At 34.7% G+C, this 144,179-nt stretch overlaps 4 protein-coding genes and 1 long non-coding RNA gene across 5 annotated transcripts in view; 2 read left to right on the top strand and 3 right to left on the bottom strand.

Annotated features, from left to right (window-relative positions):
* The first annotated feature begins 5,306 nt into the window (after positions 1-5,306).
* On the top strand, positions 5,307-6,468 carry LOC127849316 (heparan-sulfate 6-O-sulfotransferase 1-like). The gene is made up of 3 exons (XM_052382035.1): positions 5,307-5,335; positions 5,648-5,839; positions 6,105-6,468. The coding sequence occupies exons 1-3, from the start codon at positions 5,307-5,309 to the stop codon at positions 6,466-6,468; spliced, it is 585 nt and encodes a 194-aa protein (XP_052237995.1).
* A 7,816-nt stretch (positions 6,469-14,284) lies between these two features.
* Positions 14,285-18,149, top strand: LOC127849317 (heparan-sulfate 6-O-sulfotransferase 1-like). The gene is made up of 4 exons (XM_052382036.1): positions 14,285-14,334; positions 14,787-14,957; positions 17,329-17,520; positions 17,786-18,149. The coding sequence occupies exons 1-4, from the start codon at positions 14,285-14,287 to the stop codon at positions 18,147-18,149; spliced, it is 777 nt and encodes a 258-aa protein (XP_052237996.1).
* A 2,693-nt stretch (positions 18,150-20,842) lies between these two features.
* Positions 20,843-37,549, bottom strand: LOC127847833 (uncharacterized). Its single transcript, XR_008034192.1, has 2 exons — positions 37,491-37,549; positions 20,843-25,812 (listed from the first exon to the last, which is right to left on the bottom strand). It is a non-coding gene; the product is annotated as an uncharacterized LOC127847833 (long non-coding RNA).
* Positions 37,550-39,263: 1,714 nt separating this feature from the next.
* LOC127847973 (uncharacterized) lies at positions 39,264-68,783 on the bottom strand. Its single transcript, XM_052380226.1, has 3 exons — positions 68,691-68,783; positions 41,782-51,158; positions 39,264-39,543 (listed from the first exon to the last, which is right to left on the bottom strand). Exons 2-3 carry the CDS (start codon positions 51,091-51,093, stop codon positions 39,391-39,393), a joined length of 9,465 nt encoding a protein of 3,154 aa, XP_052236186.1. The 5' UTR covers positions 51,094-51,158; positions 68,691-68,783; the 3' UTR covers positions 39,264-39,390.
* Positions 68,784-124,303: 55,520 nt separating this feature from the next.
* Positions 124,304-144,179, bottom strand: part of LOC127848811 (A disintegrin and metalloproteinase with thrombospondin motifs adt-1-like) — a 410,245-nt gene continuing 390,369 nt past the window's right edge. Inside the window, exons 11-13 of the mRNA XM_052381447.1 lie at positions 128,604-128,765; positions 127,236-127,382; positions 124,304-125,252 (exon numbers count right to left, since the gene is read on the bottom strand). Coding sequence (XP_052237407.1) covers positions 124,831-125,252; positions 127,236-127,382; positions 128,604-128,765 — 731 coding nt within the window. The 3' untranslated portion in view covers positions 124,304-124,830. The remainder of the gene's footprint in view (positions 125,253-127,235; positions 127,383-128,603; positions 128,766-144,179) is intronic.

Below are 144,179 nucleotides of genomic sequence, written 5' to 3' on the forward strand. Positions count from 1 at the left end.
GTAACACATGTTTCTTCTAGAGTTTTCACAAGCCCTTTTTTTAATCTGACCTAGTGACGTTGTCCGAAATATCATTGCGACAAATGTGCTGAAAAAGTTTCGTGAACATTTAGCAATCCATGTGTGCTCTGAAGTGTTAATATGGTACATGATAACGAACAGACGACGCACACAATATTGTTACAAAAGGTCTTCGTGAGCAATGTGTACTCAGATAAGATAAAATCATTGTGCACACATCAGCAGTGAAAACAAACAGCTTGGCGAAGAAATCAGAACATGCTATCAGTAGAAATTACTTGATGGGGATAATTGTCTTTACATTTGTGCAGAGTTAAGATTTTCCACACTTAATGATAATATCCTTGTTTTTGGAGAGCTTTTCAAACAACCTTCTCACAGGCGGCCAAATTGTTTTACCGCCGAGGATAAGTTTTATGACTTTTATCACATTTTTTTTGTCTGACTCAGGAATTAATTTCAAGCAAGGATGTATTTGGACACAACTTAAAATATAAGTCGGGTGAAATTACAGCAACATTTGCCGAACAGCGCCAACAAACAGAAGCACACTTTTGGATCTACCTTTAATCCAATTCACTACACACTTGGAAAAAAATGATTAAGATGAACACGTTACTGAAAAAAAACGCATTGTAATCGGTAGAATAACGAACAATTTGCTATAATTAATTGCATAGATAGAATTATGCAAGCGATTGCGCTAGAAGCCTTAAGAGTTAATCGATTAAGTACACACGCAAAAATAAGTAAACATATATAGCGCTTTTGAACAGACACATTTTTTTTCTTCAAACAAAATTCGTTTCAATGAAATAAAAGACACTTTGTTTTATAAGTACTAGTTATAGTTTAGCAAGACTCTTTTTTCAAACGTACTACGTATATTTAAGCATGCATTCTGTACTGTGACACGCGTATCATCGAAGTTGCAAACTGTGACGTATTTCGGCTTTAATCAGCAAGCTACGACTTATTTTAGCTTGGGTTATCAAGCAGTAGAGGGCTATAAGTAAGCTATCTTCACCCTCGAATATAAACGAGTTCACTCGCATTAAGCTTTGCTATTCGAATACAGTATTACTATGGGGAAAGAAACACACACGACAGAATTGCAGATTATTATGTTCATGTATATATGGCTTTTTCAGATTGAAGTCGAAGATCTGGGCAAAATTTTGCAATAATTTAATTTGTCAACCAAGTTTTAATGCAGTTAACCGCCCTATAATAATTTTTAAACTGAGCACTTTTAGATTACAAGATAAACGCGTTGGTGTCTGTCCACTCGAACAAATGTAGCTGATAATTTGCTCCGATTAGTGCAGATTAAATGAGGACTCTCCATATCACGTATGATAAATAGCTTCTCATCTTTGTTTACTTGTCAGGATTACGGTATCTACCGACGATTTTGGTCTTAAAGTGAGTAAGAATTATCTGTAAGTGTCGACTGTTTGGGAACAATATCTTGTTGAGAACATCGATGTGTAGAATCTTGCAGAAATGAACCACTTTGTAGCATCTATTGACATCAATGTCAAGCATGTTTATACTTGGAGATTAATCTCCCAATATTGAAACTGTGCCTTATTCATGATTAAATTACATGTGCTGATATATATGTATGGAGTGTCTCATTTAAAACAAATATGCACAGTTTTTGCAAGCATAATATAATAAGTACACAGGTTATCAGAGAATTTGCGAGTAGAAATTTACAAGGTTTATTTAAAAACACGTTCAGGTTAAAAGTGACAATATGCATTATTTCATTTATGTTAAATTAAAGTCAATATATCTGCCCATTAAACTCTTAACAATTGTTCCATGATTTGGAATTGGGTTAAAACTAATTAAGTTTAATCATGATCGTTATACGTGATGCATGTTACGTACATAAACTACAGCTTTGTCACAAACATGACTTAACATACCCTCTCATCACTTTGAAACAGCAACCAAAATTGTGTCTTGAACATCATACACTTCATGTTAATAACAGTTATTGCCATATTTCAAGTTTCAATTCTATCGCTTGAGAAATATGGAAAAAGATCACTTCACAAACGGAGAAAATTGTATACGTTTGCCATAATAGGTTTACTATCAAGGCTAAATAACTCAAGAACGTGTGGATCACTGCTCATGAAAAAGTGTCTTGCACATCATCACTTTAAAGGGGATTACATATTCCAAGTTTCGATTCAATAGCTTGACAAATGAAGTCGCTCAACAAACTTTAAACATTTGATTCGGAAAAACAAACAAACCAATCAACCGACCAACCAATCGACCGACCGCCCAACAGCGTGACTCCTACATAACTCCCTGTCAAACTTCGGTGTATAATTATGTCAATCTGTTGGGTTTTTTTTATATATAATTAGCAATTAAAAGCCCACATATAGATCTATGAAATTGACACAAGATATGGTCAACGTACCGCTTATAAGACTTTTTAATAGTGTTTTTTGTGTTTTTGTTGTTATACATCAACCACTATTTTTTTCATAACTTTCTTAATGTTTTTCTAAATGTTTTTCATAGATAAAAGTAAACATGAAACCCGGTTGACGACGACCCCGATTGGTACATACGAGCTTGACACAAGATTGTCACTGCACAGTTTATATTTTGTCTCTAATATATATATATAAATAAATAAATAAATAAATAAATAAATATATATGTATATATATATATATATATATATATATATATATATATATATATATAATGTAGTGATACTAATGTGAGCATGTAATATACAAAATGTCTATTATTGCTTCAAACAGGAAAATTGTGAATCGAATTACGTGTCAATGTTTTTCGAACAGTTTGAATAACAGTTATGAAGGGGGTTTATTCCGCCTGTCTGAAAACTGGAAGGGGGTTTGTTCCGCTATGGAAGGGTATTTCTTCCGTTTATGCAAAATGTGAAAGGGGGTTTCTTCCGCTATGCTGTTTTTAGGGAAGGGTGTTTTTTCCGAAGGGGGTTTATTCCGGGATTCGTTTTGACAACTCCCAACACTTAATCCAGTTTCGTCTGGATTTTCTGTTGCACCAGTATACAGTACAATAACTGCTTCAATAGTGACTTATGTAAACGTCCGTAACGATAAATATACAGTGTGTTTGATTTGAAATTAATTTTGAGCAAATGTCAAATTCCAAATCATTCGCTATATCATTCTGTTAAAATTTACCACGGAACATTAAACGGAAATTTAATGCACGCACGCTTTCCATGCGTTTGACGTGACGTTGTTCATGTAGGGAATAATTTGCGCGCGCTTTTCTCGAGAGAAAAGATTAAAACACAATGTACATTTACAGTTTGTTTGAACAATGTGATAACGTCGAGTGAAAATTAAATAGGGAAGAGTGTTTCGGATTACAAATTTAATTATGCGCATTTGAGAATTCAACAAGAAACGGAATATGGTCCAATTTCTAGGACGCGCATACTTCGGTACGATGTTTTTTCCGGATATTCCCATTGCAAAAGCATAAGAGCCATCGCAAAGACCAGAAAAATACCTACCCAACCTAATTTTTTTTCAGCCGTTTCCCGAAGCACACAATTTCTTCTGTTTGGCCCTAGGGACCAACTTCTGCTAAAACCTCTTGATGTATTGTCTCTATGACGGCTGCACTTTTCGCCACAAATGAAGCACTATGATTTCCAGTCAAAGTTCTCAAAAGTGGACCTCGTCTTAAAAAGGTGTTCTTGTGTTTTCCTTGTCATCCATTGTTGAGTCATCATAGGACCATCTGGGCCTGAAAAACAGAAATACATATGAAATCCTTTGCAGAAAAATAGAGAATTTGAAATGACATTAATGTTCTACTGTCAATGATTATGTTTGAGAGAAATCAAACTATGATATTTATGAATATCATTATCATTGTCATACCAGACTAGGATCACCACATGGTTGTCGTATATGTCTTCAGTATACTACTCTGCTTCATTTTTTTTGAAGCAAACAGAAATCATCTTTGATTTAATAATAATTATAACTTGCCTGTGTTCTCATTGTAAGTACATTTATATCTAACAATTTAGTATATACAAACTTCTTTAATAAATGACTGTAATAATGGATCAACAGAACTACAATTAACAACACATACTTTCTTACTTTGCAGTCATAGTAGATCTTTAAGCTCTCTCCAGATGTAGCCATGTTTTCTTCCCCGAAGACTGTGGCATTCTCTTGGCTGATGAAGTTCTTTTGTCGAACCTATTAATATATTCCAAACAATAGTTTTTTAGTTTTTCAATAAAACATAACAATATTCAGTGTTGTTTAAAATAAAAAAAAAAAATTAAAAAAAAATAAAAAGAAAAAAGTTATAATGAAAAATATTTGCATTAAGCACCCTTTTCATAGACCGTCCCATTTACGTGCACAATTGAAATACGCTCGCTCGCTCTCTCGTTCGCTCCATCGAATCAAACAATATGATAGTGAAATGTTATGAATTGACTCTGCTGAATCGAATCCTGTGTTTATTTTCTGATATCTTGATCCGAAAAAGAATTATTGAGTTAATGGTAAAATCGATAAGAATGCAGCACACTTTTAACAGAAGCTCAAAATCCAGTATACCTTAAAATCCAGTGAAATAAAACAATCGATAGTCCAATCGATGTGATTTTGTCTACCTGAACCCGATTCCGTTGCTACTTTTTCGATATATTGAACCGTTAAAGAATTATTGATGTTAAATTGTGCCGTTCGATAAGAATGCAGCAACCTTTTAAAGTAACATTACTACTCAAAATCAACGAAAATTTCGTACACTATTTCGTTAAATAAACTTAATCAATTAAAAATCAGTGTTCCTTGTGGCAATTGCCGAAATTTCAGCGCCAGGTATGGTGAAATAGATGTCTGTAGATACCAAAATGCTCGTTTTTATTATTGTTTTGCATATTTAATTCCATTTTAATTTCCCGCACGATATCTATTCATACGACACATGAACACTAACATGGTGTTCGTGTGTCGTATGAATAGATATATTCGCGGGAAAAATGCCTTAATAGAAAATAATACATTTTAAATAGATGCATACTAATCACTCATTTAGTCACTCAGTCAGTCACTCACTCAATCACTCACTCCCTCACTTACAGTCAGTCACTCACTCAGTTTCTGTAAATTATACAATATTGTGTCATATTCTGTTGGTATTTCTACATGACATGGTTGAAAGACCCCGTGTCACTGTACATTATACAATATTTTGTCATATTCTGTTGGTATTTCAACATGACAAAGTTGAAAGACCCCGTGTTGCTGTACATTATACAATATTGTGTCATATTCTGTTGGTATTTCTACATAGCATAGTTGAAAGACCCCGTGTTGCTGTACATTATACAATATTGTGTCATATTATGTTGATATTTCTACATGACATAGTTGGAAGACCCCGTGTTGCTGTACATTATACATTATTATTTTATATTGTGTAGGTATTTGTACATCACGTTGCTAAGAGACCTTGTTGCTGTACATTAAACAATATTGTGTCATATTTTGTATGTATTTCTACATCATGTTGCTGAGAGACCCTGTGCCACTGTACATTATTGTTTCATATGGTGTAGGTATTTCTACATCACGTTGCTAAGAGACCCCATGTCAAGATACCTGAGCGAGTGGCGGCATCAGAGACTTGGCCAACACTGTAAAGACGCCAAACTGCAATGTGACGGGAAAAGGGTCGAGCTCTTTGACATCCGCCCGTGCTTCTACGACACCTGGCATGGCGTATCGCTTGACGAGTTCATGGAATGCAGGTCACAATATACTTATTCTATCCCTTATGTAATTTAATGTAAAACTTTCAAAGTAGGGACCTCTATTACCATACATTTACTTACAGAGCACTCTGAGTGTACTACAGTTAAGAAATACAAAAGGTATGCCACGCTAGATATTAGATAGAAATTTACAAATGAAAGTCACAGTTTTTTTCCGGCTACTTAATAGTTGATTGTATCCTGCCACTTGAGACAATATTTCATTGCACATCTAAATTATTTAGTAAACTTTGACCTGCAGGGACAATCTGGCAGTGAATCGACAGACGCGCATGATTGCAGATGTGACGAAGAGCAAGTGCTACTATAGGAGGGGCATCACTCCAGAGAAAAGGACAGAGGCTCAGTTGGAGAGTGCAAAACAGAATCTACAACAAATGCCGTTCTTTGGACTCACAGAGCGACAGACTGAGACACAACATATGTTTGAGAAAACGTTTGGTCGGAAGTTCAAAACGAGCTTCACATATTTGAATGATGCTGAAGAAGAGGATATGATCTCGGAGGACGAATTTGTGCACTTGATGCAGCACATTGAGCTGGACATGCAACTGTATCTGTACGCGGCGGAACTCTTTAAGGAAAAATTGAGGACTGTGATTTAACCCTTTACCTTTTAGATACATATTTTTACACATGAATAGTCACTTAGAAAGTTAAATTTAACTTAAGACCTTTCTTACTAGATTCAAGTTTTAAAGGCTTCATTTCCAACCCTTAGATACTGATGAGCAGCAAACAGCATAAAACCTGAACAGACTGCGAGTTACTCAGTTCTACAGTTTCTAAAAATTGCTCATAACTTCTATCAAAGCGTTTATAGTGGGCATATGTCATCCTATGGTGACAGCTTCTGTTAATACACAAAACACTGTATTATGTGAATTTGGAATAAAATATCAAGGTTACTATGGACACCATATTTGGTAATTTTTATAGAAAACTGTTTATTCCATTTTCTCTATGTATGCTTGTTCCCTTCTGTATATGCAGTAAGTATAATGAGCTCTTGAATTATTCACTAAAAGTGATTGTGATAATTTTCACTGTAAATTGTGTTCATTAATGATTGGACATGTTATTATTTTGAAGTTAAAAAAAGTCCATACCAAGATACTGTATGGTAGTTAAATCAATTTACATAATACTGTTATGTGTGAAGGTGTCTACTTGACGTATACTTTGTCATTATAAAATTATACTGCATATGAAATATTGTTGAAAAAAAGTTTATTTTAAGATTGATTTTTGTTATTCCAACTTCACAGAATATTGTGACAAAAGTACTCAATTATTATGCAATTGATGATGTAATCTCAGTAGATCATCTAGATATATGAGCCTTGTTCTGAGAAAACTGGGCTTAATGCATGTGCATAAAGTGTCATCCCAGATTAGCCTGTGCAGTCTGCACAGGCTAATCAGGGATGACACTTTCCGCTTTTTTGGTATTTTTAGTTTCAAGGAAGTCCCTCCTTACCGAAAATCAAGTTTAGGCGGACTGCACAGGCTAATCTGGGATTACACTTTACGCACATGCATTAAGCCCAGTTTTCTCAGAACAATGCTCATATTATAGCAAGCCATTTGTACCTATATGCATTCCATATGAATTTTGTATACATAAGATACAATGTAATCAAAACCAAATATATTATAATATATATATATATATATATATATATATATATATATATATATATATATATATATATATATATATATATATATATATATATGCATTTTAATAACTTGTATTTGGGATTTAATTTTAGTTTTTTTTTATATAAATGTTTACTATATTCAGCTACAAAAGAAACTAATAAAACTAGAAAAAATGGACATCTTCAAAATTTGTCACAAAAAATCTTTGAACTTCCACTTTGTGGCCTTGTCTGAATAATTCTATTAAACTATGACAGGACACCACATAGCCCATTTAATAATTGTTTAGGATTAATCAAATTGCATTTTCATCCATATAATGTGTCCAATGAAAAAACTGCCAGCGGGTAATATTTGTCCAGTATATAATTTTGGACATTCAATTTATTTCTGAGACGTACATAGCATGATGGGATGAAGTGTTGCACGCAAAAAGAGGGTCTAGGATCAAAGTCACAATTCAAGATTAAAAGTACAAACTCAGATTTAACCACTTAGATACGTATTTGTACGCATTTGTAGTCCCTCAGAAAGTTCAATTTAATTTAAGGCCTTTCTAACTAGATTCATGTTTTAAAGGCTTCATTTCCAACCCCTAGATACTGATACAGCATAAAACCTGAACAGGCTGCACCTAACCATTTTTACTTTGCTTTGAAGTTGTAAAGGGTTAAATCTATACATGTATTACCATACCACAACTAGTGTTGAACTTATGGCTATTGCTATAAGGAACACTTATTATTTATGGGTTAATTTAATTTAACGAAATATTCGTTACTTTAGAGTGTTTATGTTACTTTAAAAATGATGAGACGTGCAGTATGTTCTTATTATCTCAACGTACCAAAGCAAGATCAAATTCTGGACATTGATTTTAAACTCATTGTCTGGAAGAAAACTTGTTCATGGATGAGTTTTGGAATCACTTGAGACAGGATTGACAAGCATAATAGCTGGGAGTGTTGCTGAAAAGACCTTTACCATTAGGTCCAATGTTAAGGTCATAAGTAAATGAAATCAGCCACTAACACTTAACATAATTTACAAGTCAACTACCAAAGAGTGGGGCATGGCAGACCCGATTCCTAAGGTCAAAGTTCAAGGTTACAATTCTTGTTTAAAGGAAGCATACAAGAAATGAGTCGTGCTCTGTGAAAAGGGGGTTTAATGCATGTGCATAAAGTGTCATGCCAGATTAGCCTGTGCATTCCTCACAGGCTTATCAAGGACTATACTTTCCGCTTTTATGATACTTTTCGTTTAAAGAGTCTCTTCTTTGCAAAAATCCAGTTAAGGCGGAAAAAGTCATCTCTGATTAGGCTGTGCGGACTGCACAGGCTAATCTGGGATGACACTTCATGCACATGCATTAAACTTCTCTTTCACAGCGTGCGGCTCAAATCAATTGAGACTTTGTCCAACCTTCACCAGTAAGAAAAATATATTGCCTGCCATATCTTTGTTACCATGAAAGTCTTGTTTGACTTCACAAGAGGTATGCTGAAAACATGATTACGAGCAAGGTTAAGTAAGTCCATTGAAAAATTATGCATACAGGCACAAGGTGTGATCACCTACTTTCCCACAGCAACAGTGGATAGCAACGACAGAATCAAAGGCTGCATAACAATCATAAGAAACATCTTTAATGATAATACACTGAAATACAGTTGTTAACAAGAACATAAATACACAAACACGAATTAACATTAATGGTTTTTCGATTTTCCTTAAATCATCAATTCAAAATAATGATATACAAAAACAAAATTGTAATTATTATTAAAACACATGAGAACTGGCGTTAATTCTAATACAATAGATATTAAAGAACGTTATTTTTATACAAAACTATATTAAACTACATGTCAAGAACGTGAAAAAATGTCATTTCAATAGTGAATGAGATAAAAAATAAATTTTCTTAAATACTGATTTTTTTTATTAAAAGATATCAATACAGCAAAAATAATAATCGGTATATTAGGTAAAACACACATACATGTAGATCTTGCTTTTTCTTCACAATTTCAATTAAAAAATGAATGTTTCACAAGAAATCAGCCTGATTTTACACTTCCTTCATTGTAACAAATTGGCCTCCTTTCATCGGAATTTCACTCATATAAAACAGTAAAGTAGCAACGAACACATTACAAAAAGGTGAAGACATGAAATGTGAATAGAAGTCATTCTAGACTTGCTTTCACAAAGATTTCTGTTGTAATATTTACACTTAAAAATCCTGAACCCTTACATGATTTAAACAAATAATGATGCATTGATTAATGAATACACCATTATTACTGATATTGTTCAAGTATATAAACCCTTTTCCACAAAGATACATATTTTGACCTATTTGAAGTCCCTTAGGAAATTGATTGTTATTAAAGGCCTTTCTTACAAGATTCAAGTTTCAAAGGCTTCATTTCCAACCCTTAGATACTGATGAGCAGCAAACAGCATAAAACCTGAACAGACGTATCATGCGGTGTCTCATCTGGGTCTACGCCGTTTGCTTTAAGGAATATCTGTAAGAAATATTCTAACTATAGAAACAAGAAACCGTCGGAGACGGGTGATGCTCCCCAAAGGTTTTTTGTCACAATATTGCACTATATATGGAGATAAAAGGAAACGTCTTGAGGGGCATAACTTTGGACAAAATAATACGATGGATGGTTTAGCAACTTAAAAATTTCAAAGGGCCATAACTCTCTAAATAAATCATCTAACCAGAACCCCCAAATAACATGCGCATCTCCTCAAGGTAGTTAAGCTTCCCATAAAGCTTCATTGAATTCCAGTCAGTAGTTGGGGAGAAATAGCCCACACTAGAATTGCACTATATGTACAGTTTATAGAAAATTTCAAAGGGCCATAACTCTGTGAAAAATCATCCGACCATAACCGGCTGATAATATATGCACATCTCTTGTTGGTAGTGAAGCTTCCCATAAAGTTTCATTGAATTCCCGTAATAAGTTGCTGAGCAATAGCTCGGACAAGAATTGCACTATATGAACAATGGAAAATTTCAAAGGGCCATAACTCTGTAAAAAATCATCCGACGAGAACTGGCTAATAATATGCACATCTCCTCTTGGTAGTGAAGCTTGTCATAAAGTTTCATTGAATTCCTGTCATTAGTTGCTGAGAAATAGTCAAGACAAGAATTGCACTATATGTACAGTTAATGGAAAATTTCAAAGGGCCATAACTCTGTGAAAAATCATCTGACCAGAACCGGCTGATAATATGCACCTCTTAGTAGTGAAGCTTCCCATTAAGTTTAATTGAATTCCGGTCATTAATTGTTTAGAAATATCCCAGACAAAAATTGTGGGGAGCATAATAAATATACTATAAATCCCTAATTTTTGAAATAAATTGATCTAATTTAGAAGGATGGGAGAGTCCAGTAGGCATTAATGGGTTTCTCCCATCGTTCTAATTTGGATCAATTTATTTCCAAAATTAGGGATGTCTAGTATATTTATTTCTATATTTATAATATTTCTTAAAGAAATTCCTTTAAGCAAACAGCGCAGTCCCAGATGAGACGCTGCATCATGTGGCGTCTCATCTGGGTCTACGCTGTTTGCCAAGGCCTTTTTTCAAGACGCTAGGCATAAATGGGATAATTGGTTTTAATGACGGTGGATGGTATTAAAATTGGTTTTAATGATGATGAATGATATTTAAATGGGTTGTTAGAATAGCAAAGAATGGAATTTGAATTAGTTGCAATAACAGTGAATGGCATTTCAATCAGTTTCTATAACTGTTAATTTCATTTACACTGGTTCCGATAACATTTTAATTTGTACCAATGACAGTAAATTGCATTTAGGAAACAATTGTGTACATGACGATGCTCATATGAGGCGTCAGCAGTTATCACATTAAGAAACAATTACACAAGGTAACCAACCATTATTCATTCTGAGTTGTTATACTCATTAATAGATTTTTGGGCTATTGTCTAACTACTAATTTTCGGACATGTTTCCATGAAGATTCGCAAATGCTCCTTCTCACTTCTCAGCCAAGTGATACATTTATTGAAAAAACCAACAGTAACAGACAAAAACAAAAATAGGAAATCAAAGTAAGAAACATAAAATGCTTCTTTCATTGTATGAATAAAAGACTGTATAAATAGCAACTTCCCTAATTTTGACGATTTCAGTTGATTTTAAAACTATGACTTCAAAGCAAATGGAAAGTCATCTCTGGAGCTACTCATGCCGCATATGGCATAAGACCCATTTTCCCATGATGTAGTTCTTATCGAAAACACCAACTTACACAAAACAGCTACACACATACAGTGGGACCATGCCTTTGAGGAATTAAAAGTACGCACATTACAAACAAACAGCATTAACGTTTGCTAAACAACTATAAAACTATATCACAAACAAAATTTGTGTAAAACATTTTTAGGAAAATATTGCTTTGGTCGAAATAAAACTACTTGTACATCATAAAATCTCTACATCCATTACAAAACATACTACGGACTATAAATGTATCAAAACACACTGAAACTGAAAAACGTTTATGAAACTGTTTTAGAAAACAACAAATAACTACATCAACAAGTATAACATAATAGTATATTTACATATATTTACATGTATACTAATGGCACATTCATTCCCACAAGAAACTTGCTGAAAATAGCATTTTTTTTCCCAAAAGTTTGGATCATTGCCTGATGAAAATCTGTGCAAATTAGAAACACAGGCATGTGTATTAAGAACGACAAACGAAAATCAACAAACAAAACACTTTGCAATGTGTTTTAAAATGAAGGTAAATGAACATTGCTTAAAAAAACAAAACAAGTGATATATAAAATTATAAGTAAAAAACACAATTTTTATCAAAATATTAAAGCAGTGGGAAAAATATCCATAACAATCGTTCTTCAAAATAAATGTAATCAAATGTTTGGTAACAGCATCAAAACAAAAGGATATGTTTACCAATGATTAACCTATTTATGTCTAGCGTCTAGAAAAGGGGCCTTGGCTTACAGCATAGACCCAGGCGGCACCTCATCAGGGTCTGCACTGTTTGCTTAAAGGAATTTCTGTAACAAATATTCTAAATATAGAAATAAATATACTCGACATCACTAATTTGGAAAATAAATTGATTCAATTTAGAAGGATGGAAGAATCCATTAGGCATAAATGGGTGAATGAGAGTTAGCTCAATTTCTATGTTAAAAAATATCAGGAAAGATCGTTCGCAACTTGCACCCAGATGTTTTGAAATAAAAGTCACAGGAATTAAGAAGTAAAATAAATAAATAAAAATTATTGCAAAATAATATGGAAATTGGGTAAAGGCTGTCCTTTTTAAAAACCTTTCACTTCCCTGGTTTGCCATAGTGATATTAAGATTATTGCATTGGTCACGTTTAATGGAATCTTTTCATGTTAAATTGACAATTTTTTTTTTCAAATTTGCAAATTTTCGTTGTAGTTATGATATTTGCAAGCTAACAGTAATACTGAACATTTACCAAACTCTAAATATTTACGCAAACATAATGATAAATCCCGAATGTTGTTTACATTTCGTGACGTCATTTGACGTTGCAACATCATTTCAGCAAAATAACAAAATGCGTCAATAAACGAAAACTAAGCCAATGAAAACGCTTAAAAATGTTGTATTACACATGTGTAATATAACAAAATATGTAATTGTTATATTACATGGGAAACAGGGTATGTGATAAGAAAGTATACATTTTGTTAAAACATATGAACTCTAACAAAAAAATGTTCCGCATATTGTTTCATAAATTAATAATCACCAATCAAAAATTATTAATCATTTGTAATGCTTTTCATCACTAGTTGAACAAATACATATAACTGGTAAATATAAAAGCCTTAGAGATGTAGAGGTATTGTGCTTTGATTTCATTTCATAGTTTGTGGGTTTCAAATCCCAGGTCGTGCAAAATCTTTCATTCCACTTTGTTTCTTGCTGTTATAAATATTTAAGACTATTGAAAATATAAGATTTTTGTTTTTATATACATTTTTATAATATTTCTTCATATTATAAAATCTTTTAACAAGTCCAATTAACAGAAGATTAATTAAATGATGATGTTGTAGTATCAATACACCATACCTTAACCCTTTGCATGCTGGGAAATGTGTCGTCTGCAAAAATGTCGTCTGCTGAATTTCTAAAATTAGCATTTTCTTCGATTTTTTTTCAAAGAATACTATCCGAATAGCAAACAGTTTGGATCCTGATGAGACGTCACGTTCTGTGGCGTCTCATCTCGATACAAACTGTTTGCAAAGGCCTTTAAAATTCGGTTCCCGCACTGAAAGGGTTAATAAATAATGCAAAACACATAACGAGATAAAAACAACAACAAAAAACATGGATTTAACCTGCCAACATACCCTATTAGAGCTCGATTGGTGAATATACTTAGTGAATATACTGACAGGACCTGGTATAAGATTCATAAAAACTTAATAAATGATCATAGTATAAAACTTCAACTACCTTTATTAAAGTAGTTTTTTTTAATAAAATAATTTAAAACTCAATAAGTGCTGGTATTCATTTCTAAGAAAAAATCACACAAGAGTAAAAAATATATAACCAGAATGTTTAAATAAGATAAAAAGTTTCAGAACTATGATACACAAGAGATGGCCTGGCTTCTAGTTGGTCCGTCACAAGGACATGTGATCAGTCAGTATGGCCTGTGATGGGTCAGTATGGCCTGTGATGGGTCAGTATGGCCTGTGGTACGGTGTATTTGAAGTGAAAACACCAAAAATAAGCAACGATTGCGATAGACACCTATAAACTGTTAGATTCCCATAATATCGCTTTAAATAAATAAAAGATTTGCAATGTTTTGTATACACGTGTATTAGTTGCAAATAATTCAACTCACAGGCAGCTACTGACCCAGCGGTACACTAATGTCTAATGAAAGCATTCAAGAATGTTGTCACCGCTGTGATATCTAATCAAGCTAATCAGTGACGACACTTTCCGCTTTTATGAGCCTAGTTTTCCCAACACGAGACTCATGTAATTGAATTTCTTACATAGTATGTGCATATACTTCTCAACTGAATAACTTTTATATAAACGCAAAAGAAGAAACTCACAGATGATGACGATAATCCACATGAGCTCTTTATTGACTTGAAACATCATTTGTTTTTCCACAAATGATGAACGTTTGCAGGCTGAAAGAAACATGTGACTGGGCGTGCCTGTTTATTGTTTGGAACCCGGCAGTGATGAGGGGCTGTGTAAACAATATAGAGACGCGACCGAGACGCATCCACCGGGCATCCGCATGGGGTTCCTTGTATGGGAAACGAATGGGAAACGGGATTGCCCATTGCACATGCGCGTATGCCTGGTTTTCCTTGTGGTTTTCCTTGTGGTTATGCCTGGTTATTTATGGTTATTTATGCTAATTAAGGGTGAACATACACTAACATATTTCTCTCACTTGTGGGCTGTGTATTATAAATATGAAGTTGAGGCCGAACGCGATTGTTTGGCCACTTTGTCAATATCCCCAAACCTATTTGTTATGCTGTATTATGGAAAATCAAAATAACTAATTGATTTCTGAAATTCTTCGTCGATAACTTGGAAAATACGTGTAGTACTAACAAGGCGTTTACAATCGGCAGAGTACTGTTAACGCTAAAGTGCCCCGGGTTCGATGACAAGTATTTTATAGAGGATATGTGTTGGTTTCGGTGGCATGTCGATTGTCATTCACGAATGATCATATAACATATATGTTTTCTATGATCACGAGTCAGAAGCGTCGACCCAGATTATCCTGTGCAAACCGCTCATGCATTTAGCCATGTTTTCCTTTCTTGCGACCCTATTATATCTATATCTCAGCTGTCACGAAATGCTTACCAGTAAGTACTACATCAGCACAATTCATTTGAAAGACAAAATGAGCCTCGCTATGGGGAAAAAGGGCTACGCATGTGCATGTCCTTTCAGCGCAGTGGTTGGTATACACGTTTCTCACCAAGGCGATCCGGGTTCAATCCCAGACTCATTTTTGGCATAACGCGAGTAATTTAGTTTCTTTACTATAGTGTTCACGTTTTTGTATAATGCAAAACTGTTTGATAGAATTAAGAACACGATATTGAAGCGATATATGCGGAATGTTATGTCCGTAACATTTGAACCATAACCTTGTTTGAAAGTAAAAAAAAATACTTTAAAATTAAACAAACAGATGTTTAAATCTATATGCCTATGACCACGCTGATCACGAATTCGTTGGAATTTTTAAATTATCTAAAGCCGTTCAAACGTTATCCATTTTTAAAAATAAAATAAAAAAATACATATGTATCATATAATACAAAAAAAAATGTTTTTTTTGTTTTTCAATAAAACATAAACAGTTTATAGTGTTGTTTAAAAGTTTGAAAAAAAAAATGAAAAAAAATAAAAAAGAAAAAAGTTATAATCAAAACATATTTTGCATTAAGCACCCTTTTCATAGACCGTCCCATTTACGTGCACAATTGAAATACGCTCGCTCGCTCTCTCGTTCGCTCCATCGAAATCAAACAATATGATAGTGAAATGTATATGAATTTGACTCGCTGAATCCGAATCCGTTGTTTATTTTCTGATATCTTGATCCGAAAAAGAATTATTGAGTTTAAATGGTAAAATTCGATAAGAATGCAGCACACTTTTAACAGAAGCTCAAAATCCAGTATACCTTAAAATCCAGTGAAATAAAACAATCAGATAGTCCAATCGATGTGATTTTGTCTACCTGAACCCGATTCCGTTGCTACTTTTTCGATATATTGAACCGTTAAAGAATTATTGATGTTAAATTGTGCCGTTCGATAAGAATGCAGCAACCTTTTAAAGTAACATTACTACTCAAAATCAACGAAAATTTCGTACACTATTTCGTTAAATAAACTTAATCAATTAAAAATCAGTGTTCCTTGTGGCAATTGCCGAAATTTCAGCGCCAGGTATGGTGAAATAGATGTCTGTAGATACCAAAATGCTCGTTTTTATTATTGTTTTGCATATTTAATTCCATTTTAATTTCCCGCAACGATATCTATTCATACGACACATGAACACTAACATGGTGTTCGTGTGTCGTATGAATAGATATATTCGCGGGAAAAATGCCTTAATAGAAAATAATACATTTTAAATAGATGCATACTAATCACTCATTTAGTCACTCAGTCAGTCACTCACTCAATCACTCACTCCCTCACTTACAGTCAGTCACTCACTCAGTTTCTGTAAATTATACAATATTGTGTCATATTCTGTTGGTATTTCTACATGACATGGTTGAAAGACCCCGTGTCACTGTACATTATACAATATTTTGTCATATTCTGTTGGTATTTCAACATGACAAAGTTGAAAGACCCCGTGTTGCTGTACATTATACAATATTGTGTCATATTCTGTTGGTATTTCTACATAGCATAGTTGAAAGACCCCGTGTTGCTGTACATTATACAATATTGTGTCATATTATGTTGATATTTCTACATGACATAGTTGGAAGACCCCGTGTTGCTGTACATTATACATTATTATTTTATATTGTGTAGGTATTTGTACATCACGTTGCTAAGAGACCTTGTTGCTGTACATTAAACAATATTGTGTCATATTTTGTATGTATTTCTACATCATGTTGCTGAGAGACCCTGTGCCACTGTACATTATTGTTTCATATGGTGTAGGTATTTCTACATCACGTTGCTAAGAGACCCCATGTCAAGATACCTGAGCGAGTGGCGGCATCAGAGACTTGGCCAACACTGTAAAGACGCCAAACTGCAATGTGACGGGAAAAGGGTCGAGCTCTTTGACATCCGCCCGTGCTTCTACGACACCTGGCATGGCGTATCGCTTGACGAGTTCATGGAATGCAGGTCACAATATACTTATTCTATCCCTTATGTAATTTAATGTAAAACTTTCAAAGTAGGGACCTCTATTACCATACATTTACTTACAGAGCACTCTGAGTGTACTACAGTTAAGAAATACAAAAGGTATGCCACGCTAGATATTAGATAGAAATTTACAAATGAAAGTCACAGTTTTTTTCCGGCTACTTAATAGTTGATTGTATCCTGCCACTTGAGACAATATTTCATTGCACATCTAAATTATTTAGTAAACTTTGACCTGCAGGGACAATCTGGCAGTGAATCGACAGACGCGCATGATTGCAGATGTGACGAAGAGCAAGTGCTACTATAGGAGGGGCATCACTCCAGAGAAAAGGACAGAGGCTCAGTTGGAGAGTGCAAAACAGAATCTACAACAAATGCCGTTCTTTGGACTCACAGAGCGACAGACTGAGACACAACATATGTTTGAGAAAACGTTTGGTCGGAAGTTCAAAACGAGCTTCACATATTTGAATGATGCTGAAGAAGAGGATATGATCTCGGAGGACGAATTTGTGCACTTGATGCAGCACATTGAGCTGGACATGCAACTGTATCTGTACGCGGCGGAACTCTTTAAGGAAAAATTGAGGACTGTGATTTAACCCTTTACCTTTTAGATACATATTTTTACACATGAATAGTCACTTAGAAAGTTAAATTTAACTTAAGACCTTTCTTACTAGATTCAAGTTTTAAAGGCTTCATTTCCAACCCTTAGATACTGATGAGCAGCAAACAGCATAAAACCTGAACAGACTGCGAGTTACTCAGTTCTACAGTTTCTAAAAATTGCTCATAACTTCTATCAAAGCGTTTATAGTGGGCATATGTCATCCTATGGTGACAGCTTCTGTTAATACACAAAACACTGTATTATGTGAATTTGGAATAAAATATCAAGGTTACTATGGACACCATATTTGGTAATTTTTATAGAAAACTGTTTATTCCATTTTCTCTATGTATGCTTGTTCCCTTCTGTATATGCAGTAAGTATAATGAGCTCTTGAATTATTCACTAAAAGTGATTGTGATAATTTTCACTGTAAATTGTGTTCATTAATGATTGGACATGTTATTATTTTGAAGTTAAAAAAAGTCCATACCAAGATACTGTATGGTAGTTAAATCAATTTACATAATACTGTTATGTGTGAAGGTGTCTACTTGACGTATACTTTGTCATTATAAAATTATACTGCATATGAAATATTGTTGAAAAAAAGTTTATTTTAAGATTGATTTTTGTTATTCCAACTTCACAGAATATTGTGACAAAAGTACTCAATTATTATGCAATTGATGATGTAATCTCAGTAGATCATCTAGATATATGAGCCTTGTTCTGAGAAAACTGGGCTTAATGCATGTGCATAAAGTGTCATCCCAGATTAGCCTGTGCAGTCTGCACAGGCTAATCAGGGATGACACTTTCCGCTTTTTTGGTATTTTTAGTTTCAAGGAAGTCCCTCCTTACCGAAAATCAAGTTTAGGCGGACTGCACAGGCTAATCTGGGATTACACTTTACGCACATGCATTAAGCCCAGTTTTCTCAGAACAATGCTCATATTATAGCAAGCCATTTGTACCTATATGCATTCCATATGAATTTTGTATACATAAGATACAATGTAATCAAAACCAAATATATTATAATATATATATATATATATATATATATATATATATATATATATATATATATATATATATATATATATATATATATATATATATATATGCATTTTAATAACTTGTATTTGGGATTTAATTTTAGTTTTTTTTTATATAAATGTTTACTATATTCAGCTACAAAAGAAACTAATAAAACTAGAAAAAATGGACATCTTCAAAATTTGTCACAAAAAATCTTTGAACTTCCACTTTGTGGCCTTGTCTGAATAATTCTATTAAACTATGACAGGACACCACATAGCCCATTTAATAATTGTTTAGGATTAATCAAATTGCATTTTCATCCATATAATGTGTCCAATGAAAAAACTGCCAGCGGGTAATATTTGTCCAGTATATAATTTTGGACATTCAATTTATTTCTGAGACGTACATAGCATGATGGGATGAAGTGTTGCACGCAAAAAGAGGGTCTATGATCAAAGTCACAATTCAAGATTAAAAGTACAAACTCAGATTTAACCACTTAGATACGTATTTGTACGCATTTGTAGTCCCTCAGAAAGTTCAATTTAATTTAAGGCCTTTCTAACTAGATTCATGTTTTAAAGGCTTCATTTCCAACCCCTAGATACTGATACAGCATAAAACCTGAACAGGCTGCACCTAACCATTTTTACTTTGCTTTGAAGTTGTAAAGGGTTAAATCTATACATGTATTACCATACCACAACTAGTGTTGAACTTATGGCTATTGCTATAAGGAACACTTATTATTTATGGGTTAATTTAATTTAACGAAATATTCGTTACTTTAGAGTGTTTATGTTACTTTAAAAATGATGAGACGTGCAGTATGTTCTTATTATCTCAACGTACCAAAGCAAGATCAAATTCTGGACATTGATTTTAAACTCATTGTCTGGAAGAAAACTTGTTCATGGATGAGTTTTGGAATCACTTGAGACAGGATTGACAAGCATAATAGCTGGGAGTGTTGCTGAAAAGACCTTTACCATTAGGTCCAATGTTAAGGTCATAAGTAAATGAAATCAGCCACTAACACTTAACATAATTTACAAGTCAACTACCAAAGAGTGGGGCATGGCAGACCCGATTCCTAAGGTCAAAGTTCAAGGTTACAATTCTTGTTTAAAGGAAGCATACAAGAAATGAGTCGTGCTCTGTGAAAAGGGGGTTTAATGCATGTGCATAAAGTGTCATGCCAGATTAGCCTGTGCATTCCTCACAGGCTTATCAAGGACTATACTTTCCGCTTTTATGATACTTTTCGTTTAAAGAGTCTCTTCTTTGCAAAAATCCAGTTAAGGCGGAAAAAGTCATCTCTGATTAGGCTGTGCGGACTGCACAGGCTAATCTGGGATGACACTTCATGCACATGCATTAAACTTCTCTTTCACAGCGTGCGGCTCAAATCAATTGAGACTTTGTCCAACCTTCACCAGTAAGAAAAATATATTGCCTGCCATATCTTTGTTACCATGAAAGTCTTGTTTGACTTCACAAGAGGTATGCTGAAAACATGATTACGAGCAAGGTTAAGTAAGTCCATTGAAAAATTATGCATACAGGCACAAGGTGTGATCACCTACTTTCCCACAGCAACAGTGGATAGCAACGACAGAATCAAAGGCTGCATAACAATCATAAGAAACATCTTTAATGATAATACACTGAAATACAGTTGTTAACAAGAAAATAAATACACAAACACGAATTAACATTAATGGTTTTTCGATTTTCCTTAAATCATCAATTCAAAATAATGATATACAAAAACAAAATTGTAATTATTATTAAAACACATGAGAACTGGCGTTAATTCTAATACAATAGATATTAAAGAACGTTATTTTTATACAAAACTATATTAAACTACATGTCAAGAACGTGAAAAAATGTCATTTCAATAGTGAATGAGATAAAAAATAAATTTTCTTAAATACTGATTTTTTTTATTAAAAGATATCAATACAGCAAAAATAATAATCGGTATATTAGGTAAAACACACATACATGTAGATCTTGCTTTTTCTTCACAATTTCAATTAAAAAATGAATGTTTCACAAGAAATCAGCCTGATTTTACACTTCCTTCATTGTAACAAATTGTCCTCCTTTCATCGGAATTTCACTCATATAAAACAGTAAAGTAGCAACGAACACATTACAAAAAGGTGAAGACATGAAATGTGAATAGAAGTCATTCTAGACTTGCTTTCACAAAGATTTCTGTTGTAATATTTACACTTAAAAATCCTGAACCCTTACATGATTTAAACAAATAATGATGCATTGATTAATGAATACACCATTATTACTGATATTGTTCAAGTATATAAACCCTTTTCCACAAAGATACATATTTTGACCTATTTGAAGTCCCTTAGGAAATTGATTGTTATTAAAGGCCTTTCTTACAAGATTCAAGTTTCAAAGGCTTCATTTCCAACCCTTAGATACTGATGAGCAGCAAACAGCATAAAACCTGAACAGACGTATCATGCGGTGTCTCATCTGGGTCTACGCCGTTTGCTTTAAGGAATATCTGTAAGAAATATTCTAACTATAGAAACAAGAAACCGTCGGAGACGGGTGATGCTCCCCAAAGGTTTTTTGTCACAATATTGCACTATATATGGAGATAAAAGGAAACGTCTTGAGGGGCATAACTTTGGACAAAATAATACGATGGATGGTTTAGCAACTTAAAAATTTCAAAGGGCCATAACTCTCTAAATAAATCATCTAACCAGAACCCCCAAATAACATGCGCATCTCCTCAAGGTAGTTAAGCTTCCCATAAAGCTTCATTGAATTCCAGTCAGTAGTTGGGGAGAAATAGCCCACACTAGAATTGCACTATATGTACAGTTTATAGAAAATTTCAAAGGGCCATAACTCTGTGAAAAATCATCCGACCATAACCGGCTGATAATATATGCACATCTCTTGTTGGTAGTGAAGCTTCCCATAAAGTTTCATTGAATTCCCGTAATAAGTTGCTGAGCAATAGCTCGGACAAGAATTGCACTATATGAACAATGGAAAATTTCAAAGGGCCATAACTCTGTAAAAAATCATCCGACGAGAACTGGCTAATAATATGCACATCTCCTCTTGGTAGTGAAGCTTGTCATAAAGTTTCATTGAATTCCTGTCATTAGTTGCTGAGAAATAGTCAAGACAAGAATTGCACTATATGTACAGTTAATGGAAAATTTCAAAGGGCCATAACTCTGTGAAAAATCATCTGACCAGAACCGGCTGATAATATGCACCTCTTAGTAGTGAAGCTTCCCATTAAGTTTAATTGAATTCCGGTCATTAATTGTTTAGAAATATCCCAGACAAAAATTGTGGGGAGCATAATAAATATACTATAAATCCCTAATTTTTGAAATAAATTGATCTAATTTAGAAGGATGGGAGAGTCCAGTAGGCATTAATGGGTTTCTCCCATCGTTCTAATTTGGATCAATTTATTTCCAAAATTAGGGATGTCTAGTATATTTATTTCTATATTTATAATATTTCTTAAAGAAATTCCTTTAAGCAAACAGCGCAGTCCCAGATGAGACGCTGCATCATGTGGCGTCTCATCTGGGTCTACGCTGTTTGCCAAGGCCTTTTTTCAAGACGCTAGGCATAAATGGGATAATTGGTTTTAATGACGGTGGATGGTATTAAAATTGGTTTTAATGATGATGAATGATATTTAAATGGGTTGTTAGAATAGCAAAGAATGGAATTTGAATTAGTTGCAATAACAGTGAATGGCATTTCAATCAGTTTCTATAACTGTTAATTTCATTTACACTGGTTCCGATAACATTTTAATTTGTACCAATGACAGTAAATTGCATTTAGGAAACAATTGTGTACATGACGATGCTCATATGAGGCGTCAGCAGTTATCACATTAAGAAACAATTACACAAGGTAACCAACCATTATTCATTCTGAGTTGTTATACTCATTAATAGATTTTTGGGCTATTGTCTAACTACTAATTTTCGGACATGTTTCCATGAAGATTCGCAAATGCTCCTTCTCACTTCTCAGCCAAGTGATACATTTATTGAAAAAACCAACAGTAACAGACAAAAACAAAAATAGGAAATCAAAGTAAGAAACATAAAATGCTTCTTTCATTGTATGAATAAAAGACTGTATAAATAGCAACTTCCCTAATTTTGACGATTTCAGTTGATTTTAAAACTATGACTTCAAAGCAAATGGAAAGTCATCTCTGGAGCTACTCATGCCGCATATGGCATAAGACCCATTTTCCCATGATGTAGTTCTTATCGAAAACACCAACTTACACAAAACAGCTACACACATACAGTGGGACCATGCCTTTGAGGAATTAAAAGTACGCACATTACAAACAAACAGCATTAACGTTTGCTAAACAACTATAAAACTATATCACAAACAAAATTTGTGTAAAACATTTTTAGGAAAATATTGCTTTGGTCGAAATAAAACTACTTGTACATCATAAAATCTCTACATCCATTACAAAACATACTACGGACTATAAATGTATCAAAACACACTGAAACTGAAAAACGTTTATGAAACTGTTTTAGAAAACAACAAATAACTACATCAACAAGTATAACATAATAGTATATTTACATATATTTACATGTATACTAATGGCACATTCATTCCCACAAGAAACTTGCTGAAAATAGCATTTTTTTTCCCAAAAGTTTGGATCATTGCCTGATGAAAATCTGTGCAAATTAGAAACACAGGCATGTGTATTAAGAACGACAAACGAAAATCAACAAACAAAACACTTTGCAATGTGTTTTAAAATGAAGGTAAATGAACATTGCTTAAAAAAACAAAACAAGTGATATATAAAATTATAAGTAAAAAACACAATTTTTATCAAAATATTAAAGCAGTGGGAAAAATATCCATAACAATCGTTCTTCAAAATAAATGTAATCAAATGTTTGGTAACAGCATCAAAACAAAAGGATATGTTTACCAATGATTAACCTATTTATGTCTAGCGTCTAGAAAAGGGGCCTTGGCTTACAGCATAGACCCAGGCGGCACCTCATCAGGGTCTGCACTGTTTGCTTAAAGGAATTTCTGTAACAAATATTCTAAATATAGAAATAAATATACTCGACATCACTAATTTGGAAAATAAATTGATTCAATTTAGAAGGATGGAAGAATCCATTAGGCATAAATGGGTGAATGAGAGTTAGCTCAATTTCTATGTTAAAAAATATCAGGAAAGATCGTTCGCAACTTGCACCCAGATGTTTTGAAATAAAAGTCACAGGAATTAAGAAGTAAAATAAATAAATAAAAATTATTGCAAAATAATATGGAAATTGGGTAAAGGCTGTCCTTTTTAAAAACCTTTCACTTCCCTGGTTTGCCATAGTGATATTAAGATTATTGCATTGGTCACGTTTAATGGAATCTTTTCATGTTAAATTGACAATTTTTTTTTTCAAATTTGCAAATTTTCGTTGTAGTTATGATATTTGCAAGCTAACAGTAATACTGAACATTTACCAAACTCTAAATATTTACGCAAACATAATGATAAATCCCGAATGTTGTTTACATTTCGTGACGTCATTTGACGTTGCAACATCATTTCAGCAAAATAACAAAATGCGTCAATAAACGAAAACTAAGCCAATGAAAACGCTTAAAAATGTTGTATTACACATGTGTAATATAACAAAATATGTAATTGTTATATTACATGGGAAACAGGGTATGTGATAAGAAAGTATACATTTTGTTAAAACATATGAACTCTAACAAAAAAATGTTCCGCATATTGTTTCATAAATTAATAATCACCAATCAAAAATTATTAATCATTTGTAATGCTTTTCATCACTAGTTGAACAAATACATATAACTGGTAAATATAAAAGCCTTAGAGATGTAGAGGTATTGTGCTTTGATTTCATTTCATAGTTTGTGGGTTTCAAATCCCAGGTCGTGCAAAATCTTTCATTCCACTTTGTTTCTTGCTGTTATAAATATTTAAGACTATTGAAAATATAAGATTTTTGTTTTTATATACATTTTTATAATATTTCTTCATATTATAAAATCTTTTAACAAGTCCAATTAACAGAAGATTAATTAAATGATGATGTTGTAGTATCAATACACCATACCTTAACCCTTTGCATGCTGGGAAATGTGTCGTCTGCAAAAATGTCGTCTGCTGAATTTCTAAAATTAGCATTTTCTTCGATTTTTTTTCAAAGAATACTATCCGAATAGCAAACAGTTTGGATCCTGATGAGACGTCACGTTCTGTGGCGTCTCATCTCGATACAAACTGTTTGCAAAGGCCTTTAAAATTCGGTTCCCGCACTGAAAGGGTTAATAAATAATGCAAAACACATAACGAGATAAAAACAACAACAAAAAACATGGATTTAACCTGCCAACATACCCTATTAGAGCTCGATTGGTGAATATACTTAGTGAATATACTGACAGGACCTGGTATAAGATTCATAAAAACTTAATAAATGATCATAGTATAAAACTTCAACTACCTTTATTAAAGTAGTTTTTTTTAATAAAATAATTTAAAACTCAATAAGTGCTGGTATTCATTTCTAAGAAAAAATCACACAAGAGTAAAAAATATATAAACCAGAATGTTTAAATAAGATAAAAAGTTTCAGAACTATGATACACAAGAGATGGCCTGGCTTCTAGTTGGTCCGTCACAAGGACATGTGATCAGTCAGTATGGCCTGTGATGGGTCAGTATGGCCTGTGATGGGTCAGTATGGCCTGTGGTACGGTGTATTTGAAGTGAAAACACCAAAAATAAGCAACGATTGCGATAGACACCTATAAACTGTTAGATTCCCATAATATCGCTTTAAATAAATAAAAGATTTGCAATGTTTTGTATACACGTGTATTAGTTGCAAATAATTCAACTCACAGGCAGCTACTGACCCAGCGGTACACTAATGTCTAATGAAAGCATTCAAGAATGTTGTCACCGCTGTGATATCTAATCAAGCTAATCAGTGACGACACTTTCCGCTTTTATGAGCCTAGTTTTCCCAACACGAGACTCATGTAATTGAATTTCTTACATAGTATGTGCATATACTTCTCAACTGAATAACTTTTATATAAACGCAAAAGAAGAAACTCACAGATGATGACGATAATCCACATGAGCTCTTTATTGACTTGAAACATCATTTGTTTTTCCACAAATGATGAACGTTTGCAGGCTGAAAGAAACATGTGACTGGGCGTGCCTGTTTATTGTTTGGAACCCGGCAGTGATGAGGGGCTGTGTAAACAATATAGAGACGCGACCGAGACGCATCCACCGGGCATCCGCATGGGGTTCCTTGTATGGGAAACGAATGGGAAACGGGATTGCCCATTGCACATGCGCGTATGCCTGGTTTTCCTTGTGGTTTTCCTTGTGGTTATGCCTGGTTATTTATGGTTATTTATGCTAATTAAGGGTGAACATACACTAACATATTTCTCTCACTTGTGGGCTGTGTATTATAAATATGAAGTTGAGGCCGAACGCGATTGTTTGGCCACTTTGTCAATATCCCCAAACCTATTTGTTATGCTGTATTATGGAAAATCAAAATAACTAATTGATTTCTGAAATTCTTCGTCGATAACTTGGAAAATACGTGTAGTACTAACAAGGCGTTTACAATCGGCAGAGTACTGTTAACGCTAAAGTGCCCCGGGTTCGATGACAAGTATTTTATAGAGGATATGTGTTGGTTTCGGTGGCATGTCGATTGTCATTCACGAATGATCATATAACATATATGTTTTCTATGATCACGAGTCAGAAGCGTCGACCCAGATTATCCTGTGCAAACCGCTCATGCATTTAGCCATGTTTTCCTTTCTTGCGACCCTATTATATCTATATCTCAGCTGTCACGAAATGCTTACCAGTAAGTACTACATCAGCACAATTCATTTGAAAGACAAAATGAGCCTCGCTATGGGGAAAAAGGGCTACGCATGTGCATGTCCTTTCAGCGCAGTGGTTGGTATACACGTTTCTCACCAAGGCGATCCGGGTTCAATCCCAGACTCATTTTTGGCATAACGCGAGTAATTTAGTTTCTTTACTATAGTGTTCACGTTTTTGTATAATGCAAAACTGTTTGATAGAATTAAGAACACGATATTGAAGCGATATATGCGGAATGTTATGTCCGTAACATTTGAACCATAACCTTGTTTGAAAGTAAAAAAAAATACTTTAAAATTAAACAAACAGATGTTTAAATCTATATGCCTATGACCACGCTGATCACGAATTCGTTGGAATTTTTAAATTATCTAAAGCCGTTCAAACGTTATCCATTTTTAAAAATAAAATAAAAAAATACATATGTATCATATAATACAAAAAAAAATGTTTTTTTTGTTTTTCAATAAAACATAAACAGTTTATAGTGTTGTTTAAAAGTTTGAAAAAAAAAAATGAAAAAAAATAAAAAAGAAAAAAGTTATAATCAAAACATATTTTGCATTAAGCACCCTTTTCATAGACCGTCCCATTTACGTGCACAATTGAAATACGCTCGCTCGCTCTCTCGTTCGCTCCATCGAAATCAAACAATATGATAGTGAAATGTATATGAATTTGACTCGCTGAATCCGAATCCGTTGTTTATTTTCTGATATCTTGATCCGAAAAAGAATTATTGAGTTTAAATGGTAAAATTCGATAAGAATGCAGCACACTTTTAACAGAAGCTCAAAATCCAGTATACCTTAAAATCCAGTGAAATAAAACAATCAGATAGTCCAATCGATGTGATTTTGTCTACCTGAACCCGATTCCGTTGCTACTTTTTCGATATATTGAACCGTTAAAGAATTATTGATGTTAAATTGTGCCGTTCGATAAGAATGCAGCAACCTTTTAAAGTAACATTACTACTCAAAATCAACGAAAATTTCGTACACTATTTCGTTAAATAAACTTAATCAATTAAAAATCAGTGTTCCTTGTGGCAATTGCCGAAATTTCAGCGCCAGGTATGGTGAAATAGATGTCTGTAGATACCAAAATGCTCGTTTTTATTATTGTTTTGCATATTTAATTCCATTTTAATTTCCCGCAACGATATCTATTCATACGACACATGAACACTAACATGGTGTTCGTGTGTCGTATGAATAGATATATTCGCGGGAAAAATGCCTTAATAGAAAATAATACATTTTAAATAGATGCATACTAATCACTCATTTAGTCACTCAGTCAGTCACTCACTCAATCACTCACTCCCTCACTTACAGTCAGTCACTCACTCAGTTTCTGTAAATTATACAATATTGTGTCATATTCTGTTGGTATTTCTACATGACATGGTTGAAAGACCCCGTGTCACTGTACATTATACAATATTTTGTCATATTCTGTTGGTATTTCAACATGACAAAGTTGAAAGACCCCGTGTTGCTGTACATTATACAATATTGTGTCATATTCTGTTGGTATTTCTACATAGCATAGTTGAAAGACCCCGTGTTGCTGTACATTATACAATATTGTGTCATATTATGTTGATATTTCTACATGACATAGTTGGAAGACCCCGTGTTGCTGTACATTATACATTATTATTTTATATTGTGTAGGTATTTGTACATCACGTTGCTAAGAGACCTTGTTGCTGTACATTAAACAATATTGTGTCATATTTTGTATGTATTTCTACATCATGTTGCTGAGAGACCCTGTGCCACTGTACATTATTGTTTCATATGGTGTAGGTATTTCTACATCACGTTGCTAAGAGACCCCATGTCAAGATACCTGAGCGAGTGGCGGCATCAGAGACTTGGCCAACACTGTAAAGACGCCAAACTGCAATGTGACGGGAAAAGGGTCGAGCTCTTTGACATCCGCCCGTGCTTCTACGACACCTGGCATGGCGTATCGCTTGACGAGTTCATGGAATGCAGGTCACAATATACTTATTCTATCCCTTATGTAATTTAATGTAAAACTTTCAAAGTAGGGACCTCTATTACCATACATTTACTTACAGAGCACTCTGAGTGTACTACAGTTAAGAAATACAAAAGGTATGCCACGCTAGATATTAGATAGAAATTTACAAATGAAAGTCACAGTTTTTTTCCGGCTACTTAATAGTTGATTGTATCCTGCCACTTGAGACAATATTTCATTGCACATCTAAATTATTTAGTAAACTTTGACCTGCAGGGACAATCTGGCAGTGAATCGACAGACGCGCATGATTGCAGATGTGACGAAGAGCAAGTGCTACTATAGGAGGGGCATCACTCCAGAGAAAAGGACAGAGGCTCAGTTGGAGAGTGCAAAACAGAATCTACAACAAATGCCGTTCTTTGGACTCACAGAGCGACAGACTGAGACACAACATATGTTTGAGAAAACGTTTGGTCGGAAGTTCAAAACGAGCTTCACATATTTGAATGATGCTGAAGAAGAGGATATGATCTCGGAGGACGAATTTGTGCACTTGATGCAGCACATTGAGCTGGACATGCAACTGTATCTGTACGCGGCGGAACTCTTTAAGGAAAAATTGAGGACTGTGATTTAACCCTTTACCTTTTAGATACATATTTTTACACATGAATAGTCACTTAGAAAGTTAAATTTAACTTAAGACCTTTCTTACTAGATTCAAGTTTTAAAGGCTTCATTTCCAACCCTTAGATACTGATGAGCAGCAAACAGCATAAAACCTGAACAGACTGCGAGTTACTCAGTTCTACAGTTTCTAAAAATTGCTCATAACTTCTATCAAAGCGTTTATAGTGGGCATATGTCATCCTATGGTGACAGCTTCTGTTAATACACAAAACACTGTATTATGTGAATTTGGAATAAAATATCAAGGTTACTATGGACACCATATTTGGTAATTTTTATAGAAAACTGTTTATTCCATTTTCTCTATGTATGCTTGTTCCCTTCTGTATATGCAGTAAGTATAATGAGCTCTTGAATTATTCACTAAAAGTGATTGTGATAATTTTCACTGTAAATTGTGTTCATTAATGATTGGACATGTTATTATTTTGAAGTTAAAAAAAGTCCATACCAAGATACTGTATGGTAGTTAAATCAATTTACATAATACTGTTATGTGTGAAGGTGTCTACTTGACGTATACTTTGTCATTATAAAATTATACTGCATATGAAATATTGTTGAAAAAAAGTTTATTTTAAGATTGATTTTTGTTATTCCAACTTCACAGAATATTGTGACAAAAGTACTCAATTATTATGCAATTGATGATGTAATCTCAGTAGATCATCTAGATATATGAGCCTTGTTCTGAGAAAACTGGGCTTAATGCATGTGCATAAAGTGTCATCCCAGATTAGCCTGTGCAGTCTGCACAGGCTAATCAGGGATGACACTTTCCGCTTTTTTGGTATTTTTAGTTTCAAGGAAGTCCCTCCTTACCGAAAATCAAGTTTAGGCGGACTGCACAGGCTAATCTGGGATTACACTTTACGCACATGCATTAAGCCCAGTTTTCTCAGAACAATGCTCATATTATAGCAAGCCATTTGTACCTATATGCATTCCATATGAATTTTGTATACATAAGATACAATGTAATCAAAACCAAATATATTATAATATATATATATATATATATATATATATATATATATATATATATATATATATATATATATATATATATATATGCATTTTAATAACTTGTATTTGGGATTTAATTTTAGTTTTTTTTTATATAAATGTTTACTATATTCAGCTACAAAAGAAACTAATAAAACTAGAAAAAATGGACATCTTCAAAATTTGTCACAAAAAATCTTTGAACTTCCACTTTGTGGCCTTGTCTGAATAATTCTATTAAACTATGACAGGACACCACATAGCCCATTTAATAATTGTTTAGGATTAATCAAATTGCATTTTCATCCATATAATGTGTCCAATGAAAAAACTGCCAGCGGGTAATATTTGTCCAGTATATAATTTTGGACATTCAATTTATTTCTGAGACGTACATAGCATGATGGGATGAAGTGTTGCACGCAAAAAGAGGGTCTATGATCAAAGTCACAATTCAAGATTAAAAGTACAAACTCAGATTTAACCACTTAGATACGTATTTGTACGCATTTGTAGTCCCTCAGAAAGTTCAATTTAATTTAAGGCCTTTCTAACTAGATTCATGTTTTAAAGGCTTCATTTCCAACCCCTAGATACTGATACAGCATAAAACCTGAACAGGCTGCACCTAACCATTTTTACTTTGCTTTGAAGTTGTAAAGGGTTAAATCTATACATGTATTACCATACCACAACTAGTGTTGAACTTATGGCTATTGCTATAAGGAACACTTATTATTTATGGGTTAATTTAATTTAACGAAATATTCGTTACTTTAGAGTGTTTATGTTACTTTAAAAATGATGAGACGTGCAGTATGTTCTTATTATCTCAACGTACCAAAGCAAGATCAAATTCTGGACATTGATTTTAAACTCATTGTCTGGAAGAAAACTTGTTCATGGATGAGTTTTGGAATCACTTGAGACAGGATTGACAAGCATAATAGCTGGGAGTGTTGCTGAAAAGACCTTTACCATTAGGTCCAATGTTAAGGTCATAAGTAAATGAAATCAGCCACTAACACTTAACATAATTTACAAGTCAACTACCAAAGAGTGGGGCATGGCAGACCCGATTCCTAAGGTCAAAGTTCAAGGTTACAATTCTTGTTTAAAGGAAGCATACAAGAAATGAGTCGTGCTCTGTGAAAAGGGGGTTTAATGCATGTGCATAAAGTGTCATGCCAGATTAGCCTGTGCATTCCTCACAGGCTTATCAAGGACTATACTTTCCGCTTTTATGATACTTTTCGTTTAAAGAGTCTCTTCTTTGCAAAAATCCAGTTAAGGCGGAAAAAGTCATCTCTGATTAGGCTGTGCGGACTGCACAGGCTAATCTGGGATGACACTTCATGCACATGCATTAAACTTCTCTTTCACAGCGTGCGGCTCAAATCAATTGAGACTTTGTCCAACCTTCACCAGTAAGAAAAATATATTGCCTGCCATATCTTTGTTACCATGAAAGTCTTGTTTGACTTCACAAGAGGTATGCTGAAAACATGATTACGAGCAAGGTTAAGTAAGTCCATTGAAAAATTATGCATACAGGCACAAGGTGTGATCACCTACTTTCCCACAGCAACAGTGGATAGCAACGACAGAATCAAAGGCTGCATAACAATCATAAGAAACATCTTTAATGATAATACACTGAAATACAGTTGTTAACAAGAAAATAAATACACAAACACGAATTAACATTAATGGTTTTTCGATTTTCCTTAAATCATCAATTCAAAATAATGATATACAAAAACAAAATTGTAATTATTATTAAAACACATGAGAACTGGCGTTAATTCTAATACAATAGATATTAAAGAACGTTATTTTTATACAAAACTATATTAAACTACATGTCAAGAACGTGAAAAAATGTCATTTCAATAGTGAATGAGATAAAAAATAAATTTTCTTAAATACTGATTTTTTTTATTAAAAGATATCAATACAGCAAAAATAATAATCGGTATATTAGGTAAAACACACATACATGTAGATCTTGCTTTTTCTTCACAATTTCAATTAAAAAATGAATGTTTCACAAGAAATCAGCCTGATTTTACACTTCCTTCATTGTAACAAATTGTCCTCCTTTCATCGGAATTTCACTCATATAAAACAGTAAAGTAGCAACGAACACATTACAAAAAGGTGAAGACATGAAATGTGAATAGAAGTCATTCTAGACTTGCTTTCACAAAGATTTCTGTTGTAATATTTACACTTAAAAATCCTGAACCCTTACATGATTTAAACAAATAATGATGCATTGATTAATGAATACACCATTATTACTGATATTGTTCAAGTATATAAACCCTTTTCCACAAAGATACATATTTTGACCTATTTGAAGTCCCTTAGGAAATTGATTGTTATTAAAGGCCTTTCTTACAAGATTCAAGTTTCAAAGGCTTCATTTCCAACCCTTAGATACTGATGAGCAGCAAACAGCATAAAACCTGAACAGACGTATCATGCGGTGTCTCATCTGGGTCTACGCCGTTTGCTTTAAGGAATATCTGTAAGAAATATTCTAACTATAGAAACAAGAAACCGTCGGAGACGGGTGATGCTCCCCAAAGGTTTTTTGTCACAATATTGCACTATATATGGAGATAAAAGGAAACGTCTTGAGGGGCATAACTTTGGACAAAATAATACGATGGATGGTTTAGCAACTTAAAAATTTCAAAGGGCCATAACTCTCTAAATAAATCATCTAACCAGAACCCCCAAATAACATGCGCATCTCCTCAAGGTAGTTAAGCTTCCCATAAAGCTTCATTGAATTCCAGTCAGTAGTTGGGGAGAAATAGCCCACACTAGAATTGCACTATATGTACAGTTTATAGAAAATTTCAAAGGGCCATAACTCTGTGAAAAATCATCCGACCATAACCGGCTGATAATATATGCACATCTCTTGTTGGTAGTGAAGCTTCCCATAAAGTTTCATTGAATTCCCGTAATAAGTTGCTGAGCAATAGCTCGGACAAGAATTGCACTATATGAACAATGGAAAATTTCAAAGGGCCATAACTCTGTAAAAAATCATCCGACGAGAACTGGCTAATAATATGCACATCTCCTCTTGGTAGTGAAGCTTGTCATAAAGTTTCATTGAATTCCTGTCATTAGTTGCTGAGAAATAGTCAAGACAAGAATTGCACTATATGTACAGTTAATGGAAAATTTCAAAGGGCCATAACTCTGTGAAAAATCATCTGACCAGAACCGGCTGATAATATGCACCTCTTAGTAGTGAAGCTTCCCATTAAGTTTAATTGAATTCCGGTCATTAATTGTTTAGAAATATCCCAGACAAAAATTGTGGGGAGCATAATAAATATACTATAAATCCCTAATTTTTGAAATAAATTGATCTAATTTAGAAGGATGGGAGAGTCCAGTAGGCATTAATGGGTTTCTCCCATCGTTCTAATTTGGATCAATTTATTTCCAAAATTAGGGATGTCTAGTATATTTATTTCTATATTTATAATATTTCTTAAAGAAATTCCTTTAAGCAAACAGCGCAGTCCCAGATGAGACGCTGCATCATGTGGCGTCTCATCTGGGTCTACGCTGTTTGCCAAGGCCTTTTTTCAAGACGCTAGGCATAAATGGGATAATTGGTTTTAATGACGGTGGATGGTATTAAAATTGGTTTTAATGATGATGAATGATATTTAAATGGGTTGTTAGAATAGCAAAGAATGGAATTTGAATTAGTTGCAATAACAGTGAATGGCATTTCAATCAGTTTCTATAACTGTTAATTTCATTTACACTGGTTCCGATAACATTTTAATTTGTACCAATGACAGTAAATTGCATTTAGGAAACAATTGTGTACATGACGATGCTCATATGAGGCGTCAGCAGTTATCACATTAAGAAACAATTACACAAGGTAACCAACCATTATTCATTCTGAGTTGTTATACTCATTAATAGATTTTTGGGCTATTGTCTAACTACTAATTTTCGGACATGTTTCCATGAAGATTCGCAAATGCTCCTTCTCACTTCTCAGCCAAGTGATACATTTATTGAAAAAACCAACAGTAACAGACAAAAACAAAAATAGGAAATCAAAGTAAGAAACATAAAATGCTTCTTTCATTGTATGAATAAAAGACTGTATAAATAGCAACTTCCCTAATTTTGACGATTTCAGTTGATTTTAAAACTATGACTTCAAAGCAAATGGAAAGTCATCTCTGGAGCTACTCATGCCGCATATGGCATAAGACCCATTTTCCCATGATGTAGTTCTTATCGAAAACACCAACTTACACAAAACAGCTACACACATACAGTGGGACCATGCCTTTGAGGAATTAAACGTACGCACATTACAAACAAACAGCATTAACGTTTGCTAAACAACTATAAAACTATATCACAAACAAAATTTGTGTAAAACATTTTTAGGAAAATATTGCTTTGGTCGAAATAAAACTACTTGTACATCATAAAATCTCTACATCCATTACAAAACATACTACGGACTATAAATGTATCAAAACACACTGAAACTGAAAAACGTTTATGAAACTGTTTTAGAAAACAACAAATAACTACATCAACAAGTATAACATAATAGTATATTTACATATATTTACATGTATACTAATGGCACATTCATTCCCACAAGAAACTTGCTGAAAATAGCATTTTTTTTCCCAAAAGTTTGGATCATTGCCTGATGAAAATCTGTGCAAATTAGAAACACAGGCATGTGTATTAAGAACGACAAACGAAAATCAACAAACAAAACACTTTGCAATGTGTTTTAAAATGAAGGTAAATGAACATTGCTTAAAAAAACAAAACAAGTGATATATAAAATTATAAGTAAAAAACACAATTTTTATCAAAATATTAAAGCAGTGGGAAAAATATCCATAACAATCGTTCTTCAAAATAAATGTAATCAAATGTTTGGTAACAGCATCAAAACAAAAGGATATGTTTACCAATGATTAACCTATTTATGTCTAGCGTCTAGAAAAGGGGCCTTGGCTTACAGCATAGACCCAGGCGGCACCTCATCAGGGTCTGCACTGTTTGCTTAAAGGAATTTCTGTAACAAATATTCTAAATATAGAAATAAATATACTCGACATCACTAATTTGGAAAATAAATTGATTCAATTTAGAAGGATGGAAGAATCCATTAGGCATAAATGGGTGAATGAGAGTTAGCTCAATTTCTATGTAAAAAAATATCAGGAAAGATCGTTCGCAACTTGCACCCAGATGTTTTGAAATAAAAGTCACAGGAATTAAGAAGTAAAATAAATAAATAAAAATTATTGCAAAATAATATGGAAATTGGGTAAAGGCTGTCCTTTTTAAAAACCTTTCACTTCCCTGGTTTGCCATAGTGATATTAAGATTATTGCATTGGTCACGTTTAATGGAATCTTTTCATGTTAAATTGACAATTTTTTTTTTCAAATTTGCAAATTTTCGTTGTAGTTATGATATTTGCAAGCTAACAGTAATACTGGACATTTACCAAACTCTAAATATTTACGCAAACATAATGATAAATCCCGAATGTTGTTTACATTTCGTGACGTCATTTGACGTTGCAACATCATTTCAGCAAAATAACAAAATGCGTCAATAAACGAAAACTAAGCCAATGAAAACGCTTAAAAATGTTGTATTACACATGTGTAATATAAAAAAATATGTAATTGTTATATTACATGGGAAACAGGGTATGTGATAAGAAAGTATACATTTTGTTAAAACATATGAACTCTAACAAAAAAATGTTCCGCATATTGTTTCATAAATTAATAATCACCAATCAAAAATTATTAATCATTTGTAATGCTTTTCATCACTAGTTGAACAAATACATATAACTGGTAAATATAAAAGCCTTAGAGATGTAGAGGTATTGTGCTTTGATTTCATTTCATAGTTTGTGGGTTTCAAATCCCAGGTCGTGCAAAATCTTTCATTCCACTTTGTTTCTTGCTGTTATAAATATTTAAGACTATTGAAAATATAAGATTTTTGTTTTTATATACATTTTTACAATATTTCTTCATATTATAAAATCTGTTAACAAGTCCAATTAACAGAAGATTAATTAAATGATGATGTTGTAGTATCAATACACCATACCTTAACCATTTGCATGCTGGGAAATGTGTCGTCTGCAAAAATGTCGTCTGCTGAATTTCTAAAATTAGCATTTTCTTCGATTTTTTTTCAAAGAATACTATCCGAATAGCAAACAGTTTGGATCCTGATGAGACATCACGTTCTGTGGCGTCTCATCTCGATACAAACTGTTTGCAAAGGCCTTTAAAATTCGGTTCCCGCACTGAAAGGGTTAATAAATAATGCAAAACACATAACGAGATAAAAACAACAACAAAAAACATGGATTTAACCTGCCAACATACCCTATTAGAGCTCGATTGGTGAATATACTTAGTGAATATACTGACAGGACCTGGTATAAGATTCATAAAAACTTTTAATAAATGATCATAGTATAAAACTTCAACTACCTTTATTAAAGTAGTTTTTTTTAATAAAATAATTTAAAACTCAATAAGTGCTGGTATTCATTTCTAAGAAAAAATCACACAAGAGTAAAAAATATACAAGAGTTCCGCGGTCGGAGATGACCGCATTGAAGCCGGATTTTTGATTTAAATGACAGGAAAGTACCTTTCGTGTTTTTGTCAATGCAATACTTAAATTACTGAAATATTGTTCAAAGGTCAAAATGAAATGTAAGTACTTTTCAAGGCATGAGCAAACCTTGTGTTATGTTTTGAATGCATGCATATACATAACAATTTTAACATTTTAACATTGAAGGTCACAGTGACCTTGACCTTCAAATGAATGACATTGAAATGAGCAGTGGTGATCTTCTAGTACTGGCCAACCTTTATGTCAAGTTTGAAGACTCTAGGTACAAGCATACCAAAGTTATAACATGGAATAAGAACTTTAACATTTTTACCTACCAAAGTTATAAGAACTTTAACATTTTTACATTCAAGGTCACAGTGACCTTGACCTTAGAATGAATGACCTTGAAATGACCAGTGGTCATCTAAGTGTGCTTGCAAACCTTCATGTCAAGTTTGAAGACTCTATGTCCAAGCATACCAAAGTTATAACAATTTTTACATTTTAACATTTAAGGTCACAGTGACCTTGACCTTCAAATGAATGACATTGAAATGACCAGTGGTCATCTTCTAGTACTGGCCAATCTTTATTTCAAGTTTGAAGACTCTAGGTACAAGCATACCAAAGTTATAACATGAAATAAGAACTTTAACATTTTTACATTCAAGGTCACAGTGACCTTGACCTTCAAATGAATGACCTTGAAATGTCCAGTGGTTACTTACTAGTTCTGGCCAACCTTCATGTCAAGTTTCAAGACTCTAGGTCCAAGCATACCAAAGTTATAACAACTTTAACATTTTTACATTCAAGGTCACAGTGACCTTGACCTTCAAATGAATGACCTTGAAATGTCCAGTGGTTACTTACTAGTTCTGGCCAACCTTCATGTCAAGTTTCAAGACTCTAGGTCCAAGCATACCAAAGTTATAACAACTTTAACATTTTTATATTGAAGGTCACAGTGACCTTCACCTTCAAATGAATGACCTTGAAATGACCAGTGGTCATCTGTTAATCCTGGCCAACCTTCATGTCAAGTTTGAAGACTCTAGGTCCAAGCATACCAAAGTTATACCATGAAATAAGAACTTTAACATTTTTACATTCAAGGTCACAGTGACCTTGACCTTCAAATGAATGACCTTGAAATGACCAGTGGTTACTAACTAGTTATGGCCAACCTTCATGTCAAGTTTCAAGACTCTAGGTCCAAGCATACCAAAGTTATAAGAACTTTAACATTTTTTATATTGAAGGTCACAGTGACCTTGACCTTCAAATGAATGACCTTGAAATGACCAGTGGTCATCTGTTAATCCTGGCCAACCTTCATGTCAAGTTTGAAGACTCTAGGTCCAAGCATACCAAAGTTATACCATGAAATAAGAACTTTAACATTTTTTATATTGAAGGTCACAGTGACCTTGACCTTCAAATGAATGACCTTGAAATGACCAGTGGTCATCTGTTAATCCTGGCCAACCTTCATGTCAAGTTTGAAGACTCTAGGTCCAAGCATACCAAAGTTATACCATGAAATAAGAACTTTAACATTTTCGAGCACGCCGCCACCCCGCCACCCCGCCACCCCGCCCGCCCGCCCGCCCGCCCGCCCGACAACATCAATCTATAAGCCGAGATTTTTTCGAAAAAAATCCGGCTAAAAACCAGAATGATTAAATAAAATAAAAAGTTTCAGAACTATGATACACAAGAGATGGCCTGGCTTCTAGTTGGTCTGTCACAAGGACATGTGATCAGTCAGTATGGCCTGTGATGGGTCAGTATGGCCTGTGATGGGTCAGTATGGCCTGTGGTACGGTGAGATGTTGTGAGCCGTTTGCTGCTGCTGGGAGAAATGTGGCCCTGTCACGCTGTGCGGGTTCAGACTTGGGTTGGCCTGATGATTGGACGTGGAGGGCAGGAGTGGAGACTCACTGAGGCTCATCGGCACCTGCAGGGGTGGGATGGATAAACATGCAGGGCATAAGACAGATGCATTTTAACCCTTTCCCACTCAGAAGCAAAGTGAAAATGGCTATATGCAAACAGCATAAAACCAGAACAGCCTGCGAGTGACTCGCAGTCTGTTCAGGTTTTATGCTGTTTGCCGCTTATCAGTATCTAAGGGTTGGAAATGAAGACTTTAAAACTTGAATTTGTTAAGAAAGGTCTTAAACTAAATTAGAGTTTCTAAGGGACAACAAATGTGTACAAATACGTATCTACATGTAAGTGGTAAAGGGTTAAATAAACAACCATCAAATGACAGAATAAGCAGTGAAAAATAAAAATTCTAATAACTGATGACATAAAAGTGGTAACTCTCCATTTGTTATACATTATCTACTGTAATTACTTAAGTATAAGGCCAATTGCATGACTTTAAGACAGGGTTCCCTACTTTTGCATCAATGTGACCGCATTTTGCCTTGACCTTATAATATGACAGGGTCAAATATATCTAAACATTTACAGACAACTTTTTGTTTTCAGCAAAACCAGATATACTTCCAAATTATGTTTTCCAACTATTGCAGTGCACAATTTAAATTAACCAAACCCATCAATAAACAGGCAGAAACAGCCCTGAACCGGTTTCAAATTGTATGTCTTTGATTTGTGCTAAGAGTGGGGAATTTTCTATGGAGCTATAAACTGCTGACACAGGAAATTTACTCTTAACAACACGAGGACAGAGTTGGCAGTTATGATTATCATGGACCTGTCTTGCATTAGAACACATCTTATGACAATATGACAGGATGTTGGGTTAAGTAACTACTGAGTGAAAGCAATTAGATAAACAATGGGTGATTTAACAGCTTGGAACATATGTTTTAACAGTTTGTTCACAAATAATGTAATAACATGTACATGCAGTAACAGAAATCACAACTAAGCATCAATTTTGGTTTCAACATCTTGCAAGACATCTGCGTGTTTAAAACAAAATAATCAGAAAGTTGGTTCATTTATAAAGTATTTGTAAAACTAGTTTTACCATCTTTGTCAAGAACTTTTATTTTATTTTTCATTACTAAATTTATTAACTCCATAAATGAAAATAAATGCGAACAAAAATTGAAATTAAACAGTGAGTTCTCATTCATCAGAGTTTAAGGATGGAGAAGTAGCTCAAAGAATCTTACAGACAAATATTGTCAATGGACTAAATAACCGTTTTAGTTACTCTCAATTTTATGATACAACATTCATTCAATGTGAAAATTGAGATCAACATTTAATTTAACTTATAGAAAATTTCGTACCCAATTTTTTTTTCGTAGTACCCAATTTTTTTCTGTAGTACCCAATTTTGTTTTGCACCAAATGTTTTTTCATACCCAAATTTTTGTTATGGCATAACTATTTCATACCAATTTTTTTTTATTTCGTACCCCAAATTTCTTTTGGCATAATTTGTTCGTACCCAAAATTTTGTTTTAACATAACTTGTTCATTAATTCACCAATTTACTTCAAATTAATACTGAACATTTCTTATGACAACACGGTCTATCTCGACCATCCATGTCCATATTACCCACCCTGGGGCCCTACCAACATAGGCCTTGCCCACCCAAAATTGCCTTTTAATATAAAATCTACACTGCGTAGGGATATGCGGCGGCCTCTGCCACGCCACTTCTAGTTTAAAGTTTAGATTGTGGTTTTTATCACAATTAGTGCGTAAATATGAATAGAACAAATATCTATGTAATATAAAAGATCAGGACTATAATTTGTATTATGTTTTTAATGTTTTATTCCTGAAATCTCAATAGAAAAGATTCTTTAAATAATTTTCAAGTAAATTCTATTTCACAGTTACAGGTGGTGTTGATATACAAACATGTATAATACTTATTGCATTGTCTGCTGAAATCACATTGAACAATCATCATCTAATATTTTTAAGTAAAGCATAACACACATTACCGGTATTTAACCTATTCATGCCTAGCGTCTAGAAAAAAAGCCTTTGCAAACAGCATAGACCCAGATGAGACGCTGCATGATGCGGCGTCTCATCAGGGTCCGTGCTGTTTGCTTAAAGGAATATCTGTAAGAAATATTCTAAATATAGTAATAAATATACTAGACATCCCTAATTTTGGAAATAAATTGATCCAATTTAGAAGGATGGGAGAGTCCACTTGGCATAAATGGGTTAAACATTTTGCACTCACCACATTGTGTGCAGGGAAGGCTGGATGTACATGAACCGCTGGTGACTGTGGGAACCTGGGTGTGGCTGGTGACCGGTCCGGGAATGGCCCCGGACCACCTGTCCTAGGTGTGGCTGGTGACCGGTCCTGGAACTGCCCCGCACCACCTGTCCTAGTAAGCTCAACCCAAAAGTCCAGGCTGCCGTGCGCTGGGGCAAGGACGGGGTAGTCTGCTGGCCTCTGGGGTGGGGACATCCAGTCAGGGGGTCCAGAAGACTGAGGGGGTTTCAGGGCTGAGGACTCTGGAATCTGGAACTGGGAGTACGGTGATCTGCTGACTTGGGAGTTGGGTGGGATGGTATTTAGTGACGACTGATGAGCAGGTAATAAATTTGCAAAATTCGGAGCGTTCATCGCAGCAGGCAGCAGATATGAATTGATTTGGTCAAACTTTGGGAGAATAGAAGTTGGGGGTGTTTGATACGGTCCATACTGTCTTCTATTGCTGTCAGATCCGCCAGGAATGGGATATGGTGGGGGTGCTAGACCATAGCCAGGGTTACTCGAAGCTGCGGCCATGACCCCTGGTTGACCCTGACTTTTGGTTGTTGACATATTCTGCATATTGAGACTATTAAGAACTGGATTTCTCACCACAAATGACTGGGGCTTCTGCTGATGCGCCGATGGCGGGGTTATTGGCTGTGGTACAAGAAACGAAGACAAACCCCCTGTGACCTGTTCAGGCAGTCTCTGCCCTGCTTGGTTGTACCCGGGTGTCCCTATGTTGCCATATAACAATGGACTCCTTATCAGACCAGTGGGCACGGAAGTATTGAAGGTCGGTGGTCCAGGCCCAAGGTAGGGCGTTAGTTGTTGCACACTGGGTGGGGGTGCTAGGTTGGTTTGCTGAGCAGCCTGTATGCGGCCCTCCTCATGAATGTCCTTGAGAATGGAGAGCAGGTTGTTCATGATGCCGTCCTGGTCCTGCTGTCGAGGGGACAAGGATGGGGGCACTGTGGGTTGCCTTGGAGATGAAATGTGAAGTGACACCTGTGACAATCTTGGAGAGTCCGAGTGAGCCGAGCTGGGCAATTCTCTGTTAGAGCCACTATAAGTAGACGGTGGGAGCAGACTTGCAGATCCTGTGTGAACAGAGACTGGAAAATGTCTGTGGGAGAAACTGTTAACAGACATAGGGGGTCGATTTGCAGATGAACTGAGGTTAGCCACTGGGTACTGTCTGGGGTGGGAACTATGAGCGCTGACAGGTAGCTGTCTAGAAGACCCACTCTGGACGCTGACAGCTGTTGTGCTCTGTCTCAGAACATCAGCCAGGCTGGATTTCCTGTTAAGTCCGTACTGAGGGCCACTGGGTACATGGGGAGAGCTGTCGGGATAGGTTTGCTCCACACGCTCTTTTTTGATGTTGATAAGAGGATTGATGTTCACTATCTGATCAGGTGGCAGGATCTTGCCAGGCTTGGACTGAGATTGGTTCCCTGGGGCCTGAGACATTCTTGGAGCAGAAACCTGGGCCGGGAACCGTGCTCTCAATGGAGCAGTGGTCTGAACTGGGAACCCATAAGCCGATTGTGCAATATTTTGATGGTGCTGAGCACTGGAGTTTGCTGAGTCATGTTTTTCCTTCTTTATGTTAATTATAGGGTTGATCTTGATGTTATCACCTCTGGAAGGTTGAGCTGCAGCTGTTTTACTTGAACTGACTGTGGAGGTTACAGTGCGAGTGTTGGCACGTCTGTTAGACGATTGTGTGGCGGTTTTATTCTGAGCACTTTGATATTCTGGATCATGCTTTTCTCGTTTTATATTGAAAAGAGGATTTATTTTTACATGTTGGTCCTTAGAAAGGACAGCGCTGCTCCCAGAGTGGGCACTAGTGACAGTTGATGACACAAGGGTTGCAGAAGGAGTGTAAGGTTGAGTAGACACTGACGGCTTAGCACTCTCATACCCTGCATCAAATTTCTCCTTCTTGATGTTGATAAGTGGGTTGATTTTGACAGGGTCCTCTGGTGCAAACATTCTCTTGCTTGTTGTCCCGCTGACAGCTGGCAATGCAGAGTTGAACGTAGAAACAGTGACAGTTTGGTTTCTGGAATCTCCTTCAGACTTTGAAACAGCACTCGAGTTGCTTGGTTTGGTGGGTTGGTACGCTGGTATGCGTGATCTTAAAGAGGGGGATACGCCTGGTACTAAATTTGGTGGGAATGGTGGAATGAACGAGGTAGGCAAATACTGGACAAGTAAGGTGGGATACAGTGGCATAGCCGTGGTCGGGCCTTTTGATACTGGAAACAAGGGCAAACTTGGGATTGTGGGTGGGAACTTGGACGCTAATGGGTTGAGATCAGAAGAGGTAACAGTTTTGCTGCTGACTGAAGTTTGCCCAGGAATAAGAGCTGGAGCTGTAGCCTGAGTTGTTTTGATGGCTGGGCTTCTGTAGGTCAAGGTCACAGGCGTGCACTGTTTGCCCTTACCGCCCGAACCAAACAACATTTCATATATGCTCTTCCTTGCCTCTGCCATGATGTCACTCTCTGTGACCTTATTGGGTGTAGAAGTCACAGGGGCAGCACTTGTGGTCATTGGGGTGGGTGGCAGAATCAAGCCAGGAACCTGCATAGGACTGGGATACGGAGCAACAAACCTGGGTAACCCATGTGCAGTCTGATTCTGCTCATATGCCTGGTCGAATTTCTCCTTCTTAATGTTAATCAAAGGGTTGATATGCACAATCTGATCTGGAGGAAGGATCTTGCCACTGCTTTTTGATGCTTTTTGAGTGGCAGGGACTGAGCTGGGTTTTAAACTTGGTGGTCTAGGTCCAGGTCTGCTCTGGTTTGCTCCATACCCAGCATCATACTTCTCTTTCTTAATGTTAATAAGGGGGTTTATCTTCACATGCTGATCTGGGCCTAGCAGTGGTTTTGATTGGTTTTCAGCAGGTGTGATTTTATTCAAGCTGCTTTCTTGTTGACCGCTGACTGGCAAAGGTTTGCTTCCTGAAGGATTTTGCACCGATGTAGCAATGGTGGATGTATGAATTAGAGAATTCTTGGCACTGCTCTGAAGACTTGTTTCATAGCCCTGGTCATATTTTTCTTTCTTGATGTTCACAAGAGGGTTTATCCTTACCCCACTGTCCTTTGTTGGTGCAGGCTTTCGTGCTGGAATAATTTCTGTCATGGCCCCACTAGACTGGGGATCAGTGACTGACAAGCCACTAGCTGGCGCAGTTCCTTGACTCGCTGTAGTAGGCTTTTCTGAATGAACACCATAACTACCAATGGATGGAGCTACGCGGCCAACAGAACTACTTTGCACATAACTATCATCATTTTTTTCCTTCTTGATATTCATCAATGGATTGATGGTAATCATTTGGCTGTTACTGACTGACTGGTTCACAGAAACGTGCTTTTTGATGAAATCTGAACTAGTCTGCAAAACCTGAGCAGAATGTCCCTGAGATGGTTGTGTTTCTGTTCTAGTTGCCAGGGCAACTGGTCTTATCAGAGCTGGCATAGGTGGGAGGGTTGGGGTGACCAACATGGACGAAATACTGGCAGTCAACAGACTTGGTGGGGGCGGCTTTTCTGAAGCACTTTCCAATAGGCTTTCTCCCAAGCTGTTCAGCAAGCCTGAAAACTGCTGTAAAATTGATTGTGGTATCATGGACGAAGTGATTACTGAGATATCCTGTGGTGAGGCAGAGGTATTCATTAAATTCAGGTTTGCTACAAGGCCAGTTTGCAACATTGGCTTAGTGAGCACTGAAGTTGTCACAGTTGCATCAAGAATCCCGGAGTTCTGTACTGATGGCGGTATATTGGCAACTGCAGGTTTTGTTGTTGTGACATTTCTGTCTTTTGAAATATTTATACCACTATCCACTGACTTGTTTTCCACTTTGTTGATAGAGACAGGCGACACTGCAGCTGTTTGAATAGATTTTAATGAAGTTTTGTCTGAAAGTCTTTTCTTTGCAGCTTGTCTTGCAGATTGCTTCTTCACGGTGCCTTCTGATTTGGCCTCCAGAAATCCTACAGTACTACCCGCAACATTATCCTCACGGTAGCTTGTGTCTAAAACATCCTTTAGCTTAGCCTGTCTTGTTTGCCTGCCTCTGTTGTTCTTTATCATTGGCTGGTCACTACTTAACTGAGATATACACTCTGCAGCTTCAGATCTTTCCATCACATTTACTTCAGTTTCTCTCTCAAGTCTGTCAATCACACGCACCGCAGTTCCTGCTTCGGATCCCAACATCTCTGCATGTTTATCATTTCCTGTCTTTGCAGCTGCTTGTGTGGTATGTGGTTTGGCCTCCAGTAATCCTCCAGTACTACCCTCAACAATATCCTCACAGTAGCCTGTGGCTAAAACATCCTTTAGCTTAGCCTGTCTTGTTTGCCTGCCTTTGTTCTTCTTTATCATAGGCTGGTCACTACTTAACTGAGATATACGCTCTGCAGCTTCAGATCTTTCCATCACATTTACTTCAGTTTCTCTCTCAAGTCTGTCAATCCCACTCACTGCAGTTCCTGCTTCAGATCTCACCATCTCTGTATGTTTATCATTTCCTGTCTTTGCAGCTGCTTGTGTGGTACGTGGTTTGGCCTCCAGTAATCCTCCAGTACTACCCACAACAATATCCTCATGGTAGCTTGTGTCCAAAACATCCTTTAGCTTAGCCTGTCTTGTTTGCCTGCCTGTGTTCTTCTTTATCATAGGCTGGTCACTACTTAACTGAGATAAACGCTCTGCAGCTTCAGATCTTTCCATCACATTAACTTCAGTTTCTCTCTCAAGTCTGTCAATCACACTCACTGCAGTTCCTGCTTCGGATCTCACCATCTCTGCATGTTTATCATTTCCTGTCTTTGCAGCTGCTTGTGTGGTATCACTTAACTTTGACTGTACCACTGGCTCAACAGAATGACCACTGTGATTTCTTTTTCGCCCTTTCCGTTTCTTGACCTCTACAGGAGCTCCATCTTTTAATGGATCAACTTCGTCTAACCCACCATCAATTTTGAGCAACTTAACATAGCAACACTTTATCCTGTCATCGAAATAGGCCAATGAACACTCATCAAGATTGCACAGTTTCTTTCGTATCCTCTCGCTGTGTGCACTCAATGCTTCTACTGCAAGTTTCTTCTTCATCTCTATACACCAAGGCTCATAATTCAAATTCCTCATCTTACTCTTAGTCTTGGGAGAGATGGTCTGGATTCTGCTTCTGGGTGACAGAATTCCATGTTGACCTGTGTTGTCATGGAGGTGGGTAGTGTTGACAGTCAAAGGCTCTAACATTGCAATATCCGTGTCAACTGATGGCTCAGGTGGTTTGTTAACACTTGCTTGAATATTTTCGGGAGAATGCTTCCTCTTTCTTGATTTGCGAATTTGTTTTTTAGGTGTAGTAAGTAAAGTTCCATCTGTCTTTTCTATTTCAAACCTTTCACTGCATTTCATGATTTCATTATTTTCAAGCATGTTTTTTGCAATCAAACTTTTACCAGGTATTGTTTTGTCCTCGTTCTCTCCTTCATTTATTAACATACCAAACACTCTCTCTTCCTCAAAATCTTTGTCAACATTTTCAATTTCTGTGTTTTCACAGTCTTTTTCTGTATTTTTAACTGGCTCAAAATCATTGAATTCAAACAAGCCATTTAAGTCATCTACCTCATTATCTGGCTGCCCAGTTTCTTTCTCCAACACGGGTATCATCAGGTCTACCACATCCATCATCCTCTCCTCAAAGTATGGATCAATTGCAGGCACAGTATCCTCATCATCAGCAGCAGTAAAATTATGAACATCAGCTTCTAACAAAGACTTCTCAAGATTGTTATTGTCACCAATTTGGGCATGTAATTCCGAGATGCTTTCAACAATGTCACTTTTATCTGCTGTCAAACTTCTTTGGCTCTGCACAGATTTATCAGACGTTTCTAATACATCTATGTCTTTTGCGCACTCTTTAGCTTGACAAGTAGTTTTATTAATTGTATTTTTCAAACGTAGATAAGGTACCTTTATTATGTCTTCATCAGAGTAATACAACATCACATCCTCATTATAATTCTTCTCCTTCCTTTGCCTTGAACTTTTTCTTTGAGTGAAATCTTTATCAACCACCTTCACTTTCTTCTTTGTCTCCTTTTTATTTTTCTTATCGGATGAAGGTTCATTACTTTGTTTTTTGCGTCTTCTATTTTTTCCACTGTTATCTGTCAGAGAGCTGCTCTGTTGATTTCCCACACTGTTGTCAGATTGGGCTTTTGTGACTTCTTCAGTTACAGCACATTCTATTGCTTGTGCTATTACCCTCTCTGTCTCAACGGGTGACTTGGCAATTTCTACCTGATCAACCTTTACTGCTGAAGTTTGTTTCGCAGAACCTTGATAATGTACTGAAGGAGCTGAAGTTTGTTTCGCAGAACCTTGATACTGTACTGAAGGAGGCATCCTATCCTCTTCTAGCCTTTTCAGTGCCAACTTCTGTTGGTCTGAATCCTTCTCAATCTGTTGAAGACTGACATTAGGCCCCATCTTAAGTTGCTGCTTGCTCAACAAGGAATTCCTGAACTGCATTGCCCAGATTAAATTTCTCATGACATGTGCTGACATCTCCAGAGGTGGCATGTCATGATCTCTCAACAGTTTTGCAAATTCATCTGACCTACTTACTGCTAGAGCAACCACTAAAATCTCATCTGGCTTTATTACCTTTGCAGATGGTTTCAAAATCTTATAATCGCACACAGCATGCCCATAAATTGCATCCATTATACTCAAAAACACTGGCAACGGCAGACTCTGACAGTCCACAAAACAGAAATAGCTGAGATTGCACAAACTGTAGTATTCCTCCACGTTACCATTTCCAGGCCGTTGTCTCAAGGATTGACACAACTGCCGGTCTGACAACTTCCTGTCATACCCCAGGGTAAGTAATCTCATCTCGTCAAGGCCAGAGTCCAAGAACATTGCCTTCTCAATAAAGTTGCGATCATCTCTGTTTTTTTTAGAGGTACTGTTACGGAAAATAGTATCCGAGATCTTCATCATTTCTTCATGTCGGTGTGAAACATTTGGGACAATTGCTTGATTTTGATTGCTTTTAGGGACCGAAATTGATTTAACAAGATCAACTTGAGTTTTAGGTGTTTTTTTTTCTTGCACATTTGATGCCCTAATTAATTCAGGTTTAGGTTGGATTACAGTAACATTTTTGGAAGAATTTATACGGGCAAATACAATTAAATCATTTTCCCCCACATCTGGGGCAGCATTTAAGTCTTTGGAATTCACACTTTTATGGAACGCCAGTGCCTCTTCTGTAAGAAACGTTGAGCTGCAAGAAACACATTCAAACTGGGTAGACACCAGATCTGTCTTTGAGTGTTTCCAGAATGAATGAATATTGAGCAAATGCTGCTTAAGGGAGTTTTTGTGATCAAAGTACATATGGCACACGGGACAAATCAACATATGACGTTGAAAGTTTGGCAAAGTAAAATGTCCACTTTCCTTACAATGTTTTTCGAGTCCACTTTTAGTGAGAAACTTGACATCACATTTGGCACAGCTGTATTGCACACAATGCTGGTTGAGCACATGTTTCCAGGCCTGTGTATCGTCTGTTTCACAGACATTGGACAGGGAGAGACCACAGAAGAAGCACTGCTGATCTGATAGATGGTACATGGCCTCATGCATCTTGACCTCAGAGAAGTTTTGCAAAGGTTGGTAACAGTGAGTGCAAAAAAAATCAGTCCCAACAACTTTTTCTCGCTTTGAAGCGACATGTTTTTCAAGGACATGTTTCCATATGGCTATGTCTGAGTATTCCAGAGTTGAATATGAGCACAGATAACATTGACCATTCTGCATATTTGCTTCATTCTGCGTAGTTGCCTTAATAACACTTTTACTTGTCAAATTGTTCACACTATTACAAACAGAGCTTGTACTTTGAATCACAGAAGTGAATGGATGTACTGGTTTCAATGTTTGCACTCCGTTATGACAATCTTTGATTGCCATTGTTTGGACATTCTTGGATTGATCAGTATTTCTCACTCCAGGTGAAGCCTCTGTTTTACCGAGCAGGACATTGAATGCAGGCAGCTGAGCCCCATTGCTTGCACTGAGCACCACATCGGCTACTACGGAATTCTGACCCATAAACGGATCACTCTGCATTACTTTTTTCAAAGTGAACGCTTGTCGAATAGCTGCACTTTCATTACATTCCCTCTCAACTACATTTGAAGGTTTAACCTCAAAAAGTGTTTTTGAACTATGTATTGAATTTGGCACAATATTGTAGTCATGGGGAATTTCCAAAGTCTTAAGAACACTGAGAGGTTCTTTTGATATTGTTTCAGGGACATTCTTGGCTGGGTTTGCCTGAAATTTCAGAGTGAAAGCTTGTTTTATGAGATCTGCTTCACTCACGACAGCAGCCAAGGGGCTTGCGTTCTTCTGACTTGAAAGCGTTCCCTTGCTTGGGCCATTATTTATGTTTCCGGCAGTGTTTTTTGTCCCCATCCTGACTGAGACATTCGTTGGGCTTTCTGTGCTATTGGTATTTGATCGCAAATTCATTGCTAAAGCGTAAGGGAGATGTTCAGCCGCTGGATGCAAATGCATAGATTCAAAAGTATCTGTTTCTATATTCTGCATTATAGATTCACTGGAATTCAAAGAATCCTTCCTGGATGAACTTAAACTTGACGTTGAAGCCGATGTATCAGAATTCTTTGCAACTGATGATGAACTGTTGACAATGAAGGCAATGGAAGATGAAGAATAATGCTTGTTAAGGACTGAGGAGGACTGCGTGCTGCTCTGCAGGACAGCATGTGAAGATTTCACCCTGGCTGGAGACCAAACCCCCGTGGGACTGTGGGCATGTGAAGAATTCAACCCAGTACTTGACCAAACCCCTGTGGAACTGCTTGCACTTATGGAAGATGACTCGTTGCTTAGCGATAGCTGAATGTCTGGTTCCTTTCCCTGCAATCTAGAGGAAGTTGGTGGACTGGTTGCATCCGGCTGAAAAGGGGCTACTGCCATTACGGGGATGGGGATGCCATGGTGAATCTGCGACCCCACTGGTAGATTCACACTGGTAGGTGGACCTCCAAAGGGAACTCTGCCTGGTTGTAGTGGCAGCACCACTGGGTTGGGTGAGGGTGAGGCTGGACTTGGGGTTAAAGTGGCGGGCGGTAACAGCCCCATGAAGGCTGGCAAGCCAGCCCCAGACCGGTTCTGTCCAGGATATGACATGCTGTGTCTGCAGTGCAGTTCACACTGTCAGTCAGCTGGTTGTTACATCTTTCACCCTGGATGTCCTGAAAATAGACAGTAATACTAAAATAGTTTAGGACTTCACAACTAGTTTTGAAATCCTTACTGGATCAAAATGCATTTTCATGGACCGTATGCATGAAAAAAAACCTACACACACAATTTCCACGTAACACAACTTTCAAAAAAAAATTAATGAGTGGAAATCATTATTTTATTCTGAATAACAGTGACCTCGGCCAGCTCCAAATGCAATCCTGTGCTTGGTCTACGTTAACCAATTTATGCCTAGTGGACTCTCCCATCCTTCTAAATTGGATCAATTTATTTCCAAAATAAGGGATGTCTAGTATATTTATTTCTATATTAAGAATATTTCTTACAGAAATTCCTTAAAGCAAACAGCGCGGACCCTTATGAGATGCCGCATCATGCAGCGTCTCATCTGGGTCTATGCTGTTTGCCAAGACCTTTTTTCTAGATGCTAGGCATAAATGGGTTAAAGTAACCAACATATGCAATTTGAATGCAATACTGCCATTCATATAGAAATTATTAAGCAGAAACCACTTCACTTGTTTTTAGTAACAGTGAGCTTGACATTAATATAACCTGCCCTAAATTCAGTCTACTAGGTCTATATTTAAGCTTACTATTTATAAAGTTTCATCAATATCAGTGGGTTTTTTCACCACTTTCAGATCGGGGCCAGGTCCATTTGGATGGGGAAAAAACACAGCAACCAAAATTGATAAAGAAGTGTTGTTGTTTATTTGCTAACAAATGCATCAAAAATGAGAATTAAAGTGTTTTTAATATTAAATTTAACAAGCAAATTCATTGAATTGATATCCCCCGCCAATATGCTTCTGGACACAAAAGTGTTATATTTGACACTCAAAAAAGCTTTTTTTTCAGATACAAAGGGCCATAACTCCTTTATTATCCAATAGTGTACAATGCCATTTGGAGTGATCATCTTCTTATCCATATATATATATACTCATACCAAGTTTCAATGAAATCCGCTTAAGCACTTCCAAGATATGGCACTTCCAAGATATGGCTTCGGACACAAAAAAGCATTTTTGCAAGATACAAAGGGCCATAACTCTGTTATTAACAGTTGGTGTACAATGCCATTAGGCGTGCATCATCCTCTTATCCATATATATACTCATACTAAGTTTTATTGAAATCCGCCAAAGCACTTCCATGATATGGCTCCGGACACAAAAGTGCCGCACGGACGGAAGGACAACGCCAAAACAATATCTCTCCGCCTATGGCGGGGGATAATAAAGCGTAACTTGAACAGTTAGATGGGAGAATAACTAAATGTTGCTCTTAATTTTTTTTTAAACCTTCAATTGAGAATGTTAAGGGCCCATTTCAGAAAAATAAATACTTTTTTCCATTGGGAATAGGCCGGATACTGGCGGGGATTTTGAACAAACAAGAGATGTGTTCGTCAGAAACACAATGCCCCCTACTGCGCCACTTTGATTTATTTTCTATTTTTTTATCATTTGGCAGGTACAGATAATTTTTACAAAGGAAGTAATAATTTTTAAAGGGATATAATAAAAAATATTACTTCTATGGTAAAAATGATCTGTACCTGTCAAATGATAAATAGAAATGATCTCCCTTTAAAGCTTGTTACCTTGGATTTATTTTTTGACCTTTGACCTTGAAGGATGACCTTTACCTTGACCTTTCACCACTAAAAATGCGCAGCTCCATGAGATACACAAGCATGCCAAATATCAAGTTGCTATCTACAATATTGAACAAGAGATGTGTTTGTCAGAAACACAATGCCTCCTACTGCTCCAATTTGAAGCCATATATTAGACCTTTGACCTTGAAGGATGACCTTGACCTTTCACCACTAAAATGTGCAGCTGCATGAGATACACATGCATGCCATATATCAAGTTGCTATCTTCAATATTGCAAAAGTTATGACCAAGGTAAAGTTTTGGGACAGAATGACAGAATGACAGACAGGCCAAAAACAATATACCGCCGATCATTCGATCCGGGAGCATAAAAAGCTATGGCCAATGTTAAAGTTTTCGGATGAACGGACGGACAGACAGTTCAAATGCTCTATGCCACCTTACTCCAGCGATTTTTTTCCTTCTTTGTAAAGTACCGGAAAACGGCACTTTCCCAATCTGGAAATAATTACATATTTCCCAAATGAAGGTTGTTGTTTTTTAATGAACTTTAATTAATTTACTTATGCAGCTGTATGGCTAGGACCTTAGTTAATATAATATTAATAACTTGACATCAGTTATTCTCAATTTTAAGGGATTTGTTAGAAAAAAATCAAATACACTAATTTCCCAATTTCAAGATTTCACGACACAATTTTCCCGATTTCAAGGTTTTCAGGACACAGTTTTTCCCAATTTTGAGGTTTTCACGACTCAATTTTTCCCAATTGGACCGGTACGGATACTTTTCCCAATATGACAAAAAAAATCGCTGTTACTGGGGGCATAAAAAACACACTGAAGATTGGTTAATTCAAACTACCCCTGTAAAGTTACAGAATGGAAACAACTAATTAGAGAATAGCCAACATTAGTTTGGCAAATTATGGTCAAGTCTTTTATAATGTGTTGGGCTTAATAATAATAATCACTTCTATAAAGGATTATTTGTGTATTTAATTTCTCCCAAAAGATGATAATTTGAACAAGGCTGTGTATCTTTTTTTATAAATAACACATTTTGCCAACGTGACTTCACAATGTTCAGAAAACACAGTCCTTCCTAAAATTATAATTTATTTTAGGCAAGTACATGTAATCATGCAACCTTTGGTGGCCTGGACTGATCATTTACGGCTCAAAAAAGAAAAATGATAAAAAAAAGACAAAGAAAGATTTTTAACAATATTTTTATATATTTATATAATAAACATGTACTATTTAATATCAATATTCATAACTTCCACTAACAAATAACGAAACGTAATTCCTTTAATAAAATAATAACATCATAGGAGCTTCACTGTATTTATTCCATTGAAAGTAAGTTAATAATTTAATAATATATAATTTTTACATGTGTTTCTGTGTTTGTTTATATTGTTGATGTAAAAAAAATGTCACGATGTTCGGGAACTGTCACAATAAACTTTGTTTATATGCCCTCTGTTTATGCCCTATGTTTCTGCCCTCTGTATATGCCCTCTGTTTCTGCCCTGCATGCTTAACAATAATCTCCTATTTTGTGCTGTACAAAAATAGGAGTTGCATCCCCTGATTTTCTAAACAAATTATTTTAGCCGTGCTCTGTGAAAAGTTTTTATTTATTTACATGTATATGCCTAACGTGTCGTTCCAGATTAGCCTGTGCTAATCAGGTATAACACTTTTTGATTTTATGATATTTTTTGTTTCAAGAAAGTCTCTTCTTAGCAAAAATCCAGTTTAGGCGGAAAGTGTCACAATATATTAAATAACATATGCAGGGATTCAGGGTTTAATTGTTGGCTAAGAAATTTAAATTTATTGGCCTGCAATAAAAGACTTCCAACAGAGAGGGTAGTTTAGTGTTTTTTTTGTCCCCATTCGTTTTCAGTACAGTAGAATTGCAATGACTCGAGCTGGCGATATCTCCAAAACTGGCGATTACTCGAGCATTAAAGAAAGTCCCTAGCATTTTCCTTTAATGTCTATATAAAAATACCCGCGATAACTCAAACATGCGATTTTCGATAACTCGAGGTCGTGTGCCGGTTCCTGAAAGGCATTTCACACCTTATTAACGGGCAATTATTCGAGGACGCTTTCTCGCCTGGTCGGTGCAAAAAATATTCGAGTTGTGAAAACAGCGCAATCAAGCAGACAAAAGACGCTCGATTAGGTGTGAAGTTAGTTGCCATTTGAGAAACACTGCAAATTGTCATTCTTTGAGAAGCAGATCAAAGCTACACAGTTTTAATGATAATTTAATGATTACCAGCAATCGATAATTATCGCGAAACGTCTTCCGCCATCAGTTCCGGGAAGCTCATGGGTTGCGACAATCTTCAATCCTTGACTTTGCGCAACACAAGTCTGACTAATGTTAATAAAATGCAAAGTGTGTAGTGATAATGTTGTTTTTAGTGTGTGTTTTTTTTCATGCGCATGTTTGTACCTTGTGTGCTTTTTTAAAAATATTTATGCTACATGTACAGTGAATATTGATGAGATATTTTTGATTATATATATCAGGGGTGTGATTGAGGGGTCAGAGGGGAGGAAAATTCTGTTGACTGATTTTGACTACGCGAATGGCGCGCATAACGCAATGACAAACATAAAAACAGACATTAAAATAAACAACTTTTTGAACTTCATAACAACATTTCTTTATGAAAACCTGTTAAACTCCACATTTAACATACTGAGGATGCAAAGTAAACAGTTAAGTAAGTATTTATTGTGATCAATAGCAGCAGTTTTTCAATGTATTGAATTACAGTTAATAGACTAAATATAAACAAATACACTTGAGTGTTCTTCTGGTGTTAATGATGTATTAACTGAGATAAATTAATATATTTAATTTGTTTACCTTTCAATATCTTGCATTTCACATCTTCACTCAGTTCAAAGCTATTTCAGTTAACTGAACAGCGTGACAAACATAATAAAGCAGAATATGCATATGAGTCTGATTATACACAGACCCACAAACATATAAAAATCAAATCATGTTTGTCTATTTCCATGTTCAAACGATACTCTTCTAAATTGTTTTACTTCGCGAGTAGACTAAACTCCAATTTGCAAACACTGGTTTCAGTGACACAAATTCAGTGGGCACATTTCTTCACAAAATATGTGTTGCTTGTATCTTAAACGTAGTCTTTTTTTTTGACAAACATATTTCATTATTCCTATCAGACTAGGTAATGTCAGTTGTTTATTCGATTGCTATTTGTTATTTCAATAATCTTAATTTTCTCTTCACAACGGCGCCATTTGCAAACAAATCACAGAGCGCATTTTAAGAACACAATTTTAATTGGAAGATTGGGAAACGACAGACAATTATATGGCTCGTTTTAAAAATGCTTAGGCATAATCTACCAGTGTAACAGGGGTCTAGCTAGGCTCAAAATTTAGGGAGAAGTCACTTCTCCCTACAGCCAAAATAGGGAGCATTGGTAACATATTTGGGAGAAATGGTACATTTGCGTCATAGATCTTAGTTTTACATATATTTTGCAGCAACTTAGTGGTTTCTGTTCAGCTTTCAAAAAACTCTTCACTTGTTTTATACAATAAGACATGTTCAGTGTATAAAAAACCAACATTTTCCTTATTTCTCATTGATTGTTGATTATGATTGTACTTTTAATTACTTTTTTTCCTTAACAGGTGTATCAAATAAACTTCAATTGTAACAAGCCAGTAATGTTCAGAATCTTTTTACTTCCTTGTTAATTTTAAGCAATTCAACATTAAATCAAATTATATTGTGTTTCAAATATTTGTTTTAAATTAAAAATTCATTATAATCTCATTTTACAAATCTGACCTGTAAATGAGCCCCAAATTTATTGCCAGTGCTAGGTTACATCTTCCCATTTGATCATTCCTTAGTATTGTATTAATGGGCCATTTAACACTGCTGAATCATACCGGTAGTTATTGGTAGCCAGCAGAAGGCAATTAATCAAGGCATCATCTATTAACAATTTCAAGAAGTGTAATAGCTCCAGACTGTTCCTTTGAATGTTCAACTTTGCATGACCTGTACATGGGGCACTAATGGCTAAGAATCCTTCTCTGTCCAATTCTCCACATCAAATTGATTTTAATTGGTCAATGTGTGGCACAAAGTAAATCATTAAAAGGAGGAGAAGTCACTTCGCCTTCATGAAATTAATGTGCGAAATGAAGATTAATTTGGCGAAGAAATCGCCCATTTCGCCCACTCGCGAGACCCCTGGTGTAAAATGCGGAGAGATTTCGCGGGCCGCGGATATTTCGGGCCGCTTATGAAATACATCCGCGGAATCGGTGGTAGTCCCTCTCCCCCACATTTATTAAAACGAATTTACGCAAATCTCAGAAGTGACATCCGGGACAACCCGATCCGCGGAAAAATCACACCCCTGATATGTTTTGTGTGTATGTTGAAATAATTAAATGAAATTACGATCATCTTAATTGTTTTGTTTATTATACTGTAACCTTCAGCGATTTTTACAAAGCCTTTTCTTTCTCTAGCACCGTCTTACATGTAAATAAAGCGTTTGCGGTCAGAATTTAGCATTATCAACCGAGACAGTAAAAACAAATAATACTGTGGACTACTCGAAACCTGCGATTACTCGAGCATCGATGTCGGTCCCGTGCTTCCTCGAGTTATCGCAGTTTTACTGTATATGGGTCCGCGGACGCACGGGAATCAGTTAATAGGAATAAAATCTAATTGATTCAATTTGTAAGTCAGTAAAGTAATCGAGTGAATGCGTAACTAGAAAAAATTATTTCATTGGATGTGAAGTCATTTCACAGCCAATGGTTAATTTACTTTAATCACACTTTATTTCATTGGTAAGTTGAGATTATAACAACCAATCAGATATCAACTCAATCAAGGAACTTTCCACACCTATCAAAATGGCAGAAAGTGACAGGCCGAAGAAAACAAAATCCATTTGAGTTTTTTTCCTCCGGCATTAGTTAAATTAGAAAATATAACTATAATAATAACACCCCAACAGAGTTTTCCCCAAGTCCCAACATTGTTTAGCAATGCTGAAAAAAGTCTGCCCCTAAACGTAAATTCCAATTCCAATTCGCTTCAACAATTTTCTTGATAACTGTGGAAGGAGGTTCACTAGAGAAATTTGACTTTGAAAGGGCTTTAGATCACTGGATAAGTGTAAAGCAAAGGCGATTCTTTGCCTCTAATTCCAAGCAGATGTAGACATTAAATGCCTGTAACTGTTCAAAGTTTTGTAAATACATGTATGTTGACAAAATTGTTTGACAGTTTAAAAAAATGTTCAAGTTTGAATTAGAATGTTACATGATCCTGTGGACTGGCTGTAAGAAGAAATCAAGCAAGTTTAAGAGTGCAAGTAAAAGGTAATAAGTTTCTGAAAATTTAATTCTGAAACAAATATATTTCTGTTTTCCCAGATTTTTCCCTTTTGTCCCTTCTTTTTTAACCCTAAAGGGTCCCTGTCCCAAACAGTAAAGATTCACGGCAGAACACTGCCAATGGATAAAAGATCTCAATATGTCATTTAACTCTTATCCATATAAGTTCAACCTTAGTAAATATAATATTGAAAACACTTGTATTCTCAATTTTGAAGCATTTTTTAGCAAAACAACAACAACACTAATTTACTGATATTAGTAAAACACCGTAAATTTTCCCAATCCATAGGGATCCTGCCCTATTACCAAAATGGTAAAAAAAACACTGTTAAGACCAGTGTGTTTGACAATGTTACATTAGCTGAGGGCCTGCAATAAATAGACTTTGAACAGAGAGGGAAGATGGTTTAGCAGAACTCACCTTACCCTGGCTCAGGCCATAAAGCGGGGTTTACCAGTTGCCAAGTGACTTTATAGCACGTAGGCTGAGTATATCAAAGCACAGCCGTGTTGATTGGAAGAATTTCGCCTGAGAAGTTTGTCTTTGCGTACTAGAAAAAGATAGCGAATAAATAGGTGGTCCAGGGTGTGTCGTAGAAAAAGACGAATCTCAATTTGGAAAGAGAATGTACAGTACATGCACCGTGTACTTAAACAAAAACGCCTGTCCACGGTGTTCACTTTTACCCGATGGGTGACATTTCGCAGGGGACGGACAGGCTACTGACAGCAGTGTTCGGCGAACACGCGAAATCGCCGGGATTGCACAATATCATTAACGGGAACACCCGTGATCACCGCGATGCTGCGCAGCCACCGTAAACACCTGTCTGCAAGAGTCATTCACGCGTTTTAAATGTAAATGTACAAAAGAAAATCAAATACTACATGGAAATATTACATGTATGTGAACATGTATGCGTACTTAAATTCCGACAGTACGTAAACTCGGAAACATAAATAAGCATTTAGATGATCAATACTATTAACTCTTACGGTGATCATCAATGCAATTGCCCTTTTTAACAACAAATATCGAGTTTCAAAGAAATTAAGTGAGTTATAAATCATTTATTGTACATGTGTATATCAGAGTTTATTTACAGGTCCTACTGGCCTCTTCACTAGGTCTTTGTAGCCCGACCTGAAATCATTTATTTACTTGTGTCCGACTTTAAGTACTGTCTGAATTTACGTATTGCATCAGTATGTTACAACACTTGTTTCAATAATGAAGTAACTGAAACAGCGTAACGGTAACAATACAGCGTGTTTAAATTATATTTTATTAAGAGGAAATGTCAATGCCAAATATTTTGCGAGATACCCCGGTACTTTAGTTAAAATACACAACAGAACTTTTAATGGAAATTAAATGATCTCAATGTTGTATCTGCTACGAAATTGTTATTTACCAATAAAAACAACAAGCCAATTTTAGCGCGCTTTTTAGGCCAGCATTTTTATTTTATGTGTTTTACGGGAAATTTTTCAAAAAATTTGAGTCGGGGGGGGGGGGATAAATAAAAATAAAATCATGAAAAGTGAGCAGTCTACCAAAAAAATAAAAATAAAACTGTCTAAACTGATTATTTGTTTTATTTTTGAAAATTTAAAATTAAGCCAATTTAACCTTATATAAACTTGCATTAACCTTTAAGTGTTTTATATATCTTATTACACTATTGTAGAAGCTTTTTATAATAATAGTAAACATATTTTTATATATATTTATATGTAAAAGCACCGTTCGCATGTATTATACTATATTGCTTCAATAGAGACCATTAACCACGCCAGGTGTGTAGTGTATTATAGTGATCGTTAAACTTTTGTTGAGTGTTAATCATATGTACATGTATGTTTATAACAAATATAGCATGCATTTGACTCAAATAAAAAAGAATTGAAAACTTTTTAAATTGTTTAATAACTTTAAATAACAACCAACTTTGTAACTTTCATCCATGGAAGGAATATGCACACTAAAAAATACTATTTAATATACAACAGACTTGCTTAATATCATGATAATTTGTATCAATCATGAGAAAAAATGAGCCACATAACAGGAAATTGGACATTAGGGCGATTGCGACCATTTTGGCTCCAAAAGAGCAGTCTGATCAGGATCCAAACTGTTCAACATAATTGTCATTCAGTCAGTACTTCTAAAGATGTTAAGCAAACACTTTGGATCCTGATCAGACTGCGCTTGAATTGATCTTGATCCAAACTTTGTGTAGTGAAAGTTCTAGTACATAAATTGTCAATATTTTATTTAAGAAACCGTGAGTTATAGACTTATAAAAATATGTGCTGCATTTCATTTTATATTCAAAGAGAGTTATAGTGTTTATATATGTTAAGTGAACACAAGAGGCATGACTACAATATTTGGTGTGTAACATCGTTATGAGGTTGTCTTTGAAGTTTGTTCAAATCATGCAGAAAATTTGCCCTCCCTAGGGGTTACTGTTTTGCTTATAAATATAAATAATATAATCATTCTCTGAAACTGCAAGGCCCTTTGGTTTGTTGCGTTGCATGCCAACCATATAGTGGTTCTTTGCTAAGTTTCCTCAAAGCATGTCTCCGTGGTCAAAACTGTTTGCGCTTCAGAGGTCAACTGATTTATATAGATTAATGTCTTTGATAATCCCTAACAACACAGACAACGCAAGAGTCAGGGGTTCAATATTTGGTGTGTAACATGTTAGTGTTTTCTTCTTCTAGGTGTGATCAAATCATACATTTGGAGTTAAAAATAACCCGTCCTTGTTTCACATGCGTAATATTTACTTATATAATAAAGAGTTAAACAATATTATTCTCTCAAAACGCATGGGTTAGGTGATAATTATTTTGTATGTGACATTGTATGGCGGTAATCTTGTACGTTTTGTATCATGTCCATTGGCTTCACATTAGCCCCAACAAAATATTGAGGTTAAAGACACAATATACATGTACCTAGAAACCTAGATTTATTTCATTGAACATTTTCTTAAGTGAATGCAGTATAAAGAATTAAAAAGCACATGTAGCAAGGATTTAAATTCTTCTAGTAGAATTACTCTGCTGACTGTATATAACTTACTCACAAGATTAATTATATACAGAACACAACTTTTGAACTATGTAATTGTATATTTTAAAATAGTATTTTATTTTAAAAATTTCGTAAAAGACTCACAGTATTGTCAAAATAAAATGGTGTAAACTTTTGCACATACTATTTTGTTTCTCTCTTATTCACAGTTTAAGTTCAAATGAAAATTTCTCTGGAATGTGTTGTTTGTATTATTTTAAGGAGAAACAGCAATAACATGTTTTGGATATATAATAAACAGAGAGAGCTACATTATATAAATGTGAAGATAATAATAACCCTTGGAACAAATACATAGAGCCCATTGAGCACCACGGCCCTTGCTACACTTTGGGGGATTGGGGCCGGGGCCCTTAGAGGGGGGAATTTCACGTCGTTTTTGGCGAAAAGGGGAATTTTACAAGATCTTTTCACCAATCATTCAACACTTAATATTGCTCTATTTTAATGTAATTTACATAAATAAACATTTAATCAAAGGTTTATAGCAAGATACCTGCTGACAACATAGGTATGAAAGTAAAAAAAAAAAAGTTTTTTTTTTGTTTTGGAGGGGTCAATTTGAGGTGAAATAGGAGAAAAAAGTATACTATTTTAAGGTGGAAATGGGGCCGAATTTCGGCCCAAAAAACGGCAAAACGAGGGCCCTGAGCACATTTATCAACAGAGCCTGAGGTTTGATATATTTATTTGCATTCCTTGCAGTACAAATCTTGCAGTATGAAAACATTATTTACAGTTGATAGAACATCATAACTTCGGCTAAATAATAACTCATTTTTGAAAAATAATGTCAAGAAAAATAAATAAAACTTTCTTGTGACTTTGACGGACATACGAACATCGGGACCCAATGTTATTTTCTTCAGAAGCTGTGTTGAATACTTTTTTTCTAAATAAAGAATGTATGGGCGGGTGGCGAATGGGATTATTGTTGCAAGTACCTGTGGTTCAGTCCTCATGTTCATTATAAAGAAACGTAAAGTAGTACTTCTTGGACATTTTCGGGATGTTGATTTTTATCTATAAAAATATTACAGGATATGCATTTTAATAAATACGCATATTTATTAAACCTACCCAAAACTTTTTAACACACAGAAAGTTATCGATGGTGACACCTCTGCATCATCTGCCAAAACTCATTATTATTTTGAATTTCGTATCACATAATATGGGCATGATGTCAACAATGGTGTTCTTAAGATTATCTTTTCTAATTGAAATTAAATGTTTTTGCTCCGTTTTTAATTAATTTGATTTTAAAATATGCTACATTTGTCTCGTTGATGTTAATGTCCGCCATTTCGGAAATGCAATATGAAAATTATTTGTTAAATACTCACCGATTGGCTAATAGCGTGTGGTATTGGCTGCAATAGCCAATGAAAATCGCTGACGCTTTACAAGTAGAATTGGCACAACGAAACAACCCGTATTATAAACAAATTTTGAACAACACTTTGGGCAATCTGCGCAATTTTTTTTCTAGTTTTTTATAAAATGCTAGGTCGGCGGGTGAAATGTAAATAAAAAACGAAAGTGACTTTTATTTTTATTTGTATTTGTTGAAAAATAGGGTCGTTCGCTCCCGTAAAACAGATAATAAAAAAATGCTGTCCTTATCAGGAAAAAGAAATTCATTTATTTCATGTAGAAGTTGTAACGGAAAATAGCTGTACACGACGCATGCAGCCGTGTCAGGTGATTTACGCATGTTGCAATACAACTGTCCTGATTGGGCACCTGTTTCATCAAATCTTTAAATAGAATCATATGCCGAAATTCATTTGATACTTTCGACAAATGCAAACGTTTGTGTTTATGACTCTTATCGTCTATATTACCCACCCATAAATTGCTTTTAAAAATGGAAATCGGGCATTTATGGGATTATCGAGTAATTGATAAAGATGGGAGAAGCTTCATGTATGTGATTGAGACAGTTGACACGTATGTATCTCGGAATCCAGGGACTCGGGATAATACGATTACTTCAATCAGTTATGAGTTCTCCATGGCTAAAAACTGTTAATTGAATAATCAAACACGCAATTAACACTCCTCCATGTGCGGTATCCAACAGCTAGATGCGAACACGGTTTTCTTTTACACGCGGTGTTAAAAAAGACAGAAAACACTGCCATGGGCATGAGTATGAAATACATAATTCATTATCACTTTTAAATGAAAGGGATCAATACAATACGTTTATGTTCAATTATTTTATTTTAAGCGAACACCATGAACAACGTGGTACATATTATGGGTGCGCGGTGATTCGCTGTGTTTGCCTTATGGCAAACGGGCCCCACGAAATTTGATCTGAACACCCATTGCGGGGTTCATATTGGTAAGCGAACACAGTGAGATGAACACCGCAGCGAGAGGCGTTTGTTTAAGTAAACGGTGCCTGTACTGTACCTGCAAGCTCCTGACAAGTTTCACATGTCTGTACACTTAATAAGAGTTGTGCACGCCTGTCGAAGTTGGCAGCTGCTCTAGCCAGTGTCAAGCACAAATAATCAAGATGCAGACACCAGTCTCGATCTTTTTGACAATTAAGTAAGAAAAATCCCTTTTATCTTATATATTTTGTGAGTTATGGAGGTTTCGGTAAATAACAAGTTTGGTACATGTAAATTGGATTTATATAGTAAATGCCATGGAGGTTTCGGTAAATTGGTATAAATAGGGATTATCAAATCTTGAGTCGATAAGCGTGTACACTACTTGAGTTGTTTGGCACTAATTAAATTATCTGTTTAAAATGTACGGAGATGATGTTATCAATTTAGAGATGTTTGCAAAGTGTTAATATTAATTAACCAGGCTTGCAACCTATTAATATTCTTATCAAGGGAGGTAATTTATATATTACAAGTTTATCTTTAGGTCCTGATTTTTTTTGTTTTTAATATATGTTCTATACAATTAATTGGAAAAACCATAATAACTCAGGTGTATCAGATAAAAATAATAATAATTTTATCAAATATATGAATAAAATGTTCGCTTCTTTTTCCTACAAGCAGCTCAGCACATAAGGCAGTTGTAAAGACCTGTTAATAAACTCTGACATTCACACATGCGTTTAAATGCGTATCATTATATTTCTTTTCAAAAATTACGTACACGTATTATATGTTATATATTGTTTTTTTCGTGTGTTTTTCCCATCCAGATAAGTGAGATAACCAATAAAACATTGTTATATACATGTATAAAGCGCACTCGGAATTTGACCTTTAATTTGAAGCAATCCACAATTTGTGTAGGTGTAGCTGAAGGTTGTTGTAATATTTAATATGAAATTCAACATTTGGCTCTTACAAGAGGTGGCCTCCATGTGGCAAGAGCTGGGCAACATATTCATTATGTTGGCAAACTACCTCATGTATATATTAAGAAATTGTCGAGTGAGTGCTTTTTGATGGTCTAAAATACTATTGTGCTTAATATATTTAAACTGAAATCAATATCAAACAAATTATTTCATATTTGTTTATGGTTTTGTTTGTGATGTTTTTTTTAACAAATCATGTCTACAATATTTTACAAGAACCTTTTTTAATAGCATTAAACTTAATTGAAGATCTTACATTGATTCCGTCTTAAATCATTATTTATTATTACTATTATGTAATTTAAAAAAGACTATTGTCAAGCAATATATATGCAAGTCCCCTACCGGCTCCACCATTGTCAGAAATTCCAGATTTTTTTTTTATATATTTGTTGCCATAGCAACCAATTTTTTTTATTTAGGAACAAAATGAAATGACGTGCATAATGTCCATATTGCCATCTATCCATGTTTGAAGTTTCATGAAAAAATATTAAGAACTTTAAAAGTTATTGCAGGATCCAGAAAACCACCATTTTCAGCAGTATGTCTAGTCTATTTGTTGCCATAGCAACCAGAATTTTTTACGTCGGAACGAAATGAAATGACGTGCATAATGTCCATATTGCCATCTATCCATGTTTCAAGTTTCATGAAAAAATATTAAGAACTTTAAAAGTTATCGCAGGATCCAGAAAAACCACCATTTTCAGCAGTATTTCTAGTCTATTTGTTGCCATAGCAACCAAAATTTTTGACGTAAGAAATGAAATGAAGTACATAATGTCCATATTGCCATCTATCCATGTTCCAAGTTTCATGAAAAAATAATTAGAACTTTCAAAGTTATCGCAGAATCCAGAAAATCGAAAATTTACTTTCAATATAGTTACATTTTTAATTCAATCTACAATTTTTGGTTTGGTACCTAGTCCATATAAACGGACTCCCAGAACCTTTGATAATTTTTGCTATGGCGGCTCTGGGAGTCCATATGCACTCCTTCATACACAGATGGGTGCAGTTCAGCGCACGGAATCCGTGCGCTTCACTAAACATGTTTACAGACGTCGTTCCAGACAAATTTAGGAAAATAATGAATAAACTTCATAACCATGTTAAATTTACCTGAATGGAAACCTACGGATGTTATCCTTTGCATGCATCCGATAAAAACACGACGATGTTTCAACACACTTTTCTCGCTGACATTGTTATGTTTAAATTTGAAACAGTGTATTCTGTATCGAATACCACATCGTTATCGACTTTTTTGCTCCAACACAAAACGCGACAAACAAAATATTGGTGTAATGCGACCTGACCTATATTGGGTCAATTTTCCAATATGGCTGATACAGCGTATAAAACAAAACCTTAGTCAATACAAATCAAATATTTCTTGCTTTAATGGTACCATTTGGATGAGTTTGTGGTTTAGATAGGTAAATTTTAATAAGCTCTTGCAGTTTCCGTGTTCATTAACCCTAGAATTATTGATAACATTTTGTACCCATGGACAAGAGAGAGCGCATTGCAACTCTCAGCCTAAGCTGAAAGTTGAATTATTGCTAGTTTGGTACCTACAATTTCCTAAAAGAATTAGTTTTAAAAAGTTCAGAGGTAGCACATTCATGTCCCTTAATTCTTTACCGTAGGCATAGCATTAATTACTCAACTCCCAGGGTTTTTTTTGGCCGGATTTTATAGCCGAAATTCGGCTATGTTCCCAATCCCAAAAAGTATACTTTTTTCCCAAAATGTGGCAAAAAATTCCCAATTTCCAAAAAAAAAAAAAAAAAAAAATTTTTTTTTTTATTTTTAGAATGAAGTCTTATGCATATTTTATCTCAATATCAATTCAATTACATATAACAAAGTATTATATGATTTTGTTCTTTTAATTGATTATAAAGAGTTATATCAAATTTAGTATTTCCCTAATCAGTGGACTTTTCATGTGGAAAAAAAGGCTAAGAAATTATTTTCCCAATTTCATGAAAATGCCAATAAAATTCCCAATTCCAAAGCCATGGGCTATCTTCCCAAAAAGTGGAAAATAAAACCTGACTCCAAATTAATCCATAGTTTGCAAATATATGCCTCTGATGTTATTGTAAGCCAATAATAGGTGTCATTAACACCTCATTGTAGGTATACCACCTCTATAAAAAACAACAACAATTTACCGAAACCTCCATGGCATTTACTATATAAAACCAATTTACCGAATTTGTTATTTACCGAAACCTCCAGCACCCTATTTCGTGTCATACATGCCAGACGTCCCGATCTCGACGGTACAGTCCTGCTTTTGGGCTCATTGTCCCGGCATCCCGATATGAGACAATTTGTCCCGACATTCGTTAAAAACAATGTAAGGTCTATAAGTTCCATATAAAATTCGCTTTTCAAGCTCTTTCTGGCTAAAACTTACCATCGCTAATCCCTTTATTTCCCCCAATTAACAACCCACTTTTACTACTCAAGCGCACCAGTGTTGTTTTTGACACCTTATTAGCGATTTATCGGCAACTTATTGATTTAATCAGCATTCACACCATGGTGTTTTTATGATAGGGGTCGCTAATTGCTATCGAAAGATGTATCGTACAGAAATAAACGCCACCTGCGGTTGTATTTCATGGCCCAATCAAGTCTATTATCCTGTGTATTATACAACCTAAGGTTATAAAATCTGTCAAAACACCGATTTTGTACATCAAACAAATTGAATGCTGACCAATACACATTGATGTTTCTCACAAATTAACGTTTTCGACTGATTTTCAGAAAAAAGTTTGTACATATTTGCATCAATCTAATTTGAGAGTTTATTTACGATTGGTTAAATAAGAACAGCGCTCGATGCGCTCACATCGTGTCACACGATTTACATATGTCAAATCGAGGCATATGGGGATACCCCACATTTTAGTTTATGGAGTGTGTTTACTTCCGGAAAATAAAGAACGTCTGTGTTCACGAAATTCTGAACACACATTTATGGTCAATATTGGGCAGAAATTTAGAGTTTTTGTAAGTAATATACTGACTAAAGAAAAGGTGGAATGATTGATCGTTTTAGGTGTCCCGCTTTTTGGTCGAATTTCCCGACAATTTTTTATGGAAAGTCCCGTTTTGGACCTGAAAAATTCTGGCATGCATGTCGTGTGTAACGGGACTAGCGCAGGGTTTTTTTTGGCCCGATTTTATAGCCGAAATTCGGCTATGTTCCCAATCCCAAAAAGTATACTTTTTTCCCAAAATGTGGCAAAAAATTCCCAATTGGAAAAAAAAAAAAAAAAATTTTTTTTTTTTTTTTTTTTTTTTTTTTTTTTAGAAAGAAGTCTTATGTGTATTTTATCTCAATTTTAATTCAATTACATCTAACAAAGTATTATATGATTTTTTCTTTTAATTTGAATGATTATAAAGAGTTAAATCAAATTTAGTATTTCCCTAATCAGTGGACTTTTCGTGTGGAAAAAAAGGCTAATGAATTTATTTTCCCAATTTCATGAAAATGCCGATAAAATTCCCAATTCCAAAGCCATGGGCTATCTTCCCAAAAAGTGGAAAAAAAACCCTGTAGCGCCACCCGCTTCTTCGATGAACTTGATTAACATAAGCTACAAGTGTTTGGGGGCATTTGCACTAATGGTAAACAACTGCAGACCGGTAAAGTTCCTTCTAGCACAGGACATTTTACAGGAATTAATTTTTCAAGTATTAGTTTGATTTCATGTTGGATTTGCATTATGTTCCTCGATAAGGTGAAACATATCCTATGCATTCAATTTCTGTATTTTGAGCATGATATCCAATTGTTTTAATATCGAAACTGCCATAAACTGGAATTTGATTTTGAAGTAAAACAACCGTTTAAAATTTTATAACGTAATCATGATATCGTTTGCGTTGAAACCGAAACGTTAATGTCGGACACGTGTTATAATATGTATTGAATATGAATAACCATTACCTTTTAGCTTGGACAAAGTCTGTATCAATACAACTGTAAGAATTAATAAATTATTTTCATTTTTCCGACTAGTTCGAAAAGTATTCAGGGGACACAATTTCTATCAAAGTAAATGAGCGGAAGGAAAGTTATTGAAAAGAGAGCTTAGGTCAGAGACAAATTTTTTATTGCAATTTCATTTGGGAGCAAAACATATTGTTTAAAAGCAAATACAATATCATCACAAAAAACGGTAATGGTGTTTAATTAAGTTTAAAGAATGTGTATTATTTAATATAGGGACGAATAAGTTACGTTGATTTTGGGAACCGAATCATCACATGTTGTATGCCTATGCCGAGGAAGCATGGTGCTGAATAAGCCTACTACAAAATATATATTATATTGACATTACGTACTATGAAACTGCAACTATATCGAGGTTATCGACTTTCTTTCGATGTCATTTTATTTCATTGACTTACCAGATATTTTGACGACTAGTCGAGATTTTGTTGAGGCCAGAAATGATGCCACTAAATTGCGCCCCATCAACCAAATAGTGAGGACCAATACACTTATACAAGAATTTATTGGGAAATTGACAGGATAATATATTTATGAGTTAAATAACTCAAGACATATCTTAAAAAAACAACAACAGATATACGGCGCTTATTGTGGTTGGTATTGGGAAAGAGAAAAAGTTATATAAATAAGATATATGATAACGAATGCACTTTTCTGCGCAGTTCTCAGCTGCATCACACACAAAACAATTAATGGGTGTTGCATCAACAATCGTTGATTATTTCGAATGTTTATATATGATTTATCAAATATTTATAGATACAGAACAGACCTACAAATTAAGAATGGAAATGAAATGAAAACATATAAGTCAAGCAGCCACATGTTAATCATCCATACATATTTGAGATATTGATGCGCGCGTTCTTCGAATAGACCTGTTTTAGTGGTTTGTTATTTTATTCGAGTATTTTAAGCCTCGAGAATCATGACGCTCGTGCTTAATCAATGTGCCAATATGGTGGAATAATTCTTATTAAATTAGAAACCAGAAATATCTTTAAAAAAGATATACGGCGTTGATTGTGGTCGGTGTTGTTAAACTATCAAACGTGATACCTATGAGATAAAAAATAGCGAATGCCGTTTTGTTCTGCGCAGTTCTTAGCTGCATCACACGCCAATTACGGGATGTTGCGCAATATTTCGTGACTTATTTCGCTTTATTAGATATTATTACTCAGATATCTATATTTACAGAATAGAAAAACACAAGAAGCATGAACATAAATGAAAGCATATAGGTCAGCCGACAACACTCGAATCTGATTTGATTCCAATATTAATAGTATCATGAATCGTCGTGCTCATGCTTAATAAATTGGTCTAAATAGATATTTCTAATTAAATTAATCAAAATTGGTCATTTTCATCAAATTGATGAAAGCACATTAAAAATCTATGATTGACATACCATAATAATATCGCCGAATATCTTTATTTAGTATCTATCTGATCAAAATAAACTTCAAGTGGACATAGTTTACGCGATAGCGTTTATACAACGATTTCTGTAACTGACCGCAAAAAGACCTTGATACCTTGCGGGTTGGAATGCAATGCATTAAAGTGAGGTAAAAATTCCACTGCTGGAACGACGGCTTTTTTTTTCAAACTTTAAACATTTACGTGTTTAACGGTCAATTTTGAAAACAATTTAAAATATTTTCGTCAAAGCGTATATCAGGTTACTGAACAATACTACTTATATGATCTAAAATTTATAAGTGCACATAATGCAATATCGTAGTTATTACCAAATATGATAACACAGCCTTTAAGCACAAACGCTCTTGCGCTGACATTATTCTAAATATAAAAGGGCACAAACTCTGTATCGATGTCGAGAATTGCGTGTGAAACTGCTCTATCTCTCGAACCTTATCAGATAAAATTGTTTCATGCTGAATACGCAGTTAACATCGTTGCTTAACGAACTGTAGTATCCCTTTTCATACCCTATACTTCCCAAATATAGAAAGTCGATGGAATAACATATTCATGTTGCTGTGGAATCTTTTTGTAGATTGCACGTTTTCTACTGCAAAAAGTTTTAGGCCTACCCGCGGGAAATTTTATATTCAAATTGATTGGTCGCTTACAACGGTCAGGTTAAGGTGAAAAGCTGGGGTAGACAGCTTCGCCGAAAAAAATATCACTTATAAAAGAATTGCTGAAAACACACGAAGAATCTATTATTGAAATATCATAAAAATATCGCCGAATATCTCCATTTAAGATAGTTCTGGTCAAAATAAAATTCCAGTTCACCAAGTAAACGCGCTGGCGTTTATATAAAGTTTATTTCACTGACCGCGAACTGACCTTGATACCTTGCGGGATGGAATACCATGCATTAAAGTGAGGTCAAGATTCCACTGCTGGAACGACGGCTCGTTTAAAACATAATAATTTTATATGTTCAACGGTAAATTTCGAAAACAATAAAAACTATTTTGGTCAAAACACAAATAAGGATACGTAACAACAATACGTAATTGATCTAAATTATACTAGTGCATATAATGCAATATGGTATTTATTACAAAATATGAGAACATAGCCTTTAAGTGCAAACGATCTGGCGCTGACACAATTCTCAATATAAAGGGGCACACACATAGAAAACGATCAGACAGTAACCTGTTTTTCTTTTTATCATACCACTGACACCACTCACCCCGTTGTTCAAGAAATATTGAAAATTAATCGCTACGCCCCGGAGCCACTGCATTTGTTAATCGCGTATGAATCTTTAAAATTTAATGTAATTTAATTACGCTGTTTCTTTCTCTTTCTTCTCTAATTCTGCAAAAAAAAAATAATTAAGCATCAATACTTTATAACACAAAATGGAAGCATATATTAAACATTTTAAAGGCGAAACTTAATAACCGTTGTAACATGTCAAGGCCAGTGCAGTCGCTCGCGTATTCGCAGTGTGTAAAATGGTGTAAAGAATTGAATGATGTTTTTATTAGAATTTGGAATATATACTGCGCGTTTGGTTTACTGTGGTGGTTGTGCGTAGATATTTAGGTTCTGCACGTTAAGTACATCTCCAAAAAACATGCTATTTATTGGATTTTGGCCGGGAAACTGTGCTTGGGAAACTGCCGGGTGGGTGGGGAGAGAAATGTTCATTTCGGAAGTGTTGACAGAAGTGGCATGTAACAGATGGAGTTGCAGTAGAACATGATGCCAAAAGTTTTGAAAATCTTTTTTGTGTGTTGTGCGGAAATTTCTGCAATGATGAACACGCTCGGTTGGACAACACTTGAATCCAGACGTCAAACGGCCAAAGTTGTCATGATGTACAGGATCGTTAACGACTTAGTGGACATCAACGCCAGAAGTGTACTTATACCAGCAGGAGTGCACTTCAGAGGCTAGGCAAACCGCTACATAGTGCCATTTACCACCGTCAACGCCTACCAGTTTTCCTTTTTCCCAACTGGAATACGCCTCTGGAATGGTCTCCCAGAACAGGTGGTCACTTCCCCGTCCATAGATGTTTTCATGACTAGGATGGGAGAGCTATACAAACAACTCATGACATTTACCGAGAGATAGAGGTAGGCATTTCACTTTAATGATTATTGACCGTACGTTTTTGTGTCCTGTTATTTGCATGATTTCGGTGGGTGCGATATTGGAATCCCTTAGTTTTTTAACAAGGTGCTTTTCTAGCAGAATGACTACTTATGTTTTTTACTTTTTTCAAAACCGGCCTCGATTGCCATAATTTTCAACATCTTGGCATTTTTTTTTCATCAAGTTTCTGCCGTTGGTACCACTGATCAGAACTGTCAGTTAAGGGCACGGTTCTTGTTGCCAGGTAGAATTGGCTATCATCTGTGCTGAAGCCGGATGGCCTTTTATCACTGTACTGTTTGTAAATGTCAATAGGGTCCCTATTTCCTAATTGTGGGGAGGAAAACATCTTAGGATGAAATTGTCTGGCATCTGATGCAACTGCTCCAATGTGGGCTTTTGTCTTCCGTTCATTGAACTCCAGAAATTCATTTCCTGAAGCATCTGTCTTGAGTTTGACATCACCCCATCTTAAAAAATGTGTATAATAATCAGAAGTTGTTTCATTATATTTATGTAAGTATTCAGGACGGTTCATGTAAAAATCAAGATGTTTGAGGTTGCACAAATGATTAATTTGGTTTAATACGGGATTAAAGATATCCATTCACAAAAATTTAACAAGTTTTAGACTCTCATTTTCGCACTGAAAGTCTGTCATTTAATGAGTTAGCTAACCTTAAATTGTACTGCTCATGGGTTTCTCGTAGGCCGAAATGCAGGAAGTTGTTTAACGAAATGGTATTAAGGAGTGATTTTGGCGTTGTTGCACCCAAAATGTTGTCTGTGTAGATATTTTTTGTATTTCTCCGTCAGATAATGCGGCAACCTTAATAATAATTTATTATTTAAATTTTATTCATTATTTAATGTATATTACATTGGGTTTTATTGTGAAGTGTGTTTCAATTTTATTTTTTACTATTTTTACTTATTGTTTATTGTTTGTTTTATTTGTTTGGTCTGTTTATTATAAGTGCTGAACTTCTGACATAACCTTTGACCTTTGATTTTTGCATATGAAGGCATGTCAAAAAAGTAGGCCGTTTGTTACATGACGTCATCAGCATGTACTTATTCATTCTTAATATTTGAAAAATACCTTTTTTCTGTCTTTGTTGCTGTTTGTGGATTAAATGTTATACCTCTTGGTATCAAATTGTTTGTTTTGATAAATCTGATTCAGTTTTACAATAAAACAAAACATTGTAATTAAGTTTTGATAGCCTCCACAAATGACTGATATATGAACTTCCCGTTGAACGTGATATACAGTATTTATCCTGCCTCTGTTGCAAACAGTGACCGAATAAAGCAGTTATAATTTTTTACCTTTTACGAAATGTACATGCGAGGTTCTTGCGAATTGTTTTGTAAAAACAAAATGACCTTAAAAAGTAATAAATGCGTAAAATTTAAGCAAATATATGGCAATGAAGTAATCAATTTTGGCTTTAAATTTATTTACACATAACCTTTAATATACGGCGTTTCTTTATATAAATAGAAAGGTTACACTCCACTAATACACACTTATTTTCGGTCGTCTGCAAGTGTTTTTTTATTTTTCAAAGAAATATCATTTAAATTTAAATACAATAAAATAACACTATATTTGAATGTAAAATGTCGGACTATTTTGATCAAATGTTTTTTTTTTATGTAACTTGGAAAGATTGAATGGCTGATAGTGAAGAAAATAAAGATGCAACTGTCAAAAATAAGGAACAAGATGTTGATAATGAAATCAATAAGGAAAACTCTACAGGCATGTTGAATATTGAAAATGTAGGTCTTAAAATGTTGAAAACTTGAAAACAAATGTCACTGAAATAAGTCTATCTGATTTTCAATCTTTGTATGGCATTGATTTTAATGACTTTGACTGCCATGAGCCCTCCGAAATTGATCAGATTAGTAGCTCTCCAGTTAACAAGCCCTCAGCCCTCAATGTAAAGGACTGTTTTAAACAGCTAACAAATGAAGAAGTAAAACAGCAATTATGTATAGCGGAAAACAAGAACACTCTAAAGAAAACAATGAATGATGTAAACAAGTTCAAACGATTCTTATTGACAAAACAAGAAAAAAGGGAACTACATGACATAGGCCCTGATATGTTGGATGAATACTTGACAAATTATGTTCTTTCCATTAGAAAATGGTATGGTTCTGAATACGAACCAAGCACAATAAGAAACATGATCTCAAGCACCGACCGGAAACTCATGCGCAACAAATATCCGGTATAAATTATGCAAGAAAACAACACCAATCATTTTCAGCTGACAAGGGATGCTTTAAAGGCAAAACAAAGAACTCTAAAAACAAATGGGAAATGGCAACAAACCAAATGCCACAGATCCAATAAGTGACAAGGAAATCGACGGAGAATTACAATTTAATTAATTATGCCAACAACAGACACTTATTAATCAAATATGATATTGAACTGTCTTATTGCAAAGTCAAGTGTAAAATTTCTGTTGAGACTTTAACTTAGATATCCCTATCTTTATTAAGACAGGTTGTTCTCCATTGAACAACAGAACTGCTTTTATAATTTAATGGCTTTGCAATAACTATTAAATATAGCAGCAATAACTATCAGTTGTAGCATGATCACAATATCCAGCAATTAAGCTATCCTTCTTTTATTAAGTACCAGAAAGTGGCACTTTCCTCATAAAAAACCCCATAATTATCCCAAATGCTGTCAAAAAATCCCAATTGATTAAATTTGTTGTTTTTTTAATGTAACATTTAGATATTTTCCCTATGCAGGTCTTTGGCTTGAACCTAAATTAATATAATATTGACAACTTGAAAACACATAGTTAACAATCTTTAAGTCTTTGGGATCCAAAACTAAATGACACCAATTTCCCGATATGAAGACTTTTTCCGATTTCAGGTTTTTTACACATATTTTCCTGATTGGGCTGGTACCGGTACCTTTCCCAATTGTGCAAAAAAATCACAGATATCTAATAAGTTACAATTAAAAAACAAATCAATCAAACTCCCAGGGACAACATCTGTTGATGCGTCTCAATAAAATTCTCTATTAAGTATTAGAAAAAAAGATTCAATTCCTCTAATATAATAAAATTATCCATAAAAAAGGGAATTAAAAAATAGAAAAATATCCATAGTTAAATTCAAACGCTACTGAAAAAAATATAAAAATATGTTTCCCTAGTATAGATTTCAAAACGCATTATATTATTAATTATTGCAAAATAATTGCAGTGAGTACATGATTATAATAACAAAAGTTGAACCATTATGAACATATTTTAATGGATTGCAAGTTATTAAACACAGAAAACCAACAAGAGCCAACATACATATATATTTTTAAAAATTATTTGTCACTTTAAAAGTTTTTAATATCAAGTTTAAGCGAACACCTACAAATACGACCTTAAAACAGATGCAAAGTTTGGTTTGGTCTGGGTTTTCACAGGTTTTCAGTGTTTAGTCATACTGTTTTAAACTAAATTTATACAAGGTTACCTTATTTGACACTTAACAACTTTCACTCACAGATGGAGTGATGTAACTCTTCAGAAAGATTCTAATGGGGTTGAATACCTTCAACTTAATGAAAGGCAGACGAAAACACGCACAGGCGATATTGTGTCTGATATCCGGAAAGTAAGGCCTAAAGTTTGGGCGACCAGCGACCCACAGAGATGCCCAGTGAACATGTACAAACTTTATGCAATTAAAAGACCTGAAGAATTTTCGAATCTTGAAGATCCATTTTGTTTGGCCCCTAGAACAATTCTAGCCACCAATGAAGATGACAAATGGTTCACAAAAAATAGAGTAGGAGAAAAAATTCTTATTATTAAATGTTATGTGCGAAGAGGCTGGTCTTGAAAAAAAAACAAGAAACTCACGAACCATGCAACACGGTAGACATTAGTGTCTAAACTTAGGGACAATGGAATAGCACCGACGGACATTATTCACATATCTGGACATAAAAACATGCAATCTGTCCTGAATTTCTCTTCAGTGTTATATTGAAAGTGTTTGTTCATTGTGTGATTATTTATTTGCTTGTATATTATAATCATTTAATTATATTTGTTTTACCATTATAAATATAACAAATATTTGCTTTTTATACATATTTTGGATTGAGAATGGCACAAGCAATAAGTAAAAGAGAGTTACGCTGCATCAGGAGAGAGCGTATACGGGAAGAAATTGTGAAAGAGGATCAAGAATTAAAGGAAAGGAAAATAAACGAGAGGATTGAGAGAGAATTACGGAGTGAATTATCAGATGAACAGGACAGCATAGTTTCAAATATGAACACGATCGATGATTATTTACATGAAGAGTCAATCAATGGCGTTGAACATATGTTAATGAATGAAAAGTCAAAAGATTGTTTTGAAACACAATTAAATGGTAACACGCCAGAATCTCTACGTTACTTGGATGAGCACATGAGAAAACTTGATGTAACATTGCGTGAATTGAAGTACCAAGACCGTAAACGTGAAGATAAAACTTATGTCTCAAGTGCAGACCACATTCACACAAGAATTAAAGACAATTCTTCAATTGTGGCGGATAGAAATTCAGGAATAGAAGAACGTCTTAGCAACAGAGTACCCGACACAAGATTGAGTAGAAATGAGACAGGGAGTGTACATAAATATAAATTAAAAGAGGATATAAGGAGAGTACATGATGAATATGCAGAAATAAGAAGCCAATCTGAGAAGTATGAAATAAAGAATTGTCAGTTGATGAAAATTCGAGAAGATGAGGAAAGGAGCCACAGAATGATGCTTGAACAGAGGCTTGTTTTAGAAAATGAATTTGAACGAAAACGTCAGGCTGAGAAAGAGTTACTACGAAACATAGAACAGCTTGAGTTACCGGAAAGGGCATTGCTTCAGCAGCGGAGTAGAAATGAACTACTGGATAGAGAAATAGCTCTAAGAAGAATGAAAGATGATGATATGAATAGAAGATTAGAGGTGTTGAAACAGAAAGAACGCGTTCTTAAAGATAAAGTACAACAGAAGAATGATAATTATATGATAAGGGAAGAGACAACAAATGATCAAATTAAGTTGAGTACAAGAATTCCAACATTGCCGAGCTTTGATGGCAAGAACTTTGAAGAGTGGAAGCTTGAAGCTGTTTGTATGATGAGGACGGGACTGTATTCGGATTACGCAGTGTCACAAGCTATAAGGAACTCATTGAAAGGTGATACTCGTAGGATACTATTAACAATCAAACCACCTGAGTCAGCAGAGGATCTTATCGCTAAAATGACTGAGAATTTTGGAGAAGTAAAGTCTGGTGAAAGAATAGTACAAGATTTTTACTCGGCAAAACAACATGAAACAGAATCATGCTCTGCATGGGGAATAAGACTAGAAGCTCTTTTTCAACAGGCAGTTAACAAAGGGGAAATAGAAGAACGTAAGAGAGATAACAAGTTGAAGGAAAGATTTTGGAGAGGATTGAACTCTGAACAACTGAAAGCAGCAACGAGAGTTTCATACGAATCGAGTGACAGTTTTGAAAAGTTAAAAAGAAAAACGAGACTAGAAAAGGAAGAAAATAATCAAGTAAATGCAACAGGAAAAACACTTGTTAATCAGCAATCAACGGATGATAGATTGAAAGTTCTGGATGAGATGCTAGAAAGGCTTAAAACCATTGAAGCTGAAATGAGTAATATGAAGAAGCGTAATCTGGAAGGGAAGAGAGAATATGACTCATACGAAGCGACAAAGTCGAGTGACCAGGAAAGGAGACAGGATAGACACACCAATGGAGGGCGTTATTATAGAGGAGGCTACAGAAGAGGTAGATATCCAAATAGAGGACAGACTCGATATAATAACCAAGAATATGAATCAACAGCAGAAAACAAACATAGCCATTTAAACGAGAAATCGCTTTCACGGCAGGGCACGATGGAAGCGAAGCAGAATTAAAAAGCCCTACGAGAGTAGCAAGTAACCTTAGAGAAAGGCTGATAGGCGCTTCAAACGAAGGAGTAGTAATCATTGAAGGCAAAGAGACGAAAGCTTTGATTGATACGGGATCAATGGTCACTACTTTGTCTGAAAGCTACTACAATACAATGGATCCAAAACCAGAACTTCTACCATTGACCGATTTTAAAATCCAGTTGACGGGAGCCAATGGAACGGCAATTATATACACAGGCTATATAGAAGTAGCTGTGAGATTACCGTGTTCATCGATGCAGTCTCAAATGCTAGTTTTAATAGTAAAGGACACTGGATTTAATTCTAAAGTGCCAGCCATTGTTGGAACAAATCTGTTGCGAGAGTACAGGCAAGAATTTGAAATGCAGAGTGAGGAGTTTCCTAAGTCATGGGAAATAGCGTTTGATGCATGAGTAGGTGGTAATTGTTACTACTATTGTTAAGACTGTAGTGTTAGCAATAGTTCATGGCTTTTGTAGTCGTTAGTCAAATATTATAATTTTGATAGATGTTGCAGTTAAACTGTTATGCAGTCCGCAATGTCCAATGTTCGTGAGCGTTCGTGATATCTAGGATATTACCGCGAAACATATTTTCTTAACCGTGCATTCCGTAGCCGTATTGATGCACACAGCGTTATGTTATTATTCATGTATGATTATTATTTAAAATAAATAAATAAAATTTTAGCGTTGAAGTATTGAGGTATATGCGTTGCGTTTAAGTATAAGTCAGGAGACTTATTTTATGGGCAGGGGAAGTATGTCATAGAGTAAATTAACAAATCCTTATTTCTTTACAAAATCTCAACATACGAAATCAATATCTATCTATTTTAATATTAACCTGAATTCTTTTCAAACAGTTACTACAGTTCAGCTAACAACCTAACCAGTTTTATCACTAAACCTATTACACGCATGATTGGTTCGCGGCGTTGGTCAAGTGGAAAGCGCAAGTAACCGCGCATTTGCCACTTGACCGCCAGAACATAAACAACTTATATATCTTTGATATATTGTTCTGCGTCATTATTACAGGTTAGTGATAAATCAATTTATAAACTTTAAACTTTGTATTGTTAATAACCTCTGTTTTAATTAAATGCAACGTAAGGTATTGATTGTATTTTTTTGTATTTATTGTATTTATTGTATTTATTGTATTTATTGTATGTATTGTATGTATTGTATTAACTGTATTTATTGTATTCATTGTATTACAATATTGCCATGTTGTCATAAATGCTATTACTGTTATTGTTGTAAAATAATGGTGATTAATGTAGGCATTTGCCACTTGATCGCCAGAACATAAACAACTTATATATCTTTGATATATTGTTCTGCGTCATTATTACAGCCCTTCACATGAACCCTTTACACAAATTTGCCGAGAGCTACGTCGACATTGGTGTAGAATCTTTTTGTAGATTGCACGTTTTCTACTGCAAAAAGTTTTAGGCCTACCGGCGGGAAATTTTATATTCAAATTGATTGGTCGTTTACAACGGTCAGGCTAAGGTGAAAAGCTGGGGTAGACAGCTACGCCGAAAAAATATCACTTATAAAAGAATTGCTGAAAACACACGAAGAATCTATTATTGAAATATCATAATAATATCGCTGAATATCTTCATTTAAGATATTTCTGGTCAAAATAAAATTCAAGTTCACCAAGTAAACGCGCTGGCGTTTATATAAAGTTTATTTCACTGACCGCGAACTTACCTTGATACCTTGCGGGATGGAATACAATGCATTAAAGTGAGGTCAAGATTCCACTGCTGGAACGACGGCTCGTTAAAAACATAATAATTTTATATGTTCAACGGTAAATTTCGAAAACAATATAAACTATTTTGGTCAAAACGAAAATAAGGATACGTAACAACAATACGTAATTGATCTAGATTATACTAGTGCACATAATTCAATATTGTATTTATTACTAAATATGAGAACATAGCCTTGAATTGCAAACGCTCTGGCGCTGACACAATTCTCAATATAAAGGGGCACACACATAGAGAATAACAGGTTACTGCCTGATCGTTTTGTTATATATATATGGCGAGGCTTAGAATAAAATAACGGCGACGCATGCCAAGCCGTTATTTTATTCGTGCCGAGCCTGATATACTACAAAACGATCAGGCAGTAACCAGTTTTTCTGTTTATCATACCACTGACACCACTCAACCCGTTGTTCAAGAAATTGTGAAAAATAATCGCTACGCCCCGGAGCCACTGCATTTGTTAATCGCGTATGAATCTTTCAAAAAATAGCATTGTTCCTCAACACGAAAAGTAGTGCCATTTAATGTAATTTAATTACGCTGTTTCTTTCTCTTTCTTCTTTAATTCTGCAACAAAACTTAAAGCATCAATACTTTATTACACAAAATGGAAGCATACATTATACATTTTAAAGGCGAAACTTGATAACCGTTGTAACATGTCAAGGCCAGTGCAGTCGCTCGCGTATTCGCAGTGTGTAAAATGGTGTAAAGAATTGAATGATGTTTTTATTAGAATTTGGAATATATACTGCGCGTTTGGTTTACTGTGGTGGTTGTGCGTAGATATTGAGGTTCTGCGTTAAGTACAGCTCAAAAAAATGCTTTTTATTGAATTTTTGCCGGGAAACTGTGCTTGGGAAACTGCCGGGTGGGTGGGGAGAGAAATGTTCATTTCGGAAGTGTTGACAGATGTGGCATGTGACAGATGGAGTTGCAGTAGAACATCTTGCCAAAAGTTTTGAACATCTTTTTTGTGTTTGTGCGAAAATTTCTGCAATGATGAACACGCTCGGTTCGACAACACTTGAATCCAGACGTCAAACGGCCAAAGTTGTCATGATGTACAGGATCGTGGACATCAACGCCAGAAGTGTACTTATACCAGCAGGAGTGCACTCCAGAGGCTATGCAAACCGCTACATAGTGTCATTTACCACCGTCAACGTCCACCAGATTTCCTTTTCCCCAACTGGAATACGCCTCTGGAATGGTCTCCAAGAACAGGTGGTCCCTTCCCCGTCCATAGATGTCTTCATGACTAGGATGGGAGAGCTATACAAATAACTCATGACATTAACCGAGAGATAGAGGTAGGCATTTCACTGTAATGATTATTGACCGTACGTTTTTGTGTCCTGTTTTTTGCATGATTTCGGTTGGTGCGATATTAGAATCCCTTAGTTTTTTAACAAGGTGTTTTTCTAGCAGAATGACTACTTATGTTGTTTTTTTTCAAAACCGGCCTCGATTGCCATAGTTTTCAACATCTTGGCAATTTTTTTCATCATGTTTCTGTCGTAGGTACCACTGATCAGAACTGTCAGTTAAGGGCACGGTTCTTGTTGCCAGGTAGAATGGGCTATCATCTGTGCTGAAGCCGGATGGCCTTTTATCACTGTACTGTTTGTAAATGTCAATAGGGTCCACTATTTCCTAATTGTGGAGAGGAAAACATCTTAGGATGAATTTTTTTATGGCATCTGATGCAATTGCTCCAATGTGGGTCTTTGTCTTCCGTTCATTGAACTCCAGAAATTCATTTCCTGAGGCATCTGTCTTGAGTTTGACATCACCCCATCTTAAAACATGTGTATAATAATCAGAAGTTGTTTCATTATATTTATGTAAGTATTCAGGACGGTTCTATTTTGTGTTTATGTTGGTTTGTATTGTGCTGTATTGTGCTGTTTTGTACTGTTTGGGCAATCGGTCACTTGCCTTAAATAAAGGACCAACTAATTGTTTTTAATGAGAATTCAATACTGCTCCAGCAGCTGGAGTTCACTTCTTTATATTGCAAAACTCAAGATGTTTGAGGTTGAACAAATTATTAATTTGGTTTAATACGGGATTAAAGATATCCATTCCCAAAAATATAACAAATTTTAGACACTCATTTTTCGCACTGAAAGTCTGTCATTTAATAAGTTAGCTAACCTTAAATTGTACTGCTCATGGGATCCTCGAAGGCCGAAATGCAGGGAGTTGTTTAACCAAATGGTATTAAGGAGTGATTTTGGCGTTGTTGCACCCAAAATGTTGTCTGTGTAGGGTTTTTTGTATTTCTCCGTCAGATAATGCGGCAACCTTAATAATAATTTATTATTTAAAATTAATTCATTATTTAATGCATTTTACATTGGGTTTTATTGTGAAGTGTGTTACAATTTTATTTTTTACTATTTTTACTAATTGTTTATTGTTTGTTTTATTTGTTTGGTCTGTTTATAATAAGTGCTGAACTTCTGACATAACCTTTGACCTTTGATTTTTGCATATGAAGGCGTGTCAGAAAAGTAGGCCGTTTGTTACATGACGTCATCAACATGTACTTATTCATTCTTAATATTTTGAAAATACCTTTTTTCTGTTTTTTTTGCTGTTTGTGGATAAATTGTTATACCTCTTGGTATCAAATTGTTTGTTTTGATAAATCTGATTCAGTTCTACAATAAAACAAAACATTGTAATTAAGTCTTGGTAGCCTCCACACATGACTGATATATGAACTACCTGTTGAACGTGATATACAATTTTTATCCTGCCTCTGTTGCAAACAGTGACCGAATAAAGCAGGGTCGGATAAACTAGTTGATCTCCGGCAGTACCTCACGTGACTGCGATCTAACCGTATAACGTATTCCTACGCGCCGATTCGTTATAATTTTTGACCTTTTACGAAATGTTCATGCGAAGTTCTTGCGAATTGACATGACGCCTTATCAGTGATCGCTCCGCCCACTTAATCACGTGGCTCAGCGGCAAGAAAACCTAGACAAGCGAACACCAAAATGGCTTCTTTGCCTATAGACTGCATATAGATTTACGCGATATTCCGGATGATTTTATGGACTTTGTTAACACCATATTACACTTGTAAAGGGGATGATGCCATTTCGTTATTCTGCAAATGCAAAAAATATACGATTAAAGAGAACATCAGCTATTTATAACGGGTAAATCGGTACATTAAACACGCTCTCAAACGCTTGCGCGCTTACCGCAATCGAACCCGTTATTACGTGTAATGGTGGTATTTGCAATAAATTAACACTTCACCGGTATTTACCCGTGTTATTAACAAAATTATTACCGAAACATTCCCCCCTACCCGTGTATTTGACACGAAATAGCGCTTTATAACTGGGAATTCGGTGAAGTTTTACGCGCTTTAATTTCTGACGCCGGGTGGGTACCTCAATCCCAGATGTTATTGCGTATAAAAGTGATATTAATCATATTAAACATTGCTTATGGGACATTTATCAATCACTATAATTTAAAGCGCAAAAACAACACAGTAAGTTTGGACATTGTCTGATATAAAATTAGCGTTGTACGAAATGGAATACGGTCAGGCTTTTATAAATTAATAAGGCTACCAATATCAGACGCTCGCGCAGGTACCGACTTCCCCGAAGTTACCGCATTTATTGTTTAACTAATATCAGTAATAATAACTCTTTTACAATAGCATTTATCGATACGTCTTTATTAAAACAATAACAAAATGGTTTTCACTTGTTTCTGACACACACAGAAACGCGATTTTTAACGGGAATTTCGTAAAGTTACACGAATTGGGTACCAAAATTCTCAATTATTTTACATGCACACGTGACATAATACATACTTAATAATGCTTAGTTATTGCCTATATGACTTTTCAAGTTTGTGAAATAAATTAATGTTTTATAAAGGGGATCTCGGTAATTCTTGAAGATTCCACTCGCTCTTGTCAAAACCGCATTGCCGCGTTGGAAATGGAATAAATTTAATTCATCTAACTTATCTTTCTGGATACCAAATGTCAGAGTTGCATTAAACCTTTTTACACCGTTTTTGCCATATTTCATTTCCGTTTTTTAATCCGAACAAAATAAACGAAACTCGTTTAAAAAATGAGATCTAGGCATTCGAGCTCCTAGTGTGGATTAAAAGCGTTTATTGGTGACACCACATGAGTGCAAATGTGTAGATACCGTTAATAAGATAATATATCACATGTCACCTTCAAATAACATGTATGATGTCAATTAAGTGTATTACTATCAGAGTAATAAAACACAGCATGAATTAGGCTTCATGCTGGGTTTTATTTTTCTTTAAGTAATGCAGATGAACCTCGCTTCTGACCTAGTAACTGATAAAACTATTTAAAAAAAGTGAAATATTATGTGATAATCAGATCGATAACATAAACTATTTTAATCTGCTAGTATATCCGATAAAAATATATTAACATTGTCTTTGACAGTGTTGACGTTCAGTTGTTCGTGATGACGACCGCATGTATTTATACATCTCTTTCACTTCTCAAGATCTCTTTTCGGCTTTGGAAACGATATAAATTAAATGTCACCAACTAATCTTTCAGGATATCGATTGTCCGAGTTACATAATCCCCATTGACACCGTTTAACCATTTTTTATCGTTTTTTTAAAGAGGAAAACAAAAGAAACTCGTTGGAATAAAAGTGAACCTAAACAAGTAGCTTGTCTAGAAAATGGCGGACAGGTCGTTGCTAACGAGTGCGCCCGATTAATCGATGGCTGATTGGTGGATCAATTCTAGTGGGCGGACCTTAAAAAGTAATAAATGCGTAAAATTTCAGCAAAGATATGGCAATGAAGTAATCATTTTTTTGCCTTTTAATTTATTTACAAATAACCGTTAATATACGGCGTTTCTTTATATAAATAGAAAGGTTACACTCCACTAATACACACTTATTTTCGGTCGTCTGCAAGTGTTTTTTTTATTTTTCAAAGAAATATCATTAAAATTTAAATACAATAAAATAACACTATATTTGAATGAAAAATGTCGGACTATATTTATCAAATGTTTTTTTTTGTGTAATTTGGGAAGATTGAATGGCTGATAGTGAAGCAAATTAAGATTCAACTGTCAAAAATAAGGAGCAAGATGTTGATAATGAAATCGATAAGGAAAACTCTACAGGCATGTTGAATATTGAAAATGTAGGTCTTAAAAATGTTGAAAACTTGAAAACAAATGTCACTGAAATAAGTCTATCTGATTTTCAAACTGTGTATGGCATTGATTTTAATGACTTTGACTGACATGAGCCCTCCGAAATTGATCAGATAAGTACCTCTCCATTTAACAAGCCCTCAACCCTCAATGTAAAGGACTGTTTTAAACAGCTAACAAATCAAGATGTAAAACAAAAAATATGTGAAGCGGAAAACAAGAACACTCTAAAGAAAACAATGAATGATGTAAACAAGTTCAAACGATTCTTATTGACAAAACAAGAAAAAAAGGGAACAACATGACATAGGCCCTGATATGTTAGATGAATACTTGGCAAATTATGTTCTTTCCATTAGAAAATGGTATGGTTCTGAATACGAACCAAGCACAATAAGAAACATGATCTCAAGCATCGACCGGAAACTCATGCGCAACAAATATCCGGTACAAATTATGCAAGAAAACAACACCAATCATTTTCAGCTGACAAGGGATGCTTTAAAGGCAAACAGAGAACTCTAAAAACAAATGGGAAAGGGCAACAAACCAAATGCCACAGATTCAATAAGTGACGAGGAAATCAATATACTGTATGACCGTAGAATGCTGGGTGGTACATCGCCAAAGGCCTTGCTCAACACATTGTGGTTCATCAATTGTGTGACACTCGGATTAAGAGGAACGATGGAGAATTACAATTAAATTAATTATGCCAAAACAGACACTTATTAATCAAATATTATATTGAACTGTCTTATTGCAAAGTCAAGTGTAAAATGTCTGTTGAGACTTTAACTCAGATATCCCTATCCTTATGAAGACAGGTTGTTCTCCATTGAACAACAGAACTGCTTTTATAATTTAATGGCTTTGCAATAATTATTAAATATATCAGAAATAACTATCACATGTAGCATGATCATAATATCCAGCAATTAAGCTATCCTTCTTTTATAAAGTACCAGAAAGTGGCACTTTCCTCATAAAAAACCCACAATTATCCCAAATGCTGTCAAAAAAATCCCAATTGATTACAAATTTTTAAATGTAACATTTAGATATTTTCCCTATGCAGCTCTTTGGCTTGAACCTAAATTAATATAATATTGACAACTTGAAAACATATAGTTAACAATCTTTAAGTCTGGGAGCCCAAACTAAATGACACACATTTCCCGATATGAAGACTTTTTCCGATTTCAGGGTTGTTACACATATTTTCCTGATTGGGCTGGTACCGGTACCTTTCCTTAATGTTAAAAAAAATCACAGATATCTAATAAGTTACAATTAAAAAAATCAATCAAACTCCCAGGGACAACATCTGTTGATGCGTCTCAATAAAATTCTCTATTAAGTATTAGAAAAAAAAAGATTCAATTCCTCTAATATAATAAAATTATCCATTACAAAGGGAATTAAAAAATAGAAAAATATCCATAGTTAAATTCAATATGTTTCCCTATTATAGATTTCAAAACGCATAATATTATTAATTATAGCAAAATAATTGCAGTGAGTACATGCTTATAATAACAAAAGTTGAACCATCATGAACATATTTTAATGAATTGCAAGTAATTAAACACAGAAAACTAACAAGAGCCAACATACATATATATTTTTAAAAATTATTTATCACTTTAAAAGTTTTTAATATCAAGCTTAAGCGAACACCTACAAATACGACCTTAAAACAGATGCAAAGTTTGGTTTGGTCTGGGTTTTCACAGGTTTTCAGTGTTTAGTCATACTGTTTTAAACTAAATTTATACAAGGTTACCTTATTTGACACTAAACAACTTTCACTTACAGATGGGGTGATGTAACTCTTCAGAAAGATTCTAATGGGGTTGAATACCTTCAACTTAATGAAAGGCAGACAAAAACACGCACAGTCGATATTGTGTCTGATATCCGGAAAGTAAGGCCTAACATTTGGGCGACCAGCGACCCACAGAGATGCCCAGTGAACATGTACAAACTTTATGCAATTAAAAGACCTGAAGAATTTTCGAATCTTGAAAATCCATTTTGTTTGGCCCCTAGAACAATTCTAGCCACCAATGAAGATGACAAATGGTTCACAAAAAATAGAGTAGGAGAAAAAAATCTTATTATTAAATGTTATGTGCGAAGAGGCTGGTCTTGACAAAAACAAGAAACTTATGAACCATGCAACACGGTAGACATTAGTGTCTAAACTTAGGGACAATGGACTAGCACCGACGTACATTATTCACATATCTGGACATAAAAAAATGCAATCTGTCCTGAATTTCTCTTCACTCTCAGAAACAAAACATCGCCAAAGTTTTGAAATTTTAAATAAAAGCAACAATAACATGATGAAAAAAGAAAACATCACGACCATCACAAAAAATTGTACCTCAACTGATGTTCAAGGAACACCATGACAGCAGCTTCTAACGCCTCCGTTAACATGGATGAACGAATCAATCACAGCGTCCAATCCTTATTTGCAGGCGCAACTGTAAATATCCACAATTTTTCAATTAACACGAAAACATTCACGTGAAGAGTAAAATTTACTGCAACTGTTCATCCGTTTTAACAGACACTTGTTTCAACTTTCAGTCAAAGACCTTGAACTTGAACAAAAAATGAGTTTTTGTTTTGATGTTGATTATTTTTCAATTTCTAGCAATAAACATATTTTATTCTTGATTTATCTTTTATATCTTTAAATATTTCCAATAGGAAAGTATTAAAAAGAACAGTTTAATGTGGAACTATTTTTTACGTGTCACAATCGGTAGTTATTTGGTCGAAAGGAATGTTGTGTACATGTTGGAGGCCCGACTTGAATAATTATTTTGTTATGTCGCATTTGTCATTGATAAAATGTGTTAAAGACACAAATTAAAATGTAGCAGGATAAATCGAATACATGGTTGGTGCCGAGATGGAGAAAGTTTATCCGGTTCGACCCGAAAAAGAAAAATAGGGCTGGCTAAAGCTCGCCCCATTCTTTTCTTTTTCTAAGCCTCACCAGCTAAACTTTCTCCATCTCGACACCAACCATGTATTCTCTATATATCAGGCAACAGGATATCAAGCAGATATCAATGTGATGGTATGATAAAAACTGCATTGATGTCGAGAGTTGGGTGTAAAGCTGTTGTATCCCTAAAGCTATTATTAGATATAAAACTGTTACATTTGAAAACACGTAGTTAACATCGCTGCCAAACGTAATTGCGTATCTATTTTCATACCGTATACTCCACAAATACAAAGTCAATTTAATGACATAATAATGAACACGTGATCACTATTTGCAGATAGCACGTTTTCAGTTGCGAACAGTTTCTGGCCTACTGGCGGGAAATCTTATTCAAATTTAATTTGACGATTACGAAGGTCTGCTAAGGTGAAAAGCTGGGTTAAACAGCTACGCGGAACAAAAAAAGGTGGCGATACGACGACTTCGCATCTGAGTCTAAAGGATTTGATGATGATGGTGATGATCTTGCCGTAGATGGTGATGTATGTACTGGTCTTATTCGCAATGTTCACCCTGGATGTTATTAGCGCAGACCTCCGTGCCGCATGCTCATGCTCTTTCATAGAGCCTGTTAGTAAGGTCTTGGAGTTCACTGCTGGTGCCATTCATGATACCAACGTCATCAGCAAAGCTCGAGTTACAGATGGGTCTGCAACCGATGGAAATAAAGGTGTGGTGGTCTTAGAGGGTCTCCTGCATTATCTTCTCAGCGAAATGCTTACCTCAAAACAGGCTTACCGCATTTAAATTTATGCTCACTTGTAAACGAAAATCACAGGCGTAGATTTAATAAAACAATATAATCATTGAAAAACACCTTAATGGCCAATAACATGTTTTACTTTGAATAATGAAGGCACAACCTCATCAATTATCCACTGGGCATAGCAACAGAGTACTATCTCGGTACTATTTAAAGAGTCTTAGAACTGTGTGCCGATGTGGGAGATTACGTTAGTTGAAGTTGTGTAATTTCATAATCACGTGGGCATGTCAAATGGCGTTAACCAAAACTAGTTTATCTTAACAATGCCAGCATTATAAGTGAAACATGGGCTAATTAAAACAGTGGCATTGAATAACAAGGTTATAAATTATTTCACTCATATAGAAAATACCAAAATAGGCGTGCAAAACGTAACAGTGGAGGGATTTTAGTATATATAAAAATAATATTGTTAAAGGCGCTAAGCTAGTTAAAATGATCACGATTATAAACTATGGATTAAATTAGATAGGACATTTTTTGTCCAGCAAGAAGAATATATTCATTTACTATTTACCTATATAATGTATCAGAAAATTCACATTTTCATGATTTGGTCAATACAGATGCATTTGTCTAATTGGAAAACGATATATGTAATTTTCAAAACAAATAAAATAGTATTAGCTTGTGGTGATTTTAATGCGAGGGTAGGGCAGAAATCGGACTTTGCACGTAATGATCGACATGTTTCTCAAACAGCAGATGACGAAATAGATTTTTACATTCCACGGGTATCTAATGATAATCGAACTTACGCATTCGGCGACAGATTGAAGGAGTTATGCAAAGCTCGTGATTTACGAATAGGTAACGGTCAAATAGGGAGCGATGAGAGTGTTGGTAAATTCACGTGCTTCACGCAGAATGGCGAAAACGTGGTTGAATATTTGTTGGGTAGATACAATCATTTTGACAACATAAAGAATTTTTGTGTTCAAGATTTTACCGAATTTTCGAATCACTCACCACTAACATTTGATTTAAAAACAAATACAAAACAGGGGCGGATCTAGGATTTCTGGTTAGTGGGGGGGGTGGGGGGCGGGATATTGAAATATTTGCTGGGGATCCAGGGGGGCCCCCGTAAGCTCCACGATTTTAGTGATTTCGAAGGCTTTGACAACCACTTCTCGAGCATGTCACGCCTTATATACTTTCATCGAAGTACCTTCCTGTAATGCCCAAAAGTGCATAGTTTATCGTGTGGGGGGTCCAGGGGGGTAAAGCCCCCCCGTAATCTTCACGATTTTAATGATTTTGAAGGCTTTGACAACCATTTCTCGAGCATGTCACGCCTTATATACCTTCATCAAAGCACCTTCTTATTATGCCAAAAAAGTGCATAGTTTATAGTTTTGGGGATCGTGGAGGCGAAGCCCCCCCCCCCGGAAGCACCACGATTATAGTGATTTTGAAGGCTTTGACAAGTTTAAATAGGTGATTTAGATCTAGTTAAGTGTGAGACATCAAATGAATTGACTTTACTTTGGCGATTTTAAAGGGGGGGGGCGTACGCCGCGTCCGCCCCCCCCCCCCCCTTGAACCGCCTATGCAAAATTATTTGTTTATGTTATAAACGCTGAAAGCTATTACGTTTTGTAGTGGGATATAAATTATAGTGATATGTTTTTAACGAATATAACTACATGAGTTAATCGCTTTTGCCAGGACCTATGTCAATGCAATGAAAATAATCTAGATACGGATGAAATGGTCGACCGATTTACATTGTTAAAAAAATTAATATGGAAATACATATTTTAAAAAGGCTCGAAAACAGCATAATGCTCACAGTTTTCAAACACAAGTAACACATGGTTTGATAACTAACGTTAACAAAAACAAAAGATAAATTTATATATATAAATATATATAAATAAATAAATAAATAAATAAATAAATATATATATATATATATATATATATATATATATATATATATATATATATATATATATATATATATATATATATATATTGAGAAGTTGAACACGTACAACTTGTATAAAGAATGTCATAGTAGACATGCGATGCTTATGGCGAAAAAAGGAAAACAGATAATAAGTATCTGTGCAGACAATATTAGCGTAATTTTAACAAAAAATCAATATCTTACAATAAATGAAATGCGATTAAAAAGACACATGAATTTTCGAAAATTTTAAAAAGAAGTCATTTAATAACACGGGTGATAATATTTACATAGATGCCTTTTTAAAGTTCTCTTCTTAAAATAAAAGTGACGAAGAAGAAGATGTTAACGACTATTTAACACGTCACACTACAAATAACATGACGCCAGGGAAATTTGAAGAGTTGGGTAGTTTATTTACGAAGGAGGAAATTTGAAAGGCAATACAATTATTGGGAATAAATATATCTCATTCAATTAATAATATTATCTACGAATATTTTAAAGTGGGAAAGGAAGTCCTTGATACACCACTGGAAATATACGTTAAATATATTCTTAAAAAACAGTCATTTCTAAAATCTTGGTCAAAGGGTGTAGCTATACCTATTTTCAAAACAAATGACTCATTCGACCCAAACAACCATCGAGGTATAACATTAGTGAGCTGTTTTGCCTAATTGTTTACAGCTGTAATACACGAACGACTTAAAAAGTGGGCTATTCTAAACGATAACACACAGACTCACAATTCGGATTCAAATCTGACTTTAGTACAGTAGATGCTATTTTTCTTCTGAAGGCTTTCATAGATAAACAACTTAGTAGTAAAAAGAAACCATACTGTTGCTATATTGACCAAAGGAAATGCTATGATTCAATTTATCGATTGGACAATGGTACAAGTTTATTAAGAGCGGCATTAAATGTAGACTGTTAAACATTATTCGTTCGATGTATGATGACGTGAAATTATGTATAAAACATATGGGAACGTTGTCGGATTTCTTTAATTGAGAAGTTGGATCATTGCAAGGAGAGACAATCTCGCCTATACTTTTTTCTCTTTTCGCTTACGACATTGTTAAGTAATAATAAGGAAAACAGGATAGCGTTAGACCAGGTATCTAGTTATTTATTATTATTTGCAGATGATGCAGTTAGTTTTTTCCAAAATACATCAAGGATTGCAAAAATCTTTAGATAATCTCTATGAATATTGTGATAGATGGAAGCTGAAGGTAAATGTACAAGAAAACAATTAGTCATATATAAAAAAGTGGAAATAATTCACAGAAAGCGCCTTTTTTATAATAATGAGCAAACAGAAATGGTCAAATCATTTTACTATCTCGGCATTGTACTATTAAGTGGTGGGTCAGGCTTTAAGGCTATGGGGACGCTTTTTTCAATCTCCAAAGACATGCATGTTTCTGTTAAAATAAAGTTGAATCTGTTTGATTCGTATGCTACGTCAATACTGTGTTATGCGTGTGAGGTTTGTGGTATTTCCAATGCTGAGGAATATTACAGAGTTCATAGAAGATTTTTGAAAGGAATATTTTGTGTCAAAATGAGTACTTGTAATGCAGCAGTATATGGGGAACTAGGGCGATACCCGTTATATATAAATCGCTATGTACGAATTATAAAATATTTTATAAAACTTTATACTGTTAAACAAACTAATTGTATATTATATAGGACACTATGTTATATGAGAAACGGTGCTGAAAATATTATACGATGTAAAAATTGAATAACCAAATTTAGAGACTTGCTTCAAAATACTGGCTTTGTAGATGTATGGATGAATCCTGAGTCAGTTAATTCAAATGTATTCATCCCTTTATTCAAAACAAGACTTATTGATATGTACAAAGGTGGTGAAATGATTTAAATGTTAAAAGTTCATTAACATTATACAAAGAGTTGAAACATCGATTTGAATTTTCTGATTACCTTAACATAATCCAGAACTTTAATTTTAGAAAAAAACATATCAAAACTAATTAAAGACTTTCATCACATATGTTAAAAATATAATCTGGTACATGTATAAATATTCATTGAAACGAACGTAAATGTAATATATGTAGCTCAAATGATATCGCGGATGGATATCATTTTGTAATAGTATGTCCTCTTTATATTCATATGAGAAAAATGTATATCGACACATACTATTATTACCGACCTAGTATGCATAAATGTATCCTTTTGTTAACAAATACTAGCAATTAAGTTCTAACAAATCTCACGAAATATGGTAAACATGCTTTTAAAATGAATACTGAGACATTGAATGCAAACGTTTAGTAATATAATGGCCTAATCCGCATCATTTAACACATTTTGTATAATATTTTGGTCACTTTCGCATTGGTTTTGCATGTGCTTCTTGCTTATATATTGTCAAGTTTGTATTTATAACGAAGAACTAGACTTGTTCAAGTTATACGAATAAACTTTCTGATCTTGATTTTAAATTGCCAATATGTTTTGAAAAAACACTGAGTGAAAATGAACATTTTAGTAGGATAACTTATACAAGTTTCGCACACAGATAGCCAAGTAAATTACTTAATATGAATGCATATAAATCTGAAAGTCACAGTTTCATCATTTTATAAAGCTAGATTTATCATTACATTATTGGTATAATATTCAATGATATTCTCTGTCGCTTGTTATGTGTGAGCTTCCAAACAAAGTGAAATTAAACATCCGGATTAATTGTTAAACTTTTTGTTTTATAATTTTGCCTTATTTTGTTTTACTCAGACTTAATTAAAACGCGATTTCGTTCATTTGACGTCGCGCCATCGGATTGTTTTCAGATAAAGAAAAAAACAGCCAGGGGCCGATGTTTGTATTGTGCCGAACAAGCAATGATGGTACGGTAGTGACGTTAACTTGACGTACGTCAATGTGTTACTATCTAGAATAACAACACGTATTAAACGTCATAAATACGCACCTGTTCAAGTATCGCTGTTATTTATTGCATTAAAGACATATATCTTTCCTTACATATTTTCATAATAAAAAGATAACAACGTAACAAGTCTTTTAGGAACGTCACACTTCTTAATATTAATAGAAGTTTGAGTAGTTGAGTTTGAAATATTTATCAAATATTCAATAAATAAAAAGTTGCTGAATTATAAAGGGAATACAACTTTGAAAATTGGATTTTCACGATTGATCTACTGAAAATTGCTCATGATCTCGTTACTTCAATGGACGGTACATACATCCAGATTTCCAAATATTTCAAGAACGTTGAACCAACTTCATTTTAATTGAACGTGTTAAAAATTAAAGGCTTAGTTTAATCAACCTCGTATAATTGAATCCCCCCCCCCCCCCCCCCCAACAACAACACAAGAGCAACAAAAACACAAAAAACAAAAAACAAACAAAACAGCAACAACAGCAAAAGCGATAGACTACACTTTGTATTAGCATTTTGCTGTGGTGATCTCTATCTTACCGGCTCAATAGACGGGCTACTGGCTACTGTACTTGGATTATTGGAAATACTGCAAAAATGACTAATTGCATTTACTTAAATAATAATAATAAAACAAAATGATACCACTTTTCATTATATAATACTTAAAAAAGTCCCACCAAATCTGGCAGGATTTTCTTGTGATGGTAAACATTGCTTGTGAGAGCAAGGAACGACAACTCTGCATAGAGATTGTTAAACTATGTCTCCAAATACAAGTTATATACGTAGTTTAAAGTACCACCAACATAAAACTGGAGCATCAACGTAAAGATTTATTTAAAATTGTAATGTGTGTTATACATATCCATCCAAACGATAAACTATCAGAAAAACGAAAAACAAGTGAGTACTTGAAATGTAAAAATGCGGTGATTTATTAATATACATCCAAGTACAGTGTACGATGTTCCGTATGGTGCAAGAATAAAGATATATCAGATACAACGTATTTACGAAATAACAACAACATTTCTTATATTTTTAAGTGTACAAACACAATAGTTTCTTCATCGCGGAAGCATAACGAGAGCGCGAATCTTTATTACGATTGCGTTACAATGTCACAATGTCACACTGTTCCCTTGTTATTTTAATGCATTGTATTATAAATCGGTATTTTATGGTGTGAAGTATAATGAACAGTATCGTACTATTTTGAAAATACAAATGTTGTCGTTTCATGCATACATTCAGCACGATGAATATGAATAGCAAGAATGCTTGGATATTACAAATGAATTAACACACCGGAAAACGATGTGAACATTTTGATGTTGTCATAGAGATAACTGATTCCGGCAGATGCTGCTTTCACCGAGATCTGATCGGATATAGCAGCACTGGTGAAAGCCTGCATGGACACGCACTGATATGCATCACTGCTTGTTTGAAAAAGTGATCTTTGCAGAAAGGTGCCTTGCTTTACAATATCAATATGACCATATAGGTTTGGCAGAACGCAGTACTGGACTGCAAAGGCATACATCCCAGGGACGGAGACAGTAAACTTCCCAGATGCCACGTCATGACCTTGACCTTCATTGTTTACCGCCTTTTTGAAGATAATATTCTGTCCTGGCGATAGTGTCAATGGACCTTCAGCAATTCGGGCGTAAAAAATGAATCTGTGGAATCACTAGCTGATCTGAAAATAAACAGTCATGAAATATATAATTTAAGTTTGCATACGAGGAGTGTGCACTGTACGCGCGAATGGAATTATATTATTAATAACGAAAACTAACGAAAATAATGATCTAATGAAGTAACAATTTGTAACTTAAATTTGATGTTAAGAAAGAACGCTTGTTTGTAGGTATGCTGAGTTGATAGAATAAAAAGTTACACATATTAGAAAAATTTAACAAAATCGTAATAAGCATTTCAATAAAGTCATAAAGAAATCGTAAAAACATTAACAGGAGACAAATGCTTGCCACTAATCTTTTATTAAGCCATGCAATTCCTGCATGAAGACCTCTGTACAATAATGATACAATATTACTTATTATTATTATAATTTACATTTGTATGCACAATAAATCAAACAAATTACGTTATATACCAGTTTTCAGAGTTGCGATGACGGCATTAATTAGCTCGTATGTTTCCTCGCGTTTACGGAAATAGCTCTGTGTATTACATTTCCCTTAGTTCTAGTTTTGTGCTAAATTATATCCCTTAATGAAACACTGTTAACGAAACTACACAAACACTCAATATGTTCTGATATTTGCCCCAAAAATAATTTTGGGCAGATATTTGACAGCATTTTCATTATCCAATTTGTACTGACATGATATTCAAAGCACCACAAAATAGAGCATTAAATGACCTTGAACGGTAAAGACTGAAAGTAAAATCAATGTATCCGCAAAGATGAGTAAAATTGATATATCTGCAAAGATGAGTAAAATCAATGTATCCGAAAAGATGTGTAAAATTTATGTATCCGCACAGATGAATAAAATTAATGTATCCGAAAAGATGAGTAAAATCAATGTATCCGCAAAGATGAGTAAAATCAATGTATCCGCAAAGATGAGTTAAATTAATGTATATGCAAATAGCAACGAGTGATAAATAAGCATTGACCAGCATTTCCTATGCTACTAACAGACGAACGACATTTGTTGGGTATAATTTACTTTATTTATATTGCACTGTATATGAAGAAAAAAGACTACAAACCTTTCGGCAGTGCATTTATATAATTCATTTTTGCTTATATCGATGCTTATTCATCGCTGCTACAGCATTGGTAATTAGTGTCTTTGTGCCTTTTTGATGGCTTCGTTCAATTTTGATTCCATAAGCGCGTCCATTTTACAATGATCAAAACGTTAAAACATGAGTTAAAGGGATACGTTTAACATTTAACAGTGTTGCTCAGGCACTGTGATCCTAAATACTTATACAAAATGCATTGTTGATTTTCGAAACTTTAATACCTGTATTTGATTTAATTCCATGTCTTTGAATAATAGTTCAAACGTATGTTACATAAGTTTACTATGTTTATAATGTCAATGTTAACTGTGTTTATTGCTGACGACGTGTAAGATATTGTATTATGTATACATATTATGCTTATGCTTTTTGTTCACTATTGTAAATTTTGTAAATATATATTTGTTAAGGTCTTCATGTTTATGAAGCAAATAAAGAAGTATAATATATATATATATATATATATATATATATATATATATATATATATATATATATATATATATATATATATATATATATATATATATATATATATATATATATATATATATATTTATAAATTTATATATATATATATATATACACACACACAACCAAACAAAACAACATCTAATTCAGTTTCTGCGCGGTGCATGGTAAACTTTACACCAATCACAAATTATGTTGAATTAAAATGTTGCCCATTAATTACGCTGTGTTGTTAATCTGTCAAGGAAAAACAATACATACAACGTGAATTTTAATAAAATAGTTGCGTACAAGTAAATATTGCAAATACAATTGGCATAGGAAGACATAAAGCTTCCGTTTTATTCTTTTATATGACAGACTCAGCGAAATACATTTTACTCGCTTGATGAAAATTAAGAGAGGAGGACTGCAAGATCGTCACAAACTAAAACAGCTGCTTATAATGAAAACGTGCGCTAAAAACCCAAACAAGAACAGACTTTAATACAAATTTGGACCGGCTTAATAAGGGAGAGTGGATCGGTATATCCCAAAACGATTTTTTTTTAAAGTATGGGTTGGTTCATATATTAAGTTAACTTAAGCGGCCGCCATGACTAGATGCAAATAAGCTAAAATGTGCGCTTACTTTAAACTAACTTTTGTTATTTACTTGCACAAAATGGCTCTGAGCAGATCTCGTAATCGATGCTGTCTCCAAAGCAATGGTCTCCGTCACTTGAAGGTCAGGGATTATCGCAAGCTCGGTAACGTCTCCTCAGACCAACTCCGCACGTGACACTGCCTGACCCCCATTCAATCCACGCGCTCCAAGCACCATAGGCTATATATCACATAATGCTTTTAGCATTCAATAAGTTACACCAAAAACTTCAGATTTGATAATTAAATGAAGTGTGAAAACTTTTATCCATTTCATCTTGACAAAAACTAAGATGTGCAGGAATGGTTAGTTTAAAACAAATACATGCAATTTATAAGATAGTCTTTGTGAAGTTGTAAGATTCGCCTTACTGTGACATCTGTTGAGAAGACAGTCTGCATTGTTTTGTGAATGACCCTGACAATCCTCTCCTCCATTGAGAGGTTTAGGGTTGTTACACTGTCTGGTCCTAGTCATTGTTCCGTTGCCACATGAGGCGTCACTGATCCCAAAAGCGCCCCACATTGACCACCCGCCGTTGACTATGAACAGCAATACATTTATATGCATTTGTGCATTATAATAACGCTAGCATTACCACTGACACGTTGTTGTATTACATCATGCCAAGAAGTGCAGCTTTGATTTATATCTTTCATTTATCTTACATTTACTAAATGTAGTAATAGCCCCCGTTATGACCTGCATAAAACAGATCCTATAATGCTTTAACTAGCCCATTTTCAAACATTTCAAACATATCATTCGTTATAACACGACTTTCAACTAAATTGCTTATGCGTATTCAGATACGTACCTACGTTGCATAATCCACACAATTTTTGGCATATCTGATTTATCTCAACATTCGGCGTTTGCAAAGACCCTCATAACGCTTATAAGCGCTATGATGGTCTTTGCAAAGGCTTATGTCGAATTGAAGACATCACAGTTCTGCTGCTGGTCAACGCATTCTTCACATGATTAGACATTGGGTTATTAATATTTGCAGCAATCGAAGCTATTGCAAGTGTATACAGGTATTATATATAGGTTTTACTAAATATTAAACCGTTTTTCGTGTTTCGTATAATACGATAATTTCATTTAAAGTGTAAGTTTAAAAATACAACATAAACATGTTGCATACTTTCTATTCAGACATCATAATCTTCACAATTATTTGCAGAACTTACCATATGTAGGGGTCGTGTCCAGCAGAACTTACCATATGTAGGGGTCGTGTCAAGCAGAACTTACCATATGTAGGGGTCGCGTAAAGCAGAAATTACCCTATGTAGGGGTCGTGTCAAGCAGAACTTAGCATATGTAGGGGTAGTGTCCAGCAGAACTTACCATATGTAGGGCTCGTGTCAAGCAGAACGTACCATATGTAGGGGTCGTGTCCAGCAGAACTTTCCATATGTAGGGGTCGTGTCGAGCAGAACTTACCATATGTAGGGGTCGTTCGTGTCCAGCAGAACTTACCATATGTAGGGGTCGTGTCCAGCAGAACTTACCATATGTAGGGGTCGTGTCAAGAAGAACTTACCATATGTAGTGGTCGTGTCCAGCAGAACTTACCATATGTAGGGCTCGTGTCCTGCAGAACTTACCATATGTAGGGGTCGTGTCCAGCAGAGCTTACCATATGTAGGGGTCGTGTCCAGCAGAACTTTTCATATTTAGGGGTCGTGTCCAGCAGAACTTACCATATGTAGGGGTCGTGTCCAGCAGAACTTACCATATGTAGGGGTCGTGTCAAGCAGAACTTACCATATGTAGGGGTCGTGTCCAGCAGAAAACATGAAACAGATTTGATACGATTTCCCGAATGACGCAGGTATTTACAAAACAAACGAAAAACACTTATTCCATTAAAAAACAATAACAATTCATACAAAATTCATTTACCTGACGAAGGACAGCATGTTTAAACGATCACGCAGACGAAACCTGAAAGTGATACGTAAATCAAGCACACTTTCAATACAATTGTATTAGCACAACTCTTCAAAAGTTTGCTTACTCTATAACCCTGCTACATGGGCTAAAAACTACTTATATAGGTTTACTATAATCTTGCCTTGTCATTGGCGAATTAGCGTTACCAGACGAAATAGCAATGAACGCTTTGACAAAATAATTTATTACAATAAGCATGGATATGTTGGCTTGTTTAACACGCAATATTGGTAATCGTCCTTAGTCTTAAATTTTGAGAACGTGCTTTTATGATGATTTTGTAACACAAACACTTTGTTCCTGTTGCCTAATAATCGTGATACTCGATATATTACAGTACTAAATGATAACCCGTATTGAATATACACGGCGTTTAAGACGAAAATGCCTTACCTTACACAGCCTAGGTTACAAATACTTAGACAAATATATTTCATATATCATTATAAATTTATCACACCGCAACTATCTACAATGACGTTTTTAGTTGATTAATACCAAAAGAAGGCCGACATGACTGGCATTCGAGTCATAAATTGTTATGTTTGGACGACACAACTTTTGTTCATGATTTCACGATTTGAACCAAATATACTATTTAGACGTTTTTGTAAATTAATTAAATATATTTTCTTTATATGAGTGCTTGTACATTGTAAACATATCATATTAATAAAATGCCATCGCGTGTCATCTTTATTGCACAGTATTGTTAAGGACTGTGAATGCTACATTATTGTTGACAATTATAAGTATTTTGAGTGTCAATATGTATTGACTATACAATATTGTTCAGGATTGTCCTTGATATACTCTTGTTGAACATTATAAGTATTTTGAGTGTCAATATGCATAGGCTTTACAATGTATGTGTGAATGTATCGAAGCCATATTGCTACCATTTAGTTTGAACGGTTACTCTTTGTTGTAAATGTTTAATGTTTTTGTGCACATAAGTTCAATGTCGGTTATACATGCACGTCATTCAATATTTCCATGTGCTTTATAACTTGTCTCTAACAAAACAATTGTAATCGAATTGAACACGCATAGATCCGTGTTTCAAGTTCATACATTTTCTGATGCTTGTTAACTTTCTTTAAGCCAACAAAATCATTATCGAAAAGAAAACGCAGATTTCTTCGGCCCATGATTGCAATGTGGCTACGTTTCCTAGTATTATGTTTTAACATGTTAACTTAAATAATATGTGCATTTTAAATTATATAAAGCTTTACTCGATTTACTTAAAACAATGTCAGCTTCTATGGTACACTTTCCAATACGCAAATTTGATTTTTTTTAACTGACTTATCCGTATTTATACGTCTAGATAAGTACGGTACACACTGCATCCTTACTTTATCGTGAGCAAGAACATCTAGTCACATAAAGATTATTTGTTACTTTCAAAACAGGTAAAGCAAGAATTTGTAAAAATAAGTGAACACCAAACGTTCAAAGCCGCATATTGTTATCGCATGCAGATGATTCAAGTAATGTTTTAGATTTGTTTTACTGATACTGGGCATACAATTTAATTATTGAGGTAGGATTATTTGATTTGCATCTGCAAAATTTTGTATCATAAAGTCAAATACCTTCTTGTTTGAATATGTACGTTGAACAGTGTTTGTATGTGCAAATATACATGTAACAATAGTTTCGTGTAAGTTTTGCGATGTATATATTAATTGTACAAATCAATGAAACGTTACCAGAGAAAACATGTTTCAGGTACAAGATGGATTTGTCTGATTTGCAATTGTTAAGTAAACGGAAAATCTTCTAGTTTTCTTCTAATAATTTTGTCTTAATTGAAGTCCTTGTTTTTTAGTTTTTTTCTTGATAAACTCAATCCCAACCATCTATGTTTATTTTTGCATTATAATGTTTAGTTTATGTGTCCCTTGGTACAACGTTCACTAATTCAATACAAATTTAATAACCGATTCGTTTAAAATATGATTGTGTTATGATGCAACGGAATAAATGAAAAATGACTTCAAACGTAATGATAAAATGTAGCACATATGTGTTTGCCGATTAACGTACGTTTATTACGCGAACATAAATTTAAGCCTTTTTAAAATATACAAATACGCTTTTGCTCTCTATTAGAAACACAAACACAACTGAATATAAATACTGTTATTGTATGCCGATTTCATATCATTTCGCAATCATACCATACTATGACGCCATGTGGCGTCTGTAACACAGTCAATGCTAATACGTATGTATGTGTTTACAACATTTGTTTAAATGATCTACAGACAAGAACACATTATGAAGTTGCAGTTTGTGAATTATGTAGCACATTTTTAATTTTGAATTATGTATGTAGCACACACATATTCATTAAATGTATGCTTTGTGTAACAAATAAGTTCAACTTATATTTGGACATACGATTTGTTGCATGTTGAACTAACACATACGATATGTTGCATGTTGAACTAACACATACGATATGTTGCATGTTGAACTGACACATACCATATGTTGCATGTTGAACTGACACATACGATATGTTGCATGTTGAACTGACACATACGATATGTTGCATGTTGAACTAACACATACGATATGTTGCATGTTGAACTAACACATACGATATGTTGCATGTTGAACTAACACATACGATATGTTGCATGATGAACTAACACATACGATATTTTGCATGTTGAACTAACACATACGATATGTTGCATGTTGAACTAACACATACGATATGTTGCACGTTGAACTAACACATACGATATGTTGCATGTTGAACTAACACATACGATATGTTGCATGTTGAACTAACACATACGATATGTTGCATGTTGAACTAACACATACGATATGTTGCATGTTGAACTAACACATACGATATGTTGCATGTTGAACTAACACATACGATATGTTGCATGTTGAACTAACACATACGATATGTTGCATGTTGAACTAACACATACGATATGTTGCATGTTGAACTAACACATACGATATGTTGTATGTTGAACTAACACATACGATATGTTGCATGTTGAACTTACACATACGATATGTTGCATGTTGAACTAACACATACGATATGTTGCATGTTGAAATAACACATACGATATGTTGCATGTTGAACTTACACATTCGATATGTTGCATGTTGAACTAACACATACGATATGTTGCATGTTGAACTAACACATACGATATGTTGCATGTTGAACTAACACATACGATATGTTGCATGTTGAACTAACACATACGATATGTTGCATGTTGAACTAACACATACGATATGTTGCATGATGAACTAACACATACGATATTTTGCATGTTGAACTAACACATACGATATGTTGCATGTTGAACTAACACATACGATATGTTGCACGTTGAACTAACACATACGATATGTTGCATGTTGAACTAACACATACGATATGTTGCATGTTGAACTAACACATACGATATGTTGCATGTTGAACTAACACATACGATATGTTGCATGTTGAACTAACACATACGATATGTTGCATGTTGAACTAACACATACGATATGTTGCATGTTGAACTAACACATACGATATGTTGCATGTTGAAATAACACATACGATATGTTGCATGTTGAACTAACACATACGATATGTTGCATGTTGAACTAACACATACGATATGTTGCATGTTGAACTAACACATACGATATGTTGCATGTTGAACTAACAGATACGATATGTTGCATGTTGAACTAACACATACGATATGTTGCATGTTGAACTAACACATACGATATGTTGCATGTTGAACTAACACATACGATATGTTGCATGTTGAGCTAACACATACGATATGTTGCATGTTGAACTAACACATACGATATGTTGCACGTTGAACTAACACATACGATATGTTGCATGTTGAACTAACACATACGATATGTTGCATGTTGAACTTACACATACGATATATGTTGCATGTTGAACTAACACATACGATATGTTGCATGTTGAACTAACACATACGATATGTTGCATGTTGAACTAACACATACGATATGTTGCATATTGAACTAACACATACGATATGTTGCATGTTGAACTTACACATACGATATATGTTGCATGTTGAACTAACACATACGATATGTTGCATGTTGAACTAACACATACGATATTTTGCATGTTGAACTAACACATACGTTATGTTGCATGTTGAACTTACACATACGATATATGTTGCATGTTGAACTAACACATACGATATGTTGCATGTTGAACTAACACATACGATATGTTGCATGTTGAACTAACACATACGATATGTTGCATGCTGAACTAACACATACGATATGTTTCATGTTGAACTAACACATACGATATGTTGCATGTTGAACTAACACATACGATATGTTGCATGTTGAACTAACACATACGATATGTTGCATGTTGAACTAACACATACGATTTGTTGCATGTTGAACTAACACATACGCCTGCCTAAATTAGGATACTTTTCTTACGCAACAAGAATTCAAATCAATATAGCTCCCTTATTTTGTGAAATATGGACACAAAATAATTAAAGACATAAATATTAATGCCTGTAAATTTAATTGCAATTGATTGACCAGAACGAATAAAACAAAAAAACAAATGAAAACACCAGTTCAAAAGCCAAATTCTCAAAATCGTGCAATGTAAAATAATTACACTGTGAAAAGTCATTTGTATAACAAATTTGAGTGGCTAATTCCTTGGGTGTCCTCTCTTGACTGTACCAACGTGAGCACATCTTTTTCTCATTGAAGCCACACATTTGTTTATAAAACTTTGAGGGATGTTTCCTCACCCTTCCACATGGGCCTACACTTGGTGTCTTTTCTATTGCATTTTTTGTTAAGCTTGTGTATCTCAGCTATAAATACAGATTTTGACTTAAAAATGTACATGAGATCACTTGTGCCTACATTTTGAGAAAGCACGCGATACAATTATTTATCCCAGACGATCGGACGCTTAAGCATATGGGCAAGGTAGCATGCAACATGCCAATTTCGCGGTTGCGCTACAGAATATTAATGCGATCCATAGTGTTTTTTAATTAATTTTATGATTTCCTGGTGTAAGAACCCACTTATAATGTAAAATCGAAATTAAAGTATATTTCAATCGCGTTTGAACATTTTCACGTGCAATAAGATCAAGCGATACCTTCCCCACGTGCTTAAGAATCAGTTCGTCATGGATGAATGCTTTTTTCGCAAGCTTCCATTGATTGTAGTGAACTGATCACATGTAAAATTTTAAATCAAAATCTTCACTCATTAGTGCGATATTGAATTTTAAAAAAGTATTGCGTTAAAAAGATCTTCAAGTGTAGATTGCAGAGCAATAGTAAACAATATGTCAATGTACAGTTTATTTGAAATTACAGTCCACTCTCGTTATCTCGACATCAGATATCTCGATATTCTCGATATGTCGAAGTAAGTGCAATGTCCCAACCTTTTTCCTTCTTTATCTATATAAATAAACATCGCATATCTCGATTTTCGTTATGTCGAATAATTCGATATCTCGATATAAAATTTTGTCCCGAGTCCCGATTTTACACGTATTTACTGTGGTTTATCTTGAAGTGCGAATAACTGTTCCAGTGTCGGCAAAAGTTGAGAACACATTTCTTTGATTCTTCACCGCTCCGCTTCGCCCGGCTGCTCACGATACTGTGCGGTAGGAAATTCATCCGATAATTGCATCAATGATCACACGTGTGTAATGTCGTTAGCCCTTAACACTTAAGTAAGGCCTGTCACTTTGACAACAGTTAACTGCAACTAATACACAGGCTGTATGTAGATCTGGGGATGTTGAGTAATAAAGATAATAAAGACAAGACTCAAAATGGCTTTTCATTTTTATTTGATCCTGTGCTAATAATCGATTGAACTTAGCATTTCAAACTACAAAATGTACATGTGCAGTTCAGTATTCCGGAACGTGATTTACGCATGTTCAGATGGAAAACCCTCGTCTTGATTGGACGTCAATTGCATCTTAACTTTAAATAGCAACATTACCGGATGTTTACTCGACAGAAAAATTATAACCGCACGTGTTCATGCAATTATGTAATACTTAAAACGTCATTTTAAGCATTTAAATAGCAAAATTAATCGTACCTCGTAAAAACGCGTATATATCAGGTAGAGAGTATTATGCCACACGGTGACGGCTTTAGTTAGACCACTTAGCAGGTATTTAGGTGTTGAAAAAACAAGGTAAATTTTCTTCTCATTTTTTTCTTTGAAAACGCCTTATCGGATATCTCGAACTCTCGTTATATCGATAGTTTTTCTTGTTCCCGCCGACTTCGAGATAACGAGAGTGGACTGTATGATGTTTACAAGAATACGTATAATTATTTAATCACGTGCAACCAATTTATCGGTGAGTGTTCAATCATTTGGTATGCGTCTTACAGAACCTCTGAAACGTTCGAATCAAGATTCAGCGACAACAGAGAGCGGAATGAACTACAATTCACTTAGCTTTATATGGACAACAACGTGTTAATATGTTGACCCTCATAGAAAGTTGTTTTTACATTAAACGCTGACAATTGCTGATATATCCACGGCGCTATTAAACTAAAGGTCAGTGTTACGGAATCCCGAAAAGCCAACGCTTATGCATGGATTGATTTTAAGATCTATATTACTTCAGTACAATGATGATAATGCAATATATTCACGTGCCATCCCCGTTGTAGTCTCGTTATCGGCATCTCGCTGTCGTCGCGTTATTATAATAGAACTATCGCCTTCCGTTGTGTTTTCGCATATAACCAATAAACACAACATACACTTGATGTATGTAATTTTGGAAAACCCAGTTATATTGTTTGATTTATTAATGTTTACACGAAAATGACAACATATTCATTTATTCTATTAGGATATATGAAATCGACAGTATGTATATTGTGGCACCTTGTGAATATCCTGCGTCACGGCGCCAAGAATGATTAACATATGTGGCACTTCCACCCTTATGTAAATATATTTGCTCTCAAAGTTCGTTTTAAGTCGCGTTGTGTAATTTTTTGTTTTGATTTAAATGTCCCAGATTCGTAGATTATTCATCAGTTTGCAAAATAAGGCAACAAGTCTTTTTCTAGCATATAACAACTTTTATTCTTTTTTAAATGTTCGTATATATATTGTATCTTATTCATGTGTGTATGCAATTCTTCTGTAAGAAATTGAGACAAGAAATAATCAGTAAAGAAATAAACAAGATACTCCAACACAAAATATAATCCGTCCAGAAAAACAAATGTCCAAATGTCCGTCTCTCTTGCACTATCCCGTGAAGCCGCTAAATTGGGATGTTCATTGTGCGAGTTGCTACCAACAAGGCTCGGCTCGACTGGCTCGAAGTTTGTTAAAAATACCCCGCTTTTATACTAATCCTTATATAATTGCTTATATAAATGTTTATAGAAATGCTTATATAAACGGTCGTGTTCTGAAAACGTGATGCTCTCAGCAAGTAAACAACCTCCCCATCATCCTTTAAAAATAGTATCTTAACCCAAATCAACAGAAGTTCGTGGCCTGGTCAACACCCGTGACCGCCAAGAGCACCACATCATACGATTTCCCGAATAAAGTCCGGTCAGTCTACCTTAACATAAACTAGATCATCCCATCATATTACAGTACATGTACCCTTACATGTATGATAGTCCACTGGGACAGGTTAAGTTTTACATACGCCCCTTTCTAAGAAAAATAATTAAGGATAGAATTCTTTTTCTAAATCGTCCGTAAAGTCATTGTCAGGAAAGTTATGTGCAGTGTCGTCGTCAAGGTATCATCAAACAACAATATATCAATATTCATAATCATACAAAAACAGATCATCAACACATAATAGATATTTTAAAATCAAAACAACACACCTTAGTGTCACTTTAATTAAAAGTCTTATACAAATAAACATTAAGTTCTTCAATGTTTAAGCATAAAGCCTTACAAACAACGTTAAGTCCTTCAATGAATAAGTAAATACTGTGAATATGATTAAGCATAAAGTACAACAAAGTCCTATAGTATAACAAAGTCCTAATATAATAAATCAAAGTTCTACTATAAACGCAAAGTCCTAATACAAAGTCCTACTATAAACGGGACCACTGATGTAAGTCACACAAGTTCACTATTAAGTCAAGAGTCTACACGTGCCACAAATGTCACTAGGTTCACTGATCGCCTTTGTAGTACCAATCGCCTGATCAGGAATGTCACAACACCTGCACGTGTCTCCAGTGTCCCGCAGTTTATGAAAATATACAGATATACAATTAACATATCAGAGTAAAACAAATCCTAAGTTTCGGTTTCTTGAGTTTTAGGATACAAAGCAATGTAATTGAGGTTTGTTTTATTTTTCGATGGCCCCACCATATCGGTGAAGTTCTCCCTTACCGGGGCTGAGGCATCCATGCTCGCCATCAAAACCTCGTCAGGACCCATCTCAGTCCTTGACCGTTTGCCAAAGTACCTAAATTTCTTAAAGAATTTCCTGTTACATCTATTTCTACATTTGACCTTAATGATATAGGCTAATACACCTATGATAATCAACGTAACTACACCCGTAGTAATGAATGAAAGCATGTTCAATTTATTTTTCGTGCTATATTCCCTAGCGGTTTCTATTTCATTTAACAATGAATCCATGGGAATAAAATCTACAGACGGGAGTGTTTTGGGTATTTCAATCGTCCCATAATCAAACACTTTTTCATTCAACTCCTTGAACTCCTTCCATATAGATAATGAAGATATATTAAGTGTTTTCTTCATGATTTGTACAAAATCATCAGTAATAGTAGCGGTAGATTGGTAATCAAATGTGGTTGACAACGTAATTAGATCATTAATTGCCGTACAGCCTTGAGGAATAGTAATTATGTTAAACGGTGGGTTAATCGTTGACCAACTCGACTCTAAATTGTTTTCACGTTTGCAAGTGATTGATAACCTCAGTGATTTTGGTGTCACCACAACCCAAACACCATTAGTAATATATTCGGCGTAAGGTAGCTGTTCATTGGGTTTAACCAATTCCCTGCAATTTTCAGCTATTAAATCTTGTTTATTCATGAATATATGAACAATACATGTGCTTGATAGTTCAATCGGATAAAGAGGTTTCTTTAATTGACAAAATGGTGCCCCAACACAATTATTTATTTCTCCTGTCTCAAGTAATGCGTATCTCGTTTGCTTCAAGTTTATCGCTATACCGGCGTATGGAATGTCATACTTCGCTACGGCCATATTCGACGTTAATTGACCTTTTGTCGCATTTGCCAATGTGAGCGGGATATTAATGATACTGTACATTTGATAGTATTCATACTGCTCATTTAATGGTATTTTTACTACCATGACCATTTTGTTATTTTCGATAACGCCCGATAATGGAAGGTATTTATAGTACTCTAAAATTTCCTTCTCGATGTCAAACGGTTACGTATTCAACGGTGGTAATTTATTCTTGATTTCTAAAAGTAAATCCTTTAACTGATAAGGAGGAATTAAATTTGGTGACAAATGTCCTAAACTTAAGGCAGTGAGTTGATTATCAAAATGTTCAAACATAAGGGTTGCACGTGACATTAAATCCCTTACTTCTTGAATAAGAAGATCCAAATGAAAATATGCTACCATGAAATTATTAGTTTCAAGTAACCTGGCGTTAACCTCGTCAGTTACGTTACGTAATCTTACTTCAACTTTATTAAGGGTGTTTATTACGTCATTTAATGAGGTTCGATTTTCCTTTATAGCATGCTGGGTAAGATTCAACAGCGTTAAAGACTGAGAACTAACATGCATTAAACGTAATTGTCTCTGATGAAGGTATTTAAAACAGAACGTATCTGCTTAATATCGCTATCTTTAGCAACACCAAAAACTGCTCTTTATATATCTGATCCAAACTCAAATAAAGCTCGTTTCTAACGTATAAACTTGTTTGAATTTACTTTAACATCTTTCTGATTAAATCAATTATAACGTCATTTTTATCGGAGTAATGTTTCTTAATCGACCGCGGACTCGCGTATTCGACTACATTAAGCTCCATATCGGAGTGATCACTTCATTCACCCGAATTTGACCTTTCGTGTTCACGCATACGCTCTGACCTACGCTTGGCCAAGGTATTTCATCTTTACTATACGATGAATTACTTCGCTATAAACACGTCGCCTAATTAATTTCGCTAAGGGCGTCTCGTCATTGTCCGACATACGACCCTCCCTTTTATCATCAATGTGAGAACTCATATAGCTATCAAATCGCCTAATTAATTTCGCCTACCTCCGTGTCGTCTCCATAGCTCGGGGTTACGATCTGTGTAGACTTACGCTTACCTCTACTTTCCTTGAGGCGTTCTTGCGGTACATTTCATGTATCTATGTCTACACATTTCAAATTTCTAGCGTGAACCGTTCATTCCGCTATTTTACTACGTTTACGACTCCTTCACATTTCAAATTTCTAGCGTGAACCGTTCATTCCGCTATTTTACTATTTTTATTATTATTTTATTTATTTATTTTACTATTTTTATTATTATTTTATTTATTATTTCTACAACTACTATTATTATTATTAATATTATTATGATATTTATGATGTTTTTAAATGTTCGTAACTTACATCCCTATTAGTAGATAGATATCATTTGATCTATATCCCCCGTGACCTTTTCTCGTGTTTACCTTTTTTAAGATATTTTGCTCCTTGAGAGCCCTATTGACACTGTCCGTTAAATTACCCGGATTGCTTCTATTTAATTTTTTGCTCACTGCGTTATCGATCAACCCATCAATGAACTGACCTACTAGAATTCGTTGCATGGGATCCCTCTCATTGAGTTCACCTTCACATGCATCCCTAGCTAACATTAATAGACGTTCCCCATAATTTGCGACATTTTCCCCTGCACGTTGCTTAACGTTCCTTAATAGCTTTAAGGCGTATTGTGGGTCAATTATATCCCCGTATCGCATTTTCAACTCAGCTTTTAAGTCAATGTACCTAACTTCAGGGTTTGTGGTTAAAAATCGCTTTAAAAATTCACAGACTGGGCCTGAAGCCGTCTGAAAAACTATTTTAATTTTCCTGGCCTCATCGCAATTATGAATCATAAAAAATCTCTCTAGTTCTAATGTCCAATCATGGAATTCCGACGATTTTCCCGAAAATCGTGGTAACTGTGTTAAAGCTGTGTTTGCATATAAAGTGTCCGGTAAGTTAATTAAACTTTCAGCCAGTACTTGAAATGGTGTTTGTTGCGATCCAGTGACCATCTTTATATTATTTTCTTAAAAACCGTAACCTTATTTCTTAATCCTAAAATGTAAAGACTGAACAGCGTAACCTAAAATGTGGGTATTAACCAGCTCAACCTTAAATATGAGTGTTTAACAAGTTGGCAAGTAGGTCAAAAGAACTGAGACAGAAAAAAGGTTCTGACCTGACTCCGATTCACGTGAAAAAATGCCCTTTTCAGCTTCCGGTGAACGTTTCTCAGGAGAGCTCCACCGATATGTGCGTGACCTGTAATTATTAAAACAATATTTAGATAATAAGAATTATTTGTTTAACAATAATTAAATCTATATAATAAATATAAATCAAAATGTTCGTCGCTGTTTCCGGTCGTTGTCGTGTAGGTTGTCCGCTGCTCCCGTCGCCAAAGTCGTTGTTGTTGTTGTTGTAGTTGCTGCTGAAAGAAAGTGTGTTAATGTCGTCTGCTTTCCTAGCGTGTCGATGAATGGTTATTGCTGTCTATCGTGGCGTCCCACTGGTAAAACGAAATGTTACTGCTTCTGGTCGTATCGTCCAACTGTAAAACGAAAATGTAACTGCTTCTTGTCGTCTGCTGCTGTCACACGGCACCAAAAATGATTACGTTATGTGGCACCTTGTGAATATCCTGCGTCACGGCGCCAAAAATGATTAACATATGTGGCACTTCCACCCTTATGTAAATCTATTTGCTCTCAAAGTTCTTTTTCTAGCATATAACAACTTTTTATTCTTAATTTAAATGTTCGTATATATAGTGTATCTTATTCTTGTGTGTATGTAATTCTTCTTATAGAAATTGGGCAAGAAATAATCAGTAAAGAAATAAACAAGATACTCCAACACAAAATATAATCCGTCCAGAAAAACAAATGTCCAAATGTCCGTCTCTCTTGCACTATCCCGTGAAGCCGCTAAATTGGGATGTTCATTGTGCGAGTTGCTACCAACAAGGCTCGGCTCGACTGGCTCGAAGTTTGTTAAAAACACCCCGCTTTTATACTAATCCTTATATAAATGCTTATGTAAATGTTTATATAAATGCTTATATATACGGTCGTGTTCTGAAAACGTGATGGTCTCAGCAAGTAACAACCTCCCCATCATCCTTTAAAAATAGTATCTTAACCCAAATCAACAGTAGTTCGTGGCCTGGTCAACACCCGTGACCGCCAAGAGCACCACATCATACGATGTCCCTTACATGTATGATAGTCCACTGGGACAGGTAAAGTGTTACAATATACGCTGCTTTGACATGGGACTTTGTTTTATTTGTCAGTATTACCTTTGGTGTACTCATTTGCATATTAACCTATTTAACTATTATTGATATTTAACTGGTATATAAAAAAGAATTTAACTCAAAACACTTTATCAGGATATATTTATTTTAGTTTGGACATCTTATATAACAGAACACCAAAAACTAAAGTCATACAATTATTAAAACTTGGATCACCGGCTAGGAACAGTAATTGCAAACCCGAACCTCACACTTACTCCAGAAATAATTGCGTTATGAACGCTTGTCTAAAACCATCTCAATCAAGTGTATTTTGTATTTTATTTTCAGACAGAAAATGTTAACATATCATTTAATGTTTCTAACGTCGTGAGTATCGGATATAAATTCAAATGATTAAGGGATCGATTTTTAAGTTATAAGTATGAAAAGACATATGGTCCATCTATGAAAGGCATTAAGGAATCAAGTTAGCGTTTCATATACAGAAACGTGTCAAACAAACTAGGTGGAAGCACCATCGCAAATCTAGACCGCCTACCTTTTTATTCTCTCCACCACATAATATTCTGAAACCATATTTCTTTCAGTTAGATTTGTTAAAGCTCAAAATTCTCAATCCTCTATGGTATTGTGTACGACTGTAAAATGTATGTTTTCAGAAATAAAATGTTATGAAAAAGGGAAAAAAATAACCGATCAAGAAGTAAAACTAAGATTTACAAAAAAACACCATGGCAAACATGTTTCATCCCCAATTAATAGCTCTACTGCTTTTATCCTCATAAGCTGGAAATATGACAACATTACAGATCTGTACGGGGATACGTTCTACTGCGCCCAAAACACAGTTGTATTATCTAATATAGGAAACAAAGACCATATAAATATCATTCATGCTGATCCCCATTTTTTATTTCATGTTTGTGACATATATAGATGTGACAATAATACTACCAATATGACCATCGCATGTCGTAGCCGCATTGTACTGTTGATGCAAACTAAATGTAATTAAGCTTTTTTCTACGAAATCATAGAACATGACTTCCATTGTTTTTTTTAGCTCACCTGATTGCTCAGGTGAGCTTTTTTGATCGGTCTTTGTCCGTCGTATGTCCGTCCGTCCGTCATCCACATTTGGTTTGTAAACACTGAAGAGGCTACATTTCGTGTCCGATCTTTATGAAACTTGGTCAGAAGATATGTCCAAATGATACCTCGATCGAGTTCGAAACTGGGTAATGTTGGGTCAAAAACTAGGTAACTAGGTAAAAACAACAAACTTGTAAACACTGTAGAAGTCACATTTCATGTCCAATCTTTATGTAACTTTGTCAATATGCTTGTCTTAATAATATATTGGTTGAGTTTAAAAGTGGTTCCGGTCCGTTGAAAAACATGGCCGCCAGTGGACGTGGCAGTTTTCCTTATTTGGCTATAGAAAAAACCTTGTAAACACTGTAGAAGTCACATTTCATGTACAATCTTCTTGTACCTTTGTCAAAATGTTTGTCTTAATAATTTGTTGGTTGAGTTGAAAAGTGGTTCCGGTCTTTTAAAAAACATGGCCGCCAGTGGACGGGGCCGTTGTCCTTATTTGGCTAGAGAGAAACTTTTATAACACTCTAGAAGCCACATTTCTTGTGTTATCTTCATGAAACTTAGTTCGAAGATTTGTCCCAATGAAACCTCGATCGAGTTCGAATCGGGTCATGCTGGGTTAAAAACAAGGTCACTAGGTCAAATAAAGAAAAACCTTGTAAACACTGTAGAAGTCACATTTCATGTCCAATCTTCATTTTACTTCGTCAAAATGATTGTCTTAATGATATGTTGGTTGAGTTCAAAAGTGGTTCCGGTCCGTTGAAAAACATTGCTGCCAGTGGGCGGTGCAGTTTTCCTTACTTGGCTATAGAGACACCTTGTGAACACTCTAGAAGTCACAAGTTTTGCCCAATCATCATAAAACTTGGTAAAACATTGGTGTTATTGGTATCTCGGACAAGTTCGAAAATCGGTGTAAAAACATGGCCGCCAGTGGACGGGGCATTTTTCTCTATATGTAAATAGTGAAAACATGTGAACACTGAAGAAGTCACATTTATGGCCCAATTTTCACGAAATTTGGTCAGAACATTTGTTTTCTAGATACAAAAATTGAGTTTGAAAATGGTTCCGGTCCGTTGGAAAACATGGCTGCCAGGGGTGAGGGCGCATTTTCCTGATAGTTATACAGTTAAAAAAGCGTGTGAACACTATAGAAGTCACTGATATTGTTCAATTATCATAAAACTTGGTGAAAACAATGGTTTTATTTATATGTCAGATGAGTTCGAAAATGGTCCTGATGGACCTTAAAACATGGCCGCCGGGGGGTTGGGGCGGTTTTCCTTAGTAAACCTTGTGAACACGCTAGAAGTCACATTTTTTGCCGAATCATCATGAAACTTAGTCATAACATTGATTGCTCAGGTGAGGCAGTAGGATCGGTTTGTGTCCGTATTCCGTCCGTCCGTCAACAATTGGTTTGTAAACACTCTAGCATTCATATTTTTTCAAGCATTATTTATCCTAATTGCTGAGAAGCTGTATGGAAACAAGATCTCAATCAAGTTTGATAATGAGCAAAATAGCATAATAAATGCCAGAATTATTGCCCTGAGATTGTCAAAATTTTCATGATATTACACAAAACCCTTGTAAACACTATAGAGATCACAATTTTGTTTCAGATTTTATGAATCTTGGTCATAATATTTATTTTTGAGGGGTCAAAATATAGTTCACCAGGTCAAATCTTACAAAAACCTCGTAAACACTCCATATGCCAGAGTTTTAGTTCAATATATATGTAAAACTTGACAAGTATGTTTGTCTGGACAATATCTTGGTCAAGTTTTTCGTTTGGTAATGTGGGGACAAAGTCTAGATCATGGGGTCTAATCTTACATAAACCTTGTAAGCACACTAGAGGCCATGGTTTTGGTCCAATAATGATGATAAATGAACAGGATGTTTTTCTTGAAAATATCCAGGCAAAGTTTGACATTGGGTCATGTGGAGTCAAAATCTTGGTCATGAGGTCCAACTCTTACAATAACCTTGTAAACACATGTAGAATTATCATTACTTGCAAAGGTTTGCATTGCCAAAAAAACATGCAAATAAACAGTACTCAATCAGAATAAACCGTATTCTCACACTGCAAAAGTAAACAGAAGAGAACCAATCTAATATGCTATAGAGTACTGAATTTTCAACTAAGCAATGATCACGGCCTTGTATAAAAAGGTGAGCGAACTAGGGCGATCTTGGCCCTCTTGTGTATAAAATATGACGTGTTACGTTCGTCAACGTTGAAATAAGAACACATGCACTGCTCTACAAATTCATTCCAAATGACTGCGTAAAAAGTCGGATACTGTATGTTACAGACATGTAAGAACCTTATGTATGAATCAGTGCGCCGGAAAATGAAGTATATCGTGTAGACATTTCATGGAAATAACATGCCTCGGTGGTCTTCACTCATATTTGATCCGCAACTACAGCCTGTGTAAATGCCTGCATAGAGAAACACGATTGACGGTTACCTTCATCCGAGTTCGCGGCTCGTTGCAGTGCTATCCGTTAGTGAATTATTTTTAGATCAGACCACATACTATCTTGTATGCAATGTTGAACTGTGAACACATACAGCTCAGGGACTGACACGGTGAATCTGCCATTTGACCGGTTATAACCTAGTCCTTCGTTGACATTCACAGAAGCGGAAATGACGAAGTTCCCCGACGTCATGGTTAGCTGTGCTGGGGTTTGGGCGTAGAAATATATCACAGGAACCAGTATTTGATCTAAAATCAAAAATTAAAATAAATAAAGTCATAGATATAATAACAAAAATCGAAATGTGTACGCATTTTATACAATGTTTTTAAAAGAAAATATTTCCAGTTTCATATCCAGGTAATTGATGTTTTATTATGTAAGGATCTACAGCTGAATATGAACGAAGTTAACTCGATGTTTTATTGTGATGCGTGGAACTTGTATTCTTGTTATTCTTTACTAAGCTGCGCGACCCATTTTTTTTTCATTACGTTTTAAACAAATTGCTGCAATTACAGTGATTTATTGTACACCATAAAACGCCTTTTATCATCAATGACGAGTCTTTTTCGGTGAATTATTAGAATAAATGCATGCTAACCGCTCACTCAAATAACCACCATAGCGGAACTTTCATTAAAATATACAATTGTCTTTATATTCTTTCGGAATGATTATAATACTAATCGTGCATGAATATAAATACATGCACAACTGTTTTACATAATATAGACGTATATATGTCCAAGCTGATGAAAACGCAACCATCATAAGTAATATTTGTCCAAAATTTATTTTAAAGACTACCTATTTTCAAAACGTCACATTATTATCTTTCATGTCTTCAATTTCAAATATATGCTATAGAGTTAGAATTTCGATAAGTGTTTAAACTGCTTTAAAGTCACTTAGAACGTTTTCGCTCTGACCAATTCGTAAAAAAAATAAATGTTCAGTGCAAACAGGTTTTTAGTGTATTGTATACATGTATAATAGTCTTTATGTCACAACTGGTAAGCATTAAGTATCAAATAAGTATCAAAATGACATTGCATTGCAAAAACGTTATAATTGATACTTTGCAAACAAAGTATTTATTAGTACACATGCAAACATGTTTACACAGTATGATTAGAGCAGAGAATTATCAATAATATATGATCTTATTAAGCCGTCGTTACTTTACCTTCTATCTGTTTTATAAATCACTAAAAGCTATTTTAATTCTCCCCTCGATAAGTTTTATCACAAAGCCAACTCGAAATAAAAAACCCGACCGAATATTGATTGCGCTTTCAAAAAGAAGATGGTTCTCTGGCGAATGCGGCGACCATTATTATGTTCAGTGCGTAGAACAGAGCCCTGGTGAATGTATTCATGATAATATTGGTTTTTCATATAAAGGACATCTAAATGCATTTAAAATATTCAACATTGAAATAGTCATTCTATTTCATTTTTATTCTGCAATAATGCAGAATAAATATCACATTCAACGTCTGGATGCGAACTCCGTAGCAAAAGCATCAATTATTTAGTAATGGCCTCACTCATCGTTTTCATAGTATTTCTTTGTGGCTTCCAGGAGGCATTATCATCGACCCTTTGTTTATGGTTTGCCATGATACGACAACATATTATGAAATAAGTGACTGGCATCTGGGAACCATTGAGAATGTTCAAAATAGTGTTCGTTTTTGAACGCACTCATCACAAACGAGTGGGTTAAGTTGACATGCCGGAAAACAACCGCAACATTACTCAAATAACAGATGTTACTGTAACTGCCTCAAGAGAGACATCTGTTGAATGCTATGTTAAGTTGCATTCCTCAAGTTGATTTAAATGAACATACTTGCAAATAAGTTATTTCTAATCTCTATGGTATAAAACCCTCTTGGTCTTTTTTAAGTGGGCTTTTCTGTTTGGTAGTTATTGGTTGTGATCAAGTTGATTTCAGTATGAACTTTATTTGTACAGTCTATAAGTATAAAATACAAAATAATACATTTCAAATCACAAGAGCAGGAGGGTTATTTTTATATGTATAAAAACATGACTTATTTCTGCAACAACTTACGCGATCTGACACCTTTCCTATTCTTGAATAATCCTTTACGTGTATAGTTATCATAAAATTCCAGAACTGTTCTTCCCACCCTCTGCCCTCCCACACATGGAATACATCAAACATATTTTTGACATATGATTAAAGTTTGGGTTATCGCCATAGAACTGTCAATGCAAAGCATTTGAGGTTTAAACCGATAAAAGACTAGCCTAACCTCGCACTTAGACAGTGTTTTGAAGAACTCTTAACAGGAAGAGTGAGAACAGTTTAAATTAATATGATTACATTGTATTTGGAACATCCATATGTAACGACATCAATAGAAAAGGACATGACTTCCAAGCTCATGAAAAATTCAGTTATTTTAGGGACTTTTTTGTTCAATGATGTTGCGTATTGTTTATACAAATGGCATACTCAAAGTATTGTGAATAATCTTTAAAAAGACTGTGTTGAATATTACATTTTAACCATTTCCTTTAAATATTCGCAAACTGGAATCCAAGACAGTTGTAGTTTTCATTGTGTTAACCAATCAGTCGTTATATGTTTTTAAAATACTGAGTTGAAATGGCTTGAAATACAATGACAAGATGTTTCATATTAAAACTTATGCAAAACAGACCAAGCTGTATTGCACATGCACAGTCAAGTTAACAGATGGATGAGATATGAGATTATCTCACTAATGTAAATATTTACCTATGATTCCAATCAAAACTTGAATGGCAATAACTCACTTATACACTTTAGGGTTCACTTTTGTGGCAGATATTAAACGTTTTTAATTCATGTGGGCGAAAACAATAGTATATATACCAGCGTTTAATTTCATGTAAAAAAGTTTTACTATTTTAGCAATATTGCCATGCAGTACACCATTTTTATTGCTATTTAAACTATTTAAATTATTCATCATTTTAAATTACCAGTCTATAAATGTTAACATTGAAGAAACCAAGATGGTGCTTAAAAACGATGTTCTTTTATATTCCTTGTCCTCGAAACGACGTCCATACCTTTTTGTATAATGAGCATATGCATTAGTAAATGAATTATTAATAGTGAACACTGCGCAATTGTTCCAGGATTTGTACATATGTGTTTATATAATTATGCAATCTATAAAGCTTAGCTCATGTTATACCATGTGTTATTCTAAGCTTGACATCTTGGGGATTGTACATTTCGTAAAAGTTGTATGTCTGTGAGATTACATTTCATCTAACTGCAAATCAAGAAGGATATTGTAACGTGTTACAGCTCTTTGATTTGAGATCTACTGTGTGATTTTCTCGTTTGATAAAACGCTATTTACGACAAGGGTGAGCGTACCTGATGCCCATGTACAATGATTATAACGCGATGACGAAATGGCTCTATGCTTATTATTGCCATCATGTTTTTCATTGAATCTTGTGTTTATTTTGGTGAAAATATGCATTTTCGACCACGGCAATGACCTTTACACATGATGACGAGTCGTGTGTGTTTCTCTTCACCGAATGTAAATATTCGACCACATGCTGACATACTTTTCTAAAAGGTTGTTTCTTTCTTTGTATTTGACTTTTTGCATCAATGTCTTTTTATGTACATTGGATCGTATGCTATGATATCACCTTCCATAAATTGTAGCTCTCTTTAAATCATGTATGTTTGTTAAACAAGCTAAATCACGTAAGTTTACACCTCTCAGAATAAAGCGTCTGATGGACCATGTGTTTATGGCAACGCGTCTGAACATGTATATATAAATGTAAATTATTAGAAACGTTTGTAATTACGGATTGTATTCAGACCTGTTGAATGCGTCCTATGACTGTTCTTGTTAATGATCTGTATTTTTTGTTTTAACATTATTGTATGTTAACTATTTCTCGGTTCAAGCATACATTTAATTGAAACTATCGATGGACAAAAAGTATTTCTCGCCTAAGACCTATAATCTATTTTTGTTTCGACAGTTGATAATGTACAAAAATATTCACTCTGTGTATGGTTTCATACAAACAAATTCGTCATCGACTTGAAGTTGTGAACTCTGACCTGACTACCTTTTCGCAGATTTTCCTCTTTCGGATACTAAATTGATTCATGAATTACGCATGCGTGTTTTAAATAACGTGGCTACACTTCCGGCTCAAGTCGACATATCAGAAACTTAAATAAAGATCAGTGTAAGCTGTTTAATACTAAACATGGGATCAAGTGGTGATATCGAAAATTCACTGAAAAAGTTCAAGCTCGTTTTAATCGGAAAACAAAGTAATGGATTTACCATTTTATATATTGTTAATGATTCTCTCGCTTGTTGAACTACCAATGTTGTTAGTGTTTACGAACTATCACAATGTTCGGAAATTATCGGGAAGGTCACAATAAATGTTGTTTATGCCCTTCTTTCTTACGAATAATCAGTTGTTTTCTGCAGTAAAAATTTAAGAGGTGCATCCCCTGATTGTCTAAATAAATAATTTATTTTGTATTTAGCCACATATGTCTTTTAAACGTATACATTATTAAATTGCATTAACCCGTGTATCATATGGCTTCTTCCCTTTAACTTAAAGTGTTTCTCTAAAAACAACGCGAACAGCAATTTAGAAGATTTAAATAAAAAATATCACGTGGGTTATTTACTGAATGATGCACTTTATAAATGAATATATTGATGTATAACAGTAAAACAATTAGCATCAGTAACATCTTTGCTTTTCTACCTGGTGGTATTGTTCAAGTTGTATTTTGTTGTTTTATATGCAATTTTTTTTTTGGGGGGGGGGGGCTTTGACAACATCGCTGCTATATGTTTAAAAATAATTTTAATATGTAATTGTGTTTCTCTGCGATCCTAATACTTATCTGAGATTTTATTACATTTGGCGTTCCGATCATTTTTCTCTGTTAACCCCTAATGATCTCACAAATCGTGTTCTTTTATCATTTTTCGTTAACTCCTGGTACATCTATGTCACTTTGGTATACATGCTTCTGTATTTTTTAATAAGTTTAGCTTATAGTACATGCGTATGTTGATGACAATGAGATATAATTTATTTCAATGCCAATATATTATCACAGGTTCGGATTTTCGGCCCTATTTGAAGATGGCAAGAGACAGCCTCTGGTACATAGCACTGGTTGTCCAATAAAGGCAAAGGTTATCTGGTAATGGCTGTATCATGAAACTCCCACTGTAAACAAATGTCCTACTGCCTCGACATCTGAGGGACGTCTGACATGCAATTTAAAAGGTGGGCGCAAATGTAACCCAGCCAGAAAAAAAACCCCGACCACCATGGAAATCGAACACGGGACCTGCCGGTTCCTAGTCAGACAGACACTCTACAGACTTTATATCAAACTTTAACCAACGGCGACGCCGACGCCGAGGCGAGTAGTATAGCTCTTTTTTTTTTCGACAAGTTGAGCTAAAAATTAATAAATTATTTTCATTTTTCTGATTAGTTCGAAAAACTATTCAGGGGACAGAATTCGTATCAAAGTAAATGAGCGGAATGATAATTATTGAAAACAAAGCTTAGGTCGCATACAACATTTTCATTGCAAGTTAATTTGGTAGCAAAAATTTTTTTATGCAAATACAATATCATCATAATAAAACGGCTATGGTGTTTAATTTAGTTAAATTAATATGTATTTTTAAAGAAATGGCCGAATAAGTTACGCTGACTTTGGGCCGAAAAAGCTTCCAGCCGAATCATCACATTTTTAATGCCTATGCCGAGGAAGCATGGTGCTGAATAAGCCTGCTGAAAAATAGTATATTGCCATTACGTAGAATGAAACTGCAACTATATAGAGGTTATTGTTTTTTCTTCGATGATATTTTATTTTATTGACTAACCAGATATTTTGGCGAAGAGTCGAGATTTTGATTAGGTCAGAAATGATGCAACTACATTGCACCCTATGGACCAAACATTGAGGACCAATGCACTTATACAATAATTTATTGGGAAATTGACAAGATAGTATATTTATGAGTTAAATAAACCGAGATATTCCTTAACAAACATATCTGGCGTTGATTGTGTTTGGGTTTGGTGAAAGATAAAAAGTTATATCAATAAGATCAAAGATAGGGAATGCCTTTTTCTGCGCAGTTCTTAGCTGCACCACACGCTAATCAAATTAAGCGGTATTTTGCCAATTGTCGTGGCTTGTTTCGCATTATTAGATATAATCGATCATATATTTATAGATACAGAACTTATAAAAAAATACATATATTTATAGATACAGAACTTATTAAAAAAACATAATGCAGTTCCAACACGGAAAATATTTCTAAATTCTTGGACTATGTTTTAAATCCAGTTATGCAGCATTTACCATCGTATGTTAAAGATACAACATACTTTATTAACAAGATAAAAATTATTAAATTGAAAAAAAGATTGCTACTTTGTAACCTTAGATGTATCTTCTTTATACACTAACATTCCCCATAGTGAGGGAATAGATGCTTGTAAATATTTTTTAAGAAAAGAAAGAAACTATAAATAACCATGTAAATGTTGATGATGTTAGCAAACTTTGCAAGTTGTTCTTGAAAATAACTGTTTTGATTTCAATTATGATACTTATTTACAAACTATGGGTACTGCTATGGGAAGTCTTATGGCACCGTCTTATGCTTCCCTTTTTATGGGTTAATTTGAGGAATATTTTCTTAACAATACCTCTATTAAACCCTATATTTGGCTTAGATTTTTGGATTACATTTTTATGATATGGAATGGCTCTTTAGAAGAATTAAACACTTTTATTAATAATTTAAATAACTTCCATTCAACCATAAAATTTACCTCTCATATATCTCAACAGTGTGTATCTTTCCTTGATGTATCTTTATCAAAAAGTGAACTAGACATTGTGTTACAGATATTTTTTGTAAACACACTAATATGCATTTATACTTAGATTTTACGTCATCTCACCCCATGTCCTGTAAGCGGAGTATTCCATACAGTCAGACAAAGCGCTACATACGTATTATTTCTGATGATGATGTATTCAATCAGTCCTTATCTAGTTTATTTAATTATTTTAAAAGTAGAAATTATCCAACATATGTTATTGAAAATGGATTTTCTCAAGTGAAAAATATGACACAGGAAAGTGCATTATGTGTTACTCAGAGAAATACTGTATGTTTTAACACATCACTTCCTAATATTGCTAAAATTTGACACGAATACTGGGATTTGTTCAGATTATCAAACAAGGAAAGTGTTAAGTCTTTACATTTATTTAAACCTATGTTGGCCTATAAAAGACCTAAGAATATACGTAACAGCCTTGTAAGATGTTCAGTGTCTTATAACAATACTGATATTCATTTATCGGGTCAATGTAACCGACCAAGATGTACACATTGCATTACTATAAACATATGTTCAAGTTTCAATAGTAGTGTTACTGGTTTATCGTATGATTTACGCTATGATGTTGATTGTACTTCGCGCAATGTTATATATCTTATTACATGTAAAAAGATGTAATAAACAATACGTTGGACAAACTAATCAGAATGTTTCCCGCAGAATGAATAGCCATAGATTTGATGTAATAATAATAAAAATGATAATAAATGCAGCACAATGCAATATTATATAAAACTTAAGTAGCTCATGATTGAAATCCTGCACAGCCATTGCGAGAAATGATTATGATAAGAGATGTTATGGAGGGTCAATGGGTCGTGTACCGGAACCAAGTTTCTGACTGAAATACGACATGGAGAGTTGAAAAACATACCATAAACTATCGATTTCCGCGCAGAGATTTGACTGGAACCAGCATAGCTGGATCGAATCCCTGCCTTCATAGCGATTCACGTGATGAGAGCATAGCCACGTGGAATACTATTCTACAATTGTTATATTTCCCTTTTTTTAATTTGGGTAATTTATTTGTTGTTATGAACCTTAACTTATACACTATTTTTCAAATATAAAAGAAATACATTGATACTACTTTTGATAATATAATACTAAGGCAAACAATCCAAAAACAATTGTTCATGAGAGCAAGAAACGACAACGCTGCGTAGAGATTTTTAAACTATGTCTTAAAATACTACATACATACGTAGTTTAAGTACCACCAACATTAACAGGAGGATCAACATAAAGATAAATTTAAAATAATAATGTGCTTAATACATGTCAGTCCAAACGATAAATATCAGAAAAAAAGAATAACCAGTGAGTACTTGAAATGTAAACATCTGGTGATTTATTAATAGACATGCAATACTTTTGTAGTTCCGTATGTTACACGAATACACATATATCAGATACAACGATTAGACGAAAAACAAGTTCTTTTTTTAAGTTAACAAAAAGAATGTTTTCTGATCGCGGAGTCATAACGTTAGCGCTCTTCTTTATTACGATTGTGTCATAACCCATGTCAAAATGTCACACTGTTCCCTTGTTCTTGTAATGAATTGTATCATATATCGGTATGTTATGGTGTTAAGCATAAAGATCAGTACCGTTTTATGTAAAACGATACCAGCATTTACGTTTCATGCATAAATTTCAGCACGATGAAAAGCATGGACCGCTTGAATATTACAGAAGCATTAACACACCAGAAAACGATGTTAACTTTGTGTACATATTGTCAAAGAGATAACTTCCGCTGAAGTCGGGTGCTGATCTAACCCAGATCTGATCGGATATAGCAGCCGTGGTGAACGTCTGCATTAACATGCACTGATATCCAGTATTGCTTGTTTGAAAAGTTGATCTTTCCAGAGTGGTGCCTTGCTTCACAATATCAATGTAACCATTTTGGTTCGCCTGAACACAGTACTGGAATGCGAAGGCATACCTTCCAGAGACGGAGACAGTAAATTTCCCAGATGCCACGTCATAACATTGACCTTCGTTGATTTCCGCCGTTTTGAGGATAATATCCTGTCCAGGCGATAGTCTCAATTGACCTTCCCGAATTCGTGCGAAGAAATGAACCTGTGGCATCACTAGCTGATCTGAAAATAAACAGTCATGAAATATATATTTATGAGGAGTGTGTACTGTACACGCGAATGGAATGATATGATTAATAACGAAAACTAACGAAAATAATGGTCGAACGAAGCAACAATTTATAACTTAAATTTGGCGTTAAGAAAAAACTCTTGTTTTTAGGTATGCTGAGTTGATATAATAAATAGTTGCAAATATAAGCAGATTTTACGAAAACTTAATGAGCATTTCTATAAAGTCATAAAGATACTGTAAAAACATTAACAAGAGACAAATGCGTGCGAATAGTCTTTTATTAAGCCATGGAATTCCTGCATGAAGACGTCTGAGACTATATTTATTATTATAATTTAAATTTGTATGCACAATTAATCAAACGAATAACGTTATAAACCAGTTTTCAGAGTTTTTATGACGGCAGTAATTGGCTCGTACTTTTGCGCGCGTTTACGGAAATAGCTCTTGGTTTGTATGCTTTCATGTGGTTAATAGAGAACTATCAGTGCATTAAAACTGATATATCACTGTTTCAAACAGTGAAAAATAACAGTAAAATGATCGATATGTTTCAGCTTTACTGTGAAATGACGTCATTTTTTTTACGAAGTTCTCCAATTAAATTTGTTTACAATGTAAATAAACGATGAAAAAAGCATAAAATAAAAATAAAATTTGTTGATTTGGTGGAATGTCGATTTTAATTCACGAGTGATCATAGAAAATAATATTTTCAAGAATGGCGCAGCCACGAGTGAAAATATATATTTTCTATGATCACGACATAACTGAATCCAACAATTATCCTCTATTTATTTAAATTCCCATACTTCTTGTTGTTTGTTTAATTATATATCTTAAGGAAACACTGTTTACGAAACTACACAAACACTTAATATGTTCAGATTTTTAATCCAAAAATAATTTGGGGAAGATATTTGACATCATTTTCATAATCCAACTTGTACTGGCATGTTATTTAAAGAACCACAAAATAAACTATTGAATGACATAGAACGGTAAAACAATTAAAGTCAGCGTAAAGACTGTGAGTAAATCAATGTATGCGCAAAGATGAGTAAAATTCATGTATCCGCAAAGATGATAAAAAATGTATGCGCGAAGAGCAACTAGTGGAAAAAAGGATTGACCAGGCTTAACTATGCTTCGAACATACTAACGACATTAGACGGGTCTTCAGAACTTTATTTATATTCCACTGTAGATATAGAAAAAAGACTACAAAGCTTTCAGTGGTGCATTTTATATTTCATTTCAGTTATGATCGACGGAGTTCTCTATTCATCACTGCTACAGAATCGGTAATTAGTGTCTTTGCGCTTTTATAGCTTCGTTCAATTTTGATTCCATAAGCGCGTGCAATTTTACAATGATAGACACGTTAAATCGTGAGTTAAAGGGATACGTTTAACAATTAACAGTCTTGCTCAGGCACTGTGATCCTAAATACTTAAAAAAATGTATTGTTGATTTTATTAACTTGAATACCTGTTCTTGATTTAATTCCATGCCTATAAGGTTGAATATTTTAAGTCTTAGCGGAAACAACGTCTATGAAATTGACATTGCATGTGACTTCCCACTATCTAGAATACGTGTAATAGAATAAACGCAGTCCTGTTACACAACCAAAACAACAAAGAGACATAATTCAGATTCTGCGCGATACATGGTAAACTTAACACCGTCTCTCATCTCTGACATCAATGTGCGGTTAAAAAATCTGATTGCAAAAACTGCCTTTTATATAATAAATGCTGTTAAAAATAAACATATACAAGATAATAGAAGGTTGGTTTTACTTAGCAACTTTCCAAATAAAGTTTATAACTGTACGTTACATGTTTTAAATAATTACCGCTAACTAAATAATCGGTAATAAGTACTTGACAACATGAACTATGGATTCGAGCATAACATTGTTGGATCATTCTGTGTTTGAATATACTAGCATCTGTTTTCATTACATGATGTTTTGCACATCACATTTTGAACATCAGACCCAACACAGAAATTCTGCATGTCAGACGTTCCACTGCAGTTCCTATAGCGCTCCCTTAGGCCATAACCACAGGTGTCAGAACAAGAGCTCCAGGATCCCCAAGCTGTCCAAGCTAAAACACAACATTAAAATAAAATTGACTTATATAATGATTATGTTTACTTCATTGGCATGGCATGTAAGACTAGAAATTCTAGAAAGACATAGAAACAAATGACATTTCCAATTGATAACATACAATTTATCTTAATAGTTATAAATCGTCATTATTCTTATTATCAATACATTTCGTACGATGGTTAATGTAATGAAGCTCAAGCGGACAACTCTCGTTACATATAACAATGCACCAGAACCACAAAATAAACTATTGAATGACATAGAACGGTTAAACAATTAAAGTGAGCGTAAAGACTGTGAGTAAATCAATGTATGCGCAAAGATGAGTAAAATTCATGTATCCGCAAAGATGATAAAAATGTATCCGCAAAGAGCAACTAGTGGAAAAAAGGATTGACCAGGTTTAACTATGCTTCGAACATACTAACGACATTAGACGGGTCTTAAGAACTTTATTTATATTCCACTGTAGATATAGAAAAAAGACTACAAAGCTTTCAGTGGTGCATTTTATATTTCAGTTCAGGTATGATCGATGGAGTTCTCTATTTATCACTGCTACAGAATCGGTAATTAGTGTCTGTGTGCTTGTATAGCTTCGTTCAATTTTGATTTCATAAGACAATTTTACAATAATAGACACGTTAAATCTCGAGTTAAAGGGATACGTTTAACATTTAACAGTCTTGCTCAGGCACTGTGATCCTAAATACTTAAAAATGAATTGTTGATTTTATTAACTTGAATACCTGTTCTTGATTTAATTCCATGCCTATAAGGTTGAATATTTTAAGTCTTAGCGGAAACAACGTCTATGAAATTGACAATGCATGTGACTTCCCACTATCTAGAATACGTGTAATAGGATAAACGCAGTCCTGTTACACAACCAAAACAACAAAGAGACATAATTCAGATTCTGCGCGATACATGGTAAACTTATCACCGTCTCTCATCTCTGACATCAATGTGCGGTTAAAAAATCTGATTGCAAAAACTGCCTTTTATATAATAAATGCTATTAAAAATAAAAATATACGAGATAATAGAAGGTTTGTTTTACTTGGGAACTTTCCAAATAAAGTTTATAAGTGTAAGTAACATGTTTTAAATAATTACCGCTAACTAAATAATCGGTAATAAGTACTTGACAACATGAACTATGGATTCGAGCATAACATTGTTGGATCATTCTATGTTTGAATAAACTTACATCTGTTTTCATTACATGATGTTTTGCACATCACATTTTGAACATCAGACCCAACACAGAAATTCTGCATGTCAGACGTTCCACTGCAGTTCCTATAGCGCTCCCTTAGGCCATAACCACAGGTATCAGAACAAGAGCTCCAGGATCCCCAAGCTGTCCAAGCTAAAAAACAACATTAAAATAAAATTGACTTATATAATGATTATGTTTACTTCATTGGCATGGCATGTAAGACTAGTAATTCTAGAAAGACATAGAAACAAATGACATTTCCAATTGATAACATACAATTTATCTTAATAGTTATAAATCGTCATTATTCTTATTATCAATACATTTCGTACGATGGTTAATGTTATGAAGCTCAAGCGGACAACTCTCGTAACATATAACAATGCACCTTTTAATTAAAAAAGCAACATGCAGGCTTAGGTTAGAAAAAACGTTAGTTTAAGGACACCGGTCGGGTTTTACTTTAAGAACATATGGGTTAATTTATAGAGTGATAAACAGAAGCTCTTGACTATAAAATGCAATAATTTTCTGTCAGTTGGTTAATTTGGTAACTAGTTTATTTAATTATCAATTTCCATTAAATTCAAGTTGCTTACACCCATTGTATGTTTATTTTAAGTTTACATAAATATTTATCTTCCTCGGGTTTGTTTCTATTATTTATATTTAAAAATATAAAAACATGTTTTACATGTATGTTAGGGCTCACACGGGTCAAAATTATTCTTCGGGTCGGGTCGGCGGGTAAAAATTAAAATACCTGAGAAAATTCGGGTCGGGTCAGATAACATAAGTTACTTAAAATAAAACTACATTTACTGTCATAGCATCTTTAAGATTTCTTAATATTCAACTGTTTGTCAAGTATAATGTTTATCATATTATACTTTTTATTGTTTTGATTTATTTAATTATGAATAAAATACTGAACTGCATAAAACAATTTATTAAGTTTACACAACGTTGTTGAACTTAATCAGCAAACGTTAGTATTACTTGGAATAGCGATCAAAAGTGCTTGTACAGGAAAAACAACCTGTCAAGCAAAAAAAAGCTTGTCTTATTTTGAGGAGATAAGCCAACATAATTTTCACTGTAAGCTATAACTGCATTTTTTACTTTGAAGTCAATATAGTTTAAAATACAAATTTCCTTTTTTTTAACGTAACTATTTAGGGGTCTGAATAACAAATTAATCTAGGCATTGATGCTTTTGGTGCGTCACTTCTATTCATTTATGTTTACCCGGTATTTGTAATAACAAAACTGCTTAAAAAAATAAAAGGGTGTGATTTTACTTCACTTGTTTAAACGAGATGATTTGACTACACGTTCAACATGTAATCTTGTATTTCGTAGCTTGCGACCCGAACCGGTATCGTTCGCAGAAGCTTTGACCCGGATTCGCGGGTATTTTTTTGACCCACGGATTCATTTTTTTTTTAGGGTACCCGTTTGAGCACTAATGTACGTTATTCGATATAATGACATTAAAGAGTGCTAAAAGGGGTAAGAATAGGCTAATATGACTATCAGGCCATCCGTAAAAATGCTTGGAATAACCCGACCAACTTCATATCAGGTTAGTGTTTAAGTTTCGATTGAATATGGCTTTAACCTATATATTTTGGGACTGAACAATTAAGAATGGAATGCACACCGGAAATTATATTAGTAATACATACGTGTATATATTTTATTAAATTACAACATGTAACACACTTGATTATAGTTGTAAGTGGTTATTTTTAATGTGTGTTTCTTTCTCAGTTTTAATGTTTGACAAAAATGTTTTTGCCTGAATTTGTAAGCCAAAAATGCACGCTATAACGTTAGTCGATGTGTGCTAAAAACAATAATACAATCCCCCTTTTAAAGTCTTAGTGGAAACAACGTCTTTAAATTTGACATTGCATGTGACTTCCCATCATCTAGAATACGTGTAATAGGTTAACCACAGTCCCGTTACACAACCCAAACAACAAAGATAAATAATTCAGATTCTGCGCGGTGCATGGTAAATTTTACACCGGTTATATGTCACAAATAATGTTGAACTAAATTGTTGCCTAAAATGAATATGTGTTATTAATTTGTCTAGGATAAACGATACATTTACCGTGAATTTATATAATATATTTGTATTTAATTAAAGGTTGCAAATAAAAGTGGCAAAGGAAGATATAAAGTTTCCGTATTATTTTTTATAAGACAGACACAGCTAAATATATTTTACTCGCTTGATAACAGTTAATCGAGGAGGACCGCAAGATCGTCATAATGTAAAACAGCTGCCTATAGTGAAATCGAGGGCAAAAAACATACAAGTACGGACTCAAATACAAATGTTGGCCGGCGCAATAACGGAGAGTTGATCGTTATATCCCAAACGAACAATTTGTAAAGTATTACTTCATATATTTAGTTCACTAAAGCGTCCGCCATGCAATGACTAAGATGCAAAATAACTAAAATATGCGCTTACTTTAAACTGTCTTTTGGAAAACAAAATGCTATTTACTTGCACAAACTGGCATTGAGCAGATCTTGTAATTGATGCTGTCTCCAAAGCAAGGGTTTCCGTCACTTGAAGGCCAGGGATTATCGCAAGCTCGGTCACGTCTCCTCAGACCCGTTCCGCACGTGACACTGCACGACCCCCATTCAATCCACGCGCTCCAAGCACCATGGGCTATATATTACATAACTCGTTTAGCATTCACTGAGTTGCACCAAAAGCGTCTTATTTGATAATTAAATGAAGTGAGTACAATGTAATTCATTTCATCTTGACACAAACTATGATGTGAAGTGAATGGTAATTCAAAAAAAATACATACAATTTATTATGTGTTAGGTTGTTGTGTTTGTTGCATTGACTCATCGAAAGACCAATAGATAGATTCGCCTTACTTGGACATCTGTTGAGAAGACAGTCTGCATTGTTTAATGAAGGACCCTGACAATCCTCTCCTCCATTGAGAGGTTTTGGGTTGTTACACTGTCTGGTCCTCGATATTGTTCCGTTGCCACATGTAACGTCACAGATCCCAAAAGCGCTCCACATTGACCACCCGCCGTGGACTATGAACAGCAATACATGTTTATATCATTGTCCACTATATAACACTAGCATTGCAACTGACTAATTGTCGTGTGAAATGATGCCAAGAAGTGCAGCTTTGACTTATATATATCGTATTCTGGCGACAAAAACATCACGTAAGGTTGACAAAAATGATGTCAACACGATGTATGTGATTTGAGTTGAATTACGACTTGGATCAATATAATTACAAGACTCGCGTTTTAAAGACATAAATAAGACATAACATTTGCAATGAAGTAGTAGTCCCCGTTGTGACCTGTATAAAAGAGCTCCTAAAATTCTTATACAAAACAATTTTTCAAACATTTCAAACATATCAGTCGTTATTATACGATTTTCTACAAAATTGCTTATGCGTATACAGATACGTACCTACGTTGCATAATCCACAGAATTTTCGACATAACTTGTATGCATTATGGTGGTCATTGCAAACTCCGAAAGTTGTATTGAATACCTCGCAGTTCGGCTGCTGGTCAACGCATGCTTTACATGATTAAACATGAGGTTATTAATATTCGCAGCAATGTAAGCAATTACAAGTGTATACAGGTATGATATATAGGTTTTACTTAACTAAGAACTAATACTTCAACCATTTATATGATACGATAATTACATTTAAAATGTATGTATAAAATACAACATACACACGTTGCATACTTTCTATTCAGACAACATAATCTTCACAATTATTTTCAGAACTTACCATATGTAGGGGTCGTGTCCAGCAGAAAACCTGAAACAGATTTAATATGATTTCCTGAATGATGCAGTTATTTACAAAGCAAAAGAAAAACACTTAATCCATTGATAAACAATAACAATTCATACCACATTCATTTACCTGACGAAGGGCAGCAAGATAAAACGATCACGCAGACGAAACCTGAAAGTGATACGTAAATCAAGCACACTATCAATACAACTGTATTATCGTAATGAATTATGGAAGATCTATATTTTCGCAATAGCATTTACAGAAATATTTTACATGCAGTTAATGTGTAAATGTTATATGTCATATATGACGTTCGAAACAAATCTTAAATGGCATTTTACAACGTTTTATTTCACTTAATGATTAAACATGAAATTAATTTATATTGATGTTAATCACGTTTTTTAAACCGTTTAAACAAACCATTAATGAAATGATAAGCCATGACTCGATCTCCAAAAGTTTGCTTACTCTATAATCTTGCTACATGGGCTCAACACTTCTTATATAGTTCTACTGTTATCTTGCCTAGTCATTGTCGAATGTGCGTTACCAGACGAAATAGTAATGCACGCAATAACACAATAATTTATTACAATTAACATGGATATGAACCGGCATGTTTGCTTGTTTAATCCTCAATATTGGTAATCATTCTAAGCCTTACATTTGAGAACGTGCTTTTATAATGATTTTGTAACAAACACACTTTGTCCCTGTTGCGTAATGATCGTGATACTTGATAGATTACAGTAATAAATGATAACCCGTATTGGATATACACAGACGTTTAAGACGTAAATCCCTTTCACAGCCTAGGTTACAAATACTTAGACAAATATATTTCTTATATTATTATAAAGTAATCACACCGCAAGTGTCTACAATTACGTTCCTAGTTGATTGATACAAATAGCAGGCTGACATGACCAGCATCCGATTCATACGTTGTTATATTTGGACGACACAACTTATAGCATGTTATGTTGTACCTGATTTCACGACTTGCACCGAATATACTTTACATAGGCGTTTTTTTTTAAATAATAAATTAAATATTTTTCTGTATAAGAGTGCCTGAACAATGTAAACACATCATATTAATAAAATGTCATCGCGTGTCATCTTTATTACACCTTATTGTTTAGGATTGTCAATGATATATTCATGTTGAAAAGTACTTTGTGTGTCAATATTTATTGACTATATCATAATTATATGAGTAATGTTTTCGCAGAAATATGGCTAGCATTTAGTTTTAACGGTTACTTCTTTATTGTAGTTGTTTAATTCGTTTGTCGGACGCATAACAATGTTTGTTATATACGCATGTAATTAAATATTTCCATGTGCTTAATAACGTTTCTCTTTCAAAGTGATTGTAATCAAATTACACACGCCAGGATCCGCGTTTCAGGATACTTCGAACAATTCCTCATACTGGTTATTTAAACCCAATATTTACTTTAGCTCGATTGCATCGAAAGCCTTTATCTTAAAGAAACTCTCTCGAGTCCGTTTCCTGGGCCTAAAACCGGTCTTTGGTGTCCTTGAGGAAGATCGAGAGAACGCTCCCCGAGTGGGGATCGACTCCGTAACCTCGTTAGGCGGACACCGTATCAATTACGTCATGGCGAACTTATTGCCGGTTAAATTTGTTTATGCTAAAAACTCATGATCGAAAAGAAAAAGCAGATTTCTGCAACCCATGATCATACTGTTTCAATTTGCTATATATTTGTATTGACGTTGTAGATTTACAAGTCTTACATCGGACTTGTTTCTTAAAACCTTTCGGAACATATTATAAAAAATGAATGTGAATACGTTTCTAATTATAACGTTTCACATGTTTATTGTGAATTATATCAAGAATAACTCGATTTCGTTAAAACAAATCCAGCGTCTATTATAATTTTTCAAATGCACTAAAGTTTTTATGTTTATTTAACTTACTAATCCGTAATATGCACGTCTAAATACGTACGGAATACTCTGCATCCATACTTAATCATGAGAAAGAATATCTAGTGACATTAGGATATTAGGAGTTGTTAATTCCAAAACAGTTGACACATGAATTTGTAAAAGAAGTGATCATCCAGGTTTTTCGTGTTCCTGCATAATCATAATCATTATTGAAATTGAATAAAAAAGTGATGCAATGTGTTAACCTTAAAAAAGTATATTTATATGCGAACCTTTTTTAATTTTTAAATTTGCAGACTTTTTTGTTATAGGTTTTGCGCTGGAGGAACTCAATCCCAACCTTTAAGGTTTATTTTTTACATGACACTGTTACGTGTAAATGTCATATGAAACAACGTTCGTAATCCAAATAAAAACCTAACCATAAGGTCGTTAAATTTATGTTCATGCAATAATGCAACGGAGGAAATGAAGAATGCATTCGCAGGTAAAATGATAACATTTTCCTGTGCATGTGTATGCCTACTATGGATGGGAATTTCCGCCAGTACATTCATGCTGTGATATGTCAATCTTATTTAAATACAGAACATGCATTCTGTTTTATGACATTCTTATTTTAACTACTGAAATATCCTTGCCGAAAAGTGACTTTGTTATAAACGATATATGGGACTAGATTTTGTACTCAAATATGTCTATCCAAAGTTCAAACATGTTTATTAAAATGTGTAAAGTGTTGTGAGTTATGCAAATAATTACTTATACTCGTTTACAGAAAGTTAGGTTTAATCGTAATTTTTCGAATGCACCACTTGTTTTGTTAAATGTTTTTGTTTACGTTTCTTACCAGGTGTATGTACGACTAGATAAGTACGTCATACATTGCACATAAACTTAATAATGAGTAAGAACATTAAGTGGCATGAGTATTTTCTACTTTCAGAAACTTGAATTTGTACAAGAAGTGACCATCAAACCCACAACACTGCATAATGTTATAGCGTTCAAATTACAATGGTCATGTTCTTAAAATTTTGGACTGAAATTGGTTGGGTGTAAAACTTGTTGAGGCTGAATTATTAAATATGCAAATGCACAACTTTGTATCATAAAGTACAACGCCTTGTAGTGTGAATATATGAGTAAAAAAGTGTTGTCGTACTCTGTCGGACAATATTGTATTTGCCAAAAGTTTAATTAAGTGTTGCAATTTATAAATTCATTGTATGCGATCAATTCAAATGAAAATTTTATAGAGAAAACATGTTTTAGGTACATGATGGGTTTGTCTGATGTTTATTTTTCAGTCAAAGGTAAATCTTATCTCTCCACACACCACTATGTCTTAAATATGTTTTATGTTCTTGTAGTAGCATAATTGTTATTGAAATTAAAGAATATTTACATGCAATGCGTTAAAATGTTAAAACGTTTATGTATCTTCGAACTGTTTTAGAGTGATGTGTTTAGATTTTTTCTTGTCATAAGGTTTTGTGCTGCATGAACTCAATCGCACCATTCAATGTTCATTCTAAAATGTTACTGATTCTTTTGTATGGCACATAATTCAAATGCCATCAATACAAATGTAACCACCAAGGCGTTCATTGAACGCTCATGCAAAGATATGAATATTCATATATAACCGTATAACAATATAATGTTAATATGTTACAAACTTTTAACAAACAAGATACGTGGCCTATTCTCAAGAAAAAACGAGTTATTTTTTAATTCAGTATTTGATAAGATAATGTTTTTTTTAAAGCAGTAAGAGGTTGACTTCTAATAGGCGACTGGATTGTAACTCGTCAATACCCTGATAACGATATGAAGTTTATGTAAAACATGACATAAGGAATACACCATGTATTGACAAGGCGAAATAACTGAAGTTAAAAATTATTAATTCATTTCCATTAACAGGGATTGATATCATGCAAATTCATCGAATTTGTTCTAGCAATAATAAATGTTTGGTAAAAAAACATGTATAGCCTACAAACGATTGAGGCCCATGGGGAATTAAAAATTACCACAAGCTTCGTATTAAATGGTTTGTTTTCGTGTGCTTCAACTGAGTATCAAATTTAGCCAGATATTCCGTAAAAACAACTACCGGCTAAGTTAAACATACCGGCGGATGTCTTTTAATCTGTAACGTGTCTTATCGTCGGAGATGAAAGAGCAACATGTCTTGATTATGTAGATGCCATCTGTATCTGATTGCGCATATACTATACACTCACTGTTTTGCTTTATGTTACACATAAACCTAGGTTCGGGTAGCTATGTCTCAATTTCAAAATGCTTATTGATCCTAAATACAGTCTTGGTATTGTGCAGGTGACAACACAGGAAATGGCATTGCAGTCGTTGTCATCTTTCGGTAGAAAGGTTGGAAATACCATAGGATTACCATATCTCTGAATCCCTCTTGACAATGAGCTCTGATGTACTGTTATATTAATCAAATCAATACAATCAATCTTTCCTTTTTATTTTAATCCTTCAATTAGACGGGTGTCACACATGTGTAACACTTAAATACAATATATACGTTTGTTATTTCAAGAACTTCTAAGGTACTCTGTTTATCGAAGGCAGAAACGTGACTCACGTGGATTAAATTTTAGTGGCAACCTCGCCATAGCACGAAGTGTTTGGTAAGAACATGTGTGATCGCACTGAGTCCGTCGTCGTGCGTTTTGCTACGTGCGCCTTCAATCACTAAACGAAAGTTCGTCTAAACCGCAACGCAAACTAGTATGCGACTTTGTAGGATCTGAATTCTAGTGATGCTCTACAAATGTTATGTAAATTGTTCCGGTCTGTCGCATAAATATGTGACTTTGCAAAAAGTTAATTTTTCTGTGACAAAGATATGAATGATTCCCTTCAGTGTATGTTTAAGTCTCGAGAACCTAAAATATATTTTGTAAATATATATTTTGAGTAACATCTCCTCCTCCAAAGTACAATTTTTTTACAAGATTTAATAAAAGTGATGTTTTGAAGGTCATGGGCTTTTATTACATTGTCATTACGGTGTACGCATAACTCTGGTTTTCGTGGCAAGTGATAGCAAAAATGTTAATTTAAGAAATCTAATTAATGCCAATCGGATTCATTTCAAATATAGCGTAAATAGTTCATATGTGTATTGTGAATGGTGTTGTCTTAATGTGAAAAGGTTTGTTCCTTTAAGCACGGCAAAGGTATCAATGTCGAATTAAGATATTTGTACTATATAGAAGAAACTTAACAGAATAGATGTTATAACACTGTTGGGCCGGTACAGTTACCTGTTTACTTCCAAAGATTGTATCAACATGAGTTGGAAAACACGCTGATGCCCCCTTTGTGACAAAGCTATATATATATATATATATATATATATATATATATATATATATATATATATATATATATATATATATATATATATATATATACCGAAATATACAATGTCGTTCATTGATTTTGTTAATGTTTGCATAGAGTCCATAGAGTCCGAAATCAGCATTCCATTTATCGCCCCTAGTCCATGTGGAGAAGCAATTAGTTCAAAAGGTATCAATTATTCCGACTTTATTTATCCTTTGCTTAAACACTGAATGTTTTGAGTGATGATACGTTATATTGTTTTCCATGTTGATAATGTTTCTTTAAATCGTTTGATGGATTGAAATATGATGGCACATGTATTAATTAACTGTTTTTAAAACCAATACATGACCATATTTTAATCGCATATTTCTTAATTGATGTTTTCACCAAAGCAGTTATTTCCGTCCGTTGTCACTCTGAATAAGTCTTCAAATGGGTCAATTCGCTTGAATTTGGATGACTTTGTAATTGAGACTTTTTTCTTCTTACCTCCAGAGTTGCTGTAACAAACGAAGTACTAATATGTGTACCCGATTGAGAATATAAGGGAGGTCGGAGTTTAAATACCTTACCCTGACTAGGATATTATATATTGTTAATACTATTTATATGCTTTTTACTTAAACTATGTTTCGCGTTGTCGTTAACATTTAAGTACGTAAGAACCGGCAGTTGTGATGTTTATCATTAAACGACTAATACTAAACGCATATGATTGGTCAATTTGAGTATACTACAAGACCAATTATGTTTAATTTAACCACACACATACGTGAACCTTCACGTTCAAGTAAAACAAGATATACTGTAAGAGAACTGAGAAATGGCTCTAGCAAACTCTAACCAAGTATGAGTTTTAAAGTGAGCCTGCAAGGCAAAAGCCACTTGAATCAAGGCTTTATAAGACCACAATGAACAGATTTTAGAGGTCACTGCCGCATATTATCGGCATGCGAGTCATTTTCAAAAGTCACTGTGTTGGATCTAGTGCATTATTATTAACTGTTATCAATAGCGTGTATATAAATAAAAATTACATTACACTGCATTGGTGCAATATAAGGTTTTATATTAGGCTCTGTCTACCTTAACCGATCTGATATTGATCACCGCAAAACAAGCAGCACTCTCAAACGAAATCATAATTATGTACAATATTTACATCAAATATGCATTGTTTGTGCGATATGTTATGCTGTTTAGCACTTCAATTGTTCACGTACGTTCTTTTTTATAAGGGCGATATACATAAGCTCGTGCACTCTATTCCCTTCTTTGTTCAAGTAATCAAGTATCGTCCAAAGAGACATTTGGTGTCTGTGGTTTATACAGACGTGTTTTTAATTGCTATATTGATATTACTAACTTCTAATATTGGTACGTTTCATTTATTCCTTGCAACAAACTTGTACATCGTATGTACGACTAGGTCAGTACGACACATATTATACACATTACAAAAGACATCTGTTGATATTAATTAAAACTAGAGGTTTCCACTTTTGAAACACCTTTCTCGCAATGCCGCATTTCGTAATATGGCATAAGGATTATGTTATACAAGTAGTTGAAAATTCGGCATTATTTGTTCTTATAGTAATATTAATTATATATACACATCTTTATATAATAGAAACGATACGTGCATAATATATGTATTCTTCTTCGGACAGATTTTTTGTCAAACAGACATGCATATATTCATGCATACAAATAATGCTTTTAAAACGATGCCTGTACGAAAGACGGTAATTTGTTCATATGCGGAACGGCATTATTATAATATGTGTTCAATCATCTAGTATTGGTAACATATAATTTTTGAAACTTTCGAACCTTGGTAAAACAAAAAGACAAATTTATGTTTAGGTGTTACTAAAGTTTGTTTTATGTCGACACATCTTTAACATCACTGCAGGGAGGATGAAATACGTGGTCGTTAAGGAGCACATGCACGTGCGATAAGGTGATCAAGAGACGCGACAGACGCTTGATAACCCCGTGACCTCTGAAGATGTGCTACATTGCCGATGCGAGAGCATCGAGTACGAGACATACCAGCAGCCTAGCAACACATATATCTGATTTTATTAATGTCAATTTTGATGCGTGTGTGTTTGTACAAACCCCAGTATGCTTTCCCGTGACATGGTTATGTTAACATGTGTGTTCCTCTAAGTAACAATTTAAGTTCAGAGTTACCATCTTATTGGAACATGTTGCATTTAGCATATATCAATGTTGTATCCAGAATAATAATATCATACGATGTTGCGCAGAGATAAAGCTCGACAAAAAGTTGACTTGATTGGCAGATCGCAATAATGTAATAATCGTACTAAATGAACTTCATTGTTTTTGCATTATTCTGATTAAGACCTAAACCATTTGTTCGTATCCAAAAGGCTTAAACAATGACGATCTTATATTTTTACCTTTGGTATTTAAGGTAGAATTTGCGGTTCATTCGATCAAATTCGCCAAATTAACTTTAGAATATCTAGATAGATCTTTTACAAGGAGATTTGGGTGATTTCTGTCACGAAATACCTTTATTTAAGCGGTAACTTGTGTATAGTTAATGCAGATTAAAGAAACTTATTTGTTCTAACATAGTTGTTGTGTTGTTCTTGTAAAAAACGTCTTGTATTGACCTTTTACAAGCCCACATATGCACATATGTCTGTCGTTATTTTTATAGATCCGTTAGCTAGAAACTTACAGCCGAATGGTGATCGATGAGAGTTTGGATTTTTATATAATGATTGTAAACGGATAATTGTACAAATGGATCGTAAATTCCTGTTTCACTTTTCCTTTTGAATACTGACTTCCGTATGATATGCACACGTATATCTGATCATTTTAATTTCCGCTGCATATCTTTTTTTAAATATCAATCTAAGCATTACTTATTACGTTTTTTTTCATTTTTAAAATAGGTCTAATTAACCAAATTGAGTATTAATTTAATCTTCATTCCCATTGACTTGCAGAGTTTTCAATCCCCAAAATCCTGTTTCGGGTCAGAACTCCCTCCAACCAAAACATGGCAAATGATGACGTCACCTTTATTAACATGCTAATCAACGCCGTTGATGCCTACAACGTCGTGTAAGGATATTTTTACATCTCCCGTTTACAGTATATACCTCATAATGCTCCAATTCAGCGTGGCGAAAAACAGATTCGCGCAAGGGGAGATGGTGAACAAAAGAAATCCGTGCAGAGGCCCGGGATCATCGCGGCGCGGTAGATCCAAGGCGTCAACCTGCCTTCCATGACGAGCATTACCCCACCCTCCTATATGAGGACAATATTCTCTGGAGCGACGATGTACATTTAAAGGGACATGTTCACAGATTTTGGCATGTTACAAAGTTTGCTATACAATGTTTTAAATTGATAAATGTATACAATCGAATTAAAGAGTGCCAGAATAAAACAAGAATAAAAGTAAAAAGAGAAAACAAAAGAAATCCACACCTTGGATCGAACCACTGACCCTTGGAGTAAATGTTTATTGTTTAAACCACTTTGCCATCTGTGCTGATATAATGACGGAGGTTTGTTATACTTTATAAAAGCAATCCTCGTAATGTTACAAATATAACGATAACAAAAGAACTCTCCAAATTATTCCATCCTTTTGCGTTTGTTACGCTTGATATTTTCAGTTATTTTAATAGTCACATATTGCATATAATGGATATTTTACAGCATGGTATATGTTCAGTATTAGTATGTCCTTGCATAAAACATAATTAAAACGAACATTTGCAAATCTGATTTTTTTTTCAATTATGTCAATCTATCAAAACTTAAACTGGTCCTTTTAAGTCTCTGGAACATTCATATCATATCATCGTTGAATTATTATGAATATTATTAACAATATTTGATACTTGTTTGATATTGGCAATATTGCAATGTAACATGTTTATTACAAAATTTCAAACCACGTGGAAGACAAAAGTATATGGTTACGAAGTGTATGATATTAATAATGTCGATAGATGCCTGGTTTACTTGTTTGATATGTCTATGTTTTGCATTTGACGTACACACTGGACAGTGTGTTTTTTCACATTCATATAATTGAACAATACTATATAGAAAAGAAATAACAGCCTTTCATAGTTTTCGGGTTATATGAGTGTTATGGTCCCTGATGTTTTGTCATCTCGGTCGCTGCTTTATAACTATCCAACACGGCTCCATTTATGGCATAATGAAGCAAGACGAAACATACTCTGAAGTATAGCATAATGTGCGCATGCGCGAAGACAAAGTCGCGTGTTCTTTTTTCTGAAGAAAAAATTCTTATATTTAATTACTTTCTATTTCTTTTAACGCGTGTTTTCTGCCAACTAACGCGTAAATACACTGGTTGTAAGTCCAATTAGCCCTATAATGTCCTGTTATCGTTCCCTACTGTGCTTGTACGTTGCCTGGAAGCCACCTTGTTACATTCCCCACCAACTCGACATGAACATGAAGCCAAAAAGCAGTCTAAACGGTTTCACTCTTACACTCGGTATGCTGCTAATAACAACTTTCGTCATCAACTGTATCCAGACGAAACATCATCCTTCCCATAAGCATCTTCCATCATTCCTAGCCGGCCTAACTGCCAGAACAGTAAAACACCGGTACCACGCTGTTGATTCTGCCCACCCTGCCAAGAACAAAGCCCTTCTCATTTCGTTGCTCCTGTTATGTGGCGACATTGAATCAAACCCAGGCCCTGTAACAAATGCACAGATCTAACCATGTGGTCTCTGCGACTTGCCTGTCAAGTGGGAACACTAGCATGCCTTATGCTGTGATGACTGTGATGTCTGGCACCACAAGTCGTGCATCGAGCTATGCAGCGCTGATTCCGACCTCTTAGCCAAGCACTCACACATCCAATGGCTCTGCTGTAAATGCGACAGCATTAACTGCTCAAGCTTAACTTTTCACAGCTATGAATTGAGCACATCAAACATGTTTCATCCCCTATCTTAACTAGATTCAACCATTGACTCATTTAACTATACCCTTGTATTTAGTCCACTTCACGTCAGTAGCCCAACCGATAGACGAAGCACCTACAGCGTACCCAGACACTTATCCACCTCCAGCACGTCTAAGACGAATACATCATCCCTCTATTGCGTTTCAGACAAAAGGAATCTTCGTTTCATGAAGGTAAATTTCAGAAGCCTTGGCGGCAGAAAGAGCTCTGAGCTACAGGCAGCCTTACAATACCAAAAACCCGACATAGTGTTCGGGACCGAATCCTGGCTCAAGGGGATCAAACCTGGAAAACCACCTTCCTCTGACGCCATCTAATCAAGCAAGGTCTTGCCTAGCCATTACAAACCATTCAGAAATGACAGAGGCACACTAAGGTGTGGAGTATTTGTGTATGTCCATGAGGACCTCATAGCTGAGGAGAAAGCCGAGCTTGTGACAAACTGTGAAATTGAATGGGTACAGATCAAAATGGAAGGCAAGAAAGACCTCCTAGTATCTTCTTTCTATATGCCACATAGAAACATGTCTGACATGCAGGAACTTCGCAAATCACTTGAACTGGCTACACTCAACCCTAATCGTCAAATGGTCATCGCGGGGGATTTCAATTGCCCTGACATATACTGGGAGAACCTAGCTGTGAGGAACAGTGCCCAAGACAAAGATGTCCAACAAGCTCTCCTAGACTTATCGGCTGACTTCAATCTTACTCAAGTCCACGACAAAACCACCAGGGAGAATACCCATCTAGATCTTATTCTCACTACAGACACTTCTTTCCTCAAATCCACATCAAACGCATCTGGGATGTCTGACCATGATAAAGTCGTTGCAGACTCAGACACTAAACCATTCTACACAAAGAGGTCGCCCAGACGTTGTTGCCTGTTTTCTAAAGCCAACTTCGATCTCTTAAAGGTGAAAGCCAACGAAATGTCAGGATATTTTGTTCACCATATTTAACAACAACTCTTCAGTCCATGAACTTTGGGATACGTTCATATCGGATCTTACTGCTGCCATTAACGCAAGCATCCCTTCAAAAATGAAAACAACTTAAAACTCAACTCCATGGATCATAAGAAAAGTAAAATCAGAAATGAAGAAGAAAGCACGCCTCTATAAAAAAGCTCGAACCTTATACAATTGGACAAACTAGAGAACATTCCAAAAGGAAAGTAAGAAAATAATCCGCCAAGCAGAATGGGAGCATGTTAACATAATAATCAATGAAGGTCTTCAGACCAACAATACAAAGCCATTCTGGTCACACGTCAAATTAAAGAACATGATTACATCGGTATTGCACCTCTACGCTCCAATGGTCACCTAGTCACTGACTCCAAAAGCAGAGCTGAAATCTTACTAAACCAATTTAAATCAGTTT

This window comes from Dreissena polymorpha, chromosome 10 (assembly GCF_020536995.1).
Source record: "Dreissena polymorpha isolate Duluth1 chromosome 10, UMN_Dpol_1.0, whole genome shotgun sequence".
NCBI lineage: Eukaryota > Metazoa > Mollusca > Bivalvia > Myida > Dreissenidae > Dreissena > Dreissena polymorpha.

Bases quoted from the DNA above. Each gene is read 5' to 3' on its own strand.
- LOC127849316 (XM_052382035.1), top strand. From the start codon at position 5,307: ATGACAAAGTTGAAAGACCCCGTGTTGCT. The intron at 5,336-5,647 runs GTACATTATACA...CATATGGTGTAG, and splicing joins TTGAAAGACCCCGTGTTGCT to GTATTTCTACATCACGTTGC. The intron at 5,840-6,104 runs GTCACAATATAC...TTTGACCTGCAG, and splicing joins GACGAGTTCATGGAATGCAG to GGACAATCTGGCAGTGAATC.
- LOC127849317 (XM_052382036.1), top strand. From the start codon at position 14,285: ATGGCCTGTGATGGGTCAGTATGGCCTGTGATGGGTCAGTATGGCCTG. The intron at 14,335-14,786 runs GTACGGTGTATT...GAACGTTTGCAG, and splicing joins ATGGGTCAGTATGGCCTGTG to GCTGAAAGAAACATGTGACT. The intron at 14,958-17,328 runs GTATGCCTGGTT...CATATGGTGTAG, and splicing joins ATTGCCCATTGCACATGCGC to GTATTTCTACATCACGTTGC.
- LOC127847973 (XM_052380226.1), bottom strand. From the start codon at position 51,093: ATGTCATATCCTGGACAGAACCGGTCTGGGGCTGGCTTGCCAGCCTTC. The intron at 39,544-41,781 runs GTGAGTGCAAAA...CCACCCCTGCAG, and splicing joins CCTTCCCTGCACACAATGTG to GTGCCGATGAGCCTCAGTGA.